General features: G+C 39.6%; 1 protein-coding gene across 1 annotated transcript; it reads right to left on the reverse strand.

The window, feature by feature from the left end:
* Positions 1–3,194: 3,194 nt before the first annotated feature.
* LYST (lysosomal trafficking regulator) lies at positions 3,195–73,749 on the reverse strand. The gene is given in 53 exon segments (XM_009988302.2): positions 3,195–5,016; positions 6,454–6,525; positions 6,736–6,892; positions 8,623–8,720; positions 9,010–9,149; positions 12,609–12,707; positions 13,466–13,602; positions 14,508–14,697; positions 15,402–15,632; positions 16,989–17,206; positions 17,602–17,742; positions 18,129–18,285; positions 19,193–19,259; positions 20,006–20,250; positions 20,571–20,723; positions 21,751–21,806; positions 22,177–22,238; positions 22,927–23,023; positions 23,107–23,252; positions 24,006–24,194; positions 25,119–25,195; positions 25,690–25,866; positions 27,230–27,436; positions 28,604–28,782; positions 29,316–29,507; positions 30,935–31,087; positions 31,585–31,751; positions 33,055–33,285; positions 34,636–34,805; positions 35,734–35,911; positions 36,244–36,880; positions 37,807–37,938; positions 39,204–39,402; positions 41,159–41,296; positions 41,903–42,052; positions 42,589–42,762; positions 44,365–44,610; positions 46,173–46,363; positions 47,806–47,966; positions 49,627–49,800; positions 51,218–51,362; positions 53,319–53,742; positions 54,796–54,905; positions 55,706–55,772; positions 57,136–57,362; positions 58,597–58,753; positions 59,432–59,541; positions 59,544–59,592; positions 61,168–62,200; positions 63,917–66,002; positions 69,502–69,592; positions 71,949–72,147; positions 73,693–73,749. Coding segments are annotated over 52 exon segments (11,418 nt in total). The 5' UTR covers positions 72,141–72,147; positions 73,693–73,749; the 3' UTR covers positions 3,195–4,877.
* Positions 73,750–144,179: the final 70,430 nt, after the last annotated feature.

The following is a 144,179-nucleotide window of genomic DNA, read 5'->3' on the forward strand; positions in this document are numbered from 1 at the left end:
CGGGCGGGCAGGCAGGGAGGGAGGAAGACTGCGGGCAGCTCGGCTCGGCGCCCGGCGGCTGCCACCGCCCCCGCGGCGCGGCCCCCGCCCCTCGGCCGAGGCGGGCCCCCGCCAGCGGCCCTCCCGGGAAGCTGCTCCTGGCCGGGAGCGAAAGCTCGAGGGGCAGGCACGGCTCCGCAGCCTGTCCCGCCTTCGAGCTTTACCTCCCTCCGTCCCGGGCAGCGGTGCGCAGCGCTCGCCTCCTGTTCACTGCTGCAGCCACCTACCTCCCCGGTTCCAGCAGGCGCTGGGGATGAAACCGTCATCCAGGAGGTTCTGAAACGTCGAACGGGGAAAACCTGTACGACAGAGGGTGGTTGAGTAAGGGCCCATATAGTGCCTGTCCCTTCCTCACACCGAACAAAGGAAGAATGAAGTAAAAAAGAAAAAAACACAAAACACAAAACCAACCAAAAAAAAACCCTCACTGTGAAAAAAGGAACCACTGTAGAAAAAGGACTGGTAAGACTCACCTTGTCAAGGCTAGTTTGCCAGAATAAAACGATTCGGCTTTATAGATCGATTTTTGTATTTGTAATGGAGAAGTATATGACAGTCACCCACAAAGGTCGGTAGCAGTTAAACTGCCAATTAATATTTTTAACTGAAAAATTTGTCTGTCCCCATAATTAACACATTGGCAGGAGCAGCATCACCACAATCTCATTTATTCTGTTCCCCAGTAGGTGGCTGTTCTCTCTGGAGACGTACCTATGATTTGTCACCCTTTTCTCTTACCTCGGTATCAGCACTTTTTCACATTCCATCCTTATAATAGAGCAGAAGCATTTCCAAGTTATATTTATTTTCTATGTGAAAGAGAACAGGGAAGAGCCCCATTCTTTAAGATGCTTTGAAGGAAGGGCAGCCTCTTCCAAGACAGTCAATGGCTTTCAGGGTGGTGGCTTAGAAGGAAATGCAGCAGGAAGAAAGGTAAACATTAGTGAATATAAACAGGTAAGTTCATAAAGTTTACCTTAACTAGAGTTCCAGAAACTGATCAGAAACTTAACTGGCCCATGCTGCTGCTGTTTCACACACATTTAATTGCATCATCATTCTACAAAAGGCTCTGTTTACCAAAGGATGTACATGCTATTAGACAAAGAGCACTTGCTAGATGGTTCAAACAGTTACCTCTGATTTACACAATATTTTTAGCACTGGCTTCTAACAATTTCAGTCTTTAAGTTAAAATATAAGGGGAGAAATGGCTGTTTTAAAATGTATTTTCATCATATCTTATACAGACATGTTTTCTTTTTAATCTGCAAACTCCTGTGTTCCACCACAAGCAGGAGTCTCCTACTGGAGTTGGCCTACAGGCTTTGAATGCAGTACCTGTGACAACTAGCATGAATTTCTATTCCTTGAACTCACATGAACTAGCCCCTAATGAGGCTTATGTGGGCCTTATTCAATTATGTTAGAGAATCCGGATTTTTAAAAAGTTTTCTGGGAATGCTAGCTCACAGCTGGACACAGTGAGCAAACTCCTGTTTTTACTCAACTACTTTCTGCTGGGTAGCCCAGGATAGTGTAAGAGTCTGATCAGACTAGTCACGTACAGTTCTTAATCCTCTTTCAAAAGTGACCTGCCCAAATTGTGAAATACACAGCACAGCCTGTTACAGAAATCCAGATGCAAAAGTCAGTGGCTTTCCAACCTCACTCCAGAGCAGTAATGGAAAGCAGATCTTTACATAGAGATCATTTGTCAGCAGTTTGTACCTTACTAGAGTAGCAAAGAAAACAGTGCTGTCTGTACCTCTAGAAGCTTAACCAACGTTCCAATGGTTATTTTTCAAGGCAAGCAGAACTTTTAAATAGTATTTGGTTTATATTTTTTTTGTGATAGAGTAGCAGCATATGAAAGTGTGACTTCTATTTGCATGTGCAAGAAAAAAAGCTAATACAGCTTTAAACAGAGCAAAATATGAAGAAAACTTAAAAGGTAAACTAAAGATTTGTTAGTAGCAAACCAGGTGATATTTTCCCCCACAGCTCTCTAGAGTTCTTGCCACAAAATGCCTAGTTAATGCTGCAATCACAGTAAAATCAAGAAACCCTGCAAGGAGGGGAGGCTCTTGCTCAGTATGAAGTAACTCAACTTTTTCCTCCAAAGACAGATGTAGTTTAAATGCAAAGGAGATCCTTAAAGTTGATGTTTCAGATTTCAGAGTACAAGTTGAAATGTGTTTTTGTTTTCTCACAGAAACCACTTTTCGGTAATGGAGACTCCCTCTCCTCTCCCCACTGTATCTGGTTATTCCCTCCCCTTTCTCACTGTGTATCTCCACAACGGGATCATAATGATCCAGGTTTACCAGAGAATCCTGCAAGTGGTATCAGATAGGCCCTGCCACATGACCCTCTCTCAAACCTTGGCTTCCAACAGGAAGAGCCTTGCACCCTCTGTCAGAAGCCTCCCAGAGATCCCAGTTTTAATTTCCACCCAGCATCTTTCTTCCTTCCCTCAGAGAATCCAGAGGGGAGTTGCTTTTCTGCCTTTCCTTAGCTCAGTCAGGTTTTTAGGGAGAAGGCAGCTGAGAGGAAGGGGAACATGTCTGCTTTGACAGCCATTACTTCATCCGAATTGTAGCCACAATTCCTATGGGAAGGAAGAACACATGCACGCACATGTGAAGTGATATGCCTAGGGTTTCCCACTTCCCATCTTACACCTCCCCATTCAGTTTGACAGCCACGTGATGTAGTCCATGAACAGAACATTCCCACTTCATGATTTTTAAAATACAAAAGTCTACAGCAGGAACTGATCCGGAGCAAGATGGGCAAGATGTCTAAAAGAACAGAGGTGAAACTAAGCCAAAAACATGTTTCTAATAATCTCAAACAATTTGCTACAAAGATCTGTTTATTAGCCAATAATGTGACAGTGTATATACAAAGACAGTGTGGAATGTGACATTTACAGGAAGTTTCAGTACATCATGCACAGATACTATTGCAATGTTATTTTTATAGTTCCAGAATGTTAAACTGAATAAATATTCCTTGCTTCAAAAAATGATTTTTACTTTTACATAAAAATATATAATATTGCACTCTTTACAAGGCCAGCAATTTTGCATATTGATTTGTAACAAGTGGAATTCTACTTTATAAAAATAAGCCTTTGTGAGCAACACCCCAAAACCACAATATTTGTATTTTTTCTCTTAAATAAAGCACATCACTTCAACATGAGCCAGGAGGAAGCTTTTCAGTCTGTATTTGGACCTTACATTAACACTTAGACAGTAAAAAACATGACTAAAGTCACCCCATACAATGCTGCTACAATATATGCAGCTTTAAATTCAATTCATACAGTATGTAGCCACTTGCTTAATTGAACCAAAGATCAGCCTTTGTGTCGTGGACTATGAGAATATTTTTCTTAAATTTTTCTGGTTTGAAAAGCTCTTCAATCAGGAAGTTGCAAGAGTTTCTGAAGACTGTTTGGAATTTTCAAAAGAAGTGCAAAGACTTCTTGTGTGTATGTCATCTCCATCACAACTTGACAATTCAGTATACAGTGTTTTGAAGGCAGATGAACCTTAAACCAGGAGAAGATACAGCAGTTCATCTGTATGGCAATTGCAGAACACATCAATGATGAAAAAACAAAGCATTAAAAGAAAAGTGTAACTACATCAGACTTGCGCAGCATTCTTGTTCTGCCATTCGCATGACTAGTAGGCACTCATTCGTGGTGTCAGGTTTAGAGGTCTTCAGGACTAATCAACTGATTTATTAATTTTCATCTGGCCTAAGAATTCAAATTTGTTAAGCCTTTCACAATGGAGGCTTATTTTTTTTTCCCCCTCAAAAAATAGCACCTAGGAATAAATAACATATTTGCACAGTGTATCTGTGTAAACTCTTCAAATCATCTGATGTCTATGAACATTGATTATTCAAGCAGTTAGATTCAAACATTTTACAGTTTATTGAACTTCAGTGACACTAGAACAGGAGCACATCTGTGCCTTTAACACCTTTTTTAGAGCTCTGGAAGATAAGCTGTGTGTGTATGTATAATATATATTCTGCCACAGAATTGCAATAGTTAGGCATTACCAAGTTAGGGAGTTAACACTACATTAAAAAACAAAACCAAAACATGATCTAACTACCGCTTCATGATGCCATGAGGTGTCTACCCATCACCAAAACAAGTATTTTATTTTTGCCTGATGTAAAGACTATTACTTTAACAGAGATGGCAAAAATTACAAATGTAAAGATAACAGAAATTCAGTTTTTAGCATTACAATACCGTAAGATGGTGCAAAAAGCACCTACTAAGTACTTTGCTTCTCAAAAAAAGCAATTTTAAGTGGTCTTGGATTTTTAAGTTTTGGGTTGCTTATTCCAGAGCCAACTATACCACGCTCAACTAATCAGATATACATATGCTGACATTTTAATAGCTATTTACAGAACTTTATGCTGCTGATATTTTACAACATAAGAAGGGGAATAAGCATTATCAATCTTTTTTTTTTTTAAATACTTCTGTCTAAGAAGTGATTTAAAAAAAACTATTATGTTTTATATTGCAGCATTTTGACTTGTGTGTTATAGCATTTACAAGCCATTTTGCTGGTATTGGAGCATATGACCAGAGCTTCCTGGTGACCTGGATATGCTCCAGGTTTGTGCATGCACATACGCAATTTTACAACCACCTTAGACTGCCCTTTTTAAAAATCTATTCAGTCATTCTAGAGACATTCAAAGTACTTCAAAATCCAGATAAATACAAGATTCTAGGAACTATTTTGGATTTAAAGTGCATCAGAGACATGAGTTAGCAGCAAAAATAGTCATCACCCAGCTGCATAGCTGCTCAGGAATGAATAGAACATGGGTAACTTCAGGCGCTGCTGGTCCTTGCGACACCAAGCTATAACATTTCCATCACTATTAGCTGTGAACAAGTGATGCCCATCACAGGAAAACGTAAGGCTGAAAAACAAGAGGACAATCGATTTTTGTATCAGACTTGGCTATTCAAAATGCCAGAAGACAGTAAGAATCTGTAAGAGTGTAGCCAACAAAGATTAGCTGTCAGGGGAGACGCAGTGAGTGCATTAGCACAGCGATACGTTCGCATATACCTGTTTGTTCACTTTTGTAACCAAACAGGCTGAACTACAGCTCTGCCCAGAACTTCAACATGCCCTGCAGTTTAGTACTCGTTTCTTTGCAGCATCAAATCAAAGGGTAGGATCAGTCTCAGCACCCTCCTCTCTCCCCGGTGTGCCCCTTCTACTCCTGGAAGGAAGGCTTTTCAGTGACAGAACTTGGTGCCCTCCGAACTTGCTTGCTGACAAAGGCAGAAACTAAATCCAGCAGATTTCATGGCATAGCACAGGACGTGCTCAGCTAGGCATTTCTTAAACTATAACAGTAGTTACTTAAACTATAACAGTAGTAAAGCCCTTCAGTCATGCCACAGGTAATGTTAAAGAAAATGGATGCTGACCTTCATGCTCTGTCTCATTTAAGCAGGAAACTTTAAATTACTCAATAGCTACTAAATCATTATGAACAAGCTCTGTGAAAACGCTTCTTAAAGGAGGTAACAGAAAGACAGTAACTGCTATCAAGACAATGTTTTTCATTTCTAAGAAATGCTGATTAGTGGTTTGGGTTTTAAATGATATTTCAGAAATGGTCAAAACAAAATTTTTTAGACTAATTTGTTACTACGCTAGCATTAAGATGATAAAATTTTGGCATAACTAAGACCTCTGTGCAGGGTACTGTAGCACTGGGGATATCAAAGACTTGATCCTTTGACTATGTTTTGAAAACACTTTGGCATGAGAATAATTCTGCTTAGATAAATCATCAAGGGGACTTAGAAAATTACACAAGCATTCCAAAATGGCAGCTTCCAGGCTCTTCTGAGTTTCCTTTACTCTCTTCTCCATCATTTCCCTCTAACATCAGGGGAAAAAAAAAATGGCCAGGGAAAACAATGTTTCCATTTATTTCTGCAGGAGAAAAACTCTGTCTATTTGAGTCTGACAAAGTTAATATTATCTTATGATTTTTACACAGATTCTAGGGAAAAATATTATACTTAAGAATAAGAAGAGCAGCTATTGTTCAGTTCTCAAGGGAATCCTGCTAATTTCTATCTGCCAGCAGCAGAACCTAGTTATTACTGTCATTACAAATACAGTACACTTGTGCTCATTTTGCTTTCATGAATAATTAGTAGGATTGCATTGCTCTTTTGAGACATGGGTGTTTACCTCCTGTTCTCATGTCAAATCCACGTTCAATACTTAAGGCTATTTTGTTGTGGGTTTTATTTGTTTGCTGGGTCGTTCCTCCTCCTTCCCCTCCTCCCCTTAGCAAAATCCGTTTATTGTAGACTTAAGCTCTTCTTACCTTACAATAGGTTTGGCTGACTTTGAAAATGTTATTTCTCGTACTGGCTTCAAGTCCCATGTACTCCACAATCTGAAAGAAAAAGGGATTTCTTCACATCTAATTTTACAAATATTTCAATGATAAACATCACCTATTTAGCAACTACGAAGACTGGAAACTGAACAGTAGCCTGCCCACCTTCTTTAAAGCCAAATATCAGCATGACGTTCAGCTACATGCTTGTAAACTGCGAGCCTAAGTTATAAAGCATTTTAATAAATAAAAGTCTCAAATGCTTACCTTACAACTCCATTTTCAAGTCCTCCTGCAATTACGTTGACAGACACTCCTTCAGGTTGGTTAGAAAAAGCAACAGAGCAAATACTTTCTCTGCAGTGTACATGTCCCACAAGATCACCATTAACTGTCCAAAGTCTCAAATCACTACCCCCTCCAACTGCAACAGAACATAGCATGGCAGTATTAAAAAAATACATCTAGACTACAGCTAGGTCTATGCAACAGAATCTTTCAAGTGTCAAGAGTTAAACTTCTTGAAAGATCAGAAGGTTTAAATGACTCGCAGTGATGTGTGCTGCAGTAAACAATTAACTTGTCCCTCCATTTGTGACAGGTAGCATGCAAACCACCAAACCACTGCAGTGATTTAGAAGACATCACTTCATATTTATGGAACATCGTACTTACAAAATGTTAGATGAATTTACTTGTAATGAACAATTTTCATGTACTAACAAGGAATCAGTAAGAGTGAATTCATACTATCTACTTTAAACAGCTAGTTCTTGTACCCTGGCTTGCATTTTAAGCAAAGTACTTACAAGTAGCAAGCACAATTATCCTACCTGGTTATCTGGTATCATTTGATTCTATCAAAGAACTAATAACTCAGCTATTGCTTTGTCTTAAAAGGGATTGAAACTCATGTCCCTTACCAATTAAAGAATACAATCTCTTCCAGAAAAAAACAAAATGGTTCGTGAGCTACAGAAGTGAAGTTGAAACTCTCCATGTCAGTTTAAAGCCTAAATACTAGGTTTCTGAAACTGCCAGAATAATTTCCCCTTGTCCTTTAATACTACAGACTGTGCTATTTTGCCTCCAACTCCCCCCTCCCCACCCCAGATTTGGAACACTATTAGACTACATAGACGGAACTGAAACTATTTCAGACTACAATAAGAAGAGGTGGCTAAGAGATACTTCAGTATATAAAACCTATCTTACTCAAGGCAAGAGAGAAAGAAAATTGCCCCAAAGTGAGAACTGGGTCAATAACTGTTTTCTAACAACACAGATAAAGAAAGTTAAGCTCTCTTTCTTCTTATTCTGTACCTCCTTGGATCAATGGAACAATATTCTGTCATTTAGATGGAGTCTGTTTCCCTCCCAGTCTCAAGTTAACACAATACACACAGGTATTTGAGACAGCAAAATCGTGTGAGGACTCTGACTTAGCTCTGCTTTACCAATACCCAGTCTTGTACCACACAGTCATTCTTCACGTGAATAAGTGTTCCGATTTACGAAGTACTCAAAAACCTGCTGCTCAAATAGGTCTTAATGCTCTCATCCAGAAATAGTACTATGCAGAAAAAAAGACTGTACAAAAACCTCATTTAAAGTAAGATGAGGAGAATTATTTTCCTCTGTATGAGCCCTAATACAGAATATGTACTATTTCTGCTTTAGTACAGCTGTTACCCCTCTTTGCTTTAAACTAGTGAATAGCTAAGCAAATCTATGTTTGCTTCTGTGGATATGGAAGCATTTAAAGCCACAGAGTGAATAACAAGAATTCTGTTGCTCTGTAATACACTGTACTCCCCTGAAGAACTGTACCTTGGACAACAAACCCTTATTAAAATGTAGGCAGCCAACTTCGCAGAATTTAGGTCTCCCAGGAATCTGCTGAAATCTCAAGTCTTTTATAAAGAGATCAAGCTGTTAGCTTTTATATCTCTACATTTTACTCCAACACCTGCCTAATCATATCTGGAAAAATTTATGTTACTATGTTAAAAAAAAACTACCCCACAACAAAAGACCTATTTGACCAAATGCATCCTCAGATGACTAACACACACTCGGTAACTGATATAATAGCAAGTCTTACAATTTATTTGGTCTGTAAGTCAAAACAGCTTTCTTGACTGCCAAACATACCTGAATCACAAACTGTTGCAATATCACCAGTTGTTTCGCTAGCGGAAACTGCAGTCACAGGACTCTTGTGTCCAGCCAGACTCTGGACATAGCATAGCCTGAGGAAAAAGAGAACAAGCCTGAAGTTCAGACACAAGCACAGAAAAGGTTCTTTGAGGAAAATATTCAGTATTAATTTAAATCAACTTTTGCATGATAATGGCATTTTTCATATTTATTCTAGAATTCTAGCACCCTTCATGGGGAAAAAACAGTAAGGGTTTGACTTCACATTAAGACATACATAGAACAAACTTGGTTAACTTTAAAAGGGTGAAGATATGCAGAAGCTGGAAAACAGATTTTTAAAAGAAAGCCATTGGGAAAAAGTTACATATATACTTGTACCTGTTCAAATCCCATATGATGCAGGTTCCATCTTTGCTGACACTTATCATTATACTATATGGTTTGCACACAAACAAGCTTGTTATTTCTGCTGTGTGACCATACAGATGGACTTGTGACTCCATTTCTATCTCTGAAGGCTGAAAAACAGCAAAACAAACCATGAACTCTCATAAAAAAAATTAATGTCTTTTTTTCTGAAAAGGGTAAGCCTAGGGACAAGTTTAAACCTTAGACTTCAAAAAATAGCTCCCATTGCTTTTAATGTCATCGCTTTAGCAATGGTGCTAATACTTTATAACGTGGTAAACCACACATATCATTAATGTTCAACTTTTTTCTTCCAGTGCTTTAGTTTAAGCAAGCATTTTGATGTTGTCCAATGAATCGAAACGAAGAACTATCGTAGTTCTTCTCAATTATGCGTCTTGAAATCAGCTGATTTGTTTTCTGCAAGACTGCTGTTTCCACATGACAGCGAAATGGCAGTCCTCAGTATTTTAGCATCTAGAGGAAGCGCCCGGAAACACAGAAGGAAAACCCAGTTCAGCAGTTATCACTCTGTGCACAGTAAATTATTGGGAATTCCTCAAGCTGGTGCCAACTACTTCAGTGATACCAAGCTAGCAAAATATGCAGGAAGTCAAATTTAAATATAGAAACTGCTGGATAAAAATCAAAGCAGCAAATTTAAAACCAAATAATGCTTCTTATTCAAGTTCTATCATTTGAAATGATTCAGACTTCCTGAAAACTGGCTGAATTGAAGGAGCTGTTTAATCAGAATACTAAAGTTTTAATTAAGACAACTCATTGTACAGAGATTAGAATAATTTTTGTAAGAGAAAGGAACATTTTTCCGCTTGTTTCCTTGCACGTGTCAGAGCACATTGTCAGCATTTTTGTATGAGGTACAGGATGCATATAGCAGGTCTACAAAAAGCTTGGGAGTAGAAATAGACAAGACAAAAATATAACTATATTTAGTTTGTACAGAAGCGACATGTCTTTCTGCACTGAAAGGGACAATATAATCTACGTAATATCGCAAAAGTCAATTGCACATTTTGACAACAGGAAGACCTGGTATTTTGCTCTTGCTGCTGAGCATCTCATCCAATTAAGACACACAAAAGTACCCAGTTGTCATTCTCAGAACAGTTTGGTATCTCACATATGCAGATCCTTCTTTAATTTTTGTTCAGATTAGACAAAGAATTATACCATTTTTTTCCATAACAGCAACAATCAAGACTTCTGATTTTCTGAAGAACAACTGATTTTGATAACCCTTTTATTGTGCTCCTCCCATCTCCTTTAAGCGTCTGCTGTTGATCTGCACTTCAACACTTGAACTGAAAGCAGGATTCACCTGTACCTTCTCTCTATGGCACTAATAGCAGTAGTTTATTGATTCTTCACTGGATTATTGTAATATTGGAATATTCAAAGGAGACAAGCTGGAATTTTATCACCAACTGTATTAAGGTCTAATAAGTTATGAAATTGCCTCACGCCTAAAATACCATCCTTTTTTACTTCCCACTTGTTCTTAGATGACAACCACCAAAACTCTAGATAGATATGGAAAAACATGCAGGTATATATCTACCTTTAAATAGCTGTTCTTTCTGTTGGTTACCCAAAATGATCACTTACAGCACGTGAGTGGAGTATTTAAATGATCACTGCCCAGTTTTACTCAGATAATTCAAGTGCTCTCTTTCTGTTTGCAAGACAACTCTACTAGTCAGCAAGTGAAGGCTAGAGTAATTTGTACAACCAGAAAACCTTGGCTGAGGTTTTCATGAAGGTATGACTTATTGTCAAGATAAATCAGTTTCAAAGCAGTACTTTTTTTTTTACCATCTTAAAGGCTAGGGAAAACAGAGCACCTGAAGTATAACATTGAGGTATTCTTGAATTCTGACAGCATGCCTTTGAATTCCCATGTTCAATTAACAACATGATACCTGTTTTATGCCTATGCTTTGAATTTATGTAAGTGTGAAACAAGGCAAAATATTCATGTTTTAAGTACTGCATTATAACAGACTGTTCACTTTATCACTGAACAGCTGACAAGATGCACACAGAACAGATGCTAGAAACCACATTTGCATTCCCTGCAGCCCTGACTTGAGTAACTTACTCAACAACAGGAGCTACAAAATTGGCACAAGGTCAGTCTGCCTAGGGCATGTAAAGCTGTCAGTGCTGAGAAATTCAGCAAAGATGGTCTCAAAGACAACATCTGTGCAGCTGAACAAAAATAACTTGTTTCCAGGAAATGCAGGAAACTTAAGAATCATAATCCCACTACTGGAGTGTCTTTTTAGCATTGCAGAAGGCAAGTATATAGAATTTCTATTTTAGTACCTCAAAAATTTTCAACTGGAATCCAATTCTCAGTACAGGTTGTTTACAAGCTCACTATTCTGGTGAGCAGTTAAGGTGCCTGACTTAAGAAGCTTGCAGGCTTCAAGCTCTACTTCATTTTTTAAACTCAAAAGTGTTGCTGAGCTCAGGAGGTCTGAGCAGCAGATCACTGGAAACTAGAAGAAAGCCACGGAAGAAATCACTGTATGTTTGTGCTCTTCTCAGTCTAAGTATCTGCTGTTTGCCCCTGTTGAAAACCAGAAATTGAGTAGGCATAGCAGATCATACCAAGGTTCTCTCTGGCCCATGCTCATGTAGTGATTCAAGACCATCAAGAGTACAATACCAGAAACGTGTTTGCCAATGTCTGTATCCATATCAAGCTAAACTTTAGAAATCAGTTTAGTTTAGTTGTTCCTATGGGTAGTCCTATGGACACACCTGAATCTACCTGTCAAGAAAACTACAAACTCTTTGTTAAAACTATGAAGAGCAGAAGTTACTGCTGGAGAAAGTCAGACAGAAACTCAGTCTGAACCAGAAGATCAATTTTGAGTTCTATTTACACTTTCATCCCATGCTTATTACCACATAGCATCAGGGCGACTTCTACTAGTATCTCAGTATCTTCCACTAATGCATTAAGTAATGCAAGTTACTCTTCTCCACACAGTATTTATCCTTGGGGAATATGATAAAGTGAAGAGGCTTAGTCGTTAATATAAGCACTGTCAGAGACTTCATCCCGGCTCTCTAAGTGCCTTATGCATTTGAAATGTTGTTTACTTTGGGGAAATGCATTCCACAGTTTCAGTTAAGGCTTTGAAAGGCTCTGTCTCCTTCACAGAAAGAGTTACTCCTTAATGTAGGGAGCTTCATTGTGCCAGAGAGCTTCAATTCCAAGCCCTAGCCTGAATACAGTCAGAGCTGTATGTGTAATTAGTAACACACCCAGATGATGAGGGCTGACTAAAGGCTAGCAGTATGTGAACAACAGGTTAAGAAAAACCCACAAATAAACATGCTGAGATAAGTCTATTTAATAATATCAAAGACAATCCTTCAAAAATAAATATTAAACAAGCACTTGATCTTTTTAGCCATTGTCCTAGATATAACCTATTTCCCTTTTCTCACTTCTCCTGTCAAAAAAAAAAAAAAGACTGTAATAGGGAATACAGCTAAATCCTTAAATATAAATCTCGTCCAATGGAACTTACCATATTGCTAGTGAATCTGTTCATGTATGCTGTGATGACACCAGATTTACTACCTGTGAACAGCTGACAACTGTCTGGCACCCAAGCACAGCTTGTTACCTTGGAAAGACAAAAAGCCAGAAAAAAATAAAACAGAAACTATTGTAACTGCTATTTTCATTATGCCATAGCATTTGGTCAAACTGATGCTTTATTGGTTATCCTAAGAGAAGCCATGTAAAATACTTAAGCTAAAGAAATCCAAGAGTTAAAATATACTTGCTCTAGGTATATATTTGCTATTACTTCAAAAATAATGTAAAGGGGGAAATTCTGCATAGCCCAGAATTCACAGCTAAAGAGCAGTGAACTACTGCAGATTTCTAGATCTACAGCCACATCATCAGCCAAAGTCTTTTCAGTAGAATCTCACCAATGACTGGAGCATAACAGATTATGCAGTGCTCCCTAACAATCTTTTAGACAACATTTTTCAGAGGAATCCTAAACTATAGTGAAGTTCTGCTTCTAGTATGAGGCATCTATAATTTTTTTCCTGTATTCATTTTTCCTGGCCCAGAACTTAAGCTTTTGTAAACCCACACCAATATTCCATAGGAGAGAAAAGCTACAAAAATTAAATGCATTCAAAAGGGATCTTTACCTAGTACAGAACACATCCAGGAGCAAGATACAGTCGAGAAATGAGGGACACATTGCAAAGGAGAATCAAACAGATAAGTTGTGTTTAGATGCTCATCGCCAAGAAAAAGATCTGTTATTTACCACAGGCTTTGCAAAGATGAAAGCAAGAGTACCTACTGCCAAGTCAGGCCACCACTTAAATTAGCAACATTAAACGAGACTGATTCTTTTACCTGATGGAACTGTGAACTCTGTATAAAATTTACTGGAGGTTCGCTTTGCTTGCTTTTCAGTCGTAAAATGTTATCGGCATATCCCCAGCTCAGGATAGCTGACCACTGAATATCAGTACTGTGCATGCTTCTCACACCTGAAGGCACATAATATTGTGTCACATATGCTGCAACCAAAGAACTCATCACTTTGATAGTCAGCAGTAAAAATCTCAGGTCTATGTTTTACCACAAGCGAGAATATAAACAACTCCAAAGTTTCAAAATATATTTTCTGTTAGGCTATGGCTTAATCTGTAATGTACTATAAACAAACAGTTTTCAGAGACTATGTAGACATTCAGTGTTCTCCAAAGACAGTTAGCAACATGGACAAAGCCTTTTTGAAGAAACATTGCATCTAGTGGGAGTGGAGAAAAGGGGAAGAGGCTGACAATACTTCCCAGATAGCAAAATGATTGTTCGTAACTTTAAGGAGAACGTTACCTATTTTTCTTGAGTAAATGTGAAGCATTTTATTTAAAAGCACCCTTCACTAGTACATGCTACAAAGAGAAAAAGAAAAGTATGAGAAAGTGTTTGTACATTATCAACAAGAATCCCTCTGAGGAGTTTATCTGAAAGCAGAAGATCCTTCACCTCTGCTTTTAATTGATAACTTTCCTCCTTCTCTGCCTCTAAAAATCGTTCCTTTAATTCTCCTTTCTGTTGCCATATGTTCTTTTAATCTGTTCTTCAGCTCTTCTTGGAGTTAATATGCTGGTAAGCTCTAAAGTTAAATCCTCGTGCTTCAGTCACTTTAATGAAAAATATCATCTTCGTTACAGGATGCCTCTATGTAGCTTTGAAAATTATGAGTAAAATCCACTCTCCAGGAAAGATACCACACATGTGGAAGCTGTTACTGGATTTATAAATCAATCTTTGGCAAAAGTGACTAAATTTTGGAAGCTTGATGGAGAATAATAGTAGCATTAAATTTTTTTATGGCTCACTTTCACATGTATTATTGTGCACATAGAGTGTAAGCACAAATTCGTACCTTGCTCCTTGCTGTATATCATCAAAAGGCAAAACTTGCGGGACAAACCACAGATAGCTTTAGTTGGCAAAGCCTGGAGAGAGCCAAACCTCTCTCCATGTGGTTGGCTAAAGCAGACAACAGGATCTGGAGCACTCGGGGAACCAACATATTCTCCCCACTTCAAGCCTTTTATCCATGGTAATGGACTCTAAAACAAGCACAAATAAGGTTCAAATTAAAAGGTGGTAAAGAGTTTTCAGAAAAATATTATTTCATTAGTAAGGGAGAATCATTCATACCACATTCCTGTAAGTAATCACATGGTAAGGACTGCTGAAGTACTCTAAAAATACTAGAAAGACAAGCATGAAGCACTGCAGTACCATCAGCTAAACTATTAGCTTTAAGGGAGTTCTCAAACTTCTTTAAAAGGCTGAGATAGCAAGCTGGCAGTTCAGGTAGAGCAGCAAAAACTACTGATTTCTTTAAATGCAAGGATACAGTTTTTCACTAGGCTTTAGGGAAAGTGTTTGAAGTGAAGAAAGTTGAACTGTCCTACCAACAATGAAAAAGTTGAGGATGAAAGAAAGCACACCTGTGTTTACCTACTATAGGTTTGCACACAGATTCCAGAATTCATCCTTGAAAGTATAAAACCAGTTAAGTGAAATGCTTTCAAACACGTATTTGCTATAACCAAGATAAATTCAGATCTATCTCAGTTTGACACAAAATATATCAAAAATGCAGGAAAATAATTTTCACTATCACTTTACTAGTTTTGTGTATTTTCTTTACAGTACAATATAGGTAGTAAGTTGCAGTTTTAGGAAGGAAACTGTAAACATAAAGGTACAATCATTACAGCATATGAATGTTAATTAAATCATCTTGCAAATCAAAATGACATACTGGATATATTATTTCTTTAGTGTGTTCTCTGGTTTCTCTGAAAGCAAACTGCACTAGTAATCCCATGGCAGCAGGAAGTTCTCCTTCCATGATAGGCCTGGATCCAGGTCTGCTAACATGTGCTGCATGGAACAGCTGGCGAGGTGTTTGCCCATATGTTTTGATCATTGTTTCAAGGGCTCTTCTCTGAACGGGATCCTCAACAGCAGAAACATCCATCCCAAAATAGGTCTAGAGAGGAAAGGGGAAAAAAAAGGGAGGGGCAAGAATAAGCTTGTCCAGTTTGTCTTTGGGAAAGATTTCTCAACACGTGCACACAAATTTAGAGAAAGGCTCTTCACTATTTTGCTTAAGACTTGGACTGGAAGCCATCCCATGATGGCTGTGCTGACTAAAGAGCCACTGAGAACAGTAACCTTGTCACCACTCCTTTATTGGAGATAACTACCACTAACATTTATCATGTGAGCTGCTCCTACATGTATTCCATGACTAATTTCTGTCAAAGAGGTTTTCTTAGCAGACCTTTACTAATCTGTGCAAAAACAGAAGGGTTGCTGATGATGAACAAAGAATTGAGAAAGTTTGTTTTCTGTACCTCTTTTTAATTAACATATTAAAACTCTGGTTTGGGGTGGGGAGGGAGGAAGAACCTTCATATTTCAGGGGAGTGGAAATTTTTTTCTTTCCTCTACTTGTCCTTTTCATGTCTCTGTACTGCATACTTTCTCCCAGTCACACTGGCAAGCGCCTTGACTTTTCACTTTAAAAAGCAATGAACACACTCACACAAACTTAATATTTGAAACTTACGGTAATAACTAAATCAATACTTAAGCATGAAAAAAGGAAAAGGAAGGAAAGTATTTTGATGGCTACTGAAAAAGAAAAAGCCATCACTGCCAAACACTACTGCTTTATTATAGCAATTCCACCTATAGAATGAACACCAAACACACAGAAAACATTTGAATGCATTTGAAACCAGGACTATCTGGCTGAGCAAGCTTTGTGATAGTAAGGACTGAATCTGAGAATACAATCTGAGATATCCATGTTCCAATTAAGTAGTGAAACTCGAATTCTTCACATTAAATGAAGATTTACTTGAAATTAAGTTTACTGGAGGGGAAAGTGCTCATTAGAGGGACAAAACACAAGATGTATATGAAAGGAAGAACACAAACAATGAGCACAGGACAAACTGAACTATTTTAGTTGAGTAAAAGCTGCAGCACAATCTGCCTAAATGAAAAGCTTCTTCTGAATAAGATGGAAGCAGGTACATGCAAACACAATACCTGTATACCACTGCAAACAACCATCCAGAAAGTCTAAGCCCCATACCTGATTATCCCTCATGCTTATCTCAAGGCAAGAAAGACAACACAAATCACTTAAGTCTCACAATAGTCCCTGGGATCTTATCAGCTCTGCACTGAAATGGTTAAAGCCTTGTCTTATTCTTCAACACTTCATGAGCAAGGGATCTTGCTTCATGCTGGATATTTTCCAAGCAAGTCACACCAAACTTTTTCCCCATTAAGTTACTAAGAACAATGAACACACTGCTTAACAAATACTTACTGCAGGATGAAAGACATTAATAGCCTGAACAGAGGCCTTGCCTTTTTGCTTATAACCAAACACCAAGTCAATCCAGTGGCAGATGGTCTGGGAAACATGGTCAGATTCCAAAGCCTGACGATGAATCAAGATGAACAGACGAGGATCGTTACGAGCCCAGGGTGGAAGGTTGACATGGTTAACTCTGTCACCATTTTGACGTACTCCAAAATCAAAACCTAGAAAGAAGGAAGTAAATGTTCCAACATTTTAGTTGATAACAACTTTGAAACTTTATAGGGTTCTATGAAAGCTAACTATCAAGCAGAGTGATTGTTGATTAACAAAGCAGCACCATTAACAAGTCCTCCCCAAACACATTCAAGCTGTACATACTCAAATAGAAAAATGAGACAACAGGAAACTCCTTTGCACCTCTGACATCATTATGAAAAAGCTTCCCTTAAGTCCTGCATAACAGCTTTTTTAGCATATCCCACAAATTCGTGCCAGATTTCTCCCGTACATCTACTCAGCGTATTGAGTCAAAGGATATAAGTGTTCTCAGTTTCAACCCACAGACTCAACTGTACAGCTGTTCTGGGTATATAGCTTTGGTAGCCTCTTAATATACCTTCTCTGTTAACTAGAAAGTCAGGAAGGTAGAAAAATTCTGGGATAAGTTCCTTTACGTCAGTCATTGATTCATATGAAGAGAGTCGCCAGGTTGTATTGGTAGAATGAAAAGTTCTGTCCGGGATGTCAAAACTTTGATCTGTAAAGAAATCCAAACTGAATTTGTTATATCAATGATGGACACGGTAACAGTTACACATCTGCAACTTCTAGTTAACTGCTCACCAGTTAGCTGAGAACATTTAAAATTCTTCTATCTCAATTACTGTGTGTTACACATGGACTGCAAGTCAAATATAGGTCAGCTTTTTATTCTACATACACTAGAGTGTAAATATAAGGTGTACAACTATCGTCTAGCTTGATAATTTCAGAATGGGTCTACTGTGAAAGCATACCAGATTTAATGTTACTGAACTCAGCTATTTGGAATTGATAAATTATGCCAAACAGAGTTGCAGACAGCATTCCTGAGTCATTGGGACAAGGCCCAGATGAGAAAGGCAAGGGCAAAAGTGATCTTACCTTGATAGGCTAAAAACATTTTAGTAAAAGGTGGCAGCCTAACTAGGAAATGAAGCACAGTTCCACTGTTGGAATAATGAGATCCATAGTGATATGGTTGCACAGGGGGCATTGGATCATCCTCTCGTGCTCCTTTACGGTACTCTTCTTCCAAATACTAGAAAAGTAGTCGGAAAAAAAAAAAATCACAAACTTCCTACTTAGTCTCCATTCCAGTAAGAAGAATAAGAGCTTCCCTAAGTTGTTTAGGAATAAAACTTAAAACTTTTAGAGGAACATTCATTTAAAAGTGATTTGGAATCGAACACACTTTAAGTGTCTAAAGATATGTGAACACTTTTACAATCCAGTTAGGTATCAAAGTCTTAAGCCAATTTAAATGACCTGTTTTCCGTTATTTACTACTTTTTCTTCCCCCCTCTCAACTTGTTTTCTAACACAGAGTCATTGTACAGGCTTTCCAATAGTAAATGGAAAAAACATTTTCAAATAATACACTAGACCATGATGATATAGACCTAAGTTTGAAGGTCCAGCTGCAGATGCTTTCATTCCTGAGCATGCTGTTATTTCCTTCAGCCTTTAAGACATTCTGAAGAGCAAAAAGTCAAAGAGCACTGTAATCATAGTAGGGCATCTTAAAATAAGAGAGTACTTGAGGGAAAACAGCTTTTCTGTTATCAAACAGAAAGAATAGCCACAAGTTTCACAGAAGTAATTTCAAATAAAAAACAGTAAGTTATCCTACTGATCTGTAAGGATCTTTAAATATATGTATATTCATATGTAAGAAGATATCAGTTGAGATCAATTTAACCTCCTTGGCAGTATCACATGGAAAGACTAAATTGATTTATCATTTCAGGTACAGAACAGATCAAAACAGGTTCCAAGCATCTTATAGAATAATTCCCAGGAAATGTAGCATACTGGAAATGAGATTTTCATGGACATAAAATACTGGATTTGTGGTTTCTTTTCCTCCCATCAATATATGTTAAAAATTAAAGCCTCCATATCGTTTATACACAGGAAAAAGGCAAGAAGCAATTTATCAAAACTACCTTGTAAGTATCCACGTAACGATCCTCTTTTTCTTTGGACTGCACCGCTATTGGTTTGACCAGATTTCTGAAACAGAAATAGTACTGATATCTTGTCATTTTTATAAAGACATTGATTCACACCATTTAATACTGCCTTATTAAGAATAACACCTTTAATATAATGAAAAGGACAAGCAAAACTTAACAGCACCTTACAAGAAAGTTCGGAAAATAAAAAGGCCACTCCTAGTTAGTGCTAAAGGCAAACTCAGACCCACAGGCTACCCCATAGCACAGTAACAGGCGAGCAAATGCAGAGTGCCTCTGTTAAATCAGAAGTATCATACAGAGGCAGACTTTGTGCACACAAACGTTCAATCGGTTTAACAGAAATTTATTAAGGTGGGACAATTCACTTGGATCTATTCACAAAGAAGATATGATTTTGTAACTGGCCAAATAATTTACAATTTTATTTCCTTTTCTATTTAATTTTCGCTAATTGGCCTGGAAGCCTTTAATCGCATGAATTTAAACACACTGCTTTTATTTAAATCTGTGAACTATCCATATCATATTAACATAGTATACAAGTCAAATTCATAGCATCTTTTGAATATACACACTCATAACACTAGGCATTTTATCTAAATATCCGAGGTGAAACAGCCACTTATCGTAAAAAGCCCAAGTTGTTACGGACGAGGCTTGTCCCTGAACAGTTCCATTCGTGTATGTGTGCAGTTTAGTACAGTGAAGTTAAAAAGCTATACTGGATGATCAGTTCAAGTATTTGGAAATAACTAACTAGTTCCAAACATTTCATATTACCTATATATTGATGGATCGTTTAGGTCCAGTGTTTCATTGGTGTAGTCAGAAAGTATAAAAGGAAATACTGGATATTGCATGAGATCATTGAAGGAACGGCCCGCATGTTTGTTTAAATGAGTCAGATATTCAAAGTTAGTAATCTGTCCTGTGCACCACAGGTGGGTCAAAGCAGTAATGTTTCCATATTCCAAAAGGTTAGGCAAGTTGTTAGTTAAGATGTTGTGGTACACATCATCACGGACCTAGAAGAAAACACCATATATTTAATCATATGATTTAAAAAGCTTCAAACTATCAAGACTTAGTAAGTTTCTTATTTTACAAATTTCCAGATTTCTGCTGTAATGGAATAACGTTTATTATTACTAAGATTCTTTAATATCTTAATACATCAGAGATGTGTTTTACAACATGATTGTGTTTGTCTAGAAGTCTAGCTCAGCAAAGTTTTTTCAAAGGTATTAGGCAGAATTTAGTCCATGCAACAGGTCTTAAAAACTAATGCATAAACGTACATGTTATGAAGACACAGCAAAACACTTTGACATATTATTCACATTACCTTTGTATTATCAAAAGCCAAGAGTAAAGTTCTGCCATTTGTTAGAAATATTTCCACAGCGTTGTCTCGTAACTGCCACCAGCGCTTATGAACTTCCTTAATTTCCTCATAGGTCCAAGAAAATGATGCTGGTTCAGTTTCTCCATGAAAACTCTGCAGAATTTGTAATTGAAAAGTTACTTTAAAAACAGACTTTCCAAAGAAGAAACGCTTTAATGCAGCCAGTTTATAACCATATAGCATATCGTAAAGCAAACTTCAATTTTACTGTGATGCTTTAAGATATTGCTGTGATTTTCTTCATACGTTTCCCACCCTCCACTCTCCTCAAGGCAGTGGGCAGAACACCACGCATGCTCCTCAGCTGTTCCAGTTCCCTATCCAACGCTCGCAAGCAATGCCATACTTTCACTGGCTCTTATGCTAAAATATTGGATAGCCAATCAAAGCAAGCAAAGCTTTGCCATGAATCCCAATTCTGACAGTTCTATGAAGGGCAAAGCAGCAAAACAGCTGGAAACATCTTAAACCACAAGAGCTGCATGCTTAGTGAATGCAAGGAAGAGCTCACTGAAAATAGTTTAAGACTTCCAGGAGTATAATCCATATCTTGATTTTTTTTTTAAATGTCTGTAGGATGTATAGACTTAGATAATACATCATAGCCTTTATATATCAGAAGAATCAGGTCAGTTCCAGTTTCCTCAATGAAACAGTCCTCTCTTGTACAGGACAAGGGGGCAGATAGAATGTTTTATGTAATGAAAAATTCAAGAATCAGAGGCTGTAGAGTACAGCACAACTCGTACACTTGTGAGTTTCTGTACTACCTAGTGCTCCAGCTTCCAGTAAGGCAAGTTCTTGGATGCAAACCAAAGCAAGCTCTGCACACTTATGCTGACGAACCCAGAGCAATGGACAGCAAGGTGCAGAATCCTCCCCACATCACCCCCTCCTCACCCCTCCCAGCCCAGGCCAACACCTTTCCTGTTTTCTGCTACCACCACTGATTCCACAGCCAAGGTCAACAGAAGCAACACTGAACCCAAACTAATCAGTGTGGCTGGCTTTGTCCAGAGACCTTGAACTCTAGTACTCCAGCAATCTCAGTGGTAGACAAAAGCTACTCATGGTCATAGTTTGGAAAAATTAAAGCTGGACAATATGCTCTAATACTCACTGAATTTTCAACTGTATCTGAAGCATTGTCTTCAATAAAATACATGCCACATTTTCCTGCAAGAAGTAGTTGCAAAAAGGTACATGATATTACTATTTGTATAATGCATTTTAGTGTTATATAAACAGTGTCCAGGAGTTAAGAATACTAAGAATAGTACCTGGGCAAGACAGTACTTGACAGAAATAGAATTTATCACTCCACATCATTTAGCAAGTGATCTGCAACTTTAAGAGTCAACTACAGTCCAAATAGCACTCATGCAAACAGCAGGGAAGAAAGGCAAAACTGATCTATAAAGTATATAGTTCATAAGAAGTCAGGCAACAGCTCAATTACTTTAAAAAACCAATCAGCTAAGTTTATATATACAGCAGAATCTTATACAAAAAAAGATTATTTATGAGGACTGAAAATTCTACTTACCTAGCAACAGTTCACCAGCAGTCTCTCTAGAAGGTGCTACACTTACACATCTTCGATTAACTCTGAAATATTTCAAAGTGTATTATTGCTTATGGATTTACATACCTTCCAGCACGTACCTAAAACTAACAGCCTCAAAGGCTACAGTTGAAGACAGACTTTTCAACACTGTGACTCTAATGGTTCAATTCCCAAGGAGGGAAAGAAAATAGAACCCCAACTTTCTCAACTTGCACATTAGCATATTTGTATTTATTTCTTTGAGTGTTCTCTGCAGTTATTTTAGGCAGTATTAGTGCCTGTAATAGGTGGTAAATTGACACAACTGCAGAGTAACACAATGGTAGAAGTAGAGAGGATGAAAATACAACTCGCTTTTGGACACTGACGGAAAGACCTACCAGATCTAGTAGCACTGCCTGTCTTACATATCCAAGTGACAAATAAGTAAAGAAATCCCATCAGATTATCTCACAGAAGTCCCATCCCCATATCACACCAGATGGTATTTGCTTTTACTGACTTTTTGAAGTCATGGAGATAGACTGTTTTAAGACTCAGAAAACGTACATGTCGGTAGCTCTGATCTTTTGCTTATGAGTATAGGAAAAAACCTACCGTTTTTGACATCTGTCTCTTATCTCACTGATTTATTTTTTTTAATGTTTATTTAGACAAGAAAGTAAGGAGAACTGTTTCTTTGGAATGGGAGCAGGTGGAAAAGGGAGGTAAATGTTACCCAAACCTTACCTTATATGTTCACTTGCAGCTTTGTCCTTTACAGTAGAAGAATGAGAAGAATGTGTTTTGTCTTCAAATAAGTAAGATAATGGAGTTTTTATCATACCTATTGAAAAACCACATATAATAAGGCACTTGTAATCATTACAATTCAGATGTGCTCCTGGAAGATGTAATGATTATGATTACCTTCCTGTTTCTGCCTGTCTGGGAGAAGGTACTTGTTTGGAATAGTTAGATAGCACCTCTGCAAGCGGCGTCTCTCTCTGTTTGGACCCTCTGTTGGATCCAGTTGCCAAGAAGTTGGGTAATAGACTGGGTCATACCAGAGTGCTCTGAAAAAAACACGTTTGAGTTTGACAGCAGAGGCAGTATATGTGCTTATGAATTCTGTTTTTCTTTAAATAGTAGAAAGGCAGAAGTTTCGCAGTAGTACACTGTGCAATTATTTCTGAAAAAGTATCAAGAGACTGAATTCTGTAGTTTATTTTCATGAGCTATCCTATCCCACTGATGGACTACTTATGAACTACTACTGTAAGACTGCTCTTGAAGTTACTAATTCTGAAGAAAACAGCAATACAATGCATCCAATACTGCATTTTGAAAACTCAGCTGCTGCAAACATGACATAACACTAGTTCTGCAGTGGTAAAGATACCAGTGTTTGGTTTCTTGTCAAGAAAGGTTTCTTTGTTTGCTCTATGGAGATTAGTGAACACAGTATATGGATGCTAATATGAATAATATTACCTAAAACCCAAGAAATGCTTTGTTACTCCATCAACGTAATGAAAGATATGAAAGCTTTATGACATTTTTCATTTTATTAGGCACAGTAAAATGTATCTGACAAAAAAACCTGTCCAAACGGCATAGAAATAGTACTTGGCTACTCACTCTTAAAAATAGGAGAATAAATCAAGTATTTCACAAGTCTTTATCCATCAGATGATTAGCAAAAGTAAGCAATTCTAATTTTAATATCATCTACCTTTCACGTGCCTCTAAGTAGAATGAGAAATGAGAAACCCATGTCAGGCACTGAGACTCTCTCCTGCTTTTTCACCGAGATGAGAACAACTTACCGATCATGGGTTAGCTGCTGAACAAGTTCTTGCCAATGTCTGCTGGCACTTAGCTCTGCCTTATACATTCCCCTGATGTGCTGGATTACTTTCTTCCTTTCCATTCCTTGTGACAGAGACACAGCTTGTGTGATGTCTCCAGCTATTTTAGAAATGTCTTTAGATTTTGTATCCAGACGTTGAAAGAGACTGAGAAAAAAGATGTGTTTTAAAATGTCAGATAAACACACTGAAAAGGGAAGGCAAGACACCAAAAACTTATAAAATACGATCACATTGGCAGTAGATATCCACAGTTCTTGTTAGAGCAGGTGCAAAGCGACTTAGCCTACATAATTTTCACGAGACTCATGAATACCTTCTGCTTCTTAGCCTTCAAAAAAGCTATTACTTGTGGTCAAAGACAAGACAAAACAATCGGAAAAATCAATGGCTATCATTACAGTAAAAATCTGAAGTAAGAACAGTAATTTTCCACTGCTCAAATCTCTCAAGTTATTCAACATAAAGTCTTATTGTTTATCTAGATGGACTTGACTAAGCTGACCTCTACAGCTACTACAGTTGCCTACATTGAAGCCTGTTAAGTGTGCACCTCACATCTGATTTTTATGGCAAAGCCTGAAATGTAAATTAACGGAAAGAACCTCTGAATCTACCACAAGCTACTGAAATTTACATTACACCAAGCAGCAGCAGCCTACATGCTCACAAAAGTGGTCAAATGCTATACTGAATATAGTATTTCATTTGTTGAAGATCAGGGTTAGTTGCAGGGACGTTTGTCTTACATTTAATTGCACAAACCACAGCAACAAGAGAAGTGATTGAACAGATACAACAGCTGCAAAGCTAAGGGTGAAATGCAAAATGTGCGAAAAAACGATTCAGTATTCTGAAGTTCACGCAATGCGATTTATTACACAACTTATCAAAATGCATATACCTGCAATCAAGCTGTTTCTATAATGGTAAAATAAAAAACTGAAGGCTGGCAGTGCTGTTAATTTGAAAAGACATCTATAATAATCATATAGGCAGCTTTGCAGTGGGGTGTGCTGAAAAGAAAACATTCTTACAGAGTTCTTGCAGTCCCTTTAAGGCAGCACTTACTTTTGTCTATTATTAGCCATTGTCTTCTCCCAAGCAGCTTTGTTTACACCTTCTTCCATCTCATATTTCTTCTGATCCTGAAGGGAAGTTTTACATATTACTTTATTTTTTTTTTTTTCAGATGGACAAAATAAGGAAGCAGATGCTAAAGGATATGCCAACTTAAAAAAGGAAGACTGACAAAACTGTTCATATCTTCACAGCATTTTAAACCATCAAGACTTCATTTCAGTTCCTGTAGTTTTAATATATTTGAAATTTAATTTTACATTTTTTTCCAAGGGATCATGAAATTTTTTTTTTCCTGACAATGAGAGATACTAGTAGCTTATCATGAACTCTTACCTTTGCTTGGGTTAAGTAATACGCTTAATCAAGAAGCATTAATGTGAGCTTGCTGTGAAGCATTGAGTATATGTGACAAACATTCAGAACCTAAAGAGAATCTCCAAAAGCATAAGCCATGCGCCAAGCAAACAAAACTGCTGTCTGCAACAAAACTCTGACCCCATATAACAGACAATTGTCTCAAATGTACCCAGTTTTTGAAGTGAAGTTTTTATTCACAAACCTCTTTCAGAGCTTTCATTAGATCTGGTTTTGGTCGTGGGCTCAGAGGAATGCACTTATAGCCACAACATTTTAATGTATTCACAAAGTCTCCTGCTGCTCTTTGTTCTTCTTTGGTCATTTCATCACTGTGATTGTGTATTAACTCATATAAATAGAGCACTAATTTAGGTCCATGCTAGAAGACAAAGGGAAGGGAAGAGGGGAAAACAGATGAACAGTCATTTCCACAATACAACACTGAGCAGTTTTTTTTCCCCCTCTCCAACTTCATTCATTTTTCTAGTCAGCCTGGACAGATTTCTTCTATTAATTTTTGTGGGATTTAAAGATGGCTGCTTTAATGTTTGAAGACAAACTAGAAAGAACTTGCTGAATTTAATCCTCCACATAAGACTTCCCCAGCATCCTGTGACTTTCAAACGGCTTACAGGAAAGCTAAGTTTTTTTTGCAAGTACTCAGTTCCTGCAGCCTTGTTTATACACTTCAGGAAGCTCGTGCCAGAAACTCCTAATTTTGCCTGCCAGGAATGCTACACCTTGTTTGATTAACCAAATTAGAGCTGACAGATAATGAAGTTAAGCAGATTCAGGCCATAAACACACTCAACGTGAATGCACTCCCCCAAAGAAGTCATCAGCTCTTTTCTTACTGGTGAAAGTGTTAGTTTAATTGAATAATGTGTATGTGGTCAGACGCACCTAAGTGTCATAGGTTCATCCAGTAAGTACTTTCTCTCCTTAGTATACAGTGACTAAAACTGTGGCATGACTTACATAATTTATTTCATTCTTGAAATTCCTGAAGATCTCAAACAGCCTGATTCCTGATCATGGCTTTAAGAAATACTTTCTCTCAAGCTTGCACTAACATGGAGTACAGTCAAAAAAGCTTTTTCCTGACAAATCCAGAAAAGCAGGGAGAAACTATTCAGCTATTGGAGTTAAGAACATAGAATACACAATCCTACTTTAAGAATTAACAGAAGCTAAGTAAGAAAAGACAGAGTACTCCTTTGACTGAAGACTGCCACTAGTTTTTAAGAGACAGTCAATCAGTTCTTACAAGTTTCAGGAAGTCTGCAGTTAGAGTTCCAAGGCAAGGGTAATTCCTTCATTAATCTGCTTTTTCAGGGTACCTTAGCTTCTAGCATCCTCAGTAAAATCCTTCATGTTAAAACTAGTACCACCTTTTGTTTCAGCACTACACAGGAGATGTTTGATGTGCTACAGAGTCAATGTACCCAGATATAATCCTATCTTGCCTCTTAAAATACTATCTACCTTTAGGATAATATAGCAATTGCAGAGGTACACACAGGCATTATATGACATAACTTTGTCAGACTTGTCCTTGCCCGTGGCAGGGGGGCTGGATCTTTAAGGTCCCTTCCAACTCAAACCATTCTATGAACTTTGTGATCACACTAAACACTGCTAAAACAGCAGTGAACAACATATAGTTCTAAACAATTGTAAAAATTTAAACAAAAAAAAATGAATACAGGTTTTACAAGCTTCTCAAACACTCTTGAACTTACTTGCAAAGCTGGGCTAAGGCAATCACGCATAATCTCTTGATGGTTTACTTCATGTACCATCTCCAAAGCCTGTTTTCTCTCTTGCAGTGGCCTTGCTGGAGACAAGTTGTGCACAAGAAGCCTCCCGAGTTGTGTACGGAATGTGTCCTTGCATGACAAGAGGATTCTCTTCCACTGCTGCTTCGGTGCATTCATCCTGCCGGTGCCCTAAGAAAGAGAGACAATTTTTTAATATTACAGGGTTAGGGCTTCCTTTTGTAATATGAAATACTTGGTAAAACACACACAGTTAATATGGTCAAAATGTAAGACAATAAGCATTTCTCTACCAAAATAAAGCGTCTAATTTAGTTTACTAATTATTTTTACAGGTTAAAAGGCGCTCTACTGAAAACCAAAAGGTTTGTTCATTCTGATGAAACAAATACATTTTTCTCAATCTGCCAATATTAGGAACGCAACGCATAGCTAAACTGGATATTCAGTTAGAGGGACTATACAACAATCCAAAAAGTGAAAACTGATGCAGGGGGGTTAAAAATCAAAGTTTTTTGTTTGCTTATCTTCATTAGTAGCCCTTCTATGTTCATCACTAGATGAATGATTCCATTTCTGAATAGATTATGAATGGACTACCTCAAAAGATGAGAAACCAGGCACTGAATTGAGGTGCTTGTGCTCCCTACAAGAAACCTGCCATCTTTGAAAAGTACTACAAGTACAGCATGATGGAAAGAAAACAGACCTAACAAATTTAATTTTCCAGGGCTAGAAAGAAAATTAGGTTGAGCTACTTCTTTAAAGACAACCGAAGACAAATAAAGAGGCAAGAAGCAGTAAGTTAAGTTTTCCAATAAAATCATTTCAAATCACCCAAGAGAAACTTGATCACCTTGTAAAGGTTGACAAGCTAACAGCTGTATGATAGAAGAGAAAACTCTCAGCCCTTTGGCAACAATTGAAAAAAAAGAAGTTGATCCCCTTCCCAATTCTAAGATATATTCTAGACACAAATTGCTCAAATGCCATCATCTGTGGATGCACAGATCTTGTTTCATAAGCTCCAGCAAACTTAAACCTTGAGGTTTAAGACACAAGGCAAATTTGTGGACTACAAAGAAGTCTATTTAACCTGCGTGCTTGCTCAAGAAGCAGAATTTTGCTAAATACTAGGGTAAAATCAGAACAGATGCGTTTATTATCTTAAAACTGCAGAATAACTAGGAAGCTGATCAGAGTTTTTAATGCCACAGTTGAATTGAGAGAGGCATTAAGAAAAGCATTTTTGGACAGAAGACTTCATGCATGAAAAGTTCCTAATAAAGGAGAGCCTTACGAAATATGCTTTAATGTGGACAACATCTAATTACTTACAATGGATACTTTGATTCCTTCCACCAACATTCTGAACATTTCTTTAAGAAAAGGATTTGTTCGGCTAGGCAGTTCTTGCTGGCTTTCCTCTTCGGGAGCTTCCAGCTGGGATGCTGAAAGTCTACTTTGACTTGTGTTTTCTGTTATACCCAGTACATCAAGGTACTCTTCAGTAGATGCTTAAAATTTAAGAGGTACATATTGATGAGCACCATCTCAAGCAAGACAATCCTATGATCCTTTAGTTGGCACTAAATCAAATACTGCCTTTATTACTAGACTTAACATACTTACATCTTCCTCTTGCATCTGTGAAATTTGAACTAGCCCCCAAAGTCATCAAGACTTGCTAACAAATGTAGCCACTTCACAGAAACATGAAGCTGATGCATTTTAAGAGAGCAGATGCTCCCTTTGGCAAAGTTAAATCTTCAGATAATAATTCAAGCAGTTAACACATGAATGGACTAATGTAGAATTAAAACAACTTGTTCAGTTCATTCAGATAAAAAACTGTATCCAGATTGTCAGTTACATAATACTGAGAGACAAACCACCGAGAGAATTATGTTTTATGGTTAAATCCATTAAACAAGCATCAATAATATTACTTTCCTCTCAAACGTTTCAACAGTCCAAAAGCAAGAATTCATTTTTCATATAGCACTACATTGGCTCTGCCAAAACAGAAACGATCAAAAAGAAATCCTACCTAAATAAATGAGTCTGTTAACAGCTAGAACAGTTAGCCTCTGTAACCTTTGTACAAACTCAGTCTCAGTGGCTTGGATAGGATTTTCTTGGCTCATTCTCCGCTGCATCATCATGTTGAATTCCTCACTTGCTAGTGAACGCATTTTCATCAGCAGAGCATCAGACTGCGCAAGTGAAAACTTTCTGGAGCCTTTAAGTAGAGAAGCATTAATAGCATCCTACTAAAACGCACAAAAAAATTAATCACTCAGCAACTGCCTTCATCCAAAGAGTTTGCATCGTTTAAGGAAACAAAACATCTGAAATGCATTAATATTGAAGGGAACCACAGGAGTCATTTGGTTTGTCTTTGTCTTTCTTTTAAAAGCTTTTCTATTTGACAATAAATATATAAAATTCAAGAAATGATACCATGAAATGAGTTAGTAAAAAGATCAGATTTATTGCACAACTTGCATATTTTTGTGTAAAGTAGACTCTAAAAAAAGTTACTTTTATTCTTGGGGTTTTTTTCCTGTATAATTAGGATAAAGGATTAAAAATTAATGACACAACAAAAAATTATTGCATATTGGAAAGTAACTATCAGCACAAATGAGGAGTCATTTTTATTAACAGCTTATAAATAAACACGTCTTGTACCATACCCATTGCCACTAATTTTGATAGAAGTACTACTTCTAACTTAAAAGAATATTCCTTAAAGTTTTCTTGAAATGAACTGCTGGGCGCTGACTCTATTTCCTTCTTTTGGAAATAACTTTATTTATCTTTAGTGCCTTACCAGATTCACTAATACAAAAATATTTTCACTATGTTTACTAGACTGATGGAGACCATATGAAGAGAAACATTCCCACAGGGAACACAGTGGCTTGATTTAGGTTTTGTTTGTTTTGTGGTTTGTTTGTCTGTTATTTTTTTTAAACTCAAACACATCTCAAATTTTTAAATTGTATCTTCTACAAAGTCTTAAATGCAGCTTCATTTACAGGAGAGATATAAAAAAAAAAAAAAAAATCCATTTCCAGCCAGAAGGCTCCAAAACCTTTACAGAATGATTCACAAGAACTGCACAAGTGTTTTACAAGCACAACCACAGCAGAATCTAGGAATCTCACATTCCCAACTACTAATTTAGAATGCCAGGTATTTACTTTAGGCTGACTAATTAAAAGTTGTGCAACAATACAATTCCCATATCACAGCTGTGTTAAAGTTACAAACACTAACTCTATTTTGGTATTTGCTTACTGTGAAGTTAGCTATTAAAACCACTATAAATTACTTCCAAAACATCTTTACTAAGCAACTTGTGAATTGAAGAAAATCTCAAAAGAAGGTAATATCCAGCTTTAGACCCTGCAGTGAGAATAAGGTGACTGAGGTTTTGGTTTTGTACACCACTCTCTCCTCCTAATACAAAAACTCCACAAGTTCAAAATGGGTATATATATATATATACACACACACATATACATACACACACATTTATTTATAAAGCCAATCCACAGAAAAAGCAAAGCAACAGGACTTGTTTGTTGTATCACTGAACTAACACTTTGAAAGTAGTAAATACGAGAGAAAGTACAAGAACACTACACTTTAGCTACTCACCAGCAATGCCTTTACGCTTTTGAAACATTGCACGATGTGGTGCAGACGGTGATGGCGCTGAACCAGCCTGTTCCTGAGTATCCTGGTTTGCTGTAGTTTTTATTAATTCAATAGCTGCATGAAGAACTCTTAACTGCAGAACAACTGCCATGTCTACCGAGAGAAGCATATAAAGGACACATGACATTTTTTACATGTCTTCAAGAATTTTTACCATTTGTTTGTAAAAATTAAAAGAACACAACAAAACGTGTCAAGAGCTGTAAAATTCTCGATTCCACAGAAGACACATAGAAAGTCAACTCACTATTCCACAGATACAGACAGTACACAAGAGAGTTCTCACAGAAAAGTCATTGAATTTGATTACTCTGAAATAAGCTAAATGAAACCATGTAGAATATTTCCATTTAAATACATGTAAGGAACTTTAACAGTCACTGTTTGTTTAGATTAGCAGTACACAATTCTTTACCACAAGGCAGGCTCCTGAGGAAAACTACTTTGAGAACCACTCAGAAGAAAAAGAAGATCCATCACTAGAAAATTCCCCCTTTTCCCTCAGCAGGAATACTAATTTAAACAAAAATCAATGGGGAAGAGATTTACTTCTCCAGTCCCATGACCCCAAAAATAAGCAGATAACTTACTTTGCATCCTTGCATTTTTACTCTTTTGAAGATGACCCAGCAGCACCATGAGGTCTTCAATAACACGAAAATACTGAGAACCTGAGGAGCTGCAGGCATGAATTGCAACTGCTACCAGCAGCTGTTGTATATCGCATGCAAGTAACTTGTAGTCATTCAAGGGAATGCTGCAAACAAAGTTGTAGTTACCAGAAACATGACAATTCTAGTAGATTGTAACCCATAACAAGCCCCATTACTATTCCCCTTGCTACTTCTGCCAACCGTACTTAATAGTGTATTGTACTTCATATAAAAATCACAGATTGATTTAGGGATTGCAAGGGACCTCAAAGGATCATCTAGTCCAATCCCCCTGTCAGAGCAGGACCACCCAGATCAGATCCCACAAGAATGCATCCAGGTGGGTTTTGAACATCTCCAGAGGACACTCCACAACCTCTCTGGGCAGCCTGTTCCAGTGTTCTGTTACCCTTACTGGGAAGAAGTTCTTCTTCATGTTTAAGCAGAACCTCCTATGTTCCAGCTTATATCCATTTCCCCTTGTCCTATCATTGGATGCCACTGAGAAGAGCCTGGCTCCATCCTCATGGCAGTCACCCTTTATGTATTTATAAACATGAATGAGGTCCCCCCTCAGTCTCCTCCAAGCTAAAGAGACCCAGCTCCCTCAGCCTTTCCTCATGAGGGAGATGCTCCACTCCATCATCTTTGTGGCCCTGCGCTGGACTCTCTCAAGCAGTTCCTTGTCCTTCTTGAACTGAGGGGCCCAGAACTGGACACACTGAACCAGCGCAGACTAGAGGGGGAGGAGAACCTCTCTCGACCTGCTAACCAAGGCTAGAAAATTGTAATCAGACACCTCTTTAGTGTTACCTTTGGCAGATCAGATTGCATGCCTGCAAATCTTTGTTACAATTTTAATGTTAGAATGTCTCAAAGTTTCACTAGAAAAGCAATAATGTATTATTATCAGATTTCTAAGTTAAAGAACAGGTCTGAAATCCTGTATTTCTCAAAAAAAACAACCCTGGATAATATCTCATTTTGTAACCATCTCAAATATTAAGTCACACACAGGCAGCATAGGAGAGACTTCTCCGGCAGTTGTGACATTGGCTCTAGATACGGTAGAATGCTACCATCTCCTGGGCCTTCATCTTACTGTTCAGGTGAGTTTTTAGGAAAAGCATCCAAAGCACACGTAGTGTGACAAACTTGCATTTTGAAATGTCATTTCACTTGAAAGTTTAAGGTATGGAAGAACATGTTACATTACATTGTTTGAACTGAATATCTAAACATTAACTTTCACTTACAGGTATAATTAAATCTGAAAACCTCAAAACGAGTGTTATTTTGTACACGCTCTTTGATCGTTTTAGAAAGTAGAACAAATACAATACAGTAATTTTTGCTAGACTTAAGGCTGTGCCTGGACTGTTTTATGGCAACTGATACAATACTCACTTTGTTTCCAATCCGTTGAGAGCAGCCAGTGTATTACACATCACATACAGCAAACCATTATCAAGCAGTAGGTCTGCAACTTTTGAGCAGGAATTTATGATTTGCAGCAGGAGACAGAAGCAGTTATGCAGCAGAACATTATCATACAGAGAGCTCTCTATAAGACCCAGAATAGGAATGACACACCACTTTTGAAAGAGTCCAACATTCTTGACGTCTTCGAGATCAAATCTATCAACATAAATGTAAGTGAGTGACATGGTTAAAATGGCAACCTGGTATATGCAACTGGAATACCAGTCTATGCCAGTATTCTGGAAAACATGTAGATGGCAACCTCCTACATTTCATTGAAGTAACAATTGTTGTCTGCTAAAGGAAATAAGAGCAAAATAAATACTTCGAAGAGTTACAAGGAAATGAAGTGCCTAAAAAAAAACGTATCTGAGGCTTCAGCTAACTAGCAACTGTCTACAACATTGACTTCATGAAAACAGAGGGGTTTTTTAATCAGTGTAGAAAAATGAGGCATCACCTTTCCAGTAGTATTACAACTGGCAAAGACATTATCAAGAAACCAGACACAGCTTGGCATCAATATAATAACATACTAACTGACAGCAGCTTTGATATCCTGTATCCATTACTACTAAAATTTAATTAGTTTGGCAATTTCTGGCTTACTGCGATTGTATAACTCAGAACAATGCTTCAGACCTTGTATTACTCAAGGAAGTAACAGTTCTTTGCTTTGGGGCTAGTTAAGCAGCCAGGTTTAAGTCTTGTAGCTAAATAAGGATATTTTTTGCTGGGGTCAATATAAGGCCAACACGCAGAAATAATTTGACTACAAATCCTGCAGAGGCAGTGACCAAGAGGAGCTTTTTTGCAAGACTTTTGCACTGCTGATTATACTTAAATGCATGTTCTCCCTGTACAATCATTAAGTAGCCAGACTAATTCTAAAAACCATCATTTACTTAGATAACTGTCTGCCTAAAGGTGGTAATCTCCTTTCCTGTGGATGAGGTGGCACTTTGGTTCAAAGAAACAGTCTATCTGTGGGATTTTCTCTAAAGGAAATAGGTATCTAAACTCAGGGCCAAGCCAGGAAAGCAGCTATAACATCAAGCTTTTTCCTTTATCACTGACCAAAGTTCAGTAGCAGAAATCTAGTGACTGCTGCTTAAGACTTCTGAGGATACAAATGAGTTTCATGTAGGATCACAAAGAACAGGAAAAGTAAAACTGATTACAGGACATTCGAAGTGCAAATGCCTCTGAGGCCCTCAGAAGGGCTGAAGGTTTAGAAGGTCCCAGCTGACAGCACCCATCAGATGAAATTACTTACACAGAGCTTAAGGGACATACAATAGTCCCAAGAAGTTTAATACATTTAAATGTTAATGCCACAAGCAAAACATTTCAAAACAGTTTTGAAGGAACTTTTTTTATGGTTGTTAACTACAAGGAAGAGAACAGTAATTCGAAGGCTATCACATCCTGCCTCCAGCAGAGATGTGCACTGCTTGTATAGTTCAAATACTAAGTTACAGGACGCAAAAGCAAAGCATTACTTACTCTTCATCCAAGCCAACAGAGCGGCCAAAGAGCATTTCCAAGAAGCACTCTACAACTTCTTGAGACCCCTGGTGAAGGTACAGCTGGTTGGCTAGCAAGGAGAATCCACGATTCTTTAAGAATTTCTCCTTCTGCTCCCTCCTTGCTCTGTTAAAATATGCATCCAACAACTAAAAATAAACACATAATTATGATGTTAGATTTAAACATTTAGTATAACTCCCTTGAAAGTTATCTGTGACTTGAACAGTTTGAAAACAGGTTTTTTTAACTCCAGACTGAAAACATCAGTTGCACCACTGCAACTGCAGTCTACACTGGTCCTGTTACAACTGACAGCTGACTTCCCCTTTTAATCTGAAGATTAATCTGAAGACTCTCAGGTTTTTAGTCAAGTTTGAGGGTGATGAAGTCACACACAGTTACAGAATGCATACATAAATACATTCAAACTTTTAATATTTGTTAAATCCTGCACTTCTGTGTGTATGGAAGTGCACACAACATTTTTTGTACCATTTTGTTACTAGAGCAATACAATCTTACTCTTCTTTCAAATTAAAATACGAGTCTACTAAGAGTTTTCGTCTATGTAATGTTATCATCCAGGAACACTGTCCTTGTCAATACTACAAAAAAAAAATCTCTGAAATCATTTTGAAGCCTCAAGTTCATATTCAGGCTACAAATGCAGGGATGACTCCTCAAAAAAACTGAAAGTCACCATGTTAGAAGTCAAAACTTTGCTTGCACCTTAATTTAACATAGTGCATCGTGTTCAATGTTGAAGAGATTGTCACTGACTTTCTGCATTGTTGCTTCCATTTACATCAGTAATGCTGTCATACTCTGGCTTAGATCATAGACTACGTTTGTCAATTGAAAGATTCTACGTCTGTGTTGTGTTGGGCTTTTTGTTTGGTTGTTGTTTTTTTTTTTTTAAAATCTGCGGGGGTGGAAACATATATTAAAACTCAGAAGTAAACCTAGAAAACTGAAGAAAGCAAAATAAAAGGTATTAACAAAACTTCATGTTTCTAACATGTTGACTATGCTAATTCACAACTTTCTAGCTGAAAACATTTTATATAGGCCTACTTTAATGACTCCTTGTTGTATGAGAGGAGATGAGTGGTTCACAAGAACTATAAGATAATCAGGTTGGATAAGTTTGTCCATCACATCATCTAGCATGATATCTGGTAGGATTAGGAGAACTCCACGCAAGAGGTCATATAATCCACAACAGATAAGCACAAGAGAGTCTTCTGTACATCTGAAAACAGAGGAATATATTTTACCACAGTTTGTTTACAACAGGAAACATGAAAAAATGCATAGTAGTTAGCTACTCTTGAGGGAGGAGAAGGAGGAAATCTGGTAAATAGTTCTCCAATATTCCTATTACCACTCTTCGTTAATGCTTATTTTTCAAGGGTAAATAACAAAAAGGATAATCTGATCATAACTACTTGCTTGAGACTTTTTGTGAGTTAGCATAAAAAGTTCCCATTCCTACTATAGATTGCAAAATTCCTGATTTTTAAAGTTCGTATGTAAATAATGCAAAAACCAAAACATCACAATTCTATTCATTTATCTGCTTACCTGTCATCAGGGCTTTCAGATGGTTTTTGGGTATTCTCATTCGCTGAAGAAAAAGCAAGACTCTCCCAGTCTTCAGGAAGTACATTCTTGTCAGCAAAGCTTGGCCAGCGAGCCATGGCTGATGATCCTCCGTGAACAGAAAACGCTAAACCCAACCCTGCAAAATTACTCTGCATCTTCTGAAATGAAGGCAGTCCTTTCAGATTGTCCGGACGACGCAGTGATGGCTCCTGGGCAGCACCAGCACCTTCGTGACATTTCAAATCTGTATCTGCTTCTTTACTCTCAAATGCATTTTCAGATAACTCTTCTTCTTTTGCAATATCTTCAAATGTCTCAGCAGATGTTAACTCTGAGTCACAAACTGTTTTTGCAGACTCACAACTGCTAAGAAAGAGTTCTTCTTGTACTCTCTTTATGGTTTCAGAACTTCCTATAAGACCAGTTTTACCCTGGAGATCAATGTAGTCACGCTTGCCAATAATCTGCAGATCATCAATGCTCCTTCCCATTCTTTCAGTTAGTCTTTTTCGATGAACTTGAGGTGAGGAAGTAGGAGATGCTGGTAAGCTTTTGCAAAGCCTTTTAGGTACTTGAGAACTTATCTTCTGCTGTACACTAGCCTTGAAAGCGTTCTCTAGAGAAATAAGGATATCTTTAGTGTTCCCTTTGCACTGGAAACCAACTTTTCCCTCAATTTTACAGTCCACATACATTTAACACAGCAATAGGTTACGCTAATTTTATGTGGCAAAACTGATTCAATACCTGGCATAGCTCATATTTGGCTTATCGAGTAGAGATAGTAAACTATTATGCAGCTAAATACATATCTGAAAGATACATAAAATGCAAAATAACTTGTTTTACAGGTGATATTTGTTGATTGCCTATGTAAATCTGTGTAAAAAGTACGATTAAAAATTCAAAATGATGCAAAAAACACATACGCACTATTTTAGCATCCATAGCAGAGGAATTCAAAATTGATTAAAGCAGTTATCTTTATAGACCTCAACTTGTTTAGCATGCTATATGATGAGACTGGTTTTAAAAAACTATTTAATTTTAATTTATATAATATCAGGGTATCTAAGTTGTTCTTTATAAGAAAAACTTTCCTCCCACCCTCTATCATGTAGGAAAAGTATATATCCCTGCAGTATAACTCAGTGCCAATACTTTAGATGGATGTCAATGATTATGCACAAATAAAGAAAAGTATCAGCTTAATGCTTTTTGCACAGACAGGATAGCTGCTTATGGGTCACTATTTCAACTACTGCCTGGTTAAGGCAGTCTCACACATCTCTAGCAGGTTCAGCTATCCGGTCCACTTCACTGCCTGAGCCATCCATGTGGCAATTTGTCTCAACTTGAGAACAAAGAGCATTTAGGCAGCATATTCAATTCCATTCTTCTTAGTCTGTTCAGGCATCAAGCTCCAAGGAGCAGGGGGAGATTGGTAAGAAATATCTGTGGGAAAGTAATGCTTTTAAGACACTCTAGGCATCTGCCAAAGCACTGTGTCTTAATGTCCTTGTTCTTCCAGCATTGTTTTACCTCCCAGTGGTAAAGCTGTAAATCCAGTTGGAGTTGTAATCACAAATGCAGAACTGTCTATTGACTTCCCACCACTGCTGGAATTTCTCAGGTACATAAGGGATTCAACTTTCTCCTGAAAAATTTTGCCGTCTAGAAAGAAAAGATAAGGGGAAAAGTTACATAAAAGCTTTTTAAGTTTGCATTCTTGATATGTTTAGACTCCTAGTAGCCAGGTTACATTTCAAGCTGATTACTGGAGGCTAATGAGAAGTGCTCAACTCATAAGCATCTGAGAAAAAGCACCTTGAGAGCAATTTTTTATTTTAGTGATATATCTTTAAAATTTACTTCAGAACACTGAAAATATTACGATGTTCTAAAGTAACCATGTTTAAAGATGGTCCTTGCAGGCATACAAGCAGTAATAACTTTTTGTAACGACTTTTTGCCATGTCAAAAACAGGTGACTGTTCTCAAACGGGTTTATCTAATAAGGCTAAAAGCATCAAAAAGTGCCTTCTACTCTTACTCGGAATTTTATATCTATTAGTATTAGAGGAGATATACAGAAAAAGAGTTGTACTGCCTTTGAAACTGATTACTAAAACTGGAGGTACACAGGCATCTGCAAAAGCAAAAAAGATTTCAAACTTGGATGATGCTTTCCATGTTTACATAATTTATGGCTAAGGTTACACAATGCTAGTATTAAATCATGAACCAGTTTCTTGTTTTTTAAAATGAGAAGAAAGAAGTTTTAAAGCTCACATCACTTATTTAGTCAAAGTGATCATCTAGTACAGATACATTAAAGACAGATGCTGTCCTAGATCTGCACCCCTCAAAGCTCATAAGGACTTTCAGTAACTTGTACACAATGCACTGATGGTGTCTGTCAATGATGCCTTGCAGTACAACTGATCACTTGCTAAAAATGCTCCTCAGGTCTTTTATTTTCCCAGGAATTCAGTAACAGGAAACAAGACAGTAGAGATGGAGACAAGACTATATACACATATTTCTGAGGAGGCTTAATTTACAGGTAAGCTAGATGTTTTTCTATAAGACTTTCCCACAGGCTATTGTGTCCATGCAGACAGCTAACGTTACGCATTCCATTTAGCAGCATCGAACTTCAAAGAATTTAGAGAGATTATCTATGGCTGTAGACAGAAGAAAGCTCTTCAACTAAGCCAAGCAAAGTCTAACTATAATGTCTCTCAATACTGTAAACTACTTTTACTTTATTAAGTCTCAATAATTCAATAATTTTATATATATAGTTATTACAATATAGCAATCAGACTATATTAATAGAATAGTAATTTGTAAGAGTGAAAGATTTTTTTTAGATATTAATTTATGACTAGGTTTTTAACTCTTTGTTTATTTCTAGTCAAATGTCACATATCTACCTATGTGCAGTGAAAAGTAGAAGTTGGTTGGATTGTGACAAACATATGTATTAGTGGGAGGGTGAACTGCTAAGAGAAAATTGAAGACCAATGTCAGCAATTCCAGGTCTGGGGGAGATCCAAGTACTTCTTCAATTATTTTCACAAATGACCTGCAAACCTCCCGAGGCAGAGATGCAAGGTGCCCTTCTTTATGTTCCTAGAAAGGAAGAGCAGCACAACTGTAAGTTACCTGTATTTTTAATTTTACAGAAATTGTCTTTTTTCAAAAAGAATCATCATGGTGTAGTAGAACAGATAAGAAAAAAGCTTAAGTAATAAAGTCTGTATTCCTTAATTTGAGAGGAGCTACTGTACCTACTTGTTACCCAAGTCTGGCATACTCAAAATTCAGGCACAAACAAAACATTGCAGATGTTCATTTTCTAAAAATAAACTTGCATGACATCCACATACTATACCACTGACTTGAAATGTTGGAGCCTTAGGACACAAATCACCATTGAAAGTGTAGTTTACTGTCATTGTATTACATATTTGTAGAGAAATTAAAATACCTGCTGACACTAACGTTTCAAACATATTAAGAACTTTCTGAACAGTGCCACACTGAGTCTTCTGTATTTCCACTTCAGTGGCCATTTTTATAAACATACACATTTGAGATTTCATTGATATTGGTATTTATAATTTCTGCTTGATCAAGCATTCTATATGGTTTGACAATGGCTATTTGAAAAAAAAATCTATTAACTGAACAATGATTTTTAGATCAGGATTCCAAGAAACCTGTGGGAAACCTCATGGTAACGTGAGCATGGCAATAAACTTGTTTCTAACTTCTCTAAACTTCACCTCTTTTTTTGGTACCGAAGCGTCTTAACTGAGACTGCTGTATGAAAACACTAAATGAAGTTAAATTTAAGTGAGGTTTTCTAAGAGAATGGTTTACATAGTTTTATCTTCCATTCCATCATTCCCTAAAAATTGTCAAATCATTATTGGCCAATTTGAGCAGTTTTTTTAACTGCTCAAAATTAATTTTTCCCTAATAGGCAAGTATATTGGTGTTTGTAGTTATGTGCAAAAGATACAGAAAATACTATGCAGCATTCTGTATCTAGGCCTTTGCATTAATATAAAATTTTAAAAGTTAACTACACCACTAACAAGTTTCAAAAGCAGGGAATACCACATAAAAATGAAGAAATTAAAGATGTATAGCAATGAAAATTATTAAAAGACACATTGAAAATCATTACAAGAGGGGAAAAACAATAAATGCATTTCACATATTAGAGTGAAAAACTCAGAATAAAAAGGAATGTAAGGTAGAAAACACAGTGTAGAAAAAAGTGATTACAATACATGTTTTCACAAACAGATATGTACTATAAGCAAGAAACCATTTCAAAATCACGTTCTTAAGAATTGTCTATCAAAGGGATGAAGTACTTCCTGAAAGTCCTTTTTAGTACAGCTATCTCCATGCCATAGAGGAAGATACTACTGGATCAAAATTTTGAGAGGAGTGCTCAGATTGAGCACTACAGACTGGTTGCCCTATTAGCTCTGGTGAGATTCAGGATAGATAATTCCTATCAGTAATAAAGACTTGAACTAGTAAGAGACATCTCAGGTCTTTATAAAAGGTTCAGAGTTGTTTATTTCAGCTCCTACTCATGTATGAATTGTGCAAGTTACCTTGAGCCTAAGTTTTCAAATAGTACCAGACGGTTAAAATCTCTTGCCCCTTCTGACCAGCAGTAAATAGAGCACCCAGTAGGGAACTGTATCAGTTTACAGCAGCAGTGCCTGTTGAAGATGAAAGGGGTCTGGAAGCACTGAGGACAGAGTCTACTGAAGTAGTTTTTTCTAAAGCATTTAGTCTCTTCTCCCTCACCTCACGTAAAACTATTTGCAGAGCACGAAGTAGAATTTGAGAATAAAAGTACCTGCAGAACCTGACAAGTTAACAGGAAGTGATGCACCACTTGAGCTTTCAATAGCTGTTTAATGTTGAACGTGTGTTGGTGATGGTTAGCTCTGATAAGGATTTCTAGAGCTGCTAACAGAGTTTCCCAAACACCTTGCTGAAAAACAAAGTAAAATAGGAACACTGCTTCAAAAATATATTCCTGAGTCTACACACTGAGAATAAAAAAAAAAACCAAACAGTTTAGGAACATAACCAAGTCAAGTTAGTTTTTCACCTAAGAAAAAGACTAATGCAAACAGTCAGGTCAGAACTAGAAACCATCAGAAAAATTATGTTCATACAAAATTAAGTATATTTTAACGATTAAGCTACAAAAAAATTACGTCTTGTCTATAACTAGTTTTGTATACACTTTGCTATATTAACACTGGATGGTTATTTTCAACAGTTTAACTTCAGAGGGAAGCAGGTCTTCCTCAGTCTTAATGAGTTTCCTTAAGAAATCAATCCATTCAACTAGTACGTCATTTACATGCATTATATTTACAGAATTTAATACACTAAGGCTACCTGCATCATTGATAGCTTGATGCTATTACCAGCTATTCAAAGTAAAATAAGGACCACTAATTTTAGCAAATTTCAGTAATTACTGAAATTTAACAGGAGAAATTAATTTCAGATCTCCAAATATTTCATCACTTGTTTAAAGAAATACTGACTTTTAGACTTAAAATCTTTCCAAAATGAAAGTAATTACCTTTGCCTTAGACCATATCTTCCAGTCAAGCAGCAGCTTTTCTAACAATTGAACATCTTGGATAACTGCAGTAGAATCTGTGTCAAGCATGAATTGCCCATTTTCATTTACATAGAGAATCTCGTCACTGCAGCATCCTTCCAGGAGAGTCTTGAGGAGGGAAAATTTTTTTTTAAGTCATAAGCACAAAGCAGTACAGTTGTCCCATCCAATTAATTTTAAAAAAAAAAATCTTTAAAGAGATATCAAACCCTTGAGAGGAAAAGCATATACCTACCTGGTCAACTTTTAAAATAGTTACAGAGTTACTACCCACCAGAGGCATTTAAGAGGTTTCACTCAACACCAGTACAAAAATTTTTTTTAAGATATTTTCAAGTGCACTCAAATATTTTTATTAATTGCTTATGAATTTAAGCTTACTTGAAGATCTCTGCTCTCAGAGAAACGAAGCTGCTTCCCCCCCTCATCCCATCTTATCTGAAATCAGGGTCTTTCAACATTTCCTTTTTCTCCCCTTAACCTATCAGGAGTTTCTAGTTCAATGCAAAACACTCCTAGACCAAACTTGCTCCAAATCACTGTTCTGCCTTGGTGACGAAAGCTTTAAATGTAGAATTAAAATCACAGAAATTTCTAAATTTGTGGTAACATTGAAAAAATATCAGGTTCAAAGAGTACTCTACCTTCAGCATGCAAAATCCAACAATGCATTTTGGTTTGGTTAACACTCGATGAATCATAGAATAACCATTACAATTGTCCATCTCCTGTATTCTCTGTTGATTGTATTTTGTTAAAGAAAGAATAAGTTGTAGTGCTAAAGCTTGAGTGTCTTCACAGCCGCTAATCTCTACAACCTGATGAAAATGCAAATTTAAGAAAACAGTTTAAATGAGAAACATTTAGAAAAAAGCCTTAAAAACGCTTTGTTGCCATCTTAAATCATAACCTCTAGATTAAATTTGTTTTAAAGATTTTGAGGTTATGTACATAGCCTTCATTTTTGCCTATGTGTGTACATTCAGATATTATTTCTGAAGTGATAATTACCACTGTGGTAAATGATGATCTGCTAAGACAATAAAAGTCCCATTACAAGAATCTCTTTTTAATAGAAAAATCTGTTCTAAAAAAAAAAATAAGTAGAAGGCATGCATTTATTCTTGCTACACTACGAAGTCACAAGGTCATGAAACACATAAGCCACTAATAAGAATAAACTGTTTGCCCTGGAAAAGTATGTTTCCTAAATGTTTAAGTAAAGCTTAAATTTAAGGTTTCTGAAGGTCTAGACTATCTCTATCTGAAAGCGTCAAACATTAAGTTTTATTTTGTTCATAAAGAGACAAGCAATTTGACAGATGAAGGCCACAGACCATTCTTCACTCTTTGCTTCCTACAATTCTTGGATCCCAAGAAAGAGCAAACGGTATTTTTACCAAAAACGTACAAGAAGAAAATATCACATAATGGAATTTCAGTTCCTGTAGGTTCCCTTGCTGTGCCCCTGTTAATTCTGCTGCACTTACAGTTATACCCATGTATACCTGTATAGTCTGACAGTTGATCTATTATTTGCTTGCTTTACTGATGCAAATAGAGTCTCCATCAGCATCTGTAGCATGTACTTAGCATAAATTTACACAATGCAACACGAATCAGTATTTTCTCCTCAGATTTCACTATCAACGTTAAAATTGTAGCAGGCAGTGTCTTCATAACCAGAAGTCCAAGCACCTGTCTCTAGTTTAATGCACACTGGTTACTCTCCACACACCTTTCAGAATGCTACCATGGCCAGAGGCATATAGAATAGAAAAGTTTTAGGCCTACGTTAGTATTTTGAATTAACTGTAGTACTTCAGGGACTCCTAGCACAAATATTAGCTTCTCCATGTACAGGTCACAGTAAAGTAGTAACTAAGGTAAGGATCATAGCCTTGAATCATATTTTTGAAATTACAATTTTTCTTAGACAGGATAAACCTTTGAACAAGGCTGAACAGTTATCTCAAAAAAGCTCTCACTATTTATTAGAGAAAATTAAAGCTCTGTACACTACGTAGTTTTACATTTACTCATACTTGCATTGTGAATATTCTGTGTTTAAAGTGCTGAAGATATGCAATGAATTTAAGTGCCTTTAAAAATTAGAGACCAAAAATATGATCAGTTCTACAACATGCCTAAAAACAATCTGACGTTTAGATGCCCCATCTCTAAATCAGAATGTAACACCACATCTTGCATACAAGCAATATTATAAAAAAAACATTACATTATAGAACTATAAGTTTCCAATTTAAGACAACCTGCATGATGCGGTCTATGTTACGTCACAGGTACTTTCCACAAATATTCTTTAAGAGGAAATCACCTAGAATATGTGATTTGCTACCCAAGATCCAAGGAAAATTTTATATGGGAGAACACATACGTACAGCCCCCATCCTCCTTACCCTAGCAAAGAGGAAAACAAATGCACCAGTTCCTCCAATTTCATGTAGTATACCCTGAAGAGTTTTATACTCAACAGGCTGAAGTGTTTTCAGGTGATGAGAGTCCAATACATTGCTCTGAACTTCTTTTGAACTGAAAGGTCTCTGAGAAGGTACAGTTTTCACCTGACCTTTCAGTCTAATAACAGGTTCATATATTGTGTACTGACCAGGGCAGCATGTGGTATAAACAACAGCAAGACTCTCCTGAAAAAAAGAGAAGTGTAAAGTTTTTTCAGGAAAGTTTAATACAAAAAAATCCCTCAAAACCACCCCCAAGCCACAAAAAAGCCACACACAAAAGCCACCTAACAGCAAGCAGCAACAACTTCAGCAGTTCATTTCTACTTTAACGTGCTCTTGTTTCATGTGGATGCATGTGCACTAAAATACAACAGGATTCCTAGTAAATGTATACAATAGCTACAGCACAAAGTTAAGAAAGCACAAAAAATTTCCACCAAGGATCCCCTTCTTATCACTTGAAGAATTACAACTATTTTGCATAAAAACAAAGCTACTGACAAAATTAAAAGAAAATGAGCAAACAGAGGAATCAGGCAAATTGTTTTCCCTTCTAAAGTGGCACATTCAAAATGAAAAGTTACCTGCTATTTTTTTTTTTTTTCAAAATTTCTCCAATTTTTTTTAAGTCTATCCTTTAATCAGCTTTGCCATAAAATATCTCAATAGAAAAAGTCTGTTCTTCAGATGAAGAGACTTAGACCAAAACCAAAGCTTCTATGGAAAGTAACCAAATCATTTGCATGGAAAAGGTAAAATGATTGTATTTGGGAAGTTATTTAAAATAGAGAAATAATTACATTTAAGGCGCCTGCATTCTATGCAAAAGTGCAGAGGTTAATTCATGACTTGAGCACGTAGTTCTCCTCTCTGGTTAGTCAGTGTTTTGTACCACAAAATAAGCTTAAAAGTTGCATGACTGATTTGATAGGCTTCTTACTTATTCCATTCATTCCTTCTTAACCTATTCAAAATTTAGTATCGTTGTTTGCAAGGATCACATCCAGATAGAATTATCCTTTGTCTACAGCTACAGAGCTGCCATAGAACAAGATCAGAAAAATCCCTCTAGTGGAAACAATTCATACAGCAGAAATTACCAGTGCATGAAGACAATTCCCCAAATCAAGCAGGCTCCACTGACAACAAAGTATTATTTTATTTTTTTTCTCTAGTGTAACTATATTTACACCTCCATCTGGCATGGCTGTTTCAGTCAGGAAAGAGGAGAAAAAGCTAAGATCTGCCAGCTGGAAAAGTGACTTTTCAGCCAAACTCGATGCAAACTTACTCTCTCAAAACCCTCAAAGAACTGGGATGAAGCCTTTTGCTTCCTGCTAGAGCCACATAAATCCTCCTTTCTCCTCTCCTCTCAGTTTTAATGTTAAAATGTTAGCTAAGCTGTCCTTGGCTACCTTTACACTAATGGAGAGAAGAGCTATGTATTCATCCGAGGGCATCTGCAGGTGCCTGCTTATCTGACAGATTAAATATGCAGTATTCTAGATGTTGGAACATCTAGAAGTTGTCAGAATCCAACCTAAAGCAAGACGAAATGGCCACCCTGTGTGGAGTTCAATTCCCATTGAAATAAAGTGGGAAGAACCCTGCAGTGATTTTAATGAGAATTGGATTAGCTCCTGCCTGCTTTGAGAAAGCAAAGCACTTCGGGAGACAGCAGGAAATGTGTTTCCATTTTCTTAATCAGTTCTAAGACTAAGAACCATTTTTAAGCAGAAACTTACAATTAAAGGCCCAGTATCCACTTCCTTTTTTGCCATGAAGAGCTCCTTAATTTGTTCACATTGTAGAATCTCTTTACTTATGTACTTAGAGCAATCAGTCAATGTTTTGCCATATTTACAAGGCATTACAGAAGTGAAGTCTGGCCCACGTGTGTATAAGTAAAATGCTTCCTCCGGTCCAATCTTTGCACCTAAAATCCAGAAAAGAAGCTGTTAACTCTTGAGTATACAACAAAGCAAAATTCATACATTGGCTAGTAGACTGCACCAGAGACTTCACAAGAAGTGTGAAGTTTTCACCAGCTGTTTTCCATAGGCCCTGCTGATGAAAAACAGTCAGTATAGTCCAGTGCTTGCTCTCAGCTGCTGCAGACCAGTGACTTCTGACGCATCACAGGCCAGAAATTCAGTTGTAAAGGCTACTGAAACCAAGTCAGAAAAATTATCTGTATGAACTGAAGACCAACAGCTCTGAATAATCAATTACACTTTTTAAAATTGAAAAGTCATCTATCCAAACCTCCTCAAGTTTTCAAAGCGTAGCAAGGTTACAGATAGCAACAACATGCTACAACATCATGGAGAGTTAGGTTGAGTGACTGAGAAGGATGCAAAAATAATGAAAGCTCACTATAACTAAGAGGAAGGAAAAAAATAAAAATAATACGTAGGAAGTCAAAGGCCAAGTGAACCTCCCTCCCCTTTCTGGACAGTGCATCTCAGGTAATCTGTTTGTGAGAACACAAATTCAAAAGAAGCATCCAGAAGGACCCAAGCCTGTGACCTGTGAGTGTATGACAACTGCATAGCAGGAAATGCAGTGCTCCCTGGATACTTCAGCTATGCTGGCTGTAGGCACACGGCAATCGGAATCATGTAGATTCTGTAGGTAGAGTTTATGCTTATGAGAAGCATCTCACCTATGGCCTGCACAAATACACTATGTCTACACACACGACACCTGCATGCACCACACACCCTGGCAAACTGATTTCACTTGTGTAGTAGTCCTGACCTGGCCACTGTACATGAAGAATTGCCAGATGACAACCAGCGGGGCTCCAGCCTTCACTACTAGGCAAACAACTAGAAATTCTGGACAAAGCTTTCCAACAAGAGAATTACACACCTAAGACGACCCCAGAGTAACTTCAGCAGTTTCAGAAATGAGCATGCTGAGCTCAGAGTATTTAGTAGTTCAGATTTTGTTTAGTTTTAAATATGCTTTAAGCAATTTGAAACTAGTAGTTTAGGAAGCAGGTATGTGAAAACAGTCTTCCAGCTGGGAGAGACTGAGTGCTTTAAGAACAAAAAATAGAGCAAGTACCACCATCTCTCCATCCCTTGACCCAAGGCATTAAAGTCAGTTAAAGAAACACTAAAGTAACTAGAATTGTCAATTATGACACTAAAAAGAAAGCAAAAGAATAGTGGCAGAAGGACATATTAGTAATATTCAATACTGAAACTTTTGCCTACTTTCTCTCTGATATATTATGCTGGTAAAGAATGTATTGTTGCTTTTACTGTGAAAGACGTTAGAAAAAAAATATCAAATTAAGCCTTTGATCTTCAGGAGGTAGAGCAAATGAAAGTTTACTCAAGAAAAAAAAAACAAACCACAAAAAAGTACCATTAAACAGAAGCAGATTTCCAAGATCCCATCTACCCGACAATCGAAGCAATTCTTCTTGAGACGATGTACAATGGCCAACCATACAAAATGTTTTATTACTGTCAGATGATAAGCTTGATTTCCTTGGTAGTGCATAATCTAAATTAATCTCACATTTCCTAAAAATAAAGAAACCATTTTAAATATTAAAAAGTGATCAAAATTACTAAGGTATTCAATTTAGGCATAAAATAGATTTTAATAATTAGTAGACAAGAAGCCATGCTGTTATCAACACTAAATTAATGAAGTCATCTTCAACTTCTGAGCACATTAAAACTCAGTTTACATAAAATACTGCACAGAACAGAGGAACAGAGTATCAGTTAGGGTTGACATACAGATTTCCTATATCTCAAATTCCTTCCTCCTTCCCCTGACCTCAAAGAAGAAACTGTATATAACACTATACACACTTCTAAAATATCACAATTTTTCAAGAATTTCTACTATTCCAAAAAAGTCAAAGGCCTTAGAATATGCTAATGCACATCATGAAAACTGTGGTTGACATGTGCTGGAAAACATCACGCAGAGGATTTGCTTATACCAGGGAACGTTGTCAGAGCTAGTGCGTTGTACAGCCACAGGCAATAAGCCTGATGCTTTCAGAAAGCATCTAATTAACCTTATGTACATTTACATAAACAGACCAATTGGACTGTAAAGGTCATCTGAAGCTTCCTGGAAGAGCCTAATTATTAGCAAATTGGCAACTAACTCCATATATAGAGGGGCCTCATTAACTGCTTATGTGCAGAACATTGTAGTATTTTTAGTTTCCCCTATATCTCTATATTTGGACTTGACTGAATATCAGCACACACATACTGAACAATGGGGGGCAGGAAATCAAGTTGCTTAAAAGTTAACTCCATGTGGTTTCAAGAAGAACATGAAACAAGTATTAGACTTTACAATTCCATGTTTAACAGCAGGCAGAAAAAACTGCAACAGTTTTCTTCCTAGATATAGTTTTAGGAATATCTTTAACAACATTGCTTGTTTACAGACTAAATTCTAGAGGAATAGTGAAGAATTTTTGTGATACATCTAATTGTTTTACAACATAGCATTTTGACCACCTGCTTCATGTCTGGGACACAAAGGAAGCCTTCACAGTCTAGACTTCAGGAAGAAAGGATAAAAACTGTGATATTTAATAAATCCCTTTTTTCTAACCAATGAATATTTCATGCAGGTGCAGGCCCAGCCAACCTAGCATCAGGTAGCTCATTTAGAAGCATGGATCTTAAGTTTTCAATGGAAAAAGTAGTACTTTCTACTACCAGTTCAGATCTTGTCTGAAATATTTATTTTTTTTAAGCTTCTCCCCTCTCCATTTCTCTCAGTGGAGCAAAATGACTGTCTTCTCTCCATCTCCTCTTCATTCCTGCTTTCAACAATATTGCCAGTAGCTGAACTATATCTCCTTGATTCAGATTCTTAACCAGAGACATTATGCCTACAGCTAACTTCATGTCATAGGTGGGTTTTTTTTGATCTTACTCAAAATCTTGTAGTACTTACCTCTTTCACTTACTCTTGATGATGAAAAACATTTATGTCTGCACTGGTCCATGGTATGAACTGAAGATTCTCAAAGCAATCAAGACAGTTCTGGATATTTCTAGGGAATTCCTAGCACCCCACTCCTACCCCCAGAAGACTACTCAATCGTTAACTTCAGTATGTGCCAAAAGAGTGCAGATGTTTTCCTAGCAGAGAACATACTTTTTAAGAAGACAAATAACTAAGTACAACTAACACATACTTTACCTCTGACCAGAAACCCAGAGCAACAGCTTTCCATGGATATTTTTCTTGCCTTCTGGCTGCTGCTGATACGTTATTGCCAAATGCTGCCACCTGCCCACAAGGAAAATATTCTCTGGAGATTCAGCCTGTGCCAGCAGACCAGCTTTCATCTCATCATTTGGATCCATGCACATACTACGAAACAACAGAGAAGGAAAAAACAAGTGTGTGCGTGTTTTTCAAATTTGCATTTTAAGCCCCAAATCTGCAATTTTTTTTAGCCTCAGGTACTTTGAGACTGCATTCTTTAACTTTCACAGATTTTTTTTTTTTACCACAATGCTATATTTAGAGTGCTCAACATCTGCATCAAGAGGAACGTGGCCAGCAGGTCGAGGGAGGTGATTCTCCCCCTCTACTCTGCCCTCGTGAGACCTCACTTGGAGTATTGCGTCCAGTTCTGGAGCCCCCAACATAAGAAGGACATGGACCAGTTGGAGAGGGTCCAGAGGAGGGCCACGAAGATGATAAGAGGGCTGGAGCACCTTTCCTATGAGGACAGGCTGAAAGAGTTGGGGCTGTTCAGCCTGGAGAAGAGGAGGCTCCGGGGTGACCTTATAGCGGTCTTCCAGTACCTCAAGGGGGCCTACAAGAAAGATGGGGAGAGGCTGTTCAGGAGGGCCAGCTGTGATAGGACAAGGGGTAATGGTTTTAAAATAGAGGGAGGTAGATTCAGGTTGGATATTAGGAAAAAATTTTTTACCATGAGAGTTGTAGAACACTGGAACAGGTTGCCCAGAGAGGTAGTGGATGCTCCATCCCTGGAGACGTTCAAGGCCAGGTTGGATGAGGCCCTGAGCAACCTGATCTAGTTGGAGATATCCCTGTTCCTTGCAGGGGGGTTGGACTAGATGACCTTTAAAGGTCCCTTCCAGCCCTAACGATTCTATGATTCTATGATAAGCTAGGGAAATCCTCACATTATGGTTTCAACTTAGTTATTTAACTTGTTTCCATGAATCTGCTTACATTTAAGATAAGGATATTATCTCTATTTTACAGCAAAGTTAAATTCAGTTTATTGAAAAAATGCAGGTGCTTTGAATGCTGTGAAATGAAGTGTTCTAAAATTACAGCTTCCATTCCATTTTAAGGACACATTACTTACGAGAACTAAATTAGGGCTAAAACGTGTTCAGAAGATTAAAACCAAGATTGCTGTTATTTAATTCTTACCACAACAATTTTCACACCTGAGGCGTGAAAACCTACAGCTACATAAGCCTTTGCTTATCTTCACACATTTATTGTGTTATTTCTTTAATACTTGAATTGCTACATTGCATTGCGTTATGTTTATGACTGATCTTGCATCTTACTTTGGGCAATTATTCATATATGACTACATGAAACATGCAAAACCAGAGACCAACACTTTAAGCAAGTAAATCTGTAGATCTATATGAATAAACTCACTTGCTGTTGCCATCAGTGTGCAAGAGTACTCTACTATGGAAATTAGTTCTCTACTCTCCACGAGTATTCTCTGCAAGCTGCTACTGGAAGTACCAACACGTGTTCACAAGACTGCTTTTGGACTAATACACCATACCGAAATATGAATGCTCCAGTGTTCAAGTCTGCCCAGACTTGTACCATCAATGCTTTGGAACCCAGTGAAATTACATGAATACAGCCATCTTCAACAAGTTTATCTCCCAGGCTTAGGTATTCCATTTCTACAGACTTCATTTCTTCTAGAAACAGAAACATGTTTATACACAATTACAATACAATACAACAGCATTTGTCCTACCACCTATCAAGTTCGAAAAGAAATAATTCAGGTCCTGCAGAGAACTCTTTGTTTAGCTGGCAGGTTTGAGGTTTTTTTGAGGGTTTTTTTTGTTTATTTTTTAAAATGAGCTGCCTAATATGGTGTCCTGGTTTTAGCTGGGACCGGGTTAGCTCTTTTTAGCAGCTAGAAGAGCTCCGTGTTTGGTTTTACTCAGAGGCTCACTCTGAGAAGAATGCTGATAGCAAGTTGATGTTTGTGGTTGGAAGTGAAACTCCAAGGACTTTTCAGTGTGCTGGAGTGCAGAAGCACGGCAGGATAAGGGGGGAGCATAGTTGGGACAAGGGGGACACAATTTCCCTTGTGATTTGTGGTGGAACTTAAGATTGAGGGCCAAACTGGCCAATTAGTATTCCATATCATGCAGCATCATGCCCAGTATAAAAGTGAGGGTCAGCCAGACAGAAGGGCTTTTGCGCTTTGGCTCTTTCACCGCTTTTGCTCTTTTGCGCTTGCTGTGCTTCTGCTCTATTGTTTTTCTTTCTTTTTCTCTCTCTCCCAGCACTCCCACTCTCGGAGTACTATCTCTCTCTCTCTGCCCCTCTCTATTTTGGGGCCTCGCGTTCGTCCGGGATTGCAGCTTCGGGACGAGACGGGCTTCGCATACGAGGGGGTGGCGAGCACCTACACTGTGTATTAAATCATCTGTATTAAATTGTTCTTATCTCAACTCACGGGTTTCCCATTTATCCTTTAATTCTCTCCCTCATTCCTGGGGGTGGGGGAGGGGGAGTGACTGGCTGTGGGGAGGGTTCAACCTAACCCACGACATATGGGCAGTTCTCTTCAGAGACCTAGGACTCAAACTGAAACAGAGGAGCTTGACATGAACTCAACACTTCACATGTTTTTGTTTGTAATCATGTAAGTCTAGTAAGCATGAATACATCCTGTCTAATTCAATGATGCTTTCGACATGCCATATCATATTACATTCCTATGTTGAACTGGCAGTCTTAGTATGCACCAAATCTTTAGATTTTTCTTCACAAATCATACTTCCCTTAAGCATGATCTTGCATTCAATATTTTTACTTTACTTCATCAAGCAAAAGCACAGATTTTCCAAAAAAAGCAGCTCTAGTGAGTCCCAAGATTCAGGGTTGGGTTTTCCCTCTTTTTATTCAATTACAGTAAAAAAGAAAAAGTACGGTAAAAGGTATTCCAAGTGTTGTGATTGGGAGGCATTTGAAATAACTTACGGAGTTTTTCCTCCTACAAATTATAGTACAAAAGATTCTGCTCAAAAGAGTTTGGGAGCAGGTGAGTCTTCACAGAAGTATAAACAGAGAAACACTGTACAGCTATCCATGTTTACAATGGTGCACACACAAGGAAAGTTAGAGGATTTATACTGAGTCAGTCTCAGACTATGACTTCATAGATTCAGAGTATCTTTTAGCTAAAAGTTCCAATATTTAAATTCTAAATCACAAAGACTTACTAGTTCTCTAATAAAGAGAAATAACACGAAAGTCATTTGCTTCATCAATACATGAGACCAAATAAACTTAAAGCAGTCTCTTCCCATGACTCTTCAGCTGCATCATTTAATATTTTCTTCAGCGTAACATGAAGTACTATAAAGACATTTTACTGAAGTTACAAATTCAGTGAGAATACTACATTTTTAAGGAAGCAGGCATTAATCTAACTTAATGAGTAAGGCTGGAAATGTTTTGTCTTTAAGTATATGATACAGTACTCAAAGAAAAATCTTAAAGACTTCCACTCCTGTTTAATATCCGTTATGAGCAAAAAAATTCAACCTTTTGTCTATGGCACATTGACTAGCAATAGCTGTAACCAGAATCCTTCAGTGCTACCTAAATAGAAGCAGGAAGTACTATATCCTCACCTGTGCTGTCAAAGCTGTTCTCTCTTACAGGTACCAGTCTGCTTCTTCTCTTGATTTTTTTCCCCTTTTCTGTTGAATTTTCTATTTCATGAGCACATTCCAGACGAAACCACAGCGAGACACTGAAGCCATCAGACATGTGTGGCCAACAGTTTTGTCCAACTAAAGGCAAGTGAATTGGTGCTACATGCCAAGAAGAAAGCAGCTGGTGACTCAAATTTTCACCATCTGCCTCTTTCTTACTCTGTGAAAATTTCGCTCTTTTTAATATTCCAGCAGTTTTGCTATTGGAAGTGCTAGCAGATTTTTGTGAAGAACCACTACTCAAACTTGTGCCGTGTTGCAAAGGGAAGGCAAGGTACTGTAATGGGTTCATATAAATATTAGCTTCTATAATCTTCAATACACCCTTGAGTAGTATCTCCTATAAGAAATAAACCAAACAAATGAGGAAAAAAAAAGGATCAAACTGTTTACACCATGTAGTCAAGTGTCATCTAACTAAGCAGAATCCCACTCTTGATTTAAATTTGGATTCATGTTTTCTCAATAGAGGTGGATTTCCATATCCAAACTGACACAAGTTCACAAGACATTAAGTAGCAACTTCAACAGCCCAACAGTTTTGGAGATTTAGTCAGGGTAAACCAATCTTCAAGTTAACATGCTCAGGAATAAGCTGAACCACAGCAGGTGGTCATTGCACAATTTTATCTCACATTTGTTATGTGCTAGCAGATTAGTTTACACCTCAACAAAAGACTACACATTTTACCCCATGTTTGAGGCTGGTTGAAAGTGCACACACAGGCCATCACTTGGTTACTGCATGGTCAGTAACAAAACTAGCTGAGCCCTTAAGCCAAAAAGTTTCTCTAGTTACTTAGCCAATTATTGCAAGCTATCTTTGAAAAAAATCAATTTGTGTCTCCTTGTTTGGCTTGGTATTATTTCAGACTCCACAGTATTTTTTTTTATTTCCTTCCACTTGCTTTTTTTTCTACAGACTCCCATATAAACCAACAGATAGGTATTTCTGCATTATATCCTACACAAACAGTAGATTCCAGCGTTACACAAACAAACTTCAGATAGTTTTGAAAATAATTCCTGCTGCTAAAGCATTCCTGAAATAGAAAGATGCTTCGTAACTTTAAAGGAATTATTTCAAATTTTACAGTATTAGTGTGCTATCATCCATAAACACAATATCAGTCTCCAAGAGGAATCTTGTTTTCTTGTGCTGAAGAGTTGCCAGGACTCTAACACACCACTTCAAAACCCTCTCTTGTTACCTCCTATTTCATGTTTTGAGAATTAATTATTTCAGCAACCAAATTTTATTTCCTCTGGTCAGTTAGAATGTTATTGTTGCAGTCTCCTTATTTCCCAAAATACTTGGACACAAAAGGATTTTTTTTTGCGTCATTTTTCTCATTAAGCCTCTGAATTTTGCTATGTGCTACTCCATACATACCGTACAAGGTGTCTTCTCCAAAAATGTCCTCAGAAGAAGAGTTAGCTCTTCTGAACACGTCTGTGAACTCATCAAAGAAACTAACAGGTCTACCAGCACCACCTGACATGCTAAAAATGAGGAGACAAGACATTCTTGAAAATCATTTAAAAGCTTTAAAAATTCATATTCCATACTATTATGAGGCAATATTAACTTGGAATTCAAAGTGTTTTGTGAAGACTTTTCAAATTCAGGAAGCAGAAACAATTACAAGATGAATTCTTCAGAGATCCAACAGCACTTCCTGACACTATCATTGAAAATTTCACTGGATGTATTTAGATGGCTACAGCAAGTCTGGCTCCTAGGTTTGCAGAATGGAGTCTGAAAGTCTGGGAACCTAGCATCTACATTGTAAATGCTCTCCCCACAAACCCAGGGATCAAAGTCCTGGGATGGGTTTACATCATCTTTTGCTGTGGAGCAAACTCATTATGTGAAGCTACCTTGGGGCAACCATTTAATTCGCTTCCACATTTTGGGATTAGCTAGCTGTTTTCCGATTAGAAATAAAACTCAATCAAGACATTACTAAGACCTGGGCTACAAAGAAATTTGAAATAAAACCTTACGACTCTGACTTCATCACAACAATCAGTAAGATAACTGCTATTTTCCCAAGCAACATTCGTTAACACTATCACCCTAGGTTTATGATTTCAACTATCATTTTCAGATCTGCCAAGATACATTTAAATAACAGATTCACACTAGCTCAGAAATAACTCTGTATTTACATATAGGTTAGGTGTTTGTCACAAGTTAAAGCAGCTGCATAAATTCACATATGTCAATGAATTTGCTTTGTCAATTTTGCATTTGCATTGTGAACTAAAAATTTGAGTGTGAACTTAGACTTTGAACTCACCGTGAAAACTAGACTCCGTTTGTGTCAGTATGTTCAGAAATCCTCCCAAAAGATGTTTAACAGCTCCCTGTCAAAAAAATACATGGAAAATTGTTATCTAAAGAATATGCACCAGCTCAGAGAACTAAGAAATAATTTATTTCAATCAATTCTTGCCTACTCTTGATTTTAATGACAATTACAGTTACTTTAAATTATAGAAGTGTTTTTTATATTTGCTAATGAACGTTCTTTCATGTTCTGTACAGTTCAGAAGAGTAATTTTGGAATCTAAATTATTTTAGAAAGAACCTTTTGAGTCATTATCAATTCAGCAGCTGAGGTCTCCCTTGTGTTCTCCCCTGTAACAGATTACAGGATTTGACAGGTTGTGAGAAAACACAGCATGTCGGTATACAGTGCTGTAATACTGAAAGCAAATTCAACCTTTCCCCAACCTTTTTATGCAAGACTACTTTAAAGAGTAATTTTTTTTTTTTAAAAAAAGCTGTTTACTATGAGCATCCTTCACAAATGCATCTTACATGCAGGTAATTTGAAAAATCTCCTATTAAAGATATTCAAAATCTCAAATTCATTAGGTCGATAGATTGCTCTTTCTAAATGATACTGAAGAGCAATGAAAGTGAAATTATTCTGAATTATAAGTAATTTCATGTCTTGAAGTTCAGGAAAAAAAGTGTGTGCTACTGATTTAAAGCTAGTAATTCACACAAACAATTGGAGTACTGAAATAAACCAATGTTTTCCTTTCCTGCCTTTGGTTTAAGCTGTAAAGCACTAACTTTGCTTCTTAGTCAAATAAGTATATAAACAAGCACTTTAAGCTTAGATGACAATCATATTTTCCTCTTTTGCAAAAGAGACATACTCGGTTTAGTTATTAAAAAGCAAAAAAAGCTAATTATCAGAAATTCCAAAGAATCATGAGGACATCAACACGGGAACAACTAATTTCTAATACAAACTTATGAAGAATAAAAGCATGAAATATTTTTGAGGTACATGACTGAAAGTTTCTGAAAGTACACATTGAATACACAGATATTTAGAATGCTTACATATACAAGAAGATATTTGTGGGGGTTTTGGTTTTTTGTTGGTTTTGCAATGGTCTGACAGTCATTAAGTCTCTATCTGCAGCTCCAGTGGTTGAACAGTCTTGATAAAATAAGGAAACTGTGAAATTCGAAAGCTTTGTAGGTCAAATATCTTTCAATACTTCAGTTAACTATAGTTTCTATAGTTTCTGCTAACTTAAATGCAACACAGCTGACAATATCATTCATTGACATTGTTTCAGGTCGTATCAAATGCCATAACAGTTGGAATACTTCTGAGATCACTCTATTAGGTATACCAGTACTGTAAAACTGAAGAAAGCAAGATACGCAACTGCTAAGCTGTTGCCTTTGTTTAATATTTTTTACCTGTTCTATAAGTACAGTGGCATTTCTCTCCTTCTGGCTGATGATTTTCAGGCAGCTTTGGAATACATGAGCAAGCACATCTAAACTTGCGTTACCAGCTGAGAGTAAGTTTAATTCTAACATGCAGATTTCAGGATATATTAATTCTCCTTCATTGATGTTTCCAGCCAGGTCATTAAAATAACCTGAAGGACCAGTACATCCTGGTTCTGCCTTTGTGTCTGCTCCTGAAAGAAAACACTTGTCTTACTGAAACTTACTCAGATTAATATAGTTAGCATGATTTAAGCAGAACACCCAAGTACATACTTTCTGCAACCTTGAGAGGTACAAAACAAAAATAGACGCTAGCTTATAAGCAGTTTTCATGAGTTAGTATAATCTTTTATTCTGCTACAGATTTTCATCTTTTCCTGCCAATCCATAAGGGCAAGGATTAGTTTCATCCCATTACATGCTCTTAAACTATGTGCCTTCATTTCCTGGGAACTAGACACACATAGTAATGATGAAATATGCAGTTCATGAAACATGACAGTAAAATCATTGTAATAGAGCCTCAAGCTTCTATACAGAACTCTGAGGCTGCCAAGAAGGAAAATAAATTTAAATTATTTTATTTCATGTTAAAAGGCTGGAGAAGCAGTTATTCAGTTAAATAACTCAGAAAATGCACATGATGGAATATCTCCATGACAATCAAAAAAAAAGAAAAACAACCACCCACATTTAAGCCTCTCCTCTTACATCTTGGAGAGACTTTACAACACATTATTTAAACAATTATTTGGTACAGACATATGTTTCATGCAAATGTTTCACGGAAATATTTAAGGTTCAATTTTTAATTGAGAAATGCTTTTAAAATGTTGTATATCTGTTAACAAAGCCTAGTCACACAGGTAAACAGCAACAATTGAATGCAGTTTTATTAAAGGTTGTTACTGCTCACGCTGACCTCATACAAGAACATAAGCATCCAGACATTCAGCAAAAAGGAAGAAAATTAATGTCCAGAAGTAATTACAGAAACAGAATACAGCAAGAGATGTGCAAATCAGTTGCTGAATGAATACAAGGAGATATAATTAGACTATCTAATTTTACCAGATTGTTATAATACTAAATAAAAAAATTGAGCATTAATTTTCGGACAAGCTACTGCTAAGTGTCTCTGGAGAAAACTGCTTCTAGACTACAATAATACATTTGTGCTACATGACTTTAGAACAAGAGTCACATAAACCAAGAAAACCAAGACACAACAGTTCCTGTAACACTCAGTAAGAATATACATCAACTCTCCATCCCCAATGGCACCCTACTGGAAGCAAAAAAGTTAAACAATTTCTATCTGTTAAAGGTCTCTGATGCTCACTCTATTTTTATACACCTCAAAAGATGAGCAAGCTTCACTATGTCATAAAGACTAGTTTGTATAGTCAGAAAGTTCACATTTACCTTCATTCTTGGTTTCACTATCATCAGGGTTACTTTCACTATCTGCTTCATATCCTTCCTCTTCAGCAAAAAGTTTAAGACTACAGCAGTGTGACTCTTCAGTTTCTTCAGAAATATCTCCAGGTTGTGACACAGGCTCCTTTTCAGTGTAATGAGTCTGTGTAACACAAACAAATTTACCATCTTTGGTCGGAAAAGCAAATAATTTAGAACCTCCCAGATGCTTATTTTGTCTAAGCCCATTGGCAAAAGAAACAAACTAATCATACACTTTCAAGAGACTGGAGATGGTTTTTAGGGATACTTCAGTATTACATAGAAAATGGATTATGCAAAGATGCATTTTTCTTACTAACTGCCTGACCAAAGCTTTCGTGAGCAGGTGGCCAATGCATTAAGAATAATTGTGTTTACAAAAATCACTATCACCATAAACATACACCTTGACATTCACTCTAAGGTGAAGATAGGTCTGCAGCCACTAAGGTCGACCAACAGCCCTGTTTGAAGCTCTCCCTTTGAGAGTTTGTCACACTACCGCAAGATGAAAGACTGAAGAGAATGTCAAGTTTCAGCATGTCCATGAAGCATAACACAGCTTGCTCCTTTTTGGGGCATGACTCATTTCTGAGCAGTAACTGTGGAGAGCATATCAATAACCAGCATTCAACTTACGTGCTTACATACAAGAATCAGAAATAATCTTCACCAGCCACAATAACCAAAAACATTTAAACATGTCCTGTCGAGCTTTAAAATAGACCCAAACAACATAAACTTGACTGAGCAAACTTTGTGGTATTTAGAATTAGACTACTTAGTTGGTATTTCTTACCTTTTCAATTTTTTCTTCAGAATGATCCAGATCAGCAGAAAAAGTGCCCAACGCAACATGAAGCAGTGAATCAAACAGAGGCTTTGCCAAGTCAGTTTCTATCACTTTGATTGAGCAAGCTGCTCTCTTATTTGAAGCAATATATCATCCACACAAGTATTCTGTGGTTTGGAGGAGACAAACATTTTGATTCATATTATTCTGTTTTGGCTAACAGAAATGGTCCAGTACTTTCATTTAAGAACTTTCCCTTCCACCTACACTGATCTGACTTCTCAGCTAAAACCATCAGACTTCGCCCCGTTTCTTCCAATAAGAAAGATTCATCCTGTTTGTCATGAGAGATTTGATTAGTTAAGCAATCGGCACACTGAAGAAAAATCTGGCAACATGCTGTTTTCCAAACATTGCAAGTCAAAGCACTGTTTCAAAAATAAACATCTCTGAAACAGCTTTAAGTACACAGTGCATTCAGACTGCACCTCAATATCATCAGAGAGCTTAACAAGACAGAGGGTGACATGTCCAAGTTCACAAAAATAGCACATGGTTTAGCCAAAATTGCAGTTTCCAGTTCTCTCCTGTACCTAACATCTCCTGATTCTGAAACAAACTGCAAAGTAAAATTCAAGATAGCAATTAAAACATTAAAGCATGGTGAAGGTGTCTTCTGTGAATTAACAACTTTGTGGAACACTGAATTAGTTCACCTCTAAGGCTTAAGTGTGTCTTTTCAGTACCTGTGCCCTGTAATATTCCGCTTTCTCTTAGTGCCATACTCTGCTCAGAACTGTCATCAAAACCACCACATTGAGTTACTATTTATAATGTTCACATTTTGCCTACACACCTCCCCTTCAACTCCACCTCTATCACACATTCTCCACTGAATACCCTTTCAAAAAAGCCAAGTCTCTCCCACCATTCAAATCTCATTAGCTCAGACTGCCTCCAGAGAACGTGGTACTGGACAGAAGGACTATACGGGAGAAAACATAAAAAGCAGGCCATAACTGACCAGAAAAAAAATACAGGCATAGTCAGCCAGCAATTCATAGTTCTTGACATCTACCACTGCCCTTGTAGTCAGGACCATTTTCTAGAGAAAAAGAAAAACAAAATCTTTATCTGCCAGGATCACAGTCTTTCCTGGGACTCAAGATACATTCATTAACTAAGAAAACAGCATTTGATGTTGAGTTCAGCCTTTAGCCATATTGACCATGCTGGCCCAAACTGTAACAGATACATGAAAAATAAACCAGAAATACAGTTCAAGAAAGTGAGCAAGAAAAAAGTCTCATCTGGATCAATCTGCTATTCCAGAATGCTCTCTCCCAGTCCCTGAAAAGCAAGGAATTGGCATGAACAGGCCAGAGGAGCAGAGGACAAAGATCATGCTGGAAAACAGCTAAACAGATGCAGAATCCTTATCAGCATCTTACTGAATGCAAAAAGTGGCAAGTTGACACGTGGGAAGAGGCCTCCTCAGAAACAGCAACTGTCAGTTTGTTCATCTACCCACGTCCATTCTTTCATGCCTGCTGACCACTACCCTGACTACTAAGCACATCATTTAACTGTGTGCTTTCAGTACTACACAAAAAAAAATACGGTACCATAACAAGAGCATAAGCTTTTTTCATCTCTAAAAGAACATTTGACTAAGTCACTGCTAAAATAATATTGTATGTGACAAATATGAGTAAAGTAAGCTAAGGGAAGTTGCACAGTACCTGGTGGAACATCTCTGCTTCCATCTTCTGCTGCATGGTGCTTGCACTGTGTAGACAGATTGTCAGCAGAGCTTCTAGAAGTCTGATACCCTGAAGCGCCCACTCAGTCTCTTGTCTTACAGAAGTCTTTATCCCTTCAAGATTGGCAACTGAAGTAACTGAAGGGTGTTCCCTACTCAAAGAGCTGTCACAGGAGATACATTCAGGCACCAGCTGTTCTGCACCAGCAAGACTGCCGGAACTATTGAGCTCCAATTGCGTCACCTCTCTGCTTTTAGCTGACTGTACAGAGTCATCCTTGTTGAGAAGCTCACCACGAGGACTCCCATGTGAACTTCTGCTGCTTTCACTCAATACCCTCTCCCTCTTTTGTTGCTCCTTTTCCTTATCTCTTGCAAGTTTCTGAATTATCAGAATTAGTAACCTATGGCATGCTTCAAAGCCTCCAAGTCTATGGAACTGTCTCTGGAAAACTGAACTATACAAATAGATGCAACGACACATGGACCAAATATCTGCAGCTCTGTGAATGTGCTCCAGAGAGGGCAAAGTAAGGCTTTCCAGTGAGAGATAGGGCAATTTGTGGCCTAATGGCTCACTAGCTGTACTATCATATCCTGATGTATCCTCAGAGTCATTAGCTGAATCCAGATCACCATCTGCTTCTTTACTTACACATAAAAAAGCAATACAGAGGAATAGGTTTATTGTGTTGATGTGAATGTCTTGGCTCACATACTTTTTCTTTTTCGGATAAGCCTCTTTCAAGCCAGCATAAAACTTGCTCAGGCTTTGAGGAACTTCTGAAACAGCATGCTGGCTACAAAGAGAAGCAGGTAAGTCAGACATTGACTCCTTTTGTTCACCATTTAGGCCTTCCAGTTCTGGCATTGCTTGGTCTTTCTGCTGATCACCAAGGCAGAGTATCAAAGTCTCTAACACTTTCAAAGAATGGCTTCTTAAAGTATCTAAGTAATTTAACTCAGTCATTTGATTCACTCCATTACAACTCAGAAACAAGTCTCTAATTACCCTGCAAAAGAAAGCATAAGAATTAACTTATAAATCAACCACAAATTCATGTAGTTCAGATGACACATCTCATCCTAAAATAACCCTCAGTTCTATACACCTGAGTAACATCAAGGACAGATCATCTTCACAGTAATTGCTATAAACCACTGGAAACTTTAAATGAAAGACAGAAGGTACTTGTTTGCAGTATCCTAGAATCTCAAGTAAGCATCATTCATCTGGTAGTAGAAAATTCATTTTTTTGGTAAGATATAGCATAGAAAATACTGATTAACCTCTAAAATGTAGATCACAAGGATGTACGATGTTCAAAACACTGAAGGTGTTTAATTAACTTTATTTATAGCATTTCCTCCTTAGTGGTACTTTATCCCCCTAACTTTTTATCAGCAATTGGAGACAGTAAATACTTTTATTTATCTCAGTTCTGTAACTTCATCAGAAAGTAGAGATTCCTTCTCAATTAAACTTGAAGCCTTAAGACATTTTACTAGCAATGTCTATTAGTTGCAAGGACGATGTATTTCAGATAGAACTCAGGAAGACCTTTCAAGCACAACTTTTTGGGCAATTGTTACACCAGTATGTCCAATGGTAAAAAAAAATAATCTTTCAGTATTTTTGTTTCCAAGTATATTTTTCCCTTCTTTCTACTCCAAGAATTACATTGAGTTCATACAGAATTTGAGGTAAGGATCTGTAAGCTTCTTAGCATACTGTGTTTGCTTGTAGACATTGACCTTCCTTACCCTCCCATTTTCTTCCCACAGGGTCAGTTTTTACTGTAACTGAGTTACACTCTAGAGTCAAATGAACATGTACTTAATCGTATATTTCCATCTTTATGCCAGTAGGAAACAGGATATCTTAAAACTTTTTAAAATCTAAACTTTACTTTTCTTACCTCTTTGCCACTAAGTGCATTTTCAAAAGCTAATAGCTTCTGATACAGTTTAGGTTAAGATAAAAGTTAAAAACGTATTAGACAATCCTTCACATAAACTGGCATATTAGTCTATTTTTCGTAACTGTCTCAGAGAGACTAAAGTGAATTTAGTAGGGTTATCAGGACTCCAACAGAAAACAAGACAAAAGGACGTATTTATATTCTGAATAAACTTCCACTTATTGTATTAAACATCTATTTCATCCACTCAAAAATAAATAGGAAAGTTTCTATTGCATGCCTTGGAAGAATGTTTGTGGGCTTTTTCTTTTTTTAATGTTTAAATGAATAGGATTTTTTAAATTAGGAAATGGTTATTTCCAGATAAGTAAACCTCTCAAGCTTTATTTTTGAAAAGTGGTTTCTATGAAGACCATTCTAGAAAGAAAAGTGGAACAGATGGGAAAACTAAGTAGACTAATTCCCACAGAAAAGTGACATGTCAATCTGTTCAACATTCCTGACTCACTTTAGCATGAGGAATAAACAGGCAAAGAGCACATCACATTGGACAAAGATTTGATTTGTTTCTAGACTCTTCAGCTTGTTAAAAACCCATAACTTACCAGTACAGAGCCCTCACTTTCTATGGGTTATGAATCTAGAATTAAATCTTGTGTTACTCAAGCATTTATCTTGTTGCCACCCCTATAATATCCAAGTGCAGCCTACAGTCCAAATAAAACTTAGGTTCTGATCAGTAACAAATACACAAAGCTCTGAACATAATTAGCATGCTTTCCATTAATAAACAGAAAATCAACCAACCTGGATTTAAGCAACACGGGGAGTGCCTGCAAATAAATCTGAAGTACTTCAGAAGGCAAACACTGGCTATGGTAACTGCACGTGTGTTTATCAGCTGCAGTTCGTTTGAGTTGTTGAGCATGGCAAGCCAGCTCAACCCCTCTCTGAAGCACAGGATTATAAATACAGTTATATAGTTTCCATTGGACCACTGCATTTCCCTTTTGAATTAAGTGGCAAATATGGCTTGCAATCTGCATGCCGCGTAGTTTGTCATCTTCAAAAACCATGTCCTGATAAGCCTCCAATGCATCCCATCTCAACAACATATCTTCAGATCCACTGCTAGGCAGAATTCCCTGAACTCTGCAAGAGGAACTAGATGCAAGACCAGCATCACTAGAGTTGCCCTGCAAGGCATCTTCCAGCTGAGCAAGTTGATCACAGTCAACAGTACATATATTGCATGATGCCTGTATAATTTTTGGAGAAACTTCTGCTCCACCCAACTGATCCAATATAAACTTGTTAAGGATGTTCAATATGTGCTGTTGAAAGTTTTTTAATAGTGGTAACTTGGAAGCATGAAGCAATGGGACGATCACAGACTTTGGATCCATACAACAACATATTCCTACATTATGCACACCCAAGAGAATTTGAACACAAGTACTGCTCAAGGAAACTTGTTGCAACAAGTGCAAACACTGGTGTGCACAAACTGCAATGCAACAGCATCTGTCAGGATAATGAACTTCTCCATCAGCAGTTTCAAAGGGGTTTTTGGAAGCTTGGTTTTTAAAAGCAGACACAGAGAGCCCAGAGAGATCTCTGTGGTGATGCATGAAGTGGGAGTACTCACATCGTCTGTGCCGCTTTCTTGTACACATTGATTGATGGAGCTGCTCCGATTTCACCTTTTTGACAGTGCTGATTATTTTCATGATGCTGTTTATCAGGGCTTTCAGATGCTCTGAGGCTTCCCCAGTTACTCCCTCATTCTTCGTGCACAGCCATTCCATTTGAAGCACTGTTACTTCAAACAGCTTAAACCCTTGATGCTGTATGAACTCATGAACCAGATCTATAGCTTGGCTGAAGTAGAATGGATTGGAGGCTGCACTTTGCAGACAGCAGATCAAAATCTGCAAGACCCCTTCTATAACCTCAGGTAGAAGCAAGGCTCTGTGATGATATCTAGAAAACATGAAGTCATACTGAACTGGCCGCTGTAGTGTTTTCTTGTATCCTGGAGCAAAAGGATCAGGTTGCTTTTCCAAGCAAATTCTGATTTTTAATGCTGCTTTAAGTAAGTCTGTTAAATTTCTTCGTAAATTGTCAGGCATTGTTTCTGTACTGCTAATGTCTAAAGACATAAGATGCAGCACTGTTCGAAAGAGCATCCTTTGGATCAGAGCCACAGGTTCTTCTGTCCATCCTGCAGAAACGACTTCATTTTCTGTGTTACTACTTACATTGCAACAGTCTCCAAATCCCGATAAGAACTCAGTCAATGTGGGCACCACACTAGCTGAAAGAGCAGAACTGTGATTCAAAGTAATATCAAATTTGCACACTTTCTCCAGGAGTGACAATAAGACATGGCATAAATCAAAAGGAGAGTTATCCATGTTGCTCTCAGCAATTCCTGCAGCTGGCTCATTCAAAATCTCGAGGTTTAGCTCATGTGTTGGAGTACTTTGGCTGGCATTTTCTAGATTAGGGGCATCAGGATTAGAGTTGGGTACCACTTCGGCAGGTAGGCAGTCACTTCTACCTACAAGGTAGCTATCTCTAACTGGATGTGTTAAAAAAGGCTGCAGTAACTGGGAGCGTCTGTGTTTCGTCATTACAGTAGTCTTGTCATCAGAATTGCCTTCTGAATCTGAAGTGGACAGCTGAGATCTTCTTGCATCTCGCACAGAGTAGCGATGGGTGGTTTTGCGCAGACGTCCGCTTTTTCGAGACCGAGGATTTAGTTTTACAGAAGTCTGAAGAGATGAACGAGTGCTTCCATCTAAGCCTAGTTTTTCCTGAGTAGATTTCACAGAACTTGAATTGTTCTCTTTGGTCAGGCATATGTCTACTGTGAAGGGTATATTAAAATCTGTTGAAACAGAAAGATAACAAAGGAACATTAAAGGAACATTCAGGAACACTCTAATATGTAAAGCATTTTTCCTAATTTTACAGTTTAATACTTTCAGCTTAAAAATACGAAATAAATTTGTATCTCAATAGGTCATGGTTTTGCATATACCTATGTCTGACAGTTTCAGTATTTAATAAGTCAGTAACAATTCATGTTTAGGAACCACATGGGCTATTTTCAAAGCCTAGACAAATTAGCTCATTTTCTAACTAGGGTTAGACAAAAATGTACTGGAGGGTTTCCTAAAACTTTTTTGTAGGCATAGCTATTCCATTCTCTCAAGAAAAGATGATATCAAGGTAGATGAAAGGACTTTTTGGTAAGCAAAGAAAGCTCAGTCTGAAAATCTTTTGGGCTGTTATAGATAGGATAAAAAGAAAAATATAGCCACAAGCCTCTAGCTATGTTCAATTTAAATTCAGCTAAGTTAAACATACTAATACAGTAGAAGTAAAATATTAATCAGCAGGATACCAACTCTGAGATCTCCTCTATTACTTAGCTACAGAAGCAGTTTTAGACAGTTACTCAAGCAATATTTACTCTATATACAACATTTGATACATTCAAAGTCTCGCTATAAGCATTGCTGAACAGCCCTATCCCACAACACGTGAAGAAAAACTCTAAGGGGAGGAAAAAAGATCTTTGGCAACTTGATGACCCATTGTCACTTTTTGCAACTCAGCTTCTATAGGAATTATTTGGGTGAATTAACTCAGTCCTCTTAGAATGAGGAAGAATAGAATAGAAGAAATTATTAGTGTACTAGTGCCAACAGAAAAATAAATGTCTTTACTTAGAAACAGTGCTGATTTTCAAGTATACAGACCTCAGTCTTTACTTCAGCATTAATTGTTCCAAACACAAAAAGCAGAAATATAAGCAGTGGATTTTAAAATAGTCAAGGACAAGAGGGAGATAGAAAATAGTAACATTTAGGGTGTCGAATATTCCCAGAAAAGTCAAGCAAAGATAAAAAACCACTTTCAAGCACACAGTATAAAAGAGCAAATACGAAATTTGAAGTCTGATTCAATAGGCAAGAAAATTTTGAAGAATAAAATGCAAGTGCCACCAGTTAATTTGTATTGGTAAACTCAGCTCACAAAATGTCAAAAAAGCAGGTAGAGAAAAAAGTCTGCGTGTTCTTGGATAAAATCCATTGCCATTTTTAAGTAGTGATAGAACTGTATCTAGTTGCTTTGCCTAGTAAAATACGTAACGTAAACAACTGCAAGTATCCACCATCCAGTAAGTTCAGTACTTAGAAAAGTGTGATAATTAACATAACAGCCTCCTCTCCAAAACCCTAAAAGCCCACACAATACATACAATCATTAATCAAACTGAAAGAAAAGATACTTCCATGTGCAAGTATGACTGTGCCTTGCTATTTCATAAAGTCATAGTTGTGATGCTTAAGGAAGAAGCATCATCTGCTTTGGAGGCAGGAAATTAATGAGGAGTACTCTATCAAACAAAGGATACTTCTTTTATAGGAAAAAAAAAGCTGCCTAATATAGGAGGATTTATTTCAGCCCAAGAAAAAAGGAGTTGTTATAATATCATGAGAGGGAAATTTGTAGAAGGAAAGACTGTGTATTGTGCAGAGCGCAAAACCAGAACACCTTAAAACCTATTTACAAAACAGCATTTTAAATTAACCCTGGAAAAGCCACAAAGCTCTCGTAAGATAACCAAAATGTTTCTTTAATTCAATGATGCTTACAGGAGCATGAAAAAATGATGCAACTGAGCAAGCAGGAAGTTTATTATATAAAAGTGCTATGAAACTGGTACTTTAAATATTCCAAGCCTACAAACATTAATAAAAGCCTTCAATTTGCAGGAGTTTAAAATAGCAAAAAACATTGGGAGAGCTTCAGGTGAGAATCCTCAGGAACTGTCTCAAACCAACAGGTAACTTCATTTGTTTCATCTTCTTTGTTTTATCCTCCACTAGGGAGAAGAATGCATCAGAAAACTGCAAGAGCCCAAAACAAAAAACCAACTAAACAAGTCACTGCCATTTCCTGGTTCAGTTTTTGCAGAGTTTATTTTGTATGACCCTGTCCCAGTTTTCGCTGGGACAGAGTTAGCTCTTCTTTTTAGCAGCTAGAAGAGCTCTGTGTTTTGGTTTTACTCAGAGGCTTGCTGTGAGAAGAATGCTGATAGCAAGTTGATGTTTGAGACTCCAAGGACTTTTCAGTGTGCCGGAGTGCAGAAGCATGGCGGGATAAGGGGGGAGCATAGCTGGGACAAGGGGGCCACGATTCCCCTTGTGATTTGTGGTGGAACTTAAGATTGAGGCCGAACTGGCCAATTAGTATTCCATATCATGCAGCATCATGCCCAGTATAAAAGTAAGGGTCAGCTGGAAAGAAGGGCTTTTTGCGCTTTGGCTTTTTCACCGCTTCTGCTCTTTTGCGCTTCTGCACTTTTGCTCTATTGCCTTTTTTTCCTCTCTCTTCCAGTACTCCCACTCTCGGAGTACTATCTCTCTCTCGCCACCACCCTCCGCACTTTGGGGCCTCGCGTTCATCTGGGATCGCATCTTCGGGACGAGACGGGCTTCGCATACGAGGGGGTGGTGAGCATCTACACTGTGTATTAAATCATCTGTATTAAATTGTTCTTATCTCAACTCACGGGTTTCCAGTTTATCCTTTAATTCTCTCCCTCACCCCTGGGGCTGGGGGGGGGTGAGTGAACGACTTGGGGGGGTTTGGTTGCTGGAGCGGCCTAACCCACGTCACACTCCTTTAATTCACTTAAACTGACTCTTTGGCAGTTGAACCCTTGTGATATGATTCCTCAAATAGCACACCAGTTTCTGACATTTTCTAAGGAATGCAGCCTGATTCTGTTCATAAACATCCAGTATGATTCTACTTTTCAGGGTGTGTCTCCCTCATAACATTGCACTTTCCATACTCTATTGTCCACTGTTTGGCTTTAAGCTTATTCTGTACTTCCCATTTCTTCAATTTCAGAAGAAAAAGTCTGTCTCATTCTGTCTCTAGTGTCAACATATATCACTTTTTTGTTTTTAAAAAGAAAAAGTATGTATTCCTCTTCTACTCATCATGAAGCACTTCACATTAGCAAAAATATCATACACTTTCAAATCTCTTTTCCCCAAAATCACCCGAAAGGGGGAAAAAAAAAAAAAAAATCGCATCACCATCAAGTCCAGCTACACAGCAATGTAAGCATTGCTTACAAAAGACCAAGAGCCTTTACCTTCTCTGTACAACTTTGATCTCCCGTGTATGCTGACAGAACATTGGTATTTCTGAGTTTAAGTTCTCTACAGAATCCACATCTTCATTCTATGTTCAGAGGATATATATTACAATTAACTATTACTCTTTACTGGGAAACCTAGGCTCTGTAGTAATACACAAACCACTTCTTTTAGGTCCTTAATACTGTAAGTGATAAAACATACCTATTGCTTTTTCCTCTTGGACTGGGATTTTCCACACTAATGGCAAAAGTGACAGGAGGAGGGTCAGAAGTTCTTCCCGACATGTCAGCTCCTATGTTAGAAACGAAACAGAAACAAAATGTTTGTACTTTTTAAAAATAGATTAACCTTCTTTATTTTACAAAGCTATTGAACATTCAGTTCCCTATACCTTTCTGCTGTTTTATGCACTGAAAAAAATGACCTAACTGCAAAGAGTGCTATAACCATTAACTAGAGTCAATCAGAAAGCATCTAAGATATTTATTACACCTCTGCTTCTATACAAAGCTCTCCTAATCCCTCTTGAAGGAATTCCTCACCCAAAGAACAAAACCAGAAAAGTCAAAAGCAAACAATTTGCTGATTTAAACAAAGCCAACACAAAGACCAGCACAAGTTTGAAACTTCTGTAGTTCCAAAAATGTCACTTTGAAGAATTTTATGGGAAAGTTTATACTTTCTCCAAAAAGACATCTTTAAACAAATGAAAAAAGCTTACATTTATCAAGCGATGTTATTGACTCACAATAGGAAGGTGAAATTTTATGGGAGGAAAGAGGGAAGGTTATTCTTAATTAGAAGAACAGAATAATCACTTTAAAAAAAAAAATCCCTCACTTCTAGAGTATAAGTCTTAGAATCCCACTAAGAATGTCAATGCAGAAAATAACAGCAGAAGGCACAGAATTCAAATACAATTCCTTTACTGGGTGCTATGCAGCACTATCAAAATGGTTTCACTCCTAAAGATCAAAAATTTTCAAACACGAAAAGCTGATGAGCATCTTGGCAGTTAACATCATTCAGGGATATGCAGCTGAAGCAATATCCTTCTCCAAAAATTCAAGATAGCAATGAAATTAAAACATATGGAGATAAGCAACTTAAATAGTTATATATAACACAAATATATACAGATATATATAGTTATATATACATATAACAAACAGCTAATATTTGTCTGATGAAACTATCAATTTAAATGAAATTAAAAAAAAAATCTCAAACTATTGATACAATACAATTAGACCAAAAACCTAAGCTTTTTCAAAGTCATTCTCCCAACTCTCTTTGCTACTAAAGGTATTATCAGCAAGACAAATGAATTAGGATTGGGACTGTGCAATACAGCATTCAAAGCACAATATGACTGGAAAAAGCAAAACATTACCTTTTCAAATTTCAGTGGTACACTTCCAGAACTTGACTTTCCTTATTAAGTTCCTCTTCCCCATGCCTTCTTAAAACACATATTTCCTCAAGAAATAATTGCTGAATTTCTTTCTGATATCACATGAAGAATGCCACCACCTTTTTTCCCCCTTCTACTTCAGAAGCGTGTTTTTATTGGAAGGGAGACATATGGAATCCCCCATTTTCTTCTTTTTTTTTTTTTCCAGCAGCTCTAGTCCTGAAGCCTCTATTAACAGCAACTCTTCAGGACTCAAATGACATTTAAAAAACCCATGAAGCTATAAGTGGTAAAGATTCTTCTTCGAAATTATATATAATTGCAGTCTTGTGCATTTACTGTTTAGCCAGTGCACCTACTGGAATCCAGAACCAAGGCAGCAGACCTGACTGCAGTCTTAGCACAGATCACCTCACAAAGGCAAAGCAAGCCTTAAAGAACAATTTGACCAGCGTTAACAGCCAACCTCACTTAAGACAAAGGCTGAATAAACTCAACCAGGATTCATCTGGTTCATTATTTTTAAACACTGGGATCTGCAGTTTCAAAGCACAAAGACTTAATGCACATCTCACCTTATCCATTGCTTAGTGCACATCCAATAGTGTTGAAAAGGAAGGAGAAGAGAAAGAAGAGAAGGAAACGGACCTCTGCAGCTACAGGGATGTATGCTAAACTTGTACATAAAAACCCAGTATAAACCAATCACCACTTCTGAAATACTTTATCTTTCAAGCTAAAGTCACAAAATATTTACTTTCTATTATGTTCAAGAGCAAGTTACTTGAAGAGTAAAAATATATCTCATGGCCCATAAACAAAGAAAAAGTGTATATTTTTATTTTATTGCCTTAAATCAGGAGGACCTTTTCAAATTAAAGACTCTCAGTTTGTGCTGCAGGTTCAGAAACACTCATTTCTCTGGAAAATTCTAACCTATTGCCTCTTTCCACCCAGCTACTTCACTTGAGCTTCACACATGCCTTAACTAGTCTGAAGTTTAGCAATCATCGGTATCAGCTGGGAAACAGGTATACGATTAGCTACTTTTTCTGTTCTTGCTGAAGGACAGAAAGCAACAGTAACATATCCTTTTGAGCTTCTAGTCTTCACAGTTAACTCACACACTCTGCCACAAAAAGGCAAGCAAACCAGCACCAAGAACATGAACCAGACAAATTCACACAGACAAAGCTCAATACAAAAATTATAACCAGCTAAGAATAACTCTTACCTGATCAATAGTCGAATTCAGTGTGGTAAGCAAACTAAACCCACGGCCTTGAACCAAGTATTGTCCCAGTGCTGCCATATGGGTTTCTTCTTCTTCATCTTCCTTGGACTCTGCCCTCTGTACCACTGCATTGCACAGTCTGTTGACATCCGTCAAGAATTCCCGTGCCAGTGAGTTACTGGCACTGCTCATGTCTGAGCTGGAAGCAGAGGAAAGTACAGAAATTAAATCCATCAGAAAATACATTTTTCCTTATGCGAAAAAGACGAGGGGAAGAGAGGAGTGTTTCTTCCCTGTATCCCACCCCCTGCAAAGGATGGAGTACCTCTAGAACTGAGGAATCACCATACCAAGGTAGAGTGGAAGGGAATGAGAAAGATGAACTTAGAGAATTTCATTTATTTCAATGAAACTTCAGCAGCTAATAGCCTGCAATCTCAAAACACTCATTTTTTAAATCTATCATGTAAAAAGCCTGTCACACACAGCATTACCTCCCACTGCATAAATGAAAGCTAGTAACGTCGTTTCAGCTTTTCTTTGTAATCTAGATGTGAGCTTCAACCTTCATCTGCTTCTAAAAGGTACCTGACATGAAGCATAAGGGGAACACAGGCAGCTCTTACACAGCACTGTATAGAAAACATGTTCTTTAGTAGCTCAATTGCACACATTATCTTCTACCATGTTATGTACTCCAACAGTATGCAGATTGTTTCACGGGGAAAAAAGTAATAACTAATGAGTTAGGATAAATATGTGAGTTTCAGAAATACAATGCTTTAGATTTACCAGTTCTCGTGGTGTTTTCCTTCAAGCAAGACTGAGTGGGTGGCAGTCGCTGTTGTAGTGTACTTAATTCAAGATACAACTCTACTGCATATGCTCAGGAGAAAATACCAAAAGCATTGGTATTGATTCCCAAACCAACTAATTTTACTTTAGATAACGCACACAAGGCACTCATACACTTAATCTATTCGCTCTACCTTACAAAACCTCTTTTCGTGTTTTCCTCTTATGCCACAGCATTCTTAGGTTGGTCAGCACTAGTACATGTTGAAACATTTAGAACAAACAATAAATCAAAGACAAGAAACACAAGACTCAGCTGTAGAAAACTCTCAAGAGGATCACTGAGGAAGGTAAAACAAAAACAAGAATCAGTGACAGCAGCTACACCAGAGCATTGAATCCACACAAAACCCACTTAATGGATTCTATGGCATATTTAACTCTATTAAGAGTTTGGAATAGATTGAGACTTTGGAATAGATTGCCCAGAGAGATTGTGGATGCCCCCTCCCCACCCGGAGGTGTTCAAGGCCAGGTTGGATGGAGCCTTGAGTGGCCTGGTCTAGTTGAGAGGCATCCCTGCCCATGACAGGGAGGTTGGATTAGATGATCTCTGAGGTCCCTTCCAGCCTATGCCATTCTATGATTCTATGATTTCTGTATAAACAGCTGAAAAAAAATCTTTGAAAGTCAAATATTTTCATCATGTCCAAGTATAGAACATGCAAAAAAGAGCCAAATAACTTTCAATGTAACATTTAAATATAATAGGTGGATTAATACTGCTTGATCAAGAATCTACATGCAATTATTAGGTAAAAAAATAAGACCTTGTAAGAAAGAGCAAGTTTGTTAGCGCAAATGGTACAGAAAGCTCCTCTTGGTAGCACAACTGTGAATACCTATACATTTAATGAATTTGCTATAGAAGTAATAGGAAAACTCTTACCAGAATTACTTTGCCAGCTTAACACATTTATCTTCTAACTGGAAGAAAAAGCAAATATATTCTGGAAATATTACCCTTGGTTCACCTGTTTTTAAAAAGAGAAAAATACATCATGGTTAATATGCAATTTCTTTGTTTTTAAAACTCATTTTATGATAGCTACTTGAAGTTTATAAAGAGTCCTTGAGGGTTTTTTTTGAGCTTTAAAGCTCTAGTTTCCACCTTCAGCTTATGATTGTGCACAACTGAAATCCTATTACAGAGAAAGTTAAGTGGTGCATATAAGGTAAGTTAACATAATAAAGTTCATTAGTTTTTAAAATGTAAAATGAGCTAGATATGCAAGTTTAAACATATCCCTCCAGAAATAGTACAAAATTTTAGTGATCACTACCTGCAAACACAATACTTGAAGCACTTGCAGCTCTAGGTACAAGTGATGGATAGCATGAAACTGAATCGTGCAGTCAGGTGCTGATGTAAATGCATTTTAAAACCTGTCCTTCTATTCTGTCCTGACAGATAATCAATCTTTATTATATTAAGCACTGGAGAAGATGTAGTTAATAAAACTGGAAAGGAACAGTATTGTATCTGCTCTGTATGGTTCACTAAAGCAATTTAAGAGTTACTTCTCTCCTAACCCTTTAATCCCCTCCAGTCCTAACAGAGGATCAGAACAGGCAATCCATTTTTTTATTTTAATTTTTTTTTCCCCCTTAAGAGAAGTACTTTAAGCTACCCCTGTTTTAGCTGTAATTAGTTATGATGAAAAGACTAAGATAACAACAGGGAGAAGCAATCTCCCAATTTGCTCCACAATAGCCAGAAATAGCAAGACAGTTACCTCTAGTATAAGTAAAAAAGTCAAAACAAAACAAATACATGAGCCCTGTCTTTGTGAGCTCTGCACAAAGGGCAGATTCTGCAACAACTCAAGGAAAATGATTGCTATAAAGAGTATGCATTCATAAAGCCCCAACATCCCATACCCCTTGCTGTAAATGAAACTGTCAAAGGGTTTATTAATTTTTCATTTTAAAGCTTCCAGTTTCTAGTTATCACACTTCCCCTTGAGTTTATTCAATCTAAAAAAAGGAAAAAATATTTTAATCCTCCTGAAATACTTTTATTTACTTAAACAAGATTGAAGAGCTCCTTAAACGTTCTTTAAATCCTAATGTATGGTTTCCTCTGACTAGTTGAATACTTTCTGCTGTTTCCTAGGAGAGAGACACCAACAGTTGCAGAGCTGCTTACTTCTGCAACCTCTCAGCATTTTCTGCTACCATTTTCAAGTCTTGAACAGGTGCTAATTACTTCACCATTCAATAGAAAAAAGGACTCCTTACCAGTCTTCCTTATAGTTAACTCCAGTTTTTCAAAGGAGTGTTAGAATATTGTGTGTTTGGTGCCATTGAGTGCATTTTAACTGAGTCCAGTTCCTAACAAAGCCCTAAAATTTTCAGGAGTTACATTCACAGGCACATAGAGAGATGAGCTGTCCAAACCCATGTTTACTGAAGCATTCACAAACTGGAGTGCTCCAGTTGCAAGGTAGTCTGAACGTTAAAACCTCGTTCTCTAGACATGGTAAGGGGCCAAAAATGCATTTGCTATCAATGGGTATGCAAAGGGTAGTAACCAAGAAAAGCCTCGCCTCAAAAACATTCAGCTACAAAGGTCCCTAGGTGAGTGCTCAGAAGACAGTTATTTTATCCACAATTAATTAAATGGGGTGGGGGGAGGACAAGAGATGAGGATAGGAAAAGAGAAAGAAGAAAAAGACTAAATTAGTTACTTTAAGTTTTTTAAGTTTAAGATTTTATTTACTTGCCACCTAAGAATACTAAAGTTGTGATGAGCATGAATATTACATGAAATACCACCTTAAGGAAGGAGAGAAACATTGCAGGGTTCCCAGGCAAGCTCCTAACAATTGGCCCCCCCTTTGAGTGCTTAGGAACAACACATTTCATCCACAGCCTCACAGAAAACCAATTTATCCATACAGCTAACATTCACAATTCATTATAACTGAATAGCTTAAGCAACTACTGGTTTTGCAGTTGTACCAGACTATTAGAAGATGTAAAAATATGCTGTGCATCATGTTTTATTGTCCCTTCATCTGAAACTTCAGCGTCCAGGTTTCCTGCCTTGCTTGCACTGTTACATTGTGTAACATATGTTACACTGTGAAAATATATTGCCATGTTCTAGCAAGAGTGAATTCTCAACATCAGTGGTACGATATTTTATTGATGCTAAGGCAAAAAGACATCAAGCATGTCTTCTTAATGCAAGAATTTAATATACAATTGGTAAGGAATTAAGACATTCTACAGTGCAGAAAAAAATGTAAAGAGATAACATGCTGAATAATGAAGCAATTCTTTAGAAGGACTTGTTAAAACGAGTGATAGCTACTTCTCAGTTGTACCCATTTCTTTTTCTGCAATTAAGTTCTGAAATGGACAGCATAAATGTGTCTTTGGAAACAGTTTTAAATATAACCTCATTATTCATCCCATCCTGAAGCTAGAGACAAAGAAGAATACAAGGAGAACTGAGAAATAATTAAGAAGTGTCCAAAAAAAGCTGCATAGGCAAGGACAACCTTCATCCCTTTCCTATTTGTTTCCTGACAGTGATTTAGAGGACTTAGAGCACATGGCTTTTCAAAGAACTGTGAACAACTTGCCCTGCTAATGCTGCAACATAGCAAACACTCTGCAGAGGTGTTTTGGGGGGGGTTGTTTTGTTTTTAAAATAAAAAAATACACCCTCACTTTAAGGTTTCAGCTTGCCTGTCACCTCCTCTTTCTGTTGCAGATTGTGGCACACTGATATTACACTCTAGGCTACATACTATTTCACCTTATTACAAGAAAGTATGCCAGCCAATTTGCTTTATGTAAGAACTACTCTAATGCAAAACTTATCTTTTGTTTAAAGTGATACATCCTTAACTGCTGTGGTGCCTGGTAATATGGAAGCAGATGCTACACAAAACATCTGTGCTGAGGTAGAGTGCCTTCACCTCTCTTTAGACTTCAGAGACCCATATCACATCTGCCCTCTGGCCCCTTTCTGCAGCAGCTCTCAGGGACTTATTTTCTATTTGCTATTGTGGTATAAACCTATTTCCTGCACTTGAAACTTGTATTTTCTTTGGACTTTCTTTCCATTTTTAATGGAGTTGCTCATCACTTGAGCATCTTAAAGAATGGGAATGCCTTGCACTTACTTCAGTAGACTTTAAAAGAAAATACTAAAACCATTATTTAAATAATTTAAAGGATGGAACTTAAAAATAAGACCAATTTACCAGTTTCAGATGTTGAATCCTTTATGCAGTTCTAATGATTAGATGGTATTATCTCTAACATTAGTGCAACAAAAGCTTGGGGTCAGAGCTAGTACTCTGCATATGAGAGTGAAACAGGCCTTTTACTTGGTTCTGTTTTCAGCAATGCATTTCCCAGAAAGACCTGGAATGTCCAGTAATACAATAAAAAGTAGTAATTACTGAATTACTACAACAGCATTGTAATAAAATAGAGTACTAAGCCAAATGAAGTCAAAATCCCATAATACTAATTTAAATTATTACTTTAAGTAACTCTTGTCCAACAGCTACAGCAAGAGTAAAGGAAAAGCAGAAAGTTCGGTGGTGGTCTCCAGTTCACACGACAGCCTAAATTAGTGCTCTAATAAGCCTATTTCCTCACAGCCTTTTTTTGTTTTTTTTTAAAAAAGTTGGTTTTTTTTTTAATACTAATTTTATAGTACTAGCAAAAAAAGAACTACTTAAATCACCTCTATTTGTTGTGAAGTGGATGTCAATAAACTTCTTCAAATTGCTCATTAGTAAACAGGTCTATCAGTCTAAAATGAACATGCTGCTGAGTGCTGTTCAGAGAGCTGCACAGTCAGGCTTGAGTGCCTGAGTAAAACAAAGTGACGGTGCACCTAAGAAGGTATGCATGGTAGGTATGAGCCACCTGCAAGCATTAATTTCCCGTTGCTCGCTTATCTTCAATAAACGAAGTCTTGTCTACCAAGTTATATGAGGATCTTACTGCACTAAAGGAGTGATAGCCAGTCTCAAATAGATTTATGAGAAGTTATTTTACAGATCATGCAAAGAGGAGTAGAGAACATATAGCTACATGAAGTTAATTTATTTACCTTCCCAGGTTTTCTGTTTCAGATAAGAACCAAACATTGACCAGGCATGGCATGGCTGCAAGCCCTCTCAAATAGAGAGTATAATGAAGTTGCATTTTTCGTAGGTATTAAAATTAACACTTGCAAAAAAAATGTTGTTTCTATAAGCCATTGTGCAATCCAGTTATTTCTGGCCTTCAATACAAAACTTGTAGCCCTTTTATCCATTCTCTAGAATGAAGTGCATGGCAATGAGTCACCACTGGCCAATAAATGCTACATTTACTTTATACAGTATTCATTCCATTTAGCAAATACTTGTCCCAGCCTCATTCCTTATACTTAACATTTATGCTCTGGAGAACATGTTTGTGACCTCTTCAATGATTTTAATATTAATATGATTATATCAACAATTACTTCAATCACATTTACTTTAGGGTTGAATTTTTGATTTAAGCTGAAGCTTCTGTTAGCAGAGGACAACAGGCATAACGAAGAGCGCTGTCAGTAACCTGACATTAAGACACTCCGTAACAGGCTTCTGCAATTCTAGCACAGATTGACAGGTTTATTACAGAAACTAAGTTTATCTTGTTAGTAGCAGACACCAGATTTGATTGCCTTCTGTTTAAAGAAATTTGTTAACACCAAAACTAAGGAAATGCTACGATTAACTCCTTTGTGCAAACTAGAGGAGGAAAAGAAAGTAAAAGTATGAAAGAGCACAACAGAGAAATAGTTAACTAGCATGGCCTGGAACGAAACTGGAATATATCTATAGTGCTGCCTTGAGGTCTCTACTTGGTGGTGGAATGCAAGTAAAGTCTCAAACTTATGCATCACCGAAATCAGCGTTTTTCCTTTTCTGTCCTTTTGATACCATTAAAACTTTAAACAGGCTAGAAACAAATACCCAGCTGACATATTGCCAAAATGGGTTAAGCAGCAGGCCTTTACGAAAGCCTTTAAGAAAACAGGTACCTGCAATTCAAGCAGAGCATCAACAGAAAGTTTGAGATGCTTTGATGTCTTGTTTTACCAATGCAAGGCAATCAGCCAGAAGCCTAGCTTGTAAAAGGCAGTGAATATTTGCTAACCATCCAACAACTGATATTCAAAAACATGAGCAAACAAGAGCACAAACAAGACACTTCAAGTTGGGTTCATTCTCAAAACAAACATACAAGACAACACTCTAGCTCTGCAGAAGACCTCCTACTTATTCTCTATTTCCAACCACTTTCTGCTCTGTCTTTTGCTATTATTTATTAACTATTTGAGGTTATGTAAGCAGACAACCTATTAAAACATAGTAAGGCAGTATTGCTCCAGCCATTAGGTTGCACACAAAAAGCAACCTCTTAAGAGAATTTATCATAAGACTACAGGTAGATGTCCATTTTCTTGGCGCAGATCTACTTCTGACCACGTCCTTTATTTCCTCAAGGATTTCAGTAACTAACTTTTAGTCTTCTGTGTAATCCACTAGACCAATATCTTCAAACAAGTTATTTGGAGTCTCTCTCCCCAGAATAATGAAAAAAGTGAAAAATAAAAATGCTTAGTACTTTTGGATAACACATACACTGTCCTTTCAACTAACCAAGGAAAAGTGTGTCAAGTTCACAAGACAGTAAACAAGCACCATTTCAATGAACACTGAAAAGTACGTTGAGACCTTCAGAGCAATGGTGTTGCTGTATAAACAGGTGTGTTTATGTATGTATAATCTTATTAATGCCACTTTTACATGGAATCAAAAGTATATTTAACCCCCATCTCACCTGTGTGGGATGCTTGTCTTGCAATTCTCAAAGTCTGACAGTCCTGCTTCTACAAATATGTTAAGCCTCCTATAAGTATGTAGTCTGATTATGTTCTGCTGCCTAGGTATTACACCAAAACTTAATCTGTGAAGCTCAGTGTCTATATAAGCTGAGAATCAGAAAATTTCTGCCACTAAGTGGATATGAAAGCATTATATCTCACACCAAAAAAATACAGAATTTTAAGGAATATTATCTGAGGTTTCTGAAAAAACAATCCTTAAAGAAATAAAAATACTCATTTTCATATTGTGTACGGTCAGGAAACAGTGACATGGATGGCTAAACTAGCCATTCCTGTTGTAGAATAGGAATGCCAAGGGAAAAAAGCAAGTAAGATCCGACAAATGCTATGCTAGATGTGACCAAATTAAAGAAACGGGCACTTTCCAAAATACCTATGGAATATATATAAACAAGTCAGCAAACCCATAATTAGCAAACATACCCAAGGCTACAGGCACCAAGAGATATACAAAATGGCATTACGTGTACATGCAGATAAACTTCTCAGAAACAGTTTCAGAGATGTCATTCTTCTGACTGAGACCCAGACTTGTGATGCACCACACCAAACGTGAGGTAAGTGAAGGGGAAAAAAACCCAAACCCTTCCTTACCCCAAATTATCGTTTACCATGTATTTTCAGCCCTCAGTGGTTTTTGACAGTTAGAAATGAAACAACTCATGGGTAATTTCTTTGGGCACAAAGTTGGCTCCAGACTATGCTTTCCAAACATGGCCCACGTATTTTTTTTTTTCCAAAGGTAACTTGAAATTTATTTGCTAGAGTTTCATGTGGTTCCTGTGATATATATTCTGACCTGTAAGCATTTAAGTCTGCTTTCCCCAACAACACGACTATTTCTGGAATCTCATTTTTCTCTAGCATAATTATTAGTAACAACAAATGATAGAAGCACAACTCAAGCGTGTAACAAATTAAGATACATATAATACTTGTGTTTACATACAACTAAAAAAAATTCTAATTTACCCACAATTTTCTGTTCAACAATTTCCAAAATGTGATCCTAGGACACTACTTCCATTAAATGGACTCTGATTTATGCCCTTAGTGCTTCCACTGTATGCCAACCTACTAATGGCCCTGAAGTGTGTAAGTTTGTCCTACAAGGCCAATGGACACTACCAAATCAAAGAGCAAGTTTCTAATTTCTTAGCTGCCGCTGACAATAAAAAGACTGTAACTAGTGGCAGCACACAGAGTACTGGAAACCAAGGCAAGAACAACATTAAGGTATAATAAGCTGCATTTAAAAGACTGACCAAACAGGGACTACCAAAACCAGAAGAGAGAACTTAACAAGAAAAGAGCAGGTGATACTGGATCCGAGTGCCCCAAAGGAAATCAACTCATGTGCAAACTAATTGCAGACTTTTCCACATATAAGCAATGCACCAGAGATCTACAAATAAAATTGAGCATAGACAAGTTTTTATGATGTAAGAGGTCTGTAATTCCAAAGGTTAAAACCTTAATCATTGTTATAATGAATATGCTACTTCTGACCCTTATCATGAAGGAGCTACTGGCAAAACTTAGGATTTCAGCAACAGCCCTAGCCCTGGCAGAGAGAGAACACACAGCAACATCTGTACTAGAGTATGGTAGAGGCCAAACTATGTATTATTCAAACCCAGCAAGCTTTAGAGAATGAGAAGGCTAACATCCTCCTCTCAGCCTAGCTCCATTTGAATGTTAGTTGTCCTCCCTCACACCACATCTGCAAGCTACAGACAATGTCATGTTGTCCTTCAACATGGACAATAGTTTTCCATGTCTTATATGAAATCCCTAGCATAATTCTGTATAGCAACTTTACTCAATTTAGTTAATTGGTCCACTTTGTCAGGAGAGCAATTCTTAAGAATGTCTCATTAAGGTTAATTCAGTGACTTTTGATGCAGCTTTTGGTGCATCACAAGCTACTGCAACATTCACAGTAGTGAAACACAAGCAACATTTAATCAACATCTAACTTAAGATACAGCTTCTTGTCCTACTTGATTGTGAAGTATTCATGTCATGATTTGTTCTTCATCATTTTAAAGTCTACTTGCAAAAAACTAGTCTATATTACCTGTTTAATTCATGACAGGACTTTTACAAGTAGTATTTATTATGTTACTGTATTTTCAAGATGCTTAAAAAGGGAATTTGTTAAACTTAACACTTATATAGCACCAGCAAGCTCTATCCATGCTTAATATTTACTTCTTGGAAAATACTATTACTTTGGGGACTAGAATTAAGTGCCAACTGTCTACTCGTACAATAAGTATTACCGAAAACTTTGAATATAGGTATCATCATGAAAGAAAAGAGAAGGAAAAATCTGTTGGCAGAAAAATAGCACATTTTAATGTTTTAGTTTTATGTCTTGTCCTAGATTTTCCACAGATAAATATCTACTTGACATATCTTGCCCTTATTTGGAAAAAAGTACCAGATGAGATTAAGATTTTTAAGAGTCTTTAGTGCAAAGTTTTAGTCATCGTAATAGTGACCAATGCAAGCTGTTACAATGGAACAGAGCAATGCAATACCAACTGCGTGCTAAGAAGACAGCACCAGAGTTAAAGCCATCAATGCTAGGAAACATCTTGCTAAAATTCAACAGGTTGTTATCAGGTTCTGCCTTGAGTTAGCAGATTATCAACAATTTCCTCCTTTTGAGTCTGGATGAAGTATCATTGAGACAGAGTTAAAGGCAAAGAATCCCACAGGCTAGCTGCACATTACACAAGTGCTTTGGGACAGCTTCTGAACACAACATGGAATTTTATTCAGTCACCAAACAACATGAAACACCTGTGAATGCATTCTTGTTAAGCCTGAAATCAAGTTAAAAGATGAGATGATTCATCCACAAGATAAAAAGTACAGCACTAATGAAAGACAGGCTTTGAAACAACCACCTACACTCAAGTAATGCATTAACCCTGAACATATATTATGCACAAGTTTATGCTTAGCTTGTGGTCTTATACTATCCAAAGTCAGTACCTACAATATAGTTGTTAGCTACAGTAAATTCAGTCCAGATCATTTAAAATTTGCATATTTCAGACCAGTGTATGCAGGCACAGAGAATAAACATTCCTTAGAACAGGCATAGGGAAAGCTGGAGGCCTTCAGAGGTAAATCATTGCAACACAAACTGTGTTAGGAACAAATATGCTTGCTATCATGGGAACCGGCTAAAATACAATGAAGGAAAAGAATACCAACCTGTTACCAATACCATGAAAATGCCAGAGACAAGCTTTGTCAGCAGAGATGAAGACAAGGATCTGTTCCAGATCTTATCTGAAGTGCCACAGCACAATGCCTGTAAGAAACACATGGTACTAGAGAAAGGAACTGACAAATGTTCCATCACAAGACAGAATCTATGTAGAAAATAAGCTATGAAAGACCACTAAGTTCTTCCAAAAGACAACTGAAGGATGAAGATCTGTAAAACATTCAGCAGTGAAAAGGCTGAAATGGTCAAGCGAGCCTTGCTCTGAACACTACTCGGAGCACTAACAAGTTCTTCTCCAAACTGAAACATATACAGTAAGCATACCTCCACTCAAGAGAGAGGATATAGAGGGTACACACCACAGGCAAAAAAACACAAAACCCTGTGGTTTTGTCTGCATGACCACAGAGAGGACATGAGGAAGTGGGACGGAAAATCTACCTTGACCTAGAGGCATGGGTATGTGAGTTGCAAGGAAAAACAATCACAAAAGGCGGTTCTTCTAGGAAAACTGCTGCTCCAGTTTCCAGTGGGTAGTTCCCTAGACAGAAGTAAGATCAGCCCTTCTACTCTGATCTTCATGAAGGGATTTCTGATTCATATTTATAAGAACTGAGTAATGAATACTATGACCAGGACCCAAAAGGGTACTGGTGGGCTTTTGGTATAGCTGCCTTGGAGATGGAGAAAATTAAACTGTCTTCTTGTCTACCTTGCCCAGTCTCTCGGAGGACCCTTTGGTTGTGGGGTTGCTGAAGGATGAAAAATAACAGGTCCCAATCGCTACCACAACAGTGCATCAGCACCAACCAAGACGCCTTGATCCTCATCCATAAGATGATTTATTGACTGGAAAGCCAAGGAGTGATCAGCAAGACTTGCTCACCCTTTAACAGCGCCATACGGCCAGTGCAAAAGTCTAACAGAGAGTGGAGACTAACAGTAGACTATCATGGCCTGAATGAAGTCACACCACTGCTGAGTGCTGCTGTGCAGGACATGCTAGAACTTCAATATGAACTCAAGTCAAAGACAGAGAAGTGGTATGCCACAAATGATACTGCTAATGTATTTTTCTCAATTCCTTTGGCAGCAGTGTGCAAGCCACAATTTGCTTTCACTTGGAGGGGCGTCCAGTACATCTGGAATCAACTGCCCCAGGAGGGCAAACACAACCCTACCATTTGCCATGGACTGATCCAGACTGCACTGGAACAGGGCGAAGCTCCAGAACACCTGCAATATATCGATGACATTATCATGTCAGGCAATGCAGTAGCAGTGTTTTTTGAGAAAATCCTTCTGAAAGCTGGTTTTGCCATAAAACAAAGTAAGGTCAAGGGACCTGCACAGGAGATCCAGTTTTTAGGAATAATATGGCAAGATGGACATCACCAGATCTCAATGGATGCAATCAACAAAACAGCTATGTCTCCACCAACTAGCAAAAAGGAAACACAAGCTTTCTTAGGCATTGCAGGTTTCTGGAGAATGCATATTCCAAATTACAGTCAGATTGTAAGCCCTCTCTATCAAGTGACCTGGAAGAAGAATGATTTCAAATGGCAACCTGAGCAATGACAAGCCTTTGAACACAGTAAACAGGAAATAGTTCATTCAGTAGCCCTTGGGCCAATCCAGGCAGGATGAGATGTTAAAAACATGTTCTACATCACAGCCAGGGAGAATGACCCTACCTGACACCTCTGGCAGAAAGCACCAGGGGAGATTCAAGGTCAGCCCCTAGGGTTTTGGAGTAAGGGGTACAGAAGATCCAAGGCCCACTGTACTCCAATTGAAAGAGAGATACTGGCAGCATATGAAGGGGTTCAAGCTGCTTCAGAAGTGGTTGGTACTGAAGCACAGCTCCTCCTGGCACCCCGACTGCCAGTGCTGGGCTGAGTGTTCAAATGAAGGATCCCCTCTACAAATCATGCAACTGATGCTACATGGAAACATACAAATCAAAAGCAAACCTACACACTCTTCAGTGACTCAAATCCCGCCTTATAATTGAAAGATGCAAGGAATACAAAGATAAACATGTGCCTCAGGTAGCATACAAAGTTTTACAGTTAGAGGCTTTTGCTTTGTTTTCTCTACAGATAGTCATAAGAACGCTTGCTCTCAATTCTTTGGAATTAGGATTGTTAAACTCTCTCACCTCCCAATAGAAAGAGAAAGACCTGCATTTTTTTGTTAATTTTGAGACCGTTTCAGTGTCTGAATTACTGAATCAAAACTGGACCAATTTCAACTCTTGAAATATTATAATGAAAGTATATTGCTGGGCTTTTATCAGTTCCTGCAATACAATTATGAACTCTCAGGAACAGTTCCTGAAGTCTTGAACATTTCCCTTACTAATCCACCCTTTGCCAGAATTGAGACATTAAGAACTATTCATCCCTTCAGATTGCCGTTTCTTATTCATTCCTCGTCTCGTGAATACACTAAAGTCTAACCAAATCAGTTGCTTACTGAAGTTAACAGTTACCTCCAAGAACACAAACCTTCAGTAAATGCCTCCACAATACTACAGCAAAATAGATGAAGCCAGGCATCAGCTGAAATAAAACAGGAAAATGTTAACATCAGCTCTACTGCTTCAACAAAGCCTTACATTTGGCACTATGTGACAGTAACTCCTTCTTATATTTCATCTTCCCAGTTTTCTCTTGGGAAAGGAGAAAGGCTTTTCTCTACTGTCAGAAGTTTGAGGAGCCAGGAACTCTCTCCTCACACCTCACATTTAGTGCTTTATGCTCCCATATTTTCCCACAGAGCATGGTGAGCTTTCAACTGACTTTCAACTGAAGTCAGGGAGCTCAACTTTCTGGGTGCAGGAAAAGAGGACAAAGAATGCATAAACATGAGGATTAGCTGAAAGAGACTGGTTGAGCAAGCACATGACTAACACAGACACAGCCTAACGGGCACTAGTCTTCCACCATCTTTTGCAAACCACCATTCATTACTTTTGCCCTCCACTTCCCACCTTTCAAATTATCCAGAAAGCGCAGACAAGCTCTTTCACAATGTAAGTCAGAGTAATTCTCACAGTGCCTAAACTGCACGTGGCTCAAAAACCCTATATGAACACAAGAGTCACAGGGCAAGCCCCAGCTGCCTGCAGTGAACTACACAAGCTTGTAAGCACAGAAGACAACCCTTTCAGTGCTTAAGCTATTGTGTGGCCACTGCAAAATCCCACCCACAGGAATAGGAGGCAGTAGTGAGTAGTGAGGCTAAAACAAAGTCAGAGAAGCAGAAGAACAGAAGCCTTGCTCTTCAGTAACACACCAAAACCATAAAATACTTGAGCTACAGAAGATGAAAGAAGATGAAACATGCAGTGGTGACTAAAAAAAAACTAGTGGAACTTAAGAGAAACATCCAGAACAAAGATACAATGGAAGTCTCAGCACTTACAAGTACCAGCATACAGCATTGTTCCAGGAATTCACTACATAGGTCACAGCATTACATACCTATCCCTTCTTCAACATACATAAGCTAATGAAATCTGTGCTTAATTTTGTTCCAACTTTCTCTTGCACTCAGCATCAGATTTGAGCTATATCTTCACACAGAGCACTGCACAGCTACCTAGAAATCGCACTAGCAATATTCACGCTTCTACTCTAATAGTTAATACCAAAAAACCCCGACTTTCCAGAAAAATGGGATTTTAGTCAGACCCCAGGCTGCAAACATGAACCATAAAGAGCTAATAGCTTAGTGTGAAAAAACCTCAAGACTGCACACAGCATCTTCTTCTCCTTTCCCTTTCCCTTCACATATTCCAGTATCACTTCTGTACAGAGTGTTTTATCTGGATGCAAGACATACCCATGCACTAATTTCAGTAAGTCCTGAAACACACGTTCAAATGCAAGACCTGAATCTGAACAGAGGAAAAGAAAATCTGGATCTAGTGCATACCATGCTGCTTTATTAGTTCTTCTCAAATGACCAGACAGCTGAAGTACTGACCCTGTTGAGCCTAACGAAAAGCCCCCACCTTCTGAGTAGCAGCTAGGGTACAGTTAAATATGAAAACCCAGCCCACCTGACAACTTATAACTAGCAAGAAGGTGTTTGTGCTCCTCCCCAGCAACTCTTCCCTTCCTCTTCATCCAATTCCTTCTCAACATGACTCATCTCCACAGGTTTGCAGAAAACTAGTTTTTTCAGCTGGATTGGTTTGGTTGTTTTTTTTTTTCTGTTGAACTGCCATGTTGAGGGATCAGGTAGTTGTCACTGGGAGCAAAGGGAAGAAGGCAGGAGGGAGATCTCCCTCTTCAGCAGTAACAAGCTGCTCCATCAGCTTAGCTAGCTCAGACAACTCAGTCCAGGTGACAGAAGAAGCAACCACAGATCTCTCCTACCTGATCTTGTCCCAGTCTAAAAACAGGTATATCATCTCCAGATCAGTGCTATCACAGGAGCTGATAGCTCTATTACTAGATATCATCTAAAGGCATATGAATCTTCATTAAGCAATAATTTGCCATAGTAACTGACATTCTCACAAGCGTCTCTGAACTGGAAAAGAAAGCAAGAGTCAAAGTATTTCCCAGACATACACACCTAGAGCCCTTCCTCCACTGCATATTACAACCCTTTTCCAACATTATAATTCAATTTTTCCAACAAACATAAAAAAGATGACCTTAAAGCTGAATCAACAGTATGAAGCAGTGACATCTCAGGAAACAGCTACTACAATTCTTCACTACAGAAAACCATAGGGCCTGACATCTCCTCAAAAAGAAATAGAACAGATATTAGTGAGGTCTTGTTGGTGACGGCTGTTCACTCCAAAGGACTTAAATTCACCCGCAGAGGACAAGTAAGCATGTTCTGAACATCAAGCACTTCCTGGTGCGACAGAATCCTCTTACAAAATAATCATTTCACCCTACGTTCCCTCTGCTCCCTTCTGCCCGCAAAAGACAAGTATCAAAAGACAAGTATCAAAACCAGTTTTGCCTCAGAATTCCTCTACGTGCAGCATTATTTGAAAAGTGACCATAGTGACAATGGCAAAATTCTTCAAATACGAGTGAAATTAGATCCCTGCACAAGCTGCAAGGGTGTACAACTGTTTATTAATAACGACACACCGTTGTCTTTTAAAGAAATCACTGACAATAGAAATACAGAACTGATAGCTTCCTGAAGTTTGTTCATATTCCATAGTATTTGCTTATGCTCTTTGAGCTTAACTGTAAAGAGAACTATATAAAAGCAGCAACTTACTTTTAGTAGGTGTTAAGAACGCAGTTTCTCTTTTCTAATGTTTATCTATCAAATGTCTTACTTTCCAACAGATCCTATGCTATTGTTCAAAGTGCTCACAGTCTCTTTTCTTATTGTCTTAAATTGCACTAAAAACTGATGTGGAGGCACATGAAAAACTTACCAGGGACTAAGAGAACGGAGGAAGCAAAAGAAACATTTAAGAAGAATCTTAATTAAATGGTTACTAACCTAACACAGAAAGTCTTGCAATTAATTAAGCATTTTTAATGGAAAGCTGTCTTCAAGTACAGTAAAAAAACCTAATGGAGGAAGGAGAGAGGGAAAGCAGGAAGGGAGTGACATTAACAAAAGCTTCTCTTAAGAGCCCGATTAGTCTTACAAACCAAGTGACGACTGACTTCCTGAGGTCTCATTTACTATTAACTTTGGTTTTAGAAGTAAGGCACTGAAAGCTACTTGCTCTTAGCTTGCAAGATTGCTCCAAAGCACAATGAGGAAGAAAGAAGAGTAAAATCAAAATACCCTAGAAAAAGCTGATTTTGTTGTTTTCTATAACAATATATGAAAGCATTCTCATTCTTCATTCACTCTATTTTAAACATCCACCAGAAACTCTCAGAGCCACTAAACTACAGATTTTCTAAAGTATCTAAGTGGATACTTTCTTCTTTGCACTATTGGTCTGACAGCCTACAGTTAAAGGCAAAAGGGAGACTCATGCTGTAACTCCACTATGATAAAAGCTCCATGCAGACATAGTCTTCTCGTCCAAGCAAGAGCCTTCCTTCACGAAGAGTTGTGTTCCAGACATGTCTTTTCTGCCTAGCATAAGATTATGATATATGTGACTAAAACAGATCTCCTTGCTGGTTCCCACCACCTCACAGGCAACAGTACAATTCTATTAGTGACTAACAACAAGTTTCTCTAGTTCCTTATATTAAAGTCTTACTGATCCATGTGGCATTACAACTAAAAAGAAAAAAAAAAGGCTCCCATCCAGATTGTCTTCTCTAACCAGTTCCCATTTACAACTACATTCAGATGCTTTTCCAACTCTTAGGCCACCACATTCAGTCATCTGATCCTCTTTCTCAGTTTTTTCAATTGCTCTGCTTTCTCTTACACAGGAAGTTCTATTCTCACCTCCAGTGATTCACTTGCTTTCCCTGACTTCTCTCTCACCGTATAGGTAAGTAAAAGGCAGTTCTTTAGTTCATTCGGGGATACCAGGTAATGTTCAATTCTTAGATTTACTTTTTTTCCTCAGAAGAGTATCTTCACACATTCTCCCTATGCTCAGAGAACACCTGGAAGAATTCTCATTGCTCCTCTGTCCGCTCTTTTTAGTGGAAGATAGTTCAGGTGCCGTAGTGCTGCGACTGTTGCATTCGACGTCCTTCAACATTATCGCGTTTCCGTGAGCAGCCCGCACTCGCTTTTCTTCAATCGCTATCTCCAATATTCCACAACGCCTGGCCGACAGGGAGGCTTTGTGCTCCCGTTTTGCACGAATGCATCGCGAGGCGCAGCCCGCCGTAACGCAGAGCCCGGTGACACGGGAACGAACGGAAAACAACCCCGCACACACCATCCGCACCCGCGCACGGAGTATTAAATGTCGCCTTTCGGTAAAAGCAGAAGCCACAAGTTCGGAAGAAGCACTCTATGTACGAGGCGACAAACCGCCTCGCACAAAGCCACCGAATGCACGGAGACAGCCCCGGATCCTGCCCCCGAGAAACACGCGGGCCCTGGGCCAGCTCCCACCCCTCCCGGCGCCGCCGGCAGCCACCGCGGCCTGGCCCGGCCCCTGCCCCGGGCAGCCTCGGGGCGGGCAGGGCCCCGCCTGCGCCATCGGCGGCTGCTTCTTCCACCTCCCACAGCCGCCAGCGCAGCTGCGCCCGCCAGGCTGCCCTGAGCCACCGACGGCCATCGGCGGGCATCCTCACGCGACCAAGGCGGCGGGCACCGGGTGACAGCCCGCCCCGGCCCACGCATCGCGGCTGCCGGCGCCGGTCTCGGCCCGCCGCGGGGCGCCCCCTCGCCGAAACCCGCAGCGGGGCCTGTGCCCGCCGAGCTGCTTGCTCCCCTCCCACCCTGCCCCGCGCCGGGCCGCCAGGCGGGCCCCCCGCTACCCGAGGCGGTGACACCCTACCCTGCCCGCCCCGCCCTTACCCGCTCTTCACCCCGCCGGAGCTGCTGGCGCGCCCGGCCGCCCGCTCCGCTCTTATCCCGCTGACAGCATCCCGGCAGCCCATGGCGGGAGGGCCCGGCCCGGCCCGGCCCCGGCGCGCCGCCCGCCTCGGTCGCCCGGGCAACGCAGCGCCCGCCCCACCCCGCCTCTCGCCCCACCTGATCCCTCCGCTCCTGCCGCCGGCGCCGGCGCCGCCGCTCCGTCAGCACCGGCTCGCGGGCGGGCGGGCGGGCGGGCGGGCGGGCAGCGGGCGGTATCACGCGCGCACCCCCAGCCAATCAGCGCCGCCGCCTGGGCGAGCAGGGGCGGGGGGAACCCCGCTGGGCGGGGGCGGGCTGTCCCTGGGCGGCTTCTTACCCGCCCCTCGGCGCGCGCGGCCCCGCCCACTGCCGCCGCGCTCCGCCCCCGGCGGCGGCGGCGGCGGCGGTGGGCGGGCGAGCGAGCGAGCGAGCGAGTGAGCGGTGGGTTTCGGCTGCCTCGGCGGGGCGGCGGAAAGACGCTCCTGGAAGCGCCGCGGTGTGCCTGGGGCCGGCGGCTCCGCTTGCGCCCGGGGTCGGGTCGTGACAGCGCGTGCGCCCGGCGAGTGCCACATGGGTGCCTGCCTGCAGCTCCGGCTCCGGAGCCCACCGGGCAGGCGCTCCCCGCCGGACGGCTCAGCCGGTTCAGACCGCCGCCCCCCTCCTTAGCTTTAACGTCAACATTTAAAAACTCTCTTAACATACGTGTCACGTATTTATACGCAGCACGCACGTTGGCATCAGCGCCAGCGCTGCCGGAACGGCTGTCTGGTGCTGCAACCCGCTTCCCGGGTTATGCTGTAGCGCGTTACTCGTTTTACAGCGAAAGGCTCTGGATACGAAGGGCTTTGCAAGCAGAGGGAGAGTCTGCCCTCTGCTTTGTTTTTTTCTGAGTAAATTCTTGGAGCAGATTTATGGCTGCGGAGCTGGGCTTTGGCACTTGGCTGAGATGCCTGGAAGAAAGGATTGCCCTGAATGCCGCTCGATTAACACCCTGTCCAAGCTGGTTCACATGTGTAAATAAATCAACAATGTGCCCTGATTCCATGTCACTGCTCTTGCACTCTCCAGGAATTCACCTTGATCGGCCAGGGCACTTAATTTTTTCAGTGTGGCAGCGACACGTTACAAGCGACGTTAACAAGCACATGCTTCGTGTATTCATTCACACCTGCCTAGGTTTGGCATAACCTTCCTGATTCTTGAAGTCAGGAAAAGGTACACAGGGTGCACAACTGTCCTTACCTTTCTGCAACCTTCTCACGTCTTTATGCCTCTCCCTGGTGTGCTGGCCTCCTATTCCCTGTCCTCTGCTGCCTTTCCTGGTGAGGACTTACTTCAGCTCTGTGCCAGGGCCCACTGGCTACCTCAGTGACACATTGGGATTGTAAAACTTTAGCCAGGCTGCCTGCAAGAATTACATGGATGGACAGAGCCAGATATTGGGAATACTTCAGACAGCAGGATCCCAGGACCCACCTGCCAAAGTAAGTTTAGATACACACGAAGTAACGGCAGTTAAGCCTTTTGCAAAACAAACTTTGATTTGCCTTTACACCTTGCTTCTTGTACTCTTTCCCATGGCATCTATTTATGGACATGTTTCTTGTTTTTTTCCTCAGAACCTGCTTTTGGCTGTTGTTCATGCTGGTCCTCACCTTATCAATAGGAGAAAACCTGTCCCTTTCAGATGGATACTGGGCTAAATGGACCTCTGGTCCAAGCCAAGAGATAACTTCCCTGCAAGGGCCAGCTGGCGTACCCCAAGACAGCACCTTCCTCTGGAAGTTAAGCACCTAGACAACACTTCTGCACTTGAAAATGTCTTAAATCCCTGGAAAAAAAAGTCCTGAGCAACTGACACTGACATTTCACTAAAAGCAGGAAGGGCAAAGAACCCAACATGCTGCAGGTTATGCAGCGCAGACACAGAGCTGCAGGTGTGGGAGCCCTGGTGGCGCTTCTTGCTCCCACTTAGGTGCCCACCCTTGAGAAGGCCAGATCTCAGCTCCGAGAGACAAGTGGCCTTCAAGGGCACCCTGCTCTCTTCAATGGCCACAGAGGACTTAGGGACTTTCGGAAAATCGGTTCACTTGGTGCCCTGGAGTTTAGATGCCAGTTAGTTGCTAATTCAGGCAGATTAAATCCTACTTCTAAACCAGTTTATTTTAAACTCCTGAAGAATGTGGTAGGATTTGGTCTGCAGCCTATCCAAGATGGCATTTCAGCTGCTGGAGAAGAAAGAACACTGAAATTCCCTTTCCACTCCTCGGCTCAGGGAGTCCTTCGTTTGAAGCAAACTCCCTAATGCTCATGTAAAGCTGTTCCACTTCCTGCAGCCAAGAAGAAAGAGAAGTCTTTTTTACCTCCGAACCAGGGCTTCCTGTTTACCAAAAATAAGAGATAGTGCTATTTCATCTTTCTTTCAGGTCTTCCAGCTGCTGAAGGATGACTACATGTTTGTGTCCCTCCTCGGTGCTGGTAGCGGCAGAGAGACAGAGGTTTCTACTGGCCTCTCCCATGAAACTCCTGCCTGCCAATAACTCCAAAGCTCTTTGCTGGTACCTCTGCTGCTGCACAGCTTTCCTCAGCAGGAGGTGTAGGGCAGAGCCAACACGGGTGCTTGACATTTACATGTTGTCTACGGTTTTTTCAAGGAGACCAGTGAAACTAAGCAGCCCATACATTTCCTTGTGCGGTTGTGCAGCGGAACTGAAATGGCAGCAATGAAAATGAAGTCAACAGCCAAGAGTACACCAATTCACCCTTGGAATATTAGCTTTTAAAGTGCATAGGAGCACTTAAAGAATAGGAGCATTTCAGATTGATAACATAAATCTTACAAAACTAAGAGTTTTCAGATGAGAATTGGCCACCACATACAAACATTTGAGTGAATTTTTGCAAGGCGTCTATTAAAATCTTTGGAAGGGAAGTTAGCCGTAACCTAAACTGAAATGCATTGAAGCAGTTGTAATGTGTGTGCTGAAAAGAAATTATGAACTGTTTGGATTTAAAAAATTGTTGAGAAAGGTAAATAGGTGTAATTAAATATTTTATCGGAATGGTAATGTTCTTCTCTTTTGAATGCTTCAAACTGCAACCTATCTTTTAGCTCATGCAGATTTTCTTTAACAATAGTAACTAAAGGTCCTGTGACAGATATGATAGCATGCCTGTTGTTCAGTTTTAAATCTGAGTTTTTCAGTGCAGTACTGTGCATTCTGAATTCATGTATGTCAATATAAATTTGCAGCAGCTCCATGAAAGTCAGTAGAATGACACCAGTCCATGTCAGAATAACTTTAAATGAAGTCTGGTTTCTTGGGTTAACGTTGGTTCATTGGTAACTCCCTCTAATTCTACAAACAGTACCTGAATCTCACTTGAAATCTATAAAGTTTTTCAGCAGAAATCTTCCTGAATTTCTACTAAAATTCTCTCTCTTCTGCATACATGCAGAAGGTAATAAGATGGAAAACAAGCAAGAAATAAGAATATGAGTGGTATGTCCCTGCTGTTTTCTTGGCCAATAGAACAAGCCCACAGCACTAAGACCTGCACAGGTCGCATCGGTACTCAAGTCCTTCAGTATGTGTTGTTAACATTCACAAAGAGTAGATTTATATCAGTAGTTCCAAAATTTTACAGGTCAATGAGCCGCTTGTACATTCCCAGAATTTCTTAAGTACCCACTACACATTTTTCATCAGGAACCATCTTGCTCTCATCATCAAAGTTTCAACTGAAAGCATTACAAAGATAATATAAGGCCCAGATTTTGTGGGCCATTTCTACAGACTCGTTTTCTCTCTCTTTCCTTTAAAATGAGTATTTACCTATCTAGGAAAATATGCCTATGTTTTAATAGTATAATAAAGTCAATAATAAAAACTGTGGAGTAATACATGTAATATGTGAGCTGTCTTGAATCCATAAGCTTAAATCAGAGAGGTTTGTGGAAAGGACGTCTCTTGTCTGCTGAGATGAGCCATCTTTCAGCAGGGAATGAATAACCATCTGTTTTCCCAAGAAAGCACATTACTCCATTTTTTTCCTATGCTACTGAAAAAATTTGAAAGACTGAATAAAATAGCAGAATAGTTTTGTGCTTAGGGAATCAATGAATGGGTGAAGGGATTCATTAAAATAACATGCTAGTTTAGATGTGGATGTTTATACCATGAAGAGGAACAGTCTGTGAGTAGTTACACTTCCAGATCAATGTTGCAGGAGATGATAGCTGTTGAACAAATTCAAGGACAAAAAAATCTAGGCTGGTCACATTTCATATCCGAGTTTTTCATGTTTGACTAGTTGACTGCAGTGGTATAGAAAGACCAGAGAGAAAAGGAAAACCTTATTCAGTGGGTAGAAACCAAAGGGAATTAAATGAGGTTAAATGCTTCCAAAAGGAGCTTAAAGCACAAGAGTTGTGGGAAACCTTCCATAGTTGTTTGTAATCCTTGATTAGACTTGCCTACTGCAAGCAGGGCTTGATTTCCAGTGACATTTAATATTTCATTGCAGTAATTCCTAGTCAGCATGCACTGACATAAGGATGTATTTACTGGTGGTTCTAGTTTCCATTTCCGGAGTAGAAGAGCAAGTAGTCAGACAGCCTGGCTGCCACACATTGTATAACCCCTAAATTTGTCCAATGTCTAACTTAGATGAAGGAATTCAAAAAGACTTATGATATGAGTTTAGAATCAGTGAGTCTTTGACCAGCCTTGCCTTTCCCATTTAGAAGGAATTCATCCAGTTTAAAGTTTACTCAAAACCAGTTGCGGTAAAACACTAGTTGCAATGTATGCTGAACTAGAATGAAATTGCCTTTAGTGCAGTCAGTTTGGATGATGCACAAAACTTAATCTAAATCAATTTCTACAGAAATGATTTAAGCTAGAATAATTCCCACTACAACAAATGAGAGAAGCCTAATGAGAAATGCATATAGTGCAAAAACCTATATACAGGACTCTGAACTTTAATTTGCACTTTCTCATGGCTCTCAAATGTATGAATGACACCAGATCATAGTCTCTTACAGTCACACATTGTGATGTGTCCGCAACGATGTCTAAAGACTCTTCCCTGTTCTACAGTCAATAATCAGGCGAAGGATGTGTTCTTGAACTGAGTCAGTTCAAGAGGTGAAACGGGGGTGAAATCTCAGTAAAGACATGTCAGGCTGCAGTTCTGCAGTTTTCACATCTCCTTGTTAGGTCCATCATTGTCTTTAGCTGGATCTATTACCCATGAGAAAATACTAGACCTCCTTATCTTCCTAATCCACTGCAAAAAGCATATCTGCAGTTCACAGCAATAAATACTTTATCTTTTCTTGATAAACACTATGAAATCAGCTAACTCATAGAAAGAAGTATTTTTTTTAAATTTCTTATTAGTGTTGTTTCACAGGGAAAGTCCTAGTAGATTTTAATTTTCAACAGTTATACGCCATTTCTGAATTTTTGCCTTGCTCTTCTTAAAATATTAAATTAAAATGGACTGAAAAGTTTAGGATGGGTGGATATGTTATAAAAAGAAAGCAAAACTAAATTAGGTAATTCATAAAAGCATGAGGACGCACTTGAAAATGACCTTGTTGCCATATGCATGTTTTTGTCATTACTTGCTGATCCATTCATATCATAACAAAGGTTATCCCCAAGAACTTGTCAGGATAACGATCTATCTTTTAAAGGAACATATCATCAGAGTGGTAGATCTGGGACCTGCAGGTCCAAACACCATCAACTGTATGGTAGGCAGATAAGAGTTTGTATTTGTGTGGATAAAGATTTGGCAAGATTTCCTATTGAATCCTTTCACTCTGTTCCTCCCACTCCTGGCATATTTCTCCTTTTCACTTTTCAAAGAAAACGAACTCACTTCACTCATTTTGCCTGGACATAGTTAAAACAGTCTGATACTGCTCATCGCTCTTATGACAGCTAACCTTTCTTCATTGCTGTTTAGTTTGGCAGGGGGACACACTCTTTGGTTTTGTTTCAGATCAGATACCTCCCTGGCTTTTTCACCATTTCAGTTTCCTGCTGGACTCCAGTCATGTCTTAAAAATGGCCGGACTGGGTCAGACCAAGGAGCCAGTCAGCTCAGCATCAGTTGCAGCTGCCTGCAGAAAGAATCATGAACAGATCACGTGTACGGTGACACTTAGTACCTGTTCCAGCTCACAGTGCCTGCAGCTCGATAACGTCAAATCTCCCCTCTACTCCTTTTGTTCCACTCTGAAGAGTCCCAAAAGGTTTAATCATTTGCTGTGTACCAGTTGCTTCAGCTTTCTTACCCTTCTTCGAAGCTTTTCTTTTTCTTTTTAGCATGAGAGAAACAGAACTGCAGATGATATTCAAGATGTGAGTTCACCGTAAACGTCCTGCTACTATGCTTATGTTTTCCTCACTGTTCTTTGCTTAATGAGTCCTAGTGTTATATTTGCTTTCCTCCTCCACTACCGAGCACTGGGCTGACAACTTCATAAAACTGTGTGTTGCAACTCAGGGATCTCTTCTACCCAAGTATGAGGAGAAAATTCAGCATTGCTCTCTCTTCATGCAAAGTTGGGAAGGTTTTGACTGGACTGCCTTCCTTTGCTGTTATCAACATTGTTTTTTTTTCAGTCATTTTAGTCCAATAACTCATAGCTTGATACCCTTTTCCCAGCTGACTTTCATTTTTGCTACCTAGAGTAACTCACCACCAGGAAACTCTCTCACTTCAAACTACACTTGTTTTTCCAGATAACTTGTATGTCAAGCAACACAATCCCAGGGGCAGATTTCCGAGACTTCACTGATGACTCCCCACTCCTTCCTTCTCCCCAAAAACTCCAGTAGAGCTATGAGATTTTTATTTCTACAAAAGCTATGCTGATTTTTCCTAATTATATCACATTTGTTCATGCTAATTACATTACATACTATAGTTTCTACCAATTGGTTCAATATTTCTGCAATTCTTTGTGATCACTCCAGGTCATATATCAAAATATAAATGTAAAGCATTTGTTGCGATAATCTTTTTTTTTTTTTTTTTTAAAGCCTAGCCTTTCTAAATCTCATGAGTTTCATTATAGTCAATGTAGCATTAAAAAGATTCAGCAATAAAACTTGGTCTTTCACAAAAGATATTATGTCACTCTATATAGATTAGGTTTTGTTGTTTTTTTAAAAAAGGAAAATAGATAAGCCAGACCAACAACACAAAGTTGTTAACCACAACACTATGAATAATTTATGAGATAAACATAATCGTTTTCTGGCAAACTGACCATGATATTTACAAATATATTACCTCTACACAACAACAAACAAACCAACCTGTTTAAGACAGGACCTGTTTCTGCTCCTGCATGGGACTCATATTGCATTTCTCCCTGTGATTTCTGATTAGCAATCTAATAGTTTTGTTTCCAGTCCAGCCATGGATTTCTTAGTGAATTATCTTTGCTGGAAAAGGAAAAGTAATTCAGCAAAGGTAAATGTTCAATATTTGCAAACGCTTTTTTTCTCAGTAGAGCGTTGGATATCTCTATCTTCAGAAGCAGTAACCCACCTCCAGGCACAAAACGCTGAGGATCATTTGTGTTCTCCTGAGCTGCTGGTAAGGCAGACACAGAGCAATCACTGAGCTGCTCTCAAATACCCTGCCGATGCTGGAGGGGCTCACATCTGCCTGTCCCTCCAAGCAGGAGGTACTGGTGTGGTGTCAAGGGCAGGTGATGGGCTGGTTCAGTGCCTGTTCCCCACCTGTCAAGGTATTCATGGGAGCTCATGTCAGCATCGCAAATGGGACTTTTCCTTACAGCCACTCTAACGGGGAAAGACTGCTCCCCCCAGCCTGGCAGCTCCAGAGAATGGACATTTAGAGGCATTTAGTTCCCTGTCGGTGCGTACACCAGCTTCAGCTTCAGCACAGTGGGGGGAATCTGACAAGAAGAATGATCATGCTGAGCAAGCGAAAGAGTGCTAGAGAGCCAGCGTGGATGGTATGCAGGCTTTGCGTCGCCTGCTTTGGAATAAACCCAGCACATGAAGTAGTCACTGTAACAACACTCAGCCTTTGTGCTTTTCTGCTTTTCTTTAGGCGGTGCTGTCTTCAGATCAGCATTTTTGGACAGGCACTAGCTCTGAAGACTGCCAGGGCACAAAGCATGCTCTATTTCTGACACTGTCATTTCCCCACGACCAGCAGCAGACCGTGCTTCGGTCCAAACCTTTCTGGTAGTATTATGTCAGTTCCTCTCTATGCTCATCTTACTATGCTTTCTGTTCCTTCTCCAAGTGTCTTGAACATTTCTCCAAGCCACCCATTTGATACTATAATGTAGCATTCAGAAAGAGAAAATAGCATCGGTTTGAGGCAAGGGAGGAAGCCAGTTTTGCAGTTTTATGTGACTCAGTGGAGCTCTGTAGTTATTTAGTTGCATTGAATAATTCAGTGGGGAAGCTGTCTGAAATGCAACAGCCTCTTTGTTTCCTTTGAAAGGTGATGCATGCTCAGAGGACTTCAGACATCTATCCAGCAACAAACGCAGACTTTTTTAGAAACACTTGCATTTATACATTCAGAGACTAGCTCCCAGCACCCCTCCATGCCCTCTGCCAAATCTTCTCATTTTCACATGATAAGGCCAAATCCAGTTCACAGTTTGGTCAGCATTACTCTACTGCTTTCAGCAGAGTCACCCTGGAATGACGCTGGTGCAAAGTGTTAAGCTTCAGTGTTTCCCCAACCCAGAACATGCCGTCCTACACCTTCTTGCCCACCTGACCAGCAGCACTTCCCCTCCTACTGACCTGATGCACAAGCTGATGCACAGATACCAAACCACAAATATCAGTCCCCGGTTCCGACCGGTCCCTAGACAAGCACCGAAACATGTGTGACAGCCGCTACTCACCCCTGAGCCCTTACGCCTCGATGCCAAATACGGACCCTCTCAGGATCCCCCTCTGGGCTGCAGACCTCACTAGAAACCTCCCTGATGACCTGCACCCCAGGCAAATCCCCCAGCCATCTCTGCTCAGGCTGATTTTCCTGTACCTCCTCCCACAAGAAACCTGACTACCACCACTCCATGGCGAGAGGAATGACCCTCCTTAGGGACCTTTTTCTCCTCAATCTTCCCCATTTCCATGCAGCTTACGCTTCTCTTGGAAATCTGACATCATCCTTAGAATAAAAACTGTTTGAAAACCTGTAGAGCGTACCTGGTTTCCTCAGAGAGCTGCAACTACAAAGCAAGAGGGCAGTGACACAGAATTACATGGGGATCCTCCTTCTGGGGACTCCTCTGCTGGCATTTGACGTGGACCCGGTCAGAGGGATGCTGCTGCATCTGCACAAACTACTGCAGTGAAGCCTCGGAGTTTCTGTCAGGCTACTGGATGAAATCACAGCTTTCTTGCCGATATGCTCTGGCTCCTTTTCAGCCTCACACAAGCAGCCTGTCCTGCAGAGGTTGGGAATTTGGAGGTTGCTTTGGTTTGTTTTTCTCTGAGTCAGTTGTGCTACTGTGTCTGCAGTGCTGCTGGAGGAAAAAAAAAAAAAAAGGAAGAGAAAGAAAGACAGACAAAAAGAAACTCGTGCAGGCTTTTACTGTCAGTGGTGCAGGAGGATGAGTAAACAATGCAGACAGCTAAAAAGATTGTGCTAAGTGGTGCAAGAGGCTAAAAGCTTTCCAATATGCCATTCTATTATGTTTGCTGGAGCATTGTATATAGGCATATAAAAAGGAAAGAGTTCAGCCTTAAAGGCCACATTCATGAACTGAGATAACTGTGTAGAGAACTGAAAACTCTTTCTGCCAAAAAAACTTCCAATGAGCAAATCTGAGCTGATTTTCAAAAAGAAGTTTCTGGTCTCTAATTGATATTATTTCTCCAAGCACAACATGAAAAAAAGAAAAGGGTGATCAAACCATGCAATTCAGAATCTGCACGTATGTCTCTGAGCCTGCAATATTAGATGTCTCCTTTTGAATTTCCATCTGCAAGGACAGGAAGGCCAAGATCCCTTTATTCTAGTCACAATAAGAAAATTATATTTGTTCTAAAATACAAAATTACTTTATCTAAATGTGAGTGATCCTAACTGCATAGGCATCAACTCTCTTATGGCTAACACTGGTGTGCTGGTTTCAGCTAAATGGGAAGAGATCCAGAGCCACGAGCCCTTTAAGACAGTGATTTGCCTTTTGCGCTGTGAATATACTGGCAGCAGCCAGATGCCAAAAGCACAGCTCCGAGCACTGAGCTGAGCTGTCAATGTAATATTTGTGTTTTTCATGAAGAACTGATGTTTTAGACTTCTTCTTTGAGCTTCCCTGCCATGTATCACCATGCCAATTTACCCATTAGTCTTCATATACTGAATTATCTTTATGGCTTCTCCTGTCAGTACAATATGGTCTTGGGATTTGCCTCAAATACTTGCTGGGCAAGTTCACTTTTTACTTCCTGCATAGTCACAGCTACATCTCAGGGCACAGTTTCACTCAGCCCAGGTGCTGGAAAGGGAGTGCTCGTGCTTGTCTGATCTTGCGGTTAGCTAGATCAGCCCACTGACCCAGCTGAAAAACAATCTGCTATTTTTCTAGGGCAAGTTTTCAAGCAGATCAGCTTGCTGACCTGTTCGATGGCCTAGTCACGAGTACTGTGCCAACACAAGGGAGGAGAGGGACATGCATCTGCAAGATGCAGGGCAGCACCATCCGTTCTGATTTCAGTCTGCGCCTCAGTCTCTTACACCTCACCATGATGGCAAAGTTAACTATGCACTTGCTGAGCAATGCAGGTGCTGGCTAAGAACAGTCATACTGTGCTTGGATCTGCATTTATAGTCACCAAACCTACACTACCTTAACTTCAGAGGATTTGCTCCAAATTTATAGCTGTCTGAGAAGTAACTCAGGCAAATTCTGTGCAAGGAGCAGCTTGTATGAAGGAAGAAGATACAGATCACCACCAGTGCAATGCTGCTGAAAACATATAATCACTGTTTAATTTGACTTCTCAATTTTGGCAAGCTGTTGGAAATTCTCCAGACGTAAAAATCCTTCCTATTCTTATACCAAGAGAAAGCTGCTTCTCAATTTCAAGAAGACAAAACCTGGCACAGGAGGCTATGAAATACTATAGCGGAATTTTCTGTCTGACACAGAAACCTAAAACAATTCCTGCATTGGTGCTGTAGTATCTCCATGTCATAAGATGACTAGGAAATCTGTTTGTACATCTGCCTGGGCATTTATAAAAATTGTGATGGCTCTTTAAGGTTTTTCTTGGAATTTGGGCATCTGCAACAGGTAGATGAGGCATGAGATTCGTCTCATCTAACTTCTCCCTCCAACAAATTAGACATGCGGTCTAAAACAAAATTCTTATATGATCGGTGGGGAGAGATAGGAATCTCCAGAAGACAAGTTGGTCCATCCTAACACAGATATGCTGCGTAAGTGGGGTGAACTGACCCCTGAAAATGACCCTCTCCTTCTCTCTCCACTGACAATAGAAGAAGACAAGGTACTGTCTTAAACTGAAGAAGGAAAGGCATTCCCCTGGGCTCACTAAAGAACAGATATGAACCAAAGAAAACCTAGATTCATGAGGATGAAGTAGGCTGTGAGGGTAATCTAGAGCTGTATGTGTCCGGTGCTGTCCAAGCTATGCACAGGTCTGTCAGAAACTTGTGCAAGCCTATTTTCTTCTAATTTCCTGAGTTACCGTTTACCTATGGAATGGGAAACCAGAGCGTCCATAGGGCTGGAGGTCTGGACCAGGGTGGACTTAGGCTTAGTCCACCAGGAAGTCCCAGGGCCCATGCAGTTGTACCAGGGTGGGAAGGAGGGTCTCCTCTCTCAGGTAGGTGACTATTGTGGGCAGAGGAACCACAGGCTGAGCAGGAGTGCAAAGATCCAAAGCCAGGATAGAGTTAAGATCCTGCTCACCCTGAGGGTGTGCCCAACATTCTCGGAGACAAGCATGACCACCTAATGAAGGTCCAGTGGTCTGCAGCACATTAAAATATGGAAATGCTCTTCTGGCAGACAATGAGAGTGTCAGGCTTTCGAGTCCCTATGCATGTTGTACAAAGCCAATTTGTCACTTGCTGGCTCCAGTCCAGGTAGGAGATAAATCTTACCATGAGCACAATTTTAAACGGACACTTCTGCTCAGATCAGATTGCAAGTATGTGCAATTCGGGAACAGAAAAGCTTAAATGCTACATGCACTCTGCACCAAAACTATACTACTTCCACGGCCTGTGTGTGTCACAGCTGACGACACTAGAGCCTGAGTGATGGAAATGGCTTCCTCCAGGCAGATCAGGTTAGTTGCTATGCCATTTCCGAGCCATCTGCTTACTTCTGTTACTGGAAATGACTTACATTTGTTTCTAAATCTGCCTCTATTGATTAGCACTTAGTAAGTGGCTGCATGGCTTAATACAATGATCATAGCTATCTCTCCTTTTGTTATTCCTGATGCATGGAAGACTGTTCTTTCTTCTTTTAGTTGCAGGTTGTTGTTAGCTCAGCTTAGCACAGTCATACTTCACAGCCCAGGGTATTTGGGATTTTCTTTTCAAGTGTTTTACACTGGCAACAAATTGAAAACAAAGTGCATATTACTCATTTTGAACAAAGCTATGACTCTCTACCAAAACATGAATGGGGTATAAAATATCACATAGCTCATCAGCTTTTATTGCACTAGGTATTTTGTTGGCTATCTTTATTACAGAAAATGCTTGGTATCCCACAAGTATATTAATTACACTTACACAGAGTTTTGGTTTACACTGCCTGTGAGTCTATTCTTTGACTGAAAAATAAAGTTGATCTTCTATCAGAGGAGTCCATTAATATTTGCCTTTAAATGCATTCGTTGTAAGTATCACATTGTACGATCACCAGTTCCTGACAAGCTGCTGATTCTCTCTGTGCTGATTTCTTGACTGTGGCATTATACTTTTTGTGATTATATCTCTAAATAACTTTTACTTAGCTCATGCATTCCAGCTCTTTTCCTGAGGAAAACTTGGTATCGGATGACAATTATTGGTTACAGAAATTTATTCAGCCGTTTTCTTCAGCACTTTCTACTAATTTTCATCCTAGTGAGAGAGTTAGTTGAAAACACGAGTAAAATTACACGTGGTTACACAAGCAGTCAAAAGTAATTCTCAGCAATGTTTGTTGTATACGCTCAGTCAGATGTTTAGCAAGATGGTAACAATAGCTCCAGTGTAGTTCAGTGGAAAAAGAGTATATGGACTATTATTGCATGCAGCGTGTCCAGCCATGTGATATTCATGTCCTAGCCCTTTCCACAATAGCCCTCTAATGTCTGCATCACCACAGATCGGTATAAGTCATGGTTCTCCAGAGTTTGTAGGGGAAAAGGATCAAACAGACAGTTTAAGTTCCTGTTGAGGTTTCTTGGGGAGCTCATCTACCTGCATCCCCAGGAGTGCTGCTGTACCATTCGCCTTTGCCTCCAAACGCTGTGGCAGTGCCCGCTGCAGGTCTCCCAGCCGCCAGCCAGTGCCTGATCAATACTGCCAAGGGGAAAATAGAAGTTTCCAGGTGGCCACCAGTGTGCTCCTTTTCAAACTGGCAGAGCCGTGGTGCTGAAGTGCCAAGCACCTGATGGGGACACAGATACAGTCATTTCCCCATCCAGCAGTTCTGCAGTTGCTATTCTTCATTTTGGGACTCAGGAACATCAGGTTATGGTCAGAGTCTAGATCTAGAAGAGGCGGCAAAGTGCTGTTTCAGGTGCAACATTGAGCTGCCACTCGAAGGCGTCTGACAACAACATCATTAATTTTGGGAGCCATCTCTGAGTCTCTGGCTTTCCTTACACAGTTCTGGCCTGTCCTGAAATCAACTCAGTTATCTCTCAACTTTTCATGGCCAGCAGGAAATGAAAGCTGATCGTTCACCTTCATCTATGTTCTGAGAAAATGTCTTTAAACTGGTGCTGGCACTGGGGGACTGAGTGGAGTAGCCCAGCAGATTATGATAGTATTCTATCCTCCACCACTCTACAACAGGGCTCCTGTTTGAAAACTTACAAGAAGCTACTGCTTCAAGTAGCTGGGACTGGTGTCCAGGTCGCTATGACTACAGTCAGAATTGATATGAACACCGTGGAGACAGAAGGAGGACCCTTGCATCTGGAATAATATGCTTGCAGTGCAGAAGCGAGGTCAGTTTTGCTCATGCTGATGCCAGCCTTCCAGGTCTGTTCTCAAATGTGTATTTTCACAGGGCAACACTGGAGACCAGAGGCTCTCCACTATGGTGCACAGTCTGCATACCAGCTGCTTTAACACATCCTACTTGTACTCAACACACTCAGGAAATTACGCTCTAACACTTCGGATCTTACAAGAAGTGTCCCCTCAGTATCACTAATGCTGTCCCAGCCAGTGATAGCGATGCTAGGCCCTTTAGGAAAGCCAGATGTTTGTTTCTGTTAACACAAAATCTCTAAGAGATGGTTGAAGAAGATTACAAAAATTAGAAGGTAATACTAACATAGACAGTTGATGCCGATTTAGCTGCAACATATGACAATTTTTAGTCATCTTTCAAAGGATGCTAATATTTATCTTGGCAGGCTGATAAACAAAACCACAATCACAGGATAGACAAATGACTCATGCCAGAGAGCTCCACTTCTTCAGCACTAGTGTGATGTTCCACCTAAAACACATAAATGCAGAACAACATTTAAGAGTCAAGAAAGGCTGAGGGTGGTGTGCTCAGCTGTACGCTCCACTGCTCTCACAACAGCCTCCCTCCCAACCCTGTATACAGTGTAACAGCTTCTATATTCTGCTCATAGGACTGTGAGAGAAACGCAACACAACTTGATCACAGATGGAGGCTGTCATTTCAATGAAATAGCCAGAATCAAAGAGTGCATGTTCAGAGAGATAGCCATTTGAAAAGGGATGCTAAGAAAATTCTTTCTTAACTTCATCCTGACCTAAATTAAAACCAAATAGCAATCCACATCCTTGATCTTAATATTTAAACACTTTCTGATGAGAGAGAGACAATTCTTTCTCATTTCATTCTGGTTTTGGTTACCGCATTTTAATACTAACATGGGAGGAAGGATGGTCTTGTGATTATAGTCGCAGGCTATAAGTCAGGAGATCAACGTTCAGCTTTTCAAAATTTTCCTCAGTAGCTTTGGTCTCTTTTTGCCCTAGGAAAGAGGAGGTGATGTGCTTCCTTAGCTTACAGGATTGTAAGAACTTTAAAGATGCTAAAAAATGCTTTCAAGGTCTCCGTCCACAATGTCAGCTCTTTAATGTGGCAAGGCCCTCGATTTACAAGCAAAATTTTCACAAATAAACCATTTTGGTCTGAAAAGACTGGCCTATAACACTGAAATGAAAGGCAGAAACATGTATGTTTAATGATTCAAAGGAAAGGGAAAGTCTATCATTCTTGGAGGCACAGATGTTCCAGGAGAGTTAGTCAGCAGAAACACCATCAGTGATTCTACCACCAAAATCAGTGTCAGAGGTAATGGAGACAGGCCACATTGTGAACAACAGTAGGGAAATGTAGTTTATATACAGGACCTATCCAGAAGCCCTTTGGAGTCAGCATGGTGTAATGTCATTGCCTGTTATTAATCTGATCAGTCAAGCCAAGACCTGCCGTGTGTTTGGAGACACACATTTCCCATGGGAACACAGCATGATGTCCTCTGCCCTGGACATTTTCTGTCCTTCACACCTGGAAAGCTGAAATGGGGTTAGTGCTCTAACTTCACTACACGCCCTTGCCCTCCAAGGTCTGGCTCACAGACTTACAGAGAAACGTACACCATCACGCAGGATCCCTTCTTGTCCATCCTTGCCTGGTCCCCTGCTGTAGCCGCAGTGCATCTGCACTGCTATCAAACAGCAATTTCACTTAAAAGGTGGGTCTGGTGCACAAACCTTAACTACAGCTGATGTGAAATAAGAAGTCACTGCACCCTGTCCTACTCAAAAAAAAACATTTTAAGTTAGGGACCCAATATTCTCTTTTTTTTTTCCTGCTTTCTGTAAAAGTATTCCTCCATGGTTGGCCAAATTGTTCTTTGAATAGGTCTTTGAATTGTTCCTTCAGTAGAGCTGCAAAAGGTCAGGAGCACCTTTGATATAAAAAAATGCTGAAATTGTAGTCTGGTGATTGGATTAAATCTTGGGTAACTAGGTCTAGTTACATTTCTAGCAGAAAAAATGACCAAACAAAGGCTCTGTATGCATCTAAAGTGCTGTGGCTGTTCATCTTGCAAGCGAGCTTGGTGCAAGCATTCAGTGGCATACCGATTGACACATGGCTCACCTGTGAGATGCCATTTTCAGGTCATGGCCATGTAAATACAAAAATGCCAGCTGCCAACTATATTACAGGCTGAGCTTTTCCATAGCAATGTGACATGGAAACACCAAGTAGTTTTACTCACGCAATCTTGTCAGTCTATTACCTTTTACACTGCAGTACTGCCTAAAGGCTGGCCTGTTCAGGGTCCCATTGTGCCAGGTGTGGTACAAATAAATGACCTCCTGCCTTACAGCAGGTTGCAATGTCTGGAGGCGGGGGAGATCTTGCTGCATTCATTGAGGAATTACACGCTCCGTCCGACAACGTTCACCACTTTGTGGGGAGTTTGCAAGGAGAGAAATAAACACAGCAAGCTACAGCAGAAAGGACTGCTGCTTATAAAAGCATTGCCAGTCAGAAAGGAGACAGCCCCGAGAGTGAGTTCTGGCTGCCTCGAGCTGTTGGAAACATCTGAGAGGGCAAGCCGTGGCAGGAAATAAAAAAGCACATTGAATAAATCACTTGATGCTCTGATTAAGAGGCATGGGACTGTGTATCATGTGATAGTTAAAGCCGTAAGCTCCAGCCTTGAAGATATTATTTGGTACGCGAGCAGTCTGAATGGGCAGATGGTATTCGTGAGCAGGATTACTATTTCTAGCAAAACAGGTCAAACCAAGTCACTTAGAAAGAGAATTAAAATTTAAAGATCGTTATCTCTGAAGGTGTGTGACTTTTTAAAGAGAGCTAATGAATTAGGCTCATTGTAATTGCATCATTTTAAAGAACAAAATAATTCTGTGCAGTAGAGAAAAGCTTTGCCTTTTTTTTCCTTTCCCTCAGCTAACTACACACATATTTTCCAGCATGAAATTCGCCTCCAAATAGGAATGAATTAGCTTGCTGATACTGACCAAAAGTATTCGTTTTCCTAAACTACCCAATAAGGCCACAGGCTGAGCGACATCGTGTAGTGAGTAAGAGCAAACACTATGAACAAAGCATGGTTCACTTCCAGCGATGCCTGCCTTTCTGAGTGGTACCCAGCCTCACTCTCCTATGGCATTTCTGCAAGCAGGTGCCTTGATGGCCAGGTGGCTGCTCTGAGCCCGGGGCTGAAGCGGGTTGCACAGGCAGCTCAGGGTCAAGACTCTCCCTGTGAAGGTACAGAATCATTAAAATCAACCATGCGGCAGAGGTGCAAGACTGGCATAAGGCTCACTTTACTTCTTATGGCAACAAGGGGACAGCTTTGCTTCCTCTGGTTCATGGCTAGTCTGGGGCAGAGAGTAGGCAGGATGAGTCACTTTTCCAAACACAGGTTCCAGCGGCTCCACAAAACTCCCTGATCTCCCCACACTGAGGGAGGGAAAGTGACGGAGATCACAGTGTAACAGCAAGAGCCAGACAGCTGCTTACAGGGACAGGATGACCAGCTGGTGCAAAGTCTCTGTGAAGGACTGGAAGGTGCTTTGAAAAAAGCCTCAGGGAAGGAGGCATTCTTCTGCCTTTCCTAGGTGAGCATCAGCCCTCTGGGACTATTTCTCGCGACACATCCTCAGTGTTTCCCTTTGCTGTAAGATCCTCAAGCTGCGGCATATTAGCAGAGTATTGAATAATCAGAAAAACAGTATCTTGGTTTATTTTAATTGATGCCAAACACCTAGGCATTTCAAATGCTCCATGTTGTCTTCCTGAGTGAACCAGATCCTGCTCTGCTCCCCGTGCGTGGCTCAGTGCCTCCTCACCCCTGGGGGAGTCTCCGAATCTCCTCCGCACCAGCTGACATCGGGCTCCCGAGGCAAGCCTGGAAGTGGTGCCCCAGCCCATGTCTTGCCCCAGAAGCCTGCGGACGGGCGATGAGCTGCAGCTGGCACCGGCACGCAGCGCTGGGTGGTGAGAGGCAGAGCTGGCCCCACAGCTGGCAGGTAGAGGCACTGCTTGGCCCCTGTCTGCTGGCCCCGCTCTGGCAGGCTGGGCCAGCCCGGGCTGTCACAGGAGGCAGGCAGCTCCCTCGCCTCGGGCAGGGGAGGAGGCAGCAGGCAACAGTCTCACAAGCTGCAGCAGAAAGAGGCCACCAGCCTGGGACAGCTCTGCACGCTTGTGAGAAACAGGTGGCTCTTCGCTGCTCCTCCCATGCCACTTCTGCATCGCCGGTCCTAGGAGCGTGAGGAAATTGTGCCTGGGGCTGCCACCGAGCCTGTAAAGGCTTGGGCAAGAAAACAGAGCGTGCCTTGCTCCATTGGCTGTTGCAGATACGGCATGGAAAAGTCACGGAGCTGCAGAAGAGCAGAGGTGGGGTAAAAGAGAAGGGCGAAGGCTTAAGGGAGTCATCACAGAATTAATTACTGCTTGAGAAAGATGCTCCTCATCAGGCAGCTCCTGTATGAGCTGTGGTTTCAGCTGGGCCTTCAGAGACGTCACCTGCAGCAGGGGTCAAAATCACCTTGTTCCATCGGTGCGGGAGCGAGGGCAGTGCTGTCCCTGTACAACGGATGGGCTGGTTAAGCAACACCAAAGTGGGCTCAGATCTCATTGGGGCATTTGTGTGGTGGGCGCTGCGCACAAACTCACAGTAAAGCCTTCTTGGCTCCAAGGGGCTTGCGCTGCAGATAGGTTCACTGGTAAAAAGCAGGAGAGAGGAGACAGCAGACCATTGCAATTTTATCTGAGGGAGGAAAGGAAGTACAATGGGAAACAAAGGCTGAAGGTGGTAAACAGTAGACAAAGAACAAGTTGAAGAACAGGTGGTGAAGCAGGCTGGAAGTGAAGGGACTGGGAGGAAGGAATGGCAAAGAGTTTGGCTTGATAACCAATCTGCAGAGAACATAACCAGGGACACAGCACAGTCCAAGCCCAAGGTCAGCCAGTTTTGCCTTCTCGCTTTTGCTTAAATGAACTCCCAGCATCAGCCAGCTCTGCTTCTGGTGCCGGAGAGACAGAGGCTGGTATGTGCAGAGCAGATGTTGAGCAGCATGACCCTGAAGAGAAAGATTGTGTTAGATCAATATCACACCAATTTCTGTGCCAGAAGGTGCGGTGCAAACAACTACGTATTTTGGCTGATCGCTATACATAAAAGGTACAACCTTGGTCCCAAAGTGGGGGTATAACTCATTCTGCAGTGATACTTTTATTCCAAGCCACAGACTCTTCTGCAACTAATCCAAACATGCTCTGTGTTTCTTCTACCCATACCCATAAATGAATTTAATATGTGTGATCATAACACTTCTGAGAAGTACAAAACCAAGGCTTTTGAAAAGTAAAGCCATGCATTTAACCACAAGACACGTACAACATAAGCAAGGCCTTTAGCGTACCTCGTTGAGCTACAGGCGCCATGGAGCATGGGTACTGAGGTGCTGCAGCAGTTTCCTTCTCACAGGCACATGTTGCTTCTTTGTGCCAAGTCTTTCAGCAAACATGGCGATTCCTGGCAGCTCTGGCAGTGCCTCTGCAGCATGCTGTGGCTGCTCTTTTTAAAGTTTCAGCTAAAGGACATTTGTTGATGCTTTGTCTTTTAAGTCTTCCTATTTTTTCTATTTTTTTCTTTTTTTTTTTTTTTAATGGGCTGGAAAGCAAGGTATGGAGAGCAAGAACTAGCAAAGGGAAATCAGTGAGATTCCTTTCTGGCTCATGGAAACCCTAAAGGTTGCCAATTTGTAGGCAAATATGCAAAGAACTGAATCTAAGTGCCCTCCTTTGAAGTTATAGACTGGATTTAAATGCTGCATTGGCCTTGTGACTTCTCTTTTGACTTCTACTATCTATAATTCATTATTTGCTGCATGTGACTCGCTGGTTAAATCATATGCGTTATTTCTGCTATGCACTTGCCTGCTAGTGAGTTTATCTAAAACTGGTCTGTGAAAAAAAGCTCCCTAAAATGTGAATAAAAAAAAATCCCTTTTGCAAAGCTGGTAAAAAATAAAAGGAAAAGAGAGGTAGGGCAAGTCTGAGCAAAGGTGGCTCTTGGATGGCTAAAAGATTTGGAAATAGTTTATTCCCTTTTTCATTCACGTCCCGTCAAGCTATGCCACTTCATCCAGAGAGAGACTAGGCACAAGAGATGCAAAGGTTATGTCTGATACAGATAAACTTCTCTTTTATCGCATTATGTGGTCAGTTTCTGAGCTGTAATTTGAACCGTGGATCAAGTAAATGTAACAAAGACACAAAGCATTAGTCAGATGCGAGTAGGCACAGGTCCTGAGATTCAGTTTCCAAACTTTCCAGTTTGAGAAGAGCATCAGGTATCATAAGCCTTACATCTATTCTTTTAAAGGGATACAGTTGTCTCAAGGGACCGTAAGAATGCCGGTGACTGATTATATGATATGCAGTAATTAGGTTCGCTTGCTCCTTTTCTCCTCCTTCCTCCATTTATCAGATTTTATTGTAAATTTGAGCTCGTCACTTCTCAAGTGCCTTTATTTGACAGCCCCCAGCAAAGGAGCAGCACGTGATGGTTTGGCACCAGCCTTTCAGAACAATGAAGAGTAATTTGGGCTTTGCAGACCATATGACTACGACACAGATGCACCTTCATTTAGACTGAGGTGTCATCACCATGTCTTACTGCTGGAGTGATTCAGAGAGACCTTAGTATAAGAAGCACCGGGCTCCATTTGGAAAGACGGCCAACATGCAAATGAAAGATAAATAAATGACAAACTGCTACAGCTTTGGCTTGCAGAGTGTCAAGTAACTCTTGGAAACTGTTTAGCACTTTCCACTTCAGTTAATTTCCATGGAAGCTGAGAGATTTCAGCATGGCCAGAGTTGCTTTGTTGCTTTGTAATACTGAACCTTAGAGAATGAGAAAGGAGCTGCACAGCCCTGAGACTGCAGGAGCTTTGCCTATGTGACAGCTACAGGCACAGTAAACACAGCTCTGGCTGTGACTTCCACAGCCTATTATTTTTCTATGGCAGATAAATGAAGGTCCCAGGCACTCTAATCTCTGAAGCATTACTGAATAAATCCAAGGCCATCTCTGTCTTCTTTAAGGATTAAATTCTCATTTTTAAGTGTAACTGTCCTAAGGAAAACCCTCCTTTCCTCCATCTCCACGGTGCAGGCAGCGTGTTAGCCTATAGAGAGCTTATGATATAGATATCACTATCATGGCAAAGGTGACAAGTTTACTGCCATCTACTGTACTCACAAAAAGAGAAATTTCTATTTACTATCTCTGCTTTTAATATCCATACTAATTTGCGCTAGCTGGTCAGGTTCACTGAGAAGAGGTGCATTTATCAGAGCTGGTATATTTGTTTTAGTGGATGTTTACATATGTACTCCCCCAGCAGCTGTGTACATGACAAACTAAATACAATCAGCATAACAGCTCAGACAGAGCATGAGAGACAGCAAAGATAATTCTTCAGGCTGTGCTGCCTAGCCCCAGCAGAATCCATATCACCTCCTTTAGCTACTCTGATACTCGATAACTTTGAAAATTAAATCTATCCCAGCCAAATCCAGGACACGTTGTTATGCAAATAATTTAGAAAGAAATTAATGCTTTTACATTGCTCCTCTTCAAAATATTTATGTCAGTGTGTTCCACTCAGGCTGGAGCTCACCCAGTGCTGCCGTGCCTGCAGATCTTCAGGAGTGTTGCAAAGCCTCCAGTGGCTGGGACACTCGTCTAACTCCATAGGAGCCACTGAGGGATCTGGACTGATGCATGGAAGTAGTGGGCTGTGAGGTGAACCTCTGATGAGGATATTCCTCTTCCTGCACCATTGCATATTGTAACACTGAGTATGTACTACACTTTGGGCTGAGATGCTTTGGATTTCACTAAGTGGAATTGCACAAACAGGAGAAACTAGTTACTAAGCACGAGAAGTGCTGCTCAAGAGAGGCAGATTTAACAGCGCCCAGTGGAGATGCCTCATTAAGCTGATACAAACCTAATAAACAGAAGAGCTGCTAATTGTCAAAAGAAGCTAAGCAATGAAAAGTGGCAGAAAGCCAAGCAGCAATATTGAGTCTTCTTAATGCAAAGGGAAACTACCCAGCAAACCCACAGTTTGTAATACAAGAGGAAGAAAGAGACAGATACCTTTTAAGATTATGATTTCCATTGTATTAGTAATCCTTCAAGCTTTTTTTTTTTTTACTGAAGCTATTTATATAAATCCAGTAGATGAAGGATTGTCACGGAATTCATGGTGGTTTAAAAATATACTATGGAAGCCAAGTGATTCTCCTTTGGAAATAAAAAAGAGGCTCTAACAGTATTTAAAAAATGACAAGGGGAACTACTTTCCATAAGTCTGCTGTACTCCATGGCTATAGTACGAGGAGAACATGCAGGTATTTTCTGGAAAGGAAGAAGATGCCACGGAAGAGAAACATTACATGGGCACTTGTATTTCTAGTTCCTGGAAATCCAAAACACTGGGATGGAGCTTACTATGGTTACAGACAGATGTGAAAGTTCCTTTTGAACAGACCATCAGCTGTTGTTGCTGAGTGAGGCGCACAGACGAGTTGTGAAAGATGGGAGAGCACGGCAGCCCTTCCCCAGCCTGCAGAAGAGGATGCCCATGGTGGTTCAGAGGTCTCTCAAAACCATGTCCTGCTAAGATGGGGCTAGAATTAGCAGAAATACTGCTGTGGTGTATGGACTGTGGCAGGGCTAGCATGAATGAGGCACAGATAGTGGGATTGTCTCTGAGAAGCTGATCTGCGTATCTGACGCAAAGGCAGGGAGGAAAGTAGACATTAATATGCAGCCACCAGCACTTAGGCACTGGCCCTAAGCAAAGCAGCCATCTTCTTCAGAGGTGGGGCTGAAATGGAGATAATGACTGAATGCCATAGGGCCACATCCCAGTGCAAACCAGTTCTCTTCTTTGCCTTTAGTGTTTGCGTAACAAAAGTGTTCAGTTAACAAAACAACATGCAGGGACCTGGATGTTCCTGAGTCAGGGGCTCTCTGGCACAAGTTATTGCTCTCATCCCAAGTGTGGACAGGCAGAGATGAAATCAAACCTACCACAACTGGAGTGAATTGTGTCCTTATGTAACACTGTTCTTTGGAAGGAAACAGTCCAAGCGATACTCCCCTGATTGCATTATTTGTGCAGTGAGTCAGGAAGCCTTGCACGTCGCTTGTGATACTCTGCTCACTTCTTCTTGGATATGTCTGTGTGTACATGTGGATATCACGCATCATTTTACAAATTGCTTTACCTGCACTCTCAGGGAAATCCACCATTAACAGTTTTCTCAATCTTGTTATTGACTTGGTTAACCATTAACAGAATCACCCTTTTTACAAAGTCCTCACAAAATCCATGAAGTGTAAGCACAAGGGGCAACGTTCCTCCCCTCAGCACACCAGACTCTGATCTTCAAGGGTGCAAGTGATCAGCTGCAGACTACTGAGATGTTGTTCCATTTGCACACGTGAACTAGAAATATTTAACTTGTTGCTTTATGCAAAACTTTAAGAGCCCTTGGGCAACTCTTTTGTATCCTTCCACAAACTCTCAGTAGGGAATGAGAGGCTTTGGGTATGATTTTTTTGAACTATGTGCTTCTCCAGCTTCCTGTGTGCTGCTGGACAGGGGAGAGGTGGGAAAACAGTTAATCACTAGCCCTGACTGCAGGAAGTGAAATGTGGGCAAACAGTAGCCAGGGCAGGCTGGTACAAAACGATCTGTCAGGAGATGAATGGGCTGTTTTCCTGAGGGAAAAGCACCATGGTGAAGATAACAGAAGGCCTGATAACTGAGGAGTAATTTCAGTAATTAAAATTTTAAAATGACATAGCATAGAAGGTAAAGATGCCTAAGAAGAAGCACATAGAGGGAGAGAAAGCAGCAAGATGTTTCCTGGGAAAAGAAAAGCCTGTTGTGTGCCTCCTCTTGCATCTGTACACATAATTTGAATTTTGACTCAACCCTCTAATCGAAGGACACTGCCAACTACATCCAGTGAACTAACAAATGCTGGCTTGTTTTGAAGAGAGAGCTGCATCACTACAATTATTTCTGATAGCATTACTCGCCTGGAAGGTATGTGCCTTAAAAAACAGACTCCTTGGCATGTCCATGGAAATGAGTAAATGCTTGACTCACAGACCTTGTCTTGAGGAATCTGTTGGACCCACCCCATGAAGAAGCTACATTGTCTCTTGCTTTGGGGTATATTTAGGGAGACTGTAAAAAAGGCTGGGATCTTGAGAAGAAACTGCTTGAGAAGAAACTGCTTGAGAAGAAACTGACAACTTCTTCCCTGAGGAGGAACCTATCACATGCCTTCAAATCTCATTACCATCCATTTGCATTTTCCAAGTCTTTCAAAAGTTTTTTCTGTGTTGTGTGACAATGCGAAAGGCTCATCGATTAACCACCCATGGGACAGGAAAAGTGAAACTTTGAGTGAAGCTACACGCCTTATGGCTTTGGCACAAGCTGATCTCAGAACCATCAAAAAGGGACGGTATCTTCTCCCCTGCCCCAGGTTTCCCTTCCTTTCTCCTCTTCTGGCCCTGTGCTGCCAAGCCACAGGGCTGCCTCGGCTCCCTGACCAGTCCCATAAGTAGAAGCTGGCAGAAGGGAGAGCTAGAGACTCTAGCAGTGGGAGGGACGTGGAGAGGAAGGAAGACCTCTACTTCTGCTGGCAGGAAGGTGTTGTAACAGCTTAGTCACAACGTGCAGCTTTGGGTGCTGAGAAATGTACAAACACACTGGTAAATGTACGAAATAAATAGTCGAGGTCACGGGGAAATCACTTCTTCCTCTAGCTGCCTTCAGTTGCCACCCTCTAGAGAAACATATGAATTGTTGTGAGAGAAGGTTGACTTTTAAGCTGTGGGCTCCATTTCAAGTCCAAGGTGAGAAACCTCCATAAAATGACATCATTTGCAAACGGAAATTATGTCTTCAAGAGAGGAGGACATTCTGCCACTGAGAGACCATATCACACACGTGTCCCAGCCCCAGCTCTACTCTGGCAAGCCACAGTGGCAGCCAGACCCTCCCCGACTCCAGAGGTGATTTCCCTGCTTTGCAAGGTGCGAGCCACTCTGAGACCTGATGAAAAATGACAAGCAAGATTCTCCTTAAGTTAAACATAATGTATATTGCAGCCATATTTACAATTTGCTCAGAAAAAGAAAAAAGGATGGGGTTTCATAGGTAGTAATGAGCAAATACAACTAAAAATGCAGACTAAACCCGGAGAGAAAGCAAGTGCCTTTTTCATGCTGTATGTCTTCCTAGCCATAAAACAGACAAGGCATCTAACATTCAGAACAGTGTAAAGAAGGTTGGAGGCAAAAAAACCCCGAAGCATAAATATCCATTTCACATCTAGAAGATGCAGGCAATAAAGTCATGACTCACCCTTAACAAGTTCATCTGCTGTTTTGTGACTAATGCATTAAATTACATAATTCACAAATGTCCTACTCTTTAGGATTTTACTAAAAGCTATTTGCTGAATTAAGAGTTAGAGATAGCAAAATGAAGTGAAAAAGCAGGGCCTTTTAGAGAAAGGGAAGCTATCAGCACTAATGGATTTATTGTGCAAAAGCCCATGTGGTTGAAAAACCTCACACATACACACACATCTGGCTGCTTCAGCTGTTGGTAGTCATGAATATAGCTTGCTGATGCCAAACAAAAATCCATATCAATACAATCATTTATATATTCATTTTTATAATACAGATCTCTAGACTTTAGCCACAACTGTAGCACCAACAGAAAACAAACAACTAGGTTTTCCAAGAGAAGATTAAATTTGAACAGAAGTTTGAAATCAAAGTCCATGCTAAACAACTTAGCTAGTAGACTGGCAGGGCTTACCTACTGAGTCACGGAGGCACCACTCCAACTTTTGCAATGACAACAACTGGGATATCACTTCCAAAAGAAAGGCAAAGCTCTTTCCCTTTCTGATCCATGACTCTGACCCCTGCATATAGGTCAGAATCACATGTACATTTGTTGCTGCTTTCACGCAGCACGTTTTCACACGAACAGCATATTTAAAGAAAATATAACCTTAGAGGAGACACATAGGTAACAAATCTTTATCTAAAAGACTGTAGAAAGAAAAGTTTTGAGGAGGGTATGGGTGGTAAGTGGATAGAAATTGTCGGAGAGACTCACCTTAGGTAAATAAGCTAAATGCCTGCCCCGTAATACAGACAAGCCAATCATGTTTACAAGAGTGCATGTAGGAAGACATTTGCTTGGTGCCTGCAAGGAAAAGGAACAATTAAGCTGAACTCTGGATGCAGGTACTTGGCTGTCAGGATACAATGCCAGAGCTCAGAATTTTTATCTTCCCTTCACTCTGTTCATTAGCACCTGGTACTTCTCATGCTCTAAAATTGTCCTCTCAGCCAGCCAGTTCTGATGGGTTCATCACTAGTTTCATAATATCAGATTATCTTTCATAGAAGCTCAGCTCTTGCATTTATGTGGTCAATGAAGAAACTCCACTTCCCCTTTAAAAATTACTCATATTCCCAGAGTTGCAGATCAAAGCATGGAAAATGAAAGTGGTAAATTCTCGGAAAACAGAAGGCTAAAAAATAAATTAATATTTAGTATTTTCAGAAACATAAAGAATTCTAAAGCTCATGTCATTATTTTCTATAGGGAGACTGATTTATGGTTTGTGGGACTTAAGTAGCCTTCGTGCCTCAGCAGTAAACAGGAGCTAAATCTTTCTTCATATTCTGAGGCCAGTTAACATCACACAAAATCCAGCAGGACTTTTCCACCAGAAAGCAAGCTGATGACACATATCCATTTTCTAAAACATGAGAATTTACCATAAATGTATATTTCCTTAAAACTTTCACATTACCGAAGAATTTGGTTCATTTACACTTCACATTTAGTTGCACTGTTAAAATCTGCAAGGTTTCCTTTTTCTTGTTTGGACATTTCCCTCCCGTCCTCTCACTTGCCAGCACTGCTTGGTGGAGGTGATCAAAAGAAGGCTTTCAGAAGATTTCATCGTCTGGTTACTGCTTCTTAAATATAACATCTTAAGAATATATATCTTTAAGAATAACTTTCTTTAAAAAAGCTCCCACAATTTTGAAGGAAAACCCTTGAAAAAATCAGTATGATTCTAAAACTAATGTTGAGAAGTGATCCCGAATAACAGTTTTTAAAAGCAATGATTTCCAACTAATTGTAAAAATCCCTTACAGATTGCATTGCTATTCCCTAATTAACTGTGACCACACCATGAATAAACCAGGAAGCCTTATGGAAAAAATAGGTAATAGATTGTCAGCTTTAATAAGAAAACTGTATTTTCAATTGTTTGTTTGCAAGGAAATGGATTAGAAATCTGTTTTGGAAGGACAAGTGAGATCATCTTAAACATTTCTCTTTTTTCAAACTAGAGAAGCTGTGTGGAGGCATGTCTTGGAAGCGTGTGGCGTCTGTCTCTGATAACAACTCTGAGCACCCACAGAATTTGCCACTTTTAGATCAGCATGGTACATTTAACACAACAGGACACATCAAATGAGAAGCAGGATATATTCATCTCTGCACAGAGTGAGTAGGTTGAGATGAGTTAATTTAAGCTATACTTCTATCCATGGTACATTTTAATTGTGTGCTATGCTTTGAATATAAAGGAAGACCTAGTTTACCTAACATTTATATAACATTCTTTCTCATTAAGAATTTATTAACAGCGCCATCAACACTAAACTCACAAGAAGGAGAGGGTCAAAAAAAAAGCCATGTCAATTTAAAACCACTAATTAGCTGGGCAATCTGATTATACATTCACAACAGCTGTTGCCTTCTTGGTGTCTCAGTGACAAGCTGTGGAAACAAATGCACACTGGAGCATACTCAAAGAAGGAAGAAGCTTTTATGTGATTTTAAAAAACCCTCAAAGGTGGAAAAATTCCATGAAGGTATGGAGTACATAAACCTGCACTGTCAAAATTGTGTTTAGTTTTCCTGAGGAGCATTTAAAACACTGAAAATATCTTCTGTTGCTATGTGATTTACTTCCCTGACGAAGAACACTGAGTGCTTTCCTGAATCACAGCCATGCAGGGTTTTACTGCATACTGCAACTCTTTGTTTCATTTATAATTATCCGATGGGATTTGCAGCTTTGGCCTCTGTTTCCTCTGAAGACAATGGGAGCCATGTTATTGATTTCAAGGAGAAGCAAACATCGGCAGCTTTTCCATCAGTAGCAAATATATACATGCAAGAACATGCCACTTTAGGCTCCAGTTACTTAGTGAGAAGTTCAGTGTACAGGGAAATAGTACATCTTCAACTACTCTTTATTTCCTGCTCTCAGTGAAGGCAGGCACTAATAACACTGGCTGCAGTTTCTCTTTTTGTCTTAAGACATCAGCTCTTATGCCACTACTACCTCTACAGAGAACCAGGTACTGTTACAGGTCCTGTGTTACTGCCTAGATTGGGAGGACTTTTTAACCAAAAAGGTTTCAAACCTGAGGTCCTCTGAAGGACAATGAACTTCATTTTCCCTTCAACTGAGGGTGACGGATCCCATTCCTTTGTACACCACATTTAAGGAAAAGTGGTAACTTCAGCCAAAAAAACCTAGCCAGCTAGCGTAAATCACACAACGCCAATGTCATATGCGGCTTTTAATGTCATTTGGAAAGTCATCTGTTCATGCTACACTAGCGTTCATGCCTTAGCTGGTGCAGGAGGTAGTTCCTCATAGATTGTTTCATGTCTGTTCCAGAGGGAATATGAGTCACTATAATAAGATCCAAGTTTACCTTCCCTCCCTTCAGATGATCACAGCTTCCAGGAAATCTTTTTCATGTTGTCTCTTAGTAGTAACTGGAGCTCAACTACTGAAAAATTCTGAAATCCCAGCTCTTCAGGCAAGACCATACAGCTGGCAAGTCACATTTACTCCAAGCATCTCTAATTAATGAGTAGGATTGGAATACAGTAAACATATTAGCAAGCAAAATAAGTTCCAAAATCACAACCCTAACCACTGACCTAACTTCTGTGACAACTTCCACAGGGAAGACGTGTCCACTCATTTCTCATTCATCACAGAGAAGACAGAAAGAACTATGTTTTGGCATTCAAAAGAACAATGTTTTACCCCCAAAGTTAGGAACTCTAGCTTTTAAAAACAAGCTTTGACATTTACTGATATTACCTGATTTGTTATATACAAAGATCAGAGGCTCAGAGAGCTTATCAATCTGTGGGGTTTTTTAAACACTTGATTGTAAATTACTCATTCTACAAGCTGAAAAATATTGAAGTAGTAGTTTTTAATATAAACATTTTCCTAATTCCTTATTTTTGGAATGAAAATACAAGAGCTGAGTATACCATTTTGTTTCTTTTCAGAGAACAGAAATTCCTATGAGCATTATTATACATTCTGCTCCTGACAGATTTAGCATCTCTGTTTAATAATGCAAATAAATATTTGGCTTTGATCTCTTTTACCTTCTGTTGCTCTGTAGGTAATGATTTTTGGTGTTTTCTCTGATACTGCATTAAATCTGCAAGTCTGTTTTTGCAAAACAGAAAGCAGCTAATCAGGATTTTGCTTCCTTTCATATTTGCTTGGAGTTTTCAATTCTGAATTTTCACTTTACTTGAAACTGAACATCCTGTGATACATCTATTCTGTATGGAGAAAAGCCACAGACAGGCTCCCTGTAGATGACTGTCCTGATCCTGAGACTGTCTGGAACAACTGCCTCATCTCCAGTCCCATTATTTTTTGTTACAAGTGGAGAGGACGGAGACCTACGTTTTATTCAAGAAGGAAATAAATTAATCTAAAATGCTTCATAAACTGTTGCTACCTTCTGTTGTGAAGAACTCAAGGTTATTAGAGTTGTTTCACATGCTCTGAAAGAACTGCTTATTTTGGTACCATGCTTCTGTTACAAACTCAGCAGATTTTAGCTTTTGATTTATAAACACATTTGCTTCCAATTGCCAGTCTGGTCCACAGAATAGGATATTCTGCGAGTGCAACTTAAAAAAAAAAAAAAAAAGAAAGAAAAAAAAAGAAAAAAGAAAGCAAGGAAAGATAGAAAGATAACAAGCCAAATTTTTGTCATTTAAAAATCAATTAGTTGTTTAAGTAAGGAAGAATAGGAAGAATAACATGTATTCATGTATTTTTATTCACAAGAGGGGTTAAAATTCTTTGGGCCATCATATTATTTTGTCAAGAAGACTGGCTCCTGATTATGCCCAGTAAATTCTTGCCAGTGGAGATGCCTTAGACCTGTTAAATTTAAATGCACAGGCAGATGCAATGGTAGGTCATGCTGTACTTTAATGTGTTAAACTGAACTTTCACTGCTTATCAGGTCTATAACATGCGGACCCTGCCTGGGTCATCTGAGACCACCATGGCCAGTGAGACCACAGAAATTGCTCAGGCAGGCAGTTAATCTTGCCATCTAAGTCAAAACCCCAAAGGTTTGAATCTAGAGCTGGCTAACAGCAGCAGCTTGGAGGGAACTCCTAACTGAGGTCTCTAGCAAGAAGAATAAAGCAGAACAGAAAACAAAGACCCTGCTAAGATGCTGAGAGGAAATCTAGGCAATAGGAAAGCCATTTTGAAATGCAAAGTTTTCTGTTCATTAAACCTTCACTACAGTAAGCATTTTAACATGTCCCCTTGAACAATTTAATATATCCTCTAACAAGGAGGAATAAAAATCACAGAATTTTAGTTAAAAAAGAAACAATCACAGAGCAGTTTTCAGTGAAGGAAGAAATAAATAAACACCTGCTCCAGAGCTGCAAGCCTGTAATGGTGCAATCTGTCCTGAAGGATGCTATGTTATACCGTAAAAAGGAAAAAAGAAAACAAGAAAGAAAGAAAGAACATTAAGATTTTATCAGTCAGAGTTTCTATAAGATTGTTGATGAGATACGAAGACCTTTGACTGTGAATTGTTCCTTTAAGCCCAACATGCGTAATGGGCACAATTCTGCTTTTCTTTGCACCAGTTGAACAGGAAGCCACTCGCTTTGTTTCACTTGACCAACTGAGACCACCTCTGCAGAGAGCCGGGCTGATCAAATGTGAGTCACTGTGTGTGCCTGCTGCTGTCAGCCCCAGAAAGAAGGCCTCACAGATGCTGAACTACCTGGAGCTTCTGAAGAACCATGGTTGGCAAAAAATACTGAATCTTAGAGACACAAGATGATTGATCCTGGAATTTCGCACAAGACAGGGGAAGAGAGGGAGTACATTCCAGAGGGGCCAGTCAGAGGCAAAGATACAGATGTGCTGGTAATGGTCTTCCCACCAGGGCAGGGGCAGACTGAGTGCAGAGTATAGAAGCTTATTTTGCAAATATTTGTGAGCTCTCAGTCTTGTTCTCACTGACCCACCAGTCAGTGGTTCCATGGTACTACTCGATCATCAGAAGATCCAACTGAATAGGTTCCTACAACCAGTCATCCCTTCCTTTCCTGCAGAAGGTGAAGGCGTGTCACCAGCACAGGTTCTCTAAGACACAGTTCACAGTCTGATCATGCAAACACTTGAATCAGCTGCAGCAGGAGAGTGAGACGAATATTTTAAGGCAGATTTGTCATCACGTGTTTGTAACATGGGGGTACAATCTTAGCTGCTCTGCAGTGTAACTCTGCGCAGCTCTAGAGTCTTATTGTGTTGACACTCACACTTGACAAGCTAAGTCAAGACAAGTTTGCTTGGACAGCAGTTTATTTGAATTAGTGCTGCAATGAAAGCAAGCACTCCAGTCCTATCAATGAGCTTTCATTCGCGACCACAAAGTACACTGTGAGGAATACACATATTTTATTAAAGCTTAAGACTCCTTCCTTCTCTTCCCGCATTCCATGGAAAGTATTTGCTTTATCTACAGGTTTCGGACTCTGTTTTTATTTACTGTGGGCTACTAAATCCTCAGGTTTTACTGCACAGCAGATGATACTATTAAATGTGTTATGCCTAACAGCCTGAGTACTGTTAAATCAAATTACAAAGACCTCAGAAAAAAATACCTGGTTAAATACTCATGGTAGCTAATGTTATTAAACTATGGGATATGGACTGATCACTACAAATGGAGTTATGTAGTTACAATATTTAAAGAAGTAGAATAATAACCTGATTCTGCTAATCACTCAATTTCCATTACGTATGAAGTGGCTGCAGTTTTGTGCTCCTGCTTTACAGAAGAATCTCTTTGCAAGATGTACTGGAACTAAAAATACTATACATACTATTGCAAAAGCACCTTTCCTATAAAGACAAGCTGAGAGAGTTGGGGTGTTCAGCCTGGAGAAGAGAAGGCTCTAGGGAGACCTTGTAACAGTCTTCTAGTACTTAAAGAGGGCCTTCAAGAAAGCTGGAGAGACACCTTTTGCAAGGGTGCGTAGTGATAGGACAAGGGGCAATGGCTTTAAACTGAAAGAAGGTAGATTCAGATTAGGTATAAGGAAGAAATTCTTCACTATGAGAGTGGTGAGGCACTGGAACAGGTTGCCCAGAGAAGTTGTAGATGTCCCTTCCCTGGAAGTGTTCAAGGCCAGGTTGGATGAGGCTTTGAGCAACCTGGTGTAGTGGAAGGTGTCCCTGCCCATGGCAGGGGGGTTGGAACTAGATGATTTTCGAGGTCCCTTCCAACCCAAACCTTTCTATGATTCTATGAAAAGAGGAAAGTATCATTATATATGATCTATGGTACCATAATAACTTGTCAGGCATTAGGAGAACACGACCTGTGTCTAAAATAAATAGCTTCTACGCATGACTTGTGAGAACAGCACTTGAAATCATCAAGCAGACTGCTGCCTCAACATACATGAAATCCACGATCGGATCCTAAGTGTTGCCTTCTGTCTCTTTCCAACCACACAAATGTCAGGCCATTAGAAATCACGGTTTCTCTAGTCTGGTGAAAGCACACAGGGTCCATCGCTCAAGTGAAGAATATGAGAAAGCTTCTTCAAGCTCTCTACCATATGTTACAATGTAGAAAGAAAAAAGAAAAATCACAAATGCTGAAAAAATATGAACCAAGCCTTGAAATGTTCAGAAGACACTGCTTCCACATGTGTGATGTGTTATACCTGTAAACATAACCCCAGAGTATTACTGAGCTGGATTTCTGCAAGAAGGTGTAGTGAAGCTGGAGAGGAATTTTGAAGGGTCTGAACGGGTCACAAGGGCTAAAGAGGGCATTATTTGTCTGATCTGAGATAGAGGTGCCCAAATTGAGAAGTACAGCCAGAGAGCAGTGCTCTGTCCCTGTCTGAATTCAGTAGATTTTTTAACCCATACAACAGAGACAGTGAATCTGTGAGCACAGCATGCTAGGGCACCTTTCAGGGCGCTTTAGGTTTCTGTATGCCAAAAGTCCTTCTGTGCTGCTTAGCAGTTCTGCCAGCTGACAATCAGACTGTTTCCAGTTACCTGTGAGACAGCCATATGTGCAGAAACAGGTGGGTTGCAAAAGTCTCAGCTGCACTTGTGAGTCCCCTGCAAGAGCCATGGGACTTAACGATTTGGCAGGTGGAGTTTCACATGCCTTAATTACTGCTTGGATGTTAAATAACATAAATACTTTTCAGCAAGGAAAAAAACATTTTTGGTCACTTTTGGTTTTTTTCATACAGAGCTTGGCCCAGCTATCCTTGCTGAAATCGGATACTGAAGTCCTTCTACAAATGCAGTCAAAAGACAGCAAGAGAAAGGATGAGCAGTGTAGTGTCTCCTGCAAAGTGAAATGTCGCAGCAGAGCTCCCCTCAAGGGCTGCTGAGGGTCTGCTCTGCTGGCAAGCAACAAGCCTCCAACAGCTCAGTAGAGTTTATTGTGTAATTGTCTTCTAGCCATAATGTTTCTGTGGTGTGCACATCTGCACATAAACCACTAACTCGCTTAGTGTCATTGAACAGCAAGAAGTGGATAACGACCCTCTTTTACACTCTTTATCTCTACTAATGGGAAAACAGAGTTGGGCTATCCATGAGCCAGCTGCTTTCAGCCACAAGAGGAAGCAGAAGCGGTCTTAGGCACGAAAGCAGGAACAGGGAACATATCTACAGCCAACCTCTGCCACCCGCTATAAGCAAACTGTGCTTATAAGAGATAAGAGTGTATTTCTGAAGAAATCCCCCAAGACCATTTTTGAAATGAAGAGGTGTGAGGCCACAAGTGTAACTAACGCTTTTCTTCCTCGTTTGCCCCTTAACTGTGTATACCACCACTGACATTTCCTGACTATCTGCAAGTAGATTTGCATGCCAAGCACTTTTTAAAGTGAGGTTGCAGATTAATATCGTAGGAAGTGTAGTTTTTTAGATCAAAAGCAGTACACCAGAGTTGAAGCAAAGTATGAGAAATCCTAAAACTTCAGTAATTAGCAAAACACCATACCAGTCAAGAAGGAAGTTTTCCCGTAAGGTACCTAGCCAAATATGTAATGGCATACATAGATGAAGGGAAGAATCTGATGTAATTCAGTACATCGTTATCACATATACAATGTATCTGACTGCATATATGCAGACAGACATGTTGTATGTATTGTTCAAAACCAATATTTCCTGCTTGATTTCCTTGTTTTCTCTAAGAAAAATAAATTTTAAAAATGTGATACTTGTTGCAAACTCCAATTCTAAAGAGTTGTAGTTAGTAAAAATAATCCAAAGCCAATAAAAACCATTAACTGTTTTCTTCCCTAACAATAATAAGCAATCTATTAATAGTTGGGAGAATACAAGGTAAAAGTTATCTGATTTCTTTTAAATATTAGAAGTTCAATGGAATCTCTGAAGACTTCTCTTTCTAAAGCTGGTTGTGACTTAAATCCTGATTTTTTCATCACATGTCACAGTTTATTAGAGACATAGAAATAGTTTTCCCTCTTCTTTCATCATCAGCACGACAGTGGGCTGCAACACGAACAGTCCACGCTCCTAGCTGCAGTGGAGCAGGCTGTGAACAGAGAGGAAGCTGTTGGCGGTTGCTGACCTAACCAGGGAAGAAAGCTCATGAGTCACGGAGCCTTTGCTGATTTGGAGATTAAGACTGTACTCTTGACAAGAAGGATTCTCCTCCATTCTTCGCCCCAGGAGGAAAACTAAAACATAAGCCTGATTGAGTGTGAGCAGTGAGAGAGTTCCTCATACAAGTGGTTGTTTTAAGAGGAAAAGAAATGGTGTGAAAGTGGTTGATCACAATGAATATTTCATTAAACTAGAACTTCCTTTTTGGTGCTCAGTAGCATGGCCAGTTTTAGTTTGATACCTCCATTCTCTTTTAGAAATGTAAATATAGAGATTTACATTTTCACTCTTGCATTCTGTATCTTGACCAATAGCTGCTTGTATTTTTTTGACTGAAAGTTCCTCAGTTTAATTCTCCCTGAAAATTACAAGCTCAATAAATTATCTACACCACCACAGTTTAGAAGGCAGAACAGATGAGCTTTCCCATTCTTGCCAGGCAGTAGGAATAAAGATGTTCAAAGTTTTTCTTCCTGAGAATTTGCTATCGCGTTGACGTGAGGGTCAGTAGCTCTAGCAGACAAGGCAGACAAAGCCAGAACAAGGGGAAACTGCGACTGTCCAGACTAAGGAGTGCTGAAGCATATCACCCTTTCCAGAATTTTACTGGAAAAGAAGCAATTAGAATAAGACAGCAAAAAGGAAGCGATCATGGCAAGTGTCTTCAAAGATAATCAGCAGCTGTATCTGTAGACTGCCTAGAGGCCTTTACAGGATGCACCCTTCCTTCGTACTTCAGATGCACGCAGAGATCGCTGTGTGATTTACCTTCTGTCAGCAATTAGGATGAGAACTTAATAACAGGAGTCATTTTACTTGTACACAGACAGAATATATCTGATGGTACTTCCACAACTGTTAAAGGTTTTCCAGGACCCTAAGGTGGACATTTTAGGTTGCTGCCCTGTACCACGGGATCACTTCAGAAAGGTTGTGAGGTGGGTAAACAGACTCTTACTGTGCTACTTTTGAAGTCAGTGTTAGTGCTTTCATTTTTCTCTGTAGAAATGACAGAGGGCCAATTTCTTGGCACTTCACCCCCTCCAAGTCAAATTTTTTAAAAATAAACTCTGAAATGTGAAAAGGTCAAAAAGCCCCATGTTTTAGGGACTAAACCAATCCTAGTTCTCAATACTTAAGAGAGAAGATTGTAACAGAAATGGGTTACCCCACATCTACCTATTGCTGCTTTGCCACTTACAGCTCCCACTGTCAGGGATGGAACGATGGAATAAAGGGGTGACAGGACTGGACTCAGTATGGCAACTCTCAGGAAAGGCTTTGCATGCGCTTGAAGTATCGTTTCACTAACAACTGCTGTAAATCAGTGTTGATGACATAATACAGCTGTAAATGATGTCCATCAGGCTGTCTGCTTTCCTGCAGACATACCATCTGTGCTGGAGGCTTGAGTCAAAGCCCATTGAAGTTACTGGAAAGATTCCCATGAATCTTTGACTCTGTGATTCATCCGTAGCTTATGCAATGCACAAAATGTCAGGCTCACAAACTACACTGTGCAAGCATGACCGCTAAGGCTTAAACAAAACACAAGGCAGCAGTCAGCTCTCTCACACTAACATATGCCAGGATTTGATCTGTGGAAACTATCACAGCTGCAGTAATGCATAGCAGGAGTAGGCAAGATGGGGAGAAAACTCTGAACTGATACGATTTACTGGGATGACTTTGGGAGACAAGAGGACTCTCTCAGGGCCAGAGGAAACAGTTCTGTTTTCGTATCTCTGGAGTGATACTACCATCAGTGAGGAGGATGCACCTAAAAGGAAATGGCCAGGATGCCTGAGGAAATGAAACACTATGGGAGACATGGAAGGAAAGAATCTCTGAAAGAACATTAAGACTAGGCACAATTCAATGACAGTGAGCGAAATTAAAGGATGACATAAAAATAGCCAGCTGTATCTATGGATTCAAGTTGCCCTCCTTCAGTAAAGATGACAGCATCTTGCTTTCCCATGATTATATAAAGAGACCCAGTTCCTTGCATTGGAGCTCCCACTGAAGTCAGCATGAGTCATTTGTGCAGGCTGCTGGGAAGTACATCCCCAGGAGAGCTAATTATTGCATCTATCATAACAAGCTTGCAGAAGAGGTTTTATACACACCTGCCACTGTTTCATTATCTCCAGTTCAGGAAACAGAACAACTGTCAGCCTAAATGATATGGTTTGTTATTTTTCACTAATTCTGAAAATAAAGAAGTGAAGAGCAAGTCCTGACAAGACTTTCAGTTTCAAAGCTATTTTCAGGTAAAATGTCTGGTTTTAAAAGCATGCTAATTTTCTCTCCAATCCTCCACAGTAACATGCAGTAGTTAGGATCTCTCCTCTTCATTCATGGACAAGAAGAAGAAGAAGAAGGAGAGAGAATCAAAAGACCCTCAAGTGCCTGATTTCACTCCTGGACCTGCATAAACCAAAACACTCTACCAGTGCTAATTAATTGTTCAGCAGAACTCGATCAGGTGAGAAATATAAAATTTGGTTGTACAAAGCCAGCAGAACAGAAAGGAGGTTTTATTAAGGATAATTAAATGCTTATGCGTTGCACTTCATGGATTAAAAAGTCTACTGGCCTAAAATTGAACATGGCTGGAAAACAAATTCATAATTACAACCTGTCCTGTCTGCGTACACTTATTTATATTTTTATTTATATTTATAGACCTTTAAAGCACAAGTCTGCGATTTAATCAAGATTTTTGAGTGATCAAAGTACTGAACATGAGCCTCATATATGGCAACTGAAATCTCTGTCCCAGCATTACCAATGGTAGAGGCTTTATGACAATTAAGAGCATTTGACTCTTTCCTCAAGGAACTGCAGTGAAGGGCACCAACTCTCTTCTTGCTTTGAATTTTCCCCTTCTGCAAAGTAGAGACATAGAATAGACACAAAAAGTTTGTTCTTACTTTCTTATTCCAGGACAAAGATTGAGAGGCTAGAGGCAGGCAAAAGGAAAAGGATTTCAGAAATCAGGGAGATGGAAAATGAGGGGGAAAATGTCAGGCAGAACACCTAATCCTGAAACAAAGCTGTGGGATTGGCAGCAGAATTTTTCTGGATTAGTGGTTATTTATGTGCCTCATACTCAAGAAATCCCTTCTCCTGAGGGACTTTACTTGGGTGGGTAAGTGAAAACGTGTTGTGTGAAACTGCTTATCTCCATATGGTCTGTAACATACTGAGGTAATCACATCTCTCACTAGGTACAGCCTACTGAAAAATACGGTTGTGATAAATGCTTGTGCTCGTCTTCATTATCTTGTATCAGAGAATGGGGGATAAACAATGATAAATAATAAATAAAAAATAAATAAAGGAGTAGGTATCGTGATTTTTCCCTGGCCGACAATGTTTCTCTGAGTCCATCAGTTGTTCTGCGCAGACATTCCTTTTATATATTTTCCTCAAAATGTGTCAGAGGAAGATGCAGCTACATCCCTGCCCCCTGTACAGCGTGCCTTTTAGGCAGTATAGCCTCACACATGCAAAGCAGTCCTCATTCAGCAGAGAAAGGCAACAGAACAGATTGACTGGCTCAATACCTATTTAAAAACAATCAAGCTGATCTATTTAGTTGTCATGAGCTTTGATATCTGCACAGTTTTATCTTTTTAACATTTCATTGACTTTTGCACAGTAGCAAAGCAATTCAAGAGGGAAATGCAGAAAAACTGGAACTTGGTACATAAATGAAACAGAAAATACAGTCAAGGACTAGGATGGCTGTGGATACCACCTTTTACTGATGGTCATTTTAGAATGAGCAACATTAGCTTGAAGGAACACTGAACAGAACAAAATGCGCTCTTTGCTTTTAACTTTGTCCAAATACTCTTTGGAGTCTTTCCTATATCCCTGTATTTTGATGGTGTACTACCGTAAATGAGAAACTACTACAAAGGAATCAATAAATATTAACTGGAATAGGCAAAATGAGAATTAAGTTCAAAAAAGTAGTAGCTGCATATACCCTTACAGCATCTCTAACAGAGGAACCTATGGAGTCCTTCCAAATGCCATTCATGGGTGAGAGTTCCGCTCTACTTCTGTTTTGTTACAGACTCAAAATCCAGCAAATATAGAAAAGCATTTTCCCAGATTCAGGAAACTCACTGGTTAGAGCAGGTTTGGGTACAATTCAGATCTGACTTTCTCCTTTAAATAACATTAGTAGACCTAAAAGGTCCTAATTTAAAAAGATTCCAGAATAGAAGTTTCATTCTGCACTGAGTAGCAGGGATCTGAGACCCTTTGGTACATTTGTTACTGCTTACCCAATCCACATACCTCAAAACTACCTGGGAAAGCATTGGCATCAGACAGTATCTGGCCAAACTGGAAGAACTCCAAGTCTTATCAAACATATAGCACTGGCCACACCTAGTATTTTGTGACTGTATTTATAGAACAGGGATATGGAAACATTTAATAAAGGGAAAAAACACCCTCATTATGGCTTGACCAACTCAGAAATTATAGAGCCTATACTCACACTACTTGAAGGATTGTCTGACGTGGCCTGTCTAAGGGAAGATGCCTGAAGCTGAATTTCCCCCTTAATCTCAGTTCTTGTAATTTTTTTTTTAATCATTTTATTATTTCTTTTTTGCCTCCAGCTTGCTTCCTCAGCAGAAGGGATATAATGGCATAAGACACTCAGCTGAGCTGGGCTGGGCTAGGCATGCCTGGGATGATGGATGATGGGACTAGTTGCCAAAAGCTTGCACGCACTGCAGCAATCTCACAGAAAAGCCCTGTGCGAAGTATTGCCTGGATGAAGCTTTTCTAGAGCAAACCCCAGCATCATGGCCCTCTATGTTCAGGAAAAAAGAATTCATGTTGGAAGGGATGCAGAGACAGATGTTGGGAATCTAAAACTATCTTATAAGAGGAGACTAAGACAGCTAAGCTTGTTTCATCTAACCAAGTCTGGGAGGGCATATGATTGCTTTTTGTAAAACCAGTGGAAAGAAACACAAAGAAACGGAAAGAGGAGTTTAAGCAATGGCACAAGAACACATGGCTGTGAACCAGCCACATAAAAACCTAGATGATTATTTCTACCATCAATAAAGTAATGATCTGGAACAGGCTTCCAGGCAGAACAGTGGCTGCCAAAGGCTTAATCAGTTTTAAGATGAAGCTTGGTAAATCTGATAGAGAAATAATAGGACAAGGCTGCGACAGCAGACAACTAGACTCCCTGTTTTAGAAGATCCCTCCAAGCTCTAAGCTCCCAGACAAATGTGGCAGTAGTTTCTTATGAATACTTGCTAAACAGTACATCGAGTCCACTAAACTCTGTGCAGTATTTGGCCTAGAAACCTATGCTTAATTCAGGTCTTGGCTTTAAAACATTCCTATTTTGAAGTGCCATATATAAAAGGCCTTTTGCATAGAGAAGAAACTTAAATGGCACATTAGTGTTGAGATAGAATTATCTCAGATTTTCTCCATTTTTATCATCCCATATTTTCAGATACTTAGATGACCCTGTTATGGCAGTTTATCCTTCCATTATTATTCTGCAAAGTGCTAGTAACTACCCTCATTACTTTGTGGCTTTGATACAAAATGTTTTAAACGTTTTTCACAAAGGAGTCTATTTATTCATTAATTAATCAAGCATGCTGTAATGCCCAGAACTACTCCATGTGAAAGATCTCTTAAATCAGGGATAGAGTACTACACTCAGGATTTGGAACCTGTCCCTGAAATGCTGGAGTGGAAAAACAGCTAGGACAGTTATCTCAGTGTTGTTCAACCCCTGGCTCAAGGACGAGTGATGATCCTCCAGAAGAAGGAGATGTTTTCAAATTTTTATTTTTTGGAACTACATTCTCATTCAGTTGGCTTAGTTTCTTCAATCCCTGCCTGGTGGACGAAGGCAGCTGAAAATCCTGGGAGACGTGAAAAGCCAAGGCAATGTAAGCTAGGACAGTGTTAATTGCAACAGCTTCCTCATAAGCGTGTTGCTCAGTCCTGAGCAGACACCATAATTCCTCTTCTAAGGAACATTTTGGATTTTTTTTTTTTTTCCAGAAAAAAAAAGGAGATAGGAGGTTTAGCATGTGAAAAACATCTTTTGCAAAGATTCAGTGTCAGATGAGTCACAAATCTGGACCTTCTCCCACAGTCCGTTCCAATGGCTCCGCTGTGCTCTGGGGTGGTCAGCTACTCCCTGCTTGACCAAGACTCTGGGGCATGTTGGTAATGCAGGGCACTGACTGCCTGACATGGCAGCTGGTCCCAGCGGGCTGGGAGGCAGATGGTCTGATTGACAGGCCCGAGAGCGTGCTAGAAGAAAAATCAACCTGCTGGAGTTTGTTTCATGTTTTACTGGAATTAACATTTTCACAACAGGTTGTTTTGTTGGGACCTTGTTTCCATGGGGAACTATTTAATACAAGATCACTGACTAGCCCAAATATTACTGCTGGCTCTTGCCAGTACGGAGCAGAACTAAGGTTATTTCACAGGTCTGAGCTTCTCTCTGCCTGCACTGTTTGAGTATCTCAAATTGAACCTTAACATTGGCATTCATAATGCCTTTGTTCAAGCAAAATGACATCAATTGCTGCAATATATAATACTGATAGAAAATAACTTAACTCCAGTTTGGTGCAGCTTTTTGGGAGATTTGCTGTGAAACATAGTACCGTCCAGGGACCGATAAACTAAAGATGGCATAGGGCCTAGATCCCTTAATGCAGAGGGTGATAGCGGCTAAGAGCTCTAAGATAATTCAATAAAATGATAGCAGCTTCCTTAGAATAGCTGTTTTCTAGTAACCCAGAAAGTCTGTTTGGCACAGTGCCATCCCCAAGGGTATGCCTCACCATGTTTGGCCAGATTACAGTTCATCTCTGTTCTGCTTTTATTTTTAATGAGAGAAAAAGTGTTCTACTCCCAGAGCTGGCTGCTCATCTTTGTTCCATTTTCTACTAACATTTTACTTTCTGAACCTTCTATACTTTCTGGTGCTACCGTTCAAATCCCCAGTCACCACAGGTTTTGCAAGGAACTTGCAAGGTTACGCTCCTTAGTAGCCTAGGCATCACCGCAGAAGTCCTGCACATCCAGACCTTGCCCAGCTTTTCCCTGCCCCAAGCCCACCCTGAGTTAACCCGCTTCAAGCGTGACAAGTTCACGGCTGGGGAGAAGACATGCTGTATTGATACACTACCATCTAGTGGTAAGTACTGCTCCCACCCAGACTTCCGTGCGACAATTCCCTATAGCAAGCTCCCTTCTCAAACTCTTCAACTGTATCCCACGGTTCCAGCGTGGAGTCTTGAGAAATATCACTGCTCATTCCGTGTCCAGGCGTTGCGCATGCAGCACCTTCGGGCTGCTGCTTTCTTGCTGATACTGCTTTTTCACTAGGCCACCATGAACAACAGCATCGACTCTCATCATCGCTTTTTTGCAAATTGGCTGTCCTCCCTGCAGAGACCTCTGCCCAAACCATTGGTCCCACTGTTACACACCTGCAGCAGACAGGGCTAAATCTGTGTTTGAGCACTACCTCAGCAGAAATTGCTGCTGTTTGGAGCTCAGCTCTCCCTTCCCAGGGTTAAGCAGGCAGCCGGACTGTTCATCTGTAAGATGGATCCAACCTTCCAAAGTGACTCTGGTTCTTTTGGGCAAACTCCAGCCATGGCCACTGGCTTCCCAGGCAGACACTCTGTGCCTGCCCTTAGGAGCAGGATCCTTCAGCCACTGAGTGCAAAAACACCACCGCCCAGCTTCAGAAGGCAGAAGCAGCCACTAGGAAACACCTCCAGCTGAAGAAGGGCTCCTTCCCTAACACAGTACTCTCAAAAGCGGTTCTGCCTCTACTCCTCTTTTCAGGCCTTGCTCCAGAAGGTGTGGGAAACATATTAAGATAAAGACAGAATTTAACCATTACAACTTTTTGAAGATTTGAGAATGCTATGCTGTACTCTGATGCTATGCAGGTCCTGAGAAACCACAGAAGAGGGGGTGCATGAAAATGCTCTCCCAAAATACAAAATGAAGAACATGCCACAAAAAAACAAGTGTCGCAGTAGGACAAAACATTAGGTCAGATTCTGCTCCCCTGATTTATCAGCATGAATACACAGTTGCAGAGCACTCCCATTTGCTACTGAGATGAGGCATGCGAGTACTGGCCTCAAAGATTTCCCTCCTGACTAAAATTCACCTTCTGTGCTTTTTGTCTGCTAGTTAGCAGATGTTAAAACTGGAAGTGCAAAAGACGTGTTAACTCTCCCACCAGCTAAAATATGTGGAGGAAACATGCAATAGTACAGAGCTCTAACCTCAACAATTCTTGGAAGGAAAGTAGAGAATTTTTTGCAAAAGCTCTTGATGTTTTGTTTCAGCTGATTTTGCAACTTGGCAATTTTTCTTCATCCTTCATCCAAGCATCACAGCCCACTACGTGGGGATTGTAGTGAAGTATGGGACAATTATTGTTTAGCAGTTCTTTATGTAGAGTATTTCTAAAACTGACAGACTGCCTTTTGCATACACTACGTAGGAAGATTTCCATTTGTGGAACCCTTTACAAAGGGGAATCCTACTCACATTCCCAGGAGTTTGTTATACAGGAGTAGAGGAAAAGAAAAACAGCACTTCTCATTTGAAATGCTATACTGACCTTACTTACAGTGCATTTCAAACACATTAACAGATAGCTTTGTCTGTTACTTGTGCTGGATTATGATGTCAAACAAATTACCTAAAATTCTAGATCGAACCTATTATTTATGTCTTTGTCTCATGGCCACTAGGTATGTTATCTATTAAGCCTTTTGTTCCTCCTCTTGTATGACTCTTCTATTAACTCCGTTTCGCGATGCTTATGTGATTTTTACTGCTGCATCCAGGTAATCGGAATGCTTAGTCTTGCCTGCTACAAAAACCCTGTTTGCAGGCCTTCAGACAAAAAGCAAAACATCGGTTATGGAGAAGTGTTGTTAAGTCCCTTCACTGTGTCCTGCAGGGTCAGAACACAACATCCAACCTCCCTTCTGAAACCTCCCCTTTTTTCTGTCCAAACACTCCTCCAGTCAGCCTTATCACCATTCAAGTCCATGATTAGTGCTGCTAAACTTGTCATCCATATCGGTTGACCCCCTGTTTTGGCAAATCATCTACTCCTTTCTGATACGGATGACTCTTCCTCTAGGTCATCAAAACTGTCCTGGGTAGTATTCTTGATTCTTTCTTATCAGCTTCATATCATTATGGCCTACAAATACTTGAGAAGGGATGCCAGGGAGGTGGGGGAAGGGCTCTTTATATTAGTGATGGGTGACAGAACAAGAGGAAATGGGTATAAGCTTAGTCAGGGGAGATTCAGGTTGGATGTTAGAAAGTATTTCTTCTCTGAAAGGGTTGTCAGCCACTGGAATAGGCTGCCCAGGGAGGTGGTTGAGTCCCCATCCCTGGATGTGTTTAAGGAAAGGGTGGATGAACTACTTAAGGATATGGTTTAATGGGAGATTAGGGACGGTTGGACTGGATGATCTCTAAGGTCTTTTCCAACCTAGAAATCTATGAAATCTTCAACTTTAATCCTTTCCTGTTGTTTCTGGTACTGATTTCTTGTCCTTCAAAAACTTTCACAGTCCAGTTCTACCCTAGCAAAAGGCTGATTTTCTACTTCTCTTCCTCCACTTTCATATTTCCTCCCATGTTACTCCAGAAAAACCTTCATTTTGCAAGTGACTGAACCCACCACTGGTGCCCTACTGAGTTCCTCTTCAAAGGTATGCCCTTCCCTAATGCACCCTTGTAACTCCAACCCAATAACAGAGATAAGCGGTGAGGCTTATGGACACAATTTTTACCTGGCTGTTTCTGTTCAGTTGCCCCAGATCCAGCCTGCTCCTTGGGCTCACCTACTTATCACACATTCTGTTTCAGCCTGTAACCCTCCATGGATGAGGCTGCCATTTTTCCAGTGTATTTGCTTTCTCTTATATGCATATATATATATGGGGTGGAATTTAAATCAAACCAAATCAGAAAAGGCTCTTCATTGCCTGAAGTTTCCTCAGTAAGCTTGCAGATGACACCAAGTTGGGTGCGAGTCTTGATCTGCTTGAGGGTAGGAAGAAGGCTCCACAGAGGGATCTGTACAGGCTGGATTGATGGACCAAGGCCAACTGTATGACATTCAACAAGGCTAAGCATCAGGTCCTGCACTTGAGTCACAACTCCATGCAATGCTACAGGCCTGGGGAAGAGTAGCTGGAAAGCTGCCCAGCAGAAAAGGACCTGGCGGTATTGGTCAACACCTGGCTGAACATCAGCCAGCAGTGTGCCCAGGTAGCCAAGAAGGCCAATAGCATCCTGGCTTGTATCAGAAATAGTTTGGCCAGCAGGACTAGGGAAGTGATCATCCTCCTGTAGTGGGCAGCGGTGAGGCCACACCTTGAATACTGTTTTCAGTTTTGGGCCCCTCACACAAGAAAGACGTTGAGGTGGTGGAGTGTGTCCAAAGAAGGGCAACAAAGCTGGTGAAGGATCTGGAGAACAAGTCTTATGAGGAACAGCTGAGGCAACTGGGATTGTTTAGCCTAGAGAAAAGGAGGCTGAGGGGAGACCTTATTACTCTCTACAACTACCTGAAAGGAGGTTGCAGTGAAGTGCGTGTCAGCCTCTTCTGCCAAGTAACAAGCGATAGGATGAGAAGAAATGGCTTCAAGTTGTGCCAGGGGAGGATTAGATTGGATATTAGGAAAAATTTTTTCCCTGAAAGGGTTGTCAAGCATTGGAACAGGTTGCCCAGGGAAGTGGTTGAGTCACCATCCCTGGAGGTGTTGAAAAGATGTGTAGATGTAGTGCTTAGGGATGTGGTTTAGGGGTGGACTTGGCAGTGCTACGTTAATGGTTGGACTTAATGACCTTAAAGGTCTTTTCCAACCTAAACAATTATATGACTCCAAATTTGATAACCTTTTTTTATAGGCAGCAAAGATATACTGACAAAGCATTTTCCCAGTCTTTACTTTAGAGAAGGGCAGTGAATAGTTCAACATTTTTAAAAATGCAAAAGGTCCAGTCCTGGTTTCACTGGGATAGAATCACAGAATCAATTTTCTGCTCAGAAAAGCTACATTCCTGAAGCATGCTGTATTTTTAAAAGGACTGCAGCACCCGATTCAGTGGGAACACAGTTGATAAGATGCTTTTGGTTTAGTTTGTAGCTGGCCGTGGTATGCAGGTATCTGTAGTGCTCAAGGACTTTCCAACTTGTTTTTTGCTAACAACACAGATGTCAAAAAACCTGCAGGGAGCATGGCCAGAGAGACTGACACCTAAATTGGTAAATGGGTATTCCACACTGTATAACATCATGCTCACTATAAATTGGATAGTTTGTTGGGGGGAGGCTCTCTTTTTCCTCCTTCTTGCCTCTCTCTCTCAATAGCTGTTGTCCCTGGAGGGTCTCGCTTGTCATTCTGCTCCTGAGGCCTATTCTCTCTCTCTCTCAGTATTGCAGTTTTGGGACTTTCCTGCTCTGTGATCACTGGCGGGGAACAGGCTGGACATTGGCCGAGGGGTGGTGAGCAGCTGCACTGTACATCACTTGCCTTTATATATTATTATTGTTATCACTGTTATTTGCATTTTTATTTTATTTTTATCTCAATTATTAAATAGTTTTATCTCGACCTATGGGTCGTCTTTCTTTTTCCTGATTCCCCATCTCAACTGTGGAGGGGTCACTGGGTAATAGAACAGCTGTCTATGGTTTAGCGATGGATACAGGCTAAATGTAGACAGGGCCCAAAATTTTCATCATCTACCCCTCCTTCATCTCCATGAACGTAGCCTTACCCCCACCTAAGGCACCTTAGTGAACAACCACGCACAGGAGTAAAGGTCTTTCATTGCAGTGAAAGTGAGGAACAGACAGACTTACTGAACAGGCAGCAGAGCTGTGGCCCACTACTGTCACTGTCAGTGGAGCAGTAAACATGGTCAGATCTATGCAGCCTTCCTCCTCATCCACCTCCCCACATAAGACCAAGGCTGCATCTGTTCTGATTCTCAAACAGCAATTCTGTAAACCTTCTCATACTTATGGTCTAAAGTTGATCCTGACAGCGAAATCACAAGTCAAGAAGCTATGATCACCCCAACTTTAAAGCAAAAGAACTGAGCAAGTCACATTATCTTTCTGTCACAAAACTGCTGACAGAAAATGTTTGAACACAAAGCCTTGCATTCAAGCTTTGGACATAGGGCGGTCAGCAGTCTCTTCCATACTTGACTTACGCAAGACCTAAGACATATAATATTTCTGAAATTGCCCATTATTTCTTCTCAGGCCTGTAAAAGTTTTACCATGCAAGGCTTGCAATTCTGCACACTATGCAAGCAGAAGATGCACTCACAGAAGACCACAGAGCAAAGCAGAGAAATCAGACAGGCCCCTATGCCAACATCCACCAAACGCTACAAAACTTTAACCAACTCAGTGACCCCCTGACCTCTCACTCTAACAGGCTCTGACCACCAAACCTCTCACCTTTCTCCTCTCTAACAAGCTCTGCTCAGTAGGTGCCAAATACTCTTTTGAATTCAAAGCAGCTTCTAATCTATAGTTAAGTATGTTAACTTCTATTTCACACCTGTGCCATAAAACTATTTCCCCCAGCTGTTTTCTCTAATAAATCACAGCTTCCCACTAATCTGACTTGTTTCAAACAACACGGACATCAGCAATTTCATTTCTGTCAGATCAGACTGTTTATTGAGTTCCTCAGCCAAAAGCAGCATCAAAGGTAACTTGCTGGAGCTGTGCAAAACCAGGCAGCTGCCAGCGAGATTATGAAAGGTGGAGGGGTCTGGGCCAAGCTTCCTGATGTTAGGCCAGGGAGAGAGAACTGATGGTTGCTGGGAGGGTGAAAACCTACAGCCGTTGGGGCTGTGGAAGGCTGCTGGTGTATTGATGATCATTTCCTATGAAGGTAGAAAAGGTAATTCAAAGCGTTGGCAGCAAGTCTGGGTGCAGCATTGGTGGCTGCTGGGTGGTCCCACAAGGACTGGCTGAGGATGGGTTTTCGTGGGCGCCTTTCAGAAAAAAGTAAGGGAGCAGGGTATCAGCACTGGGGTCTTTGCTGCTTGGTGCTTCAGATATTTTTCCTAGTGGTACCAAGACTAAGAGCAGGATTTAAGATAACCCATTTGTGCTTCCCATATCAAGCAATGTAGAGACTTTGTTTTTTAGTAAAGATGTGCTTGAGCTATACTAAATAAAGGTTTTAAATTTACTCCACTAGTTACACAGATCTCAGCTTTTCATGTGGTTCGTTAGAGACACTGGATAAAGCAGGACTACATCTGCCTGGTTTTCTCATATATGACTGTTGGTGCAAGATCTTTCATTTCTTCTGTTTTTACGTGTAAGACCTGCCTGTTTTAACACATTTACATCAAGACAGAGGTTCATGTCTCAAGTTTCCTGTGCATAGCCTAAAGCTCTGGTAAAGTATAAGGGTCTTTTCATAAGAGAGAATGAGATCCAGCTGTGCAGTTTCGAATTTCAGCCCCCCCCTCCAAACCTGGAGTTTACACTGGAGTTAACAGTTCCTAAAGTCCACTTTCCTATTTGGATGCTGTAAATTAATAGCTAGCCTGTTCTTTGGGACAGCTCTTTTTTTTCTCAGTAGTTCTGATATTAGATGCTAATTTAAAACCTTTGGGCTTCAAAGCAGTAACCTCTTTTACTTAGCTATTGAAGAGTGAGTGATTGCCATAAAAGGAAGTAAAGGAGTTCAAATACATTGCTAACAGGTGACATCTATATGTGCTGGGAAGCAGCACCAGTGAGCAAGATGCAAATTCTGTATCACCTTCCTCTGCTTGAAAGAAAAGCACTTTAGAGAAGAAGGGAATGAATTTCAAATTAACTATTTTTCAGTTTAACCTTCTTTTGACAAATACTCATTCCTGATGAACAGGCCTTGCAGACCTGAGGAACTACTGCTCTCAGTTTTAGTACCTACTAACAACACGTAACAACTCTGTGTAATTAAGGTTGCAGTTTGTTCTTTAATTTTAAATTTGGCTTTATTCTGCTAAGAAGAGAGCAGCACAAGGAATCCATACTATCAGCTGAGAGTCTCCACAACCCATCCATCATGCCATCCTAGCTAACACAAAATGAGTTACTCAACAACCTGTTTGCAGCATACAAGCAGGTAGAAGTAAGAAAAAAAAAAGTAATACCTTATTATAAAAAAAAGGGGGCAAATGGCATTAAAGCCTTAACAAATATTTGTTTGTATAGACAACACCCAAACCAAACATTGATTTGTCTTTTGCATTTTTTAGACACTGCACTCTCCAATAGCCTCAGAATAGCTGAATGCATAAGGTTTTAAGTATATATTAGGGAAAACCAGTGTTTCAAATACTCAGCAGTACTTTCCTTGCAAAGTTATTCTTAAGCACTGCACTCAAACAGTTCATGCTTTTAAATCAGAGCAGACAAAAAAACTCCACCACCCCACAACCCAAACAAAAAAATCCCTCACACCTAGGAACCAACTGGTTTCAAATACGTTATTGAATTCTACACATCAGACTACTTCTAAACAAGACACTGATTGATCATACTCTTTAGAAACTAATAGTTTCAGATGATAAACGCACTAGTGATGGTTGCAGACTATTGATAGATGATTTGACAAGAAGCTGACTTTTAATTTCCTGAGTTAGTGAATCACTATAACAAATTTTTGATCTGTGATCACAGAAAGATCTTCAGCAAGAAGATTGAATATATTGCCCACTCTAAGTAATTCACTAAACCCCCTGAGAATGGTTCAACACATGACTGTAATTAGATTATTTTTGACCTTCTGCCACTAGATGGTGTCCAGTTACAGGAGCTGTAACCACACCTGCATTAATCAAAAAACAACATTCAGAACTGCTGAATGCTTGCTCTTACAGCTTTTGCTGATATTTTGGGTAAGCTATTTTCCAGGGAGATCTGGCTTTTTAAGTCTTACTTTTGATCTCTGTGTGATCTTTTAAACAGGGAATAAAGAAGTCTTTGATGTGGATTCTTGCATAAACAGAAGCAATGAACTACAGAGCACCTAACTGCGACCAAGGAAATGTGAGCCAGGGTTGAGGTAATGCAAAACATCCTTTCTAAAAGCAGGGGGGAAACGGAAACGACAAATGCAAAGGGGAGTCCAGAGAGCAAACACCACCACCACTGTCCGACTGTGCAAGCAACAAAGATTATAAAAGCCAGTCTGAAAAAAAAAATGAAACCCTTCCTGTGTATTGGAGAGCTTGGTAGAGTGGTCTTGTACCTTTCATTTGAGAGCTACTGTAGAACTATACTGGTGAGGGAAAACTGTAAGAAAAAGAAAGGGTACAAGAGCACGGAAGAAACGTGGGATCCAGACACGAATGTGTACTGGAAAAGCGCAGTTTCTCCTCGCCTTTACTCCTCCTTTACCGGTGTGTAATTAAACACAAGGACAAACGGAAAACTCAGTTACTGCAATGCTTCAGTCTGTTCCCCGCTCTTCTAATAAATAAGGCGCCAGGGGGCCTCAGTCATTCACTAGCGAGAAAACAAGGGCACATTAACTCTTTACTTGCTGAATTAATGCACTTCAAAGTCTTCATTTAGCAAGAGTAAAAGCAATGCCTGCAAGGAAAAAGAGAAAGGAACGGTGGAAAAGGAGCATTACAACTCATATATGCAGAAATTTGCAGTAAAACAACTAGAAAATGTGACTTGGGCAAGTCTCTGAAAGCATGGTTTGTTTCATGGTGGGAAAACAACAAAAACTCCTTACTTCTCGGTGTCACAAGGGGGACAGGAGCGATTTAAAACTGAATAAAAAAAGAATTCGTTTGAGATCTTTCGATCAGCTCTAGTGATACATAATGAGAGGTGTTTAGAGCTACCTATGCTATTTGTGAAGGAAGCCCAAATCAGAGATAAAACTCATGACTTCAGAGTTGTGAAGTTGTAATTTAAGAGTTCTCTCTTTCAGGTTTTCCTCAGAGTGATATCTGCACCTACAAGCACAAATTAAACTCTTACTCTGTAAGAGTATTACAAATCAGTGCACCCACCACAAGTAGACTTGCTGATGTCAATCAGGTTACACGTAGTTATCATCCTGCACACTCTAAACCATTCAGCAGCTGGCTGACAATCATGTTAATTCGAAGTAACTCACATTTCCTACTTGTTTTTACTTTTTTTTTTTTTTCTATAAAACACTAGAATTACAGCCGTGTGAGTTGCTGTAAGGGGACTGCACAGCAAAGTAACAAGGCTGTGGGAACTAGACAATTACAAGGAGCCTAAAAGAGCCTCCTCTGATGCCTAATCTATTTTCCATTTCAAGCAGCTGCAGCTGGATGCATCTTGGAGCTCCAGGCAGAAAACTGATCCAGGATACAAAGAGCAAAATAATTTTATCTTGCACAATTCTGGGAAGCCTCTCAAAGCATGAAAATGGACAAGTGCCTAAGGAAACTGTACTGGAAGCCTCTCCCTTTAGAATTAGTAATTTACCTAGCCACCTGAAACACTGAATCAGAAATTACTGTAACTTAAGTGATATCAGGCAATTTTACATTAAGAAAAGGATACCTCATCCATATACAACACTGTAGCTAACTCAAGGATGATAAATTGCCACCTAACTTCACAGTTTAACTTAACGACACTAATACAGTACTTAAAGTTTAAGACACTGTTTGTATTATGAAATTTGATGATTTATCTTGACATCAAGGATTAAATTCTGTGACTTGCCTGAAGGCATATTGCACTCAGCTGTATTTTGCAGCTGAATGTTTTGATATCCTGTGACTGGACTGATTGTGTCTTAAACAACTCATGAGACCAATGGCAACTCAGTGGAACAAATGCAGAATCTGAAATACAGACATACAGAAAATAAGATATCTCATTTCCAATATAGCCTTCTGCATCACATGACTATTTCCACATTATTTTGTTTGTATTATGCCTTGTTAGTATTTGAAGTGACGGAATTGCAAATCTCCTTCTGCACACGCAGTCAATGCAAGGTCCAAATTTCATCTGGTGCATACCCAGCTCTATAGCTTGACCCTGCCCAATGCCTAGGCTCCAGCACAATTTTAGATGAGACATTTCTTTGCCTGTCTCACACCACCTTCCCAGTGAAGCTCCCTCCAAGCACTTACGCCCTTCCATATCCAAAAGCCTTCCAGCTGCATTTGACAGTAAGAAGCCTCCTGTGTACATGCCAGTTGCAACATAGTGGATTAATTCAACTCACATGTGGAGAACAAATACAGCTCTGATATTTTCCAGGACTTCTGTCAGTCCCAGGGCTTTCAGTGGAGATGGGTAGTGGTGCAGCCCCTCCATGTTAGCTCCAAGAATTGAAAACAGGACGAACGAATGGATAAATACCTATTTTGTGTGCTGCAATAGGGCTTCTATAAAACAGAAATACAAAGAGCCATGAAGAACAACATGCTTTCAGAATGACCAGGGGAAAAACAACACCAGCCCTCCCTCCACCCACCCCAAAGGTAAGTTTAGTGGAAGAAACCAAACAGTTTCTATAGCCAGTTCTTCTTAAGAACTGCATTCACTGCTTCCCACCCCAAGCACTGAAGTCAAAGCCTTGGTCAAGTACCAAGACAATTACATCCATCTACTCAGGACTCATAAGATTACATCTGGAGTACATTCATGTCACTCAGGGCCCTCAGAAAGAAAGAGATTCATAGACTGGCGAAGGTCCACTGAAGACCACTAAGATGGTGAGAGAGGGCCAGAGTACTTGGCATATGAGGAAACAGAGTGAAGCAACTGCTGTCTTCTGCCACCTAGAGAAAGGACCTAGAGCCAAACCTTCTACATAGATGCATAGGGAAAGGACAAGAAGCAATAATCACTAGTTGCATCAAAGAAAATTCCCATTGGGCTTGAGGACTTCGATATCAGAGTAGTTTGGAACTGAGACATTGTCCAGGGAGATTGTAGCATCTCCATCTTTGAGATATCACAAGTCAACTGGACAATGTTCTGAGCAATCTGCTCTTATATGGAAGTTGTCTCAGCTTTGACCAGGGCATTGGACTAGACACGTCCCAGAGGTTCCTTTCAATCTAAATTTCTGTATGAATTTTCTAAGGCATATAGTTAACATAAATTTGGGAAAAAATAGTATCAGGTGTGTTCATCTTTTTATTTGTCTTTTGGAGTCAAGGTTATTGAGGGTCATATGTATAAAAGCTGAG

Source organism: Tauraco erythrolophus, chromosome 2 (assembly GCF_009769465.1).
Source record: "Tauraco erythrolophus isolate bTauEry1 chromosome 2, bTauEry1.pri, whole genome shotgun sequence".
Lineage (NCBI taxonomy): Eukaryota > Metazoa > Chordata > Aves > Musophagiformes > Musophagidae > Tauraco > Tauraco erythrolophus.